This window comes from Camellia sinensis, chromosome 2 (assembly GCF_055761805.1).
Source record: "Camellia sinensis isolate YWXY chromosome 2, ASM5576180v1, whole genome shotgun sequence".
Classification (NCBI taxonomy): Eukaryota; Viridiplantae; Streptophyta; class Magnoliopsida; order Ericales; family Theaceae; genus Camellia; species Camellia sinensis.
The window spans coordinates 181,640,618-181,784,796 of NC_138962.1; the positions used below are offsets into that span (position 1 = coordinate 181,640,618).

A 144,179-nucleotide genomic window follows, 5' to 3' on the forward strand; every position below is an offset into this window, starting at 1 on the left:
ATTCAATATAATTTTTTTTTTTTTGTATTTTTTTTTTAATGAATATTTTTAAAAATTTAAACAATTTTTTTTACTTTTTTAGATACACCTCACTTATTTAAATAGTAAAATATTTACAAAAACATATTTTAAAAAATTAATAAATATACAAAAATATAAAAAAATGTACTAAATTTTCATTTTTTTTTATTTTATATTTTTGATATTTAGAAAAAATTCACAAATATTATACTTTTTAAGTATATTTGTGTTAGTTGTGTCTAAAAATTTTAAAAAAAATTACTTAAAATATTAAAAAAATTCAATAAAAACAAAAAAATACAAGAAATGAAAAAGTAAAATCTTCTGAAAACTGATACCAAACAGAGTGATTAATATTGTAAACAACATGATGTCAATGAAAATTTCTTATCATGAGAAAGTTTAATGAAAAATTTTAAAGCAACCAAACAAACCATGTGTTCGTCACATTAATTCAGCCTTTTAACAAATTAACAATACAAAAACCGAGTAGAGAGATAGGTAGATTAATCATCCGCAACAAAAATTTTACAGAAATTATTAAGAGCTAATACAACTTTTTTATCCATGGTCTAAAGATGACTTCATAATTACAACTACATTAAAATAAAAGAGAATTAAAAAAAAAAAAAAAAAGACAGATAATTATATGAATGTTTTTCCCTCTTTTCTATTAAGATTACTCTATAAACCTTATGCAGATTTATTGTTTTTTTCTTTCTTTACTTTCTACAAAGAATGACTAATGAGTATAAACATGGTGTGCTTAATTGATAAAGATGGTTTACGCCTTTCCTTTCCTCCTTTCATCCAATGCCTGTCCAAAAGTTTAAAAAAAAGAAAAAAGAAAAAAGAAAATGATATTGAACTAATCCCAACAAAAATAATGAAAAAGATAAATGAAAGCTAGAAAGTTTGATATATCTACTAAATCCGACTGAAAATAACAAAGGTACTATCTCAACAAAATGATATTGTATGTTCTAATTCACATTATCTTTGTCCCATAATAATAGAAAAGACATGAACTGATTGAGATATAAAATGTTGAATCAAGGGTTTGAGTCTCGACTATATTGACATTTATTGTAAACCTTTTATAGAGTGGACTACATTGAATCGACATAAATTGTTGAGCCCATTTCCTAACAATGTAAGATTTTAGGATAATTGGCGACTCAACATACTATCACCTCACCTTCCTTTGAACTAAATTATATTCCGATCTACGTTCATGATCCAAACACACAAGCAAATTTGTTGATGGCATCTTAAGTATCTTGATATACCAGAGACTGAGGGTCCATTAGGATAGATGCGGATTTCAAATCAAGGATTTAACTTTAATCATTCAAGGGCTATCACTTAAATTTAGATATGATAGTTTACTTATAAATTTCAAGATTGAGTTAAATAACTTAATCTTGATGGATTTGAAATCACCATAAAGGATTCTCCTTCTAGCTATGTTCTATTTGGTTCATTGGAATAAGATGAAATTGAATGGTTATTGGAATAGTCATTCCATTAATGGTGAATGATGATTCTATTTGCATATAGTTTTCATTATTTTTTTAGTCAACCAAACATGGGAATGGACATTTTGATGGAATGATCATTCCATTTCACTACATTCCACTGAACCAAACACTGCCTAAGGATCCTACTAAAATGTATGTATCTTCTATCTCAACTTATCTTCTTTCAGTGTTTTTTTTATCCATTTAACTTCAAATCCCTTTATTTGATATCTACAATTACCCAAATGGACCCTAATTGTTGATAACATTCGACATGGAACTTAACATTCAATCCTGGAGAAACAATGCCAAATTTTCAAGCACATTACGGGATGCTAAATTGCATATACTCATGACTATAGGGAACAAATGATTGTGAATAATAAACAAGAAAAGTGTGTTCACTTTGGGAAGTATAGAAGATATCTTAGGTATTATGCTGAAAAAAATACCTTGCTTTGGAACATTCTCATAGTCAAAACAAGAGTATCACGCATTCTGCAAAAGAAAGAATAATGCCACATCAGACATCATTGAACATAAGGAGAGGGCACAACATCTTGGTATTCCAATAATTTTTTTTTATTTTTTTATTTTTCCTCCACAGTTTAACCAAAAGACTGTTGCTTCTGAGATAGAAATAACAGTTACATAGCCAAATAGAAAGCTTCCAAGTTTATTAGGCATCCAAAACACATCATAGTGGCCATTAAAAATGGGGGAACAAAGGCAGTATCAAACATGCTGTACTAAGATTTTAAGAATGGAAAAGATTCCTTGATGTAACTCATCAAAACCTAGAAGGTATGGTAAAAGAATTTCCATTTAGAGGAGAAAATCATTCAGGAAGAAGCAGATAGAAATAAGGTTTTGTGCTGATTGTATGGTAAATTCACGAAAGCACGATCAAGGTTTTGCTTTGCTTTGACACTGAAAGGGTTAAAGGCTGGATTGCAGTCTTGGTCACAGAACAAACTTAGGAAGGAGAAAGTGAATGACCTCAAGCTATCAGGGAAGCAGGGAGTTTAATGGACTTCAAAGGAAGTTCATGGGAAGAAGATCATGAAGCATCAACATACAAAGCAAATAATGACAAGGAAAAAGCAAAAACAAAATACAGAGATCAACTTGTACTATGCATATTTGGGTGAGATCAATGAGTACCCAGATCATTTGTAGAATGACTTTCAGGGCTAGAAAGCCTGTTTTAGGTCCCTCAAAAGCTTCTCTCAGTCTTCTATGGCTTGATACTGCAGAATTGGAGCTGCGAAATCAAATTGATAACAAAATCCCTCTTATTTATTTTTCTCTTTCTTTTTTTTTCCCCTACTGACACAACTGAAAGACCTTACCAAAATATGCAACTGCACTCACATGATAAAGGGCTAATAAAGGGACAAGAAGAGTACAATGAAATAGAAATGTACATCTTTATTTATTCAGAGGTTTACATTCCTATTTGTTTAATTTACTTATACAGTCGACATAACGAGTTATTGGTAGTTTTCCTTTTCATTTATTTAAATCTTGGAGAGCATGGAAAGTTGCAACTCCACAATGACACAAAATATGAGAAAAAGATGAATTCTGAGACTAAAATAAATATAAAGACAGCTAAGTGCATGAAATTAGATCATTACCGAACATCATTATGTGTGCTTAACGGATGTGAAGAGCCATTTGAACATGTTAAAACAAATTGAGTTGAGAGCCCAACAGGAATTTTGATCTGCAAAATCAAATATGTGAGATAACATTACGAAATACTGTGTTTAATAATGTGACTTCATGTGGATTTTAAAAAAATATTTTTTTGAGAAAGTCAAAGTTTAATAAATTAAAAACTGCCAATAGGGAATACCCTTGAGAAATATTCATGTGGAAATATTTATCAAATCTTAGAGAAATTCTCACAATGTTGTCAAAAGATGGTATCTCACAGATAAATATGTATATAAGCTTTAGAAGGTGTGACTACTTTTTTGGTTGTTGGTGTCACAAGTCTTAAAACCTAGGAAGCACGGATACGGATACGGGATATGGATACGATACGATACGATACGGATACGGCGATACGACAAAATTTGAAAAATTAGGATACGGGTACGGCGGGGATACGTTCGTAAAAAATATTATTTTAACAATTTTTAGTAATGCAGTATGCATAAAAATAAAACCTAAAGCAAAAGATAACTTGATAAAGAAGAAAAATTCCTATAAAACTAAGAGTCTTCAAGGTCAATAGCTTCAACTTGTTCCCCTTCATCAGTGAATATCACAGACCTTAGCTAAAGCCAAAAAACCATTCTTAAATAAAAATTTCAGCAAATATACTTTTTTAAGTCATCAATGATAACCTAAGAAGCACGGATACGGATATGGTGATATGGGGATGTGGATATGGCGATATGTCAAAATTTGAAAAAGTATGATACAGGTACAGCGGGGATACATTCGTAAAAAAAAAGAAAATTATAATTTTAATAATGTAATATGTATGAAAATAAAACTTAAAGTAAATTAATAAATAAAAAGAGGGATTCCTATTAACCTAAAAGTGCTCAAACATTCATAAAACATCCAAAACTAAAAGCAAAAGCAAAAGCAAAAGCAAATGCAAATTAAACATCATCCTTACATGCCAACACCAAAAAAAGAATGAGAGCAGAGAGAAGAAACGTGAGAGAGTGAGAAAGCGAGAGAGAAGTGAGAGAGACAACAAGGATACATCAATTTGACAAATTCTATTACTTTAACTCTCACTATATTCCTCTTATCAAAGAACTAAACAAAATATTATAAGTAATATGTAACTTCAAGTATCCGATACTTCAAAATTAAGTATCCGATACTTCAAAATTAATAAAAAATTAATTAAGAAGTATCCGATACGTATCCGCGAGTATCCGAGGAGTATCGGTATCCGATAAGTATCCGATACGGATACGTCACCCTTTTTGAAGTATCCGTGCTTCATAGCTTAAAACTTTCTTTTAGCTATATAAAGTAGTTGGCCAGCTTTGTAAGGCTAATTTACGAAACTTAAGGACTCCAATACTCACAAATATACCGAAAGCTAATGTGGTGCTGCCACATCAGCAAAATCAGGCCCCACAACTTTTTTTTGGTAAAAAATAGCCTTCATCTCCATCTTAGTTAGAAACCAGAGAACTCTTACGGTCTATCTCCTCCAAACCGTCTGTATCTTTCCCTCCTCCCCTCTCTGAAAAAACGAAACTCTCCTTCTTGTCCCTCAATTTCTGTCTATGTAGTCTCTCTTGTCCCTCAGCCTTTTGAGAGCTCTATCTCGAGGAACCAATAACCACAACCAACTACAGCCTGGAAGAGGATGGAATATCGACGAGAAAAAAGGACAAATAAGCTATCTGATTTAACAGTTTCTAGGGTTTTAAAAACTTTTGATATGGAAAATTTATTTTGATTTAACAATTTAAGGATTTCAAAATATCTTCGGAGATTGGGATGTGACATTCTCCATATGTTTTGTTGCTGCTTGTGGTTTGTGTTGGTGTGGTTTGTAATGGTTAACTGGCTTTGATAGTTTTTTATCAATCCAAATTATAATTTTGTTCAAGTTTTTTTGAACATGTGGGCTAAGTATAGCATTTGTACAACCCTTTCAAACTGGTAGCAAGACTTGAGAATTTGCATCAACTTGGCTGATGACACATTATTGCCTTTTGAGAGGAACAAAGGAGACTACCGGTGAGGCTGTGTGGCCGGAGTTGTATCTCAACCAGGTCTTGGAGAGACGAAATGTGGTTTTATAAATTGGGGAGCCTGGTTTTGCTGAAGTGGCAGTGCCACATCAGCTTTTGGTTTATTTGTGAGTAAACTTGTAAGTTGCAAGTGTACGTAGACTTACTCAAAACTCATAAGTCAATCATTCCTAGGAGAACCAGGAGCATTTGGCCTAGTGGTTGTGTAAACACCCTTTGTGGTATGAGATCTTGGGTTCAACTCCTATAGAGAGGAGTTTAATACCATTTCTGGTGGTGTGGTTTATTTCTCCCCCATAATGGGGATTGTTTGTAGTTAGTAGTGGTTGTTGGGCTTAGGCTTGGTATATTAGTTGTGTCAGGCTTGTTGACTTTCTAGCTATTGTAAGCTAGTAGTTTGTTTGATAATGTAAATATTTCTCATATTTGTAATGAGAAAAGTTAGGAATTATGAAAAAAATTTCATGAAAATGATCATGAAAGATTTATGATCTTTGGATTACCTTGATTAATATGTGGTGCTTTATTCTAAGTGCAATCCAAAAGTCACAAAACTTTCATGATTATTTTCATGAAAGATTTTTCATGATACCTAGCATTGCTGATTTGTAATTACTCTCCTACCTATTGGCCAAAAAGAAAAAAATCATTCCTAGGAGAAATCTTTGAAACATAACCATATGCAACTTCAAGCATTAACTCCAATCCTCCTCCCTTCACTACAAAAGGGAAACAAAAAAAAAAAAAAAAAGACCCGAAAGGAAAGGAAAAGAAAGAAAGAAGAAAGAGTTAAAAAGGAAAGACAAAATGTAGTATAGATATACATGTACATAAATATAGAAAGAGTAGAATACTTGGTTAGGAATTTTTTATTTTAATTTTTTTCAAAATAGGAAAGATATAATTATTGTCATCAATTAACATAATCTTTACATAATAAATGCAAACCATGGATTTCTTAAATTTTGGAGAAAATAAAGCACGCGGTTTGAAATTGAATAGTCAATAATCAAAGGCTTCCCTAATAACTATGAATATAATTAAGGAAAGCAAACACAAATTGATGCTAAAAAATTTAAGTTCTTTGTTTTTCTTATTAGGAAGTTTTTGGTTAGAATCAAGCGGAAAGAGCAATAATTTATTTTTTTGAAGAAGACATCATCAATATTAGAAAACATATAAAAAGAAGGAATTAACTTAGGCAGGATACATAACTTAAAAAAACTACACTAGTTTTGGGAATCTTTCTAGAGAAAGGAACAATGAAGCTTAGTTGAAAGAAACTCCTAGTAGGCGTGCAGTTTCCACTCTAGGGTAATTAGGGTAGGTGTTGTGCCTTATGGCATAGCACACGTGTCATGAGGCCCGTCGGGGCGTGTCTCGAGCCTATTTTCATGATTCGAACCGTTCATGTTATAAGGTTTGTCGAATATATTATACATAAAAAAAAAAATCATATCAATTGGACATTTGTAACCCCATAATAAGATCACATTTGTTTTAAACAAAAATAAACAGTTGGTGTAAGTATGATAATTTTTTAAAAATAATTAGGGCTAATCATGGGGTTACGTATGTCCGATTAACTTGATTTTTTATTTTTTATTTTTTATGAATAATATACTCAACAAACCAGACAATATGAACGTCTCAAATAATTGGAAAAGGCTCGGGATACACCCCCACGGGGCCTCACAGCATGGGTGTTGTTCCACAAGGCACAACACCAACCCCAACCCCAACTTCCACTCTAGGACCACAATTCTACAATTCAAACTTCGAAGCAAGAATCTTGTTCAGAACCTCATTCCGGTCAAGATATGGTTGCAATTCCAATCAGGATGAGACCACTCAAACATATGAATCCCAAAGAAAGAAAGAAAGAAAGAAAAGCTAACAAGTGAAGAAAAATTTATAAATAACATCTATGCATATCTCATATTTTGACTTATCTCCTAGGAATTAAAGGATTGCAATTTTTTGATAAATCTTTCAATTTGGGTTTCTGAGGATTGAGGAGTAAAAAGACGTGTTGTTGATGATGAATTGTTACTCTTGTAATGAGAATTTACTATGCATATGTGCTTAATAGTTTAAGTGCTAGTATAATGTAGACATTTAATTACAACTAAGCAACAAAAATGTTTTATACAATATATATATATATAATACATAAATAGCCACAAGAAATCAATTGTTAGTCTTTTCAAAATTAATATGACACAGTTGTATATTACTACAAGCATTTAAGGATGACCTTATATCAAAACTAGAATGTCAAACAAGTTGACTAATATAAATTTTAAACAATCAGCACAACTCTTAATAGTTCCAGGCAGCCTACTGAATAAATCCTTAAATCTCAACAAGGCCTTCAGAATTTTCTTTTCAAGGTAACACATAAAAGTAAAAATACATACAGATAAGTCCTTTGAGAATTTCTCAGCAATTACAACAACTTGTGTTTTGTTGAGCTCAATTTGGTAGTTCGATCGTTTCAAAATGAGAGTTGATGGCTCCCAATTCTCAGAAGAATCCATCTGTTGAATATATCAAGGCAAAATGTCTCACAATTATTGAACACCAGAAAGTTGGTTAAAATAATCTCTTTTAGAACCTCACTTTTTAAATTTGAGTCAAACAACAAGATTTGCATAATCAAGAAAAGATTCCATCAATAGCATGTAAAAAAATAATAATTATCTTAGAAAAATGAGAAAAAAATAATTAAAGTTTTATAGATCACATTTGCATGGAATGAAGGACACATTGTTCAGGACAAAAACAAAAAACAAAAAAAATTAAAGGAAAAAAAAGGTGGTAAAAAAGGTGCGAGTGTGGGCATGGATCTCTGTATGTGTGTGCACAGGAGTAAGCCCCTCCAAACCATCACACTTTTCAGTCAGCCAAATTGCAGCAACCATTTAATCTCAACCAAATCAGGTGTGCAGAGAGGATTAAAATACTTCAAGAAAATATTTTTTCACCCCATTTAAGTTACGTCCCCTCAAAAGGGCCTAGTTAAACTTCTCCATCAAATTTCCCACCAAACTCTTTTTTCTTAGTCTACTTCTTTTGAAAAATACAAATAATAATAAAATGTCTCAACTAATAAAACATATTGACCAATATAATTATCCGAAGAAAACTGAAACACTAATTGAAACCAGATAATAAATGCAAGTTATCCTTCACTTTTTTATGCTTGGTCCATTTTTCATTAATAGTTGTCTTTCCTTGTTCGTTGCTCATAGGCTATGAAGCACGGACATATATGGATACGGATATGGGACACAGTGATTTAAAAAAAATAGGGACACGAACACGGCAGGAGACATAAATTTTTTTATTATTTATTTTTATATATATTTGCTATGTAGATTAATATTTTGTTACCAAACAATCAAAATTAATAAAAACTAACATTAATTCTATATATCTATATATAAATCAGTATATTGGCGTGTCCCTACCGTGTCCCCTGCAAAAAAATAATAAAATTAAAGGGACATGTGTCCCCGTGTCTGAACCTCTACGGTGTCTATTTTTAAGTGTTTGTGCTTCATAGCTCATAGGATTTATCATGTTGATTATTTTCTTTCCTGAGTCATCCATTAACATGTCAAATCTATGAGATCTAAATCTTCATCAATGGAGTATCTAGGCCAACGAATCAAATAGATGTTTTCATTACAAAAAAAAAATCCTTCCATTTAATTAAATCTTTCTCTACTTATTTTTATTATATATTTATCATTATTGACAGAAGCAACAAACTTTAGAAAATACCATTTAATTCCTGTTGAATTTCAGCCATGTATGAGTTGAGAATAACCATAGAAATAATATTTATACAAACAAAAAAACAAAGGATAACTAGATAGAGACAAAGAAAGTAATTAAAACAGGATTGTAACATGAAGAAGAATACTGACTGTGAGATATGTGAAATATGAGAGAGAGAGACAGAGACAGAGAGACAGAGTTCTTGTTTTTTAAACTTTCCATTTAAATTATAAATCCTAAATCCTTGGAACTCTAAACTAAAGAAATAAAACCATGTTCCAAATTATCTTTCAATTGTTATGACCAAGCACAAACTGTCCCATTAATAGTAATGAGATGGCTATGACATTGAACATGAAAAAAGAATATGAAAGAAGAAATCCATTCACTTCAAAGCCACGTATCCAAATGTAAAAGCTGAATTGAACCTACCAGCAGTAGAACGCTAAATGTGGCTTGACCTTTAGAGATATGTGTGTCAATCTCCAATTGCATATCTGGGTCTAAAAGATAAAAGAGTTTTAATGGAAACTTTATGAGAGAATAAAATCCAAATAGATAAAGGACAGGAACAAATGAAAAAAAAGAAGTGTACGTCATAATTATAATTATAATTACCAAGGAATATGTACCGAAAAAATTAAATAATTATCAACGAATAATGCAAAATGAAGGATCCATCTACAGCAACATCTCAGTTAAATTTTCTTTTGGCACAGAAACTTACAAGGCAACTGGCACAACTATAACTAAAAATGGTGTTCGAAGAAACATGTTTTCTGGTGCTGCTAAATGCATGACAGTATAGGTAACAAACAGTAGATGAAATATTAAGGGCTTCTTGAAAACACAAAATAAATTATACTAAGAAAAATTGTATTGTATTAACCACAAAATAATCACATGTTTATACAAGAGCATTGCTATTAACCCCTATCCTTTCTTCTTAGAACCCCACCTCCTCCATTTCTTTTTTAATTCCAATTTTATCCCAACCTAAAATTCCACTTTTACTCTCATCCTTAATCTTCTAACCCTAACCCTAATCCCATCCCCATCACCTCCAACAGTCACTACCACCGCTGGCCATCACCATCCCCCTTTCACCACCACCTCCGGTTAGTCCCTTTCCTTCTCTGATGCCGCCTCTCCACCCCTTCCCTTCAAACCCTAACCCCACAACCCACTATCACTTGCAGTATGTGAGAGAGAGAGAGAGAGAGAGAGAGAGATCGGACTTCAACGATGATGATAGACCAGGGCAGCGGAAGAGGAGGGGCTGGTGGTTTTGGTTCGGCTTTGGGTTTGATCTCCAAAGCAAAGGCCATCGCCAATCATGGGTTTTGTCGCTGTTTCTTCTCCCTCTTATTCTTCTTCTTCCAAACCCCTAGGTTTTCACCTCTCTCTTTCTCTCTCTCGCAATGGATGGGGAGGCCACAATAGTGGAGTGGGTTCGGCAATACAGTACTGAACGAATCTTGAATGTTCGGCAACACAATGTTGAATAAATCCTTTTGGTTCGGTAGTATAGTGTTGAACATAAAGGATTTGTTCGACTATTAGGGTTTTGGGGGAAGAAGAAGAAGAAGGGGAGGAGAGAAGGGCAGAGTTGCAGAAATGAAGTGGCAGTGGTGGCTGGCCGGAGTTCCTTTAGGATTTTGATTTTGTGGGTCTGATTTTGGCGGGGGTCGCTGGTTGGAGTTGCAAAAGTGAAGTGGGGGAAAGATGGCAACGTGCAGGGCTGGGACTTCGAGGGATGCCGACGCCAGTGCTAGGTTGGACGGCGTTGGTGGGGATGGGATTAGGGTTTGGGTTTGGGTTTGGGCTTCAATTTGGAGTTAGGGGTGTAGTTGGTATTAAGGTGGAGGTTTAAAGAGAAAATCGAGAGACTTTATTTTGCTAGGTGGGGGTTCAAAGAATTTTTTTTTTTTTTTTTTTTTTTTTTGGGGGGGGGGGGGGGGGGGGAAAGTAAAAAGGTGGGGGCAAATAGCAACCCTCTTATACAAAGAATTAAAGAGAAAAGTCTAAGTAACGTAATGACTAAAATACCCCTTTAGTAAATACTAAATAACTTATACATTTCACAGTTCACAGGATATTGCCAAAATAAAATGAACAAAAGAAATAAAAATGTTCAAACTTTCATCATGTAACAGCAAGACCTTAGTTCCAAAACCAAATAGAAATACAGTGCAAAGAATGACAAATGAAATTCAAAACTAGATGCATGTGATGCACAGGAATTCAGGATTTAGGATTTTCAAGGCTATTACATTTCATAAATCATCAATTCAAATCATGGACTTACCACATGTAATTTTGTTTTGATCATTGGCAAACCGTTTCACCAGTTCCCCCTGATAATAAAGAATATATTAGCACAAAGATTGAGGAAGCCAAAATTTTCATGCACTATGCATAAGAAAAATTGCACCTCTTATAAGAGCAATGCTTTCGAAAGAGAATCTCACACAAAAAAAGAAGAGAAAAAGTTGCATTGAAGAACATAACATTTGAAAAGTGCCATTTCCAGCAAACAATGAATGAATCCACAAGAAATTTATTAATACAGCTATGAATTTGGGGTCAATGGAGTGACTATATTTGGCACTGTTGAATTCTATAACATTTTTCAAACACAATGGTTTCAAAATACATAAACCTTAAAAGTTGGAGGTCCTATATTGGAGATTGGCAAAAACAGATGGATAATTAGATAACCACATATGAAGAGAGGCAGAGAGAGATTCTAATAAACTAGTAAAAACAGAAAATTGTCAGTATGGGAAAATCGTTTAGGACAATAAATACGCGGATACGGGTATTTTGACTCGATGATTAATTTGATGTGGTCCAGGTGCAAATCACATATTCTTGGGGGACCTCTACTGTTATGAAATGAGGTTATGTCTAATGTAAAACCTCTTCAAAAGACACGAAATGAGGTTAGCTCTAATGTTATGGAAAGAACACAGTAGCCAATATAAGTAATTGTTAGAACTCCTTTGTGATGTTGTTGTAATTCCTAACTTCTATTTATCAGAAATTATAATCGAATAACCCTCATTACAATGAACTAAGAACTGAAGGTAGTCATACTTATACATAGCATTCCACTACACGAACAATACTTTCAGAATACTCATGACTATTACAGCTAATGTACATTAACTGTTAAACAATGTCTTTTTTCAAACAAGGTGAAGCTTGGCAAAACCCATCCAAGAGTTCAAAACTATTTTGTGTTATCAATTAGATGTCCAGCCAACCCTGCTCTCCGGTGAATGCAAACCATCATATTACACGTTATCAGCAGTCCAACGGCATCATACCTTACAGCACAATTGAGCCTCATGATCTATTCCTCAAAAAGTGAACATATATCAACATTCCACAGTCATCTTATAAATTCCTTTTCCTTTTTTCTTTCCACTTCTAATGAAATGTTCCCCATACACCCTCTTGGTAACAATATGATTTCACATAACTCAACCTATAATTGGCCGGTTGCAGAAACTGTTAAGAAACATTTTTTAATCTATTTTTGGTACCATCTGGAAATTTTGAATTATACATCTTTTTGATTGTCTTCTTTACTTGGAATAGGGCCAGGGGTAGAGGAAAGGGGATGGGCACATGGCAAAAGTTCACCTGCTATGACATTGTCTTCAGTATAAACTTAAAGGATAAGCTTTACAGGTTCAAAGTTCAGAAAGAAGTCAAATAGAAGAAGGGCTGATTCCAGAACTACGAAGAAGATCATCCAACTAGAGGCCAACACCTTCGATCTCGAAAACCTTTGGTGAGGAGAAGGGTGCTGTGCTTATAGTGGAAAGGGGGCCAAAGGTCTCTTTGCTAGTGTTTGAGGTCTCTTGGCTCTGCAATAAATTGAGGGAGGCAACCTAATGCTTCTACACTGTATGAAGAGTAATGTTATACAAACAAAGCTTTCGTACAAAATTCTTATACAGGATGATGTGGATCTTCGAATGAGTTTGTTTGTTTGTTCAAACCAAAAACCCACCATTGTGGCTCATAATTTCAAAAGTATCAGTGCAACATAATTTAGGATAGATCTTCTGTAAAAAATTCTGTTCATGAAACATTTTCCTTGAGATTGTTGGAGTGTCGTCTCCTGCAAAATAAAGGGGGAGGTAATTGGAGGTTTTGGTCTGCATTCAACGTCAAAAGGAGAGGGTTTCGGGAGCTTCTATTTGCACACCGCATATCTTCTCAATTCACATCATTTCTTCATTTACTTATTTTTTTAGTTATGATCAAGGTTCTGAAAAGCGGTTGCGGTCGCCATAACGGTGGCGGTGACACGGTTGCGGTTGCGGTTGCGGTTGCGGTTGCGGGGTGTAAAGGTCGTAGTGTAACGGTTGCGGTAATCGGAACCGTGAATTTTTTTATTTTTCGCAAAATTTGAAAAAAAACTTACCGATACGCATATATTTTTTCCATGATCATATTTATTGGGTTAAAAATAAATATTAATCAATTTTTATAAATTTTAAGTATGATCTAATATATTTCATATTTTTAAATCACTATAAACTGAATTTTTTACATTTTATTTTAATAATTAATGACTTCATATTATACAAAAAATCAATCACTAACTATTATATATAAGATAAACAATGACAAAAGTAAGAGAATAAATAAGAGCCTAAATATATATATATACATATTTTAACCAAGCCAAATAGATAATGACCACACTTATTATTATTATTATTTTCAAACAATATATAGATAGACACACACAAACAAAATGGTTTAGTGATAGCAGCTGATTAGAATAGCATAGGTCTTATAGTTTCAACAAATCAATAACATGTTCTTCATCTTCCCTCTTCTCTCTCTATCTCATGCTCCTCCATTTTCTCTCTTTATCTTCCCTCTTCTCTCTATCCCTCTTCCCCCATTTTCAGCTTTTTTTTGTGTGTTTTTTTAGAAGAAACAGTTTGGAACCGTTACGTAACGGTGCCGTAAACGTTACGGCCGCTACAGGAGCCGCTACGGCCGACACACCTGTGAATCTCAATCACACTGCAAAAGCGGCCGTAACGGGTGGCGGTAACCGCCAAAACCGTTACGTAACGGCGTTACGTAACGGTTGCGACCGCTTTTTAAAACCTTAGTTATGATTGTATCCCTCAAGCAAAAATCCAAAATACCCTCATCTTCTATTCTCACGCACCCATCATCTTCTACCTGAAACCCTAAGCAGCCACCCCCTCCTTGGATCACTGAAAATTGCTATGAGAATATATTGTATATATGGCATGTTGTGTATATATGGCATGATTGTGTAAATAGAAATTAGTTAGTATTTCTTTTTTCAATCATAAATTTAGGGCTATATAAACAGATGAACTCTTTGTAAATTTACACAATTGAATATATAGATTCTTCAGTTAACTTACATGGTATCAGAGCCATGTTTGAAACCCTAGCTGCTTGATTCACCAACTCTTTCTCTAGTTTCTGAATCACGAATTAATTGGGCTTATTCTCTCTTAATTCGCGATTATTCTGGTGGAAGTTCTGGTTCTAGTTCATGAGTTGCGTCTAGCTCATCTCGTTGCATCCCTGGCTCTCTCCTACTTCGATTCACACGATCAAATGGTTGTCTGCCGTTGTTCCTCTCGATCGGCTTCGACTCTTGTCTCTCTGTGTATGTGGTTTGAAGTCGACTGATTGTGACATCTCGCTGTATATGGTTCGAAGTCATGACCTAGTTTGTGACCTCTCTCTGTATGTGATTCGAAGTCACGACCTGGTTCTACATTTGGTTGACCCAGTTCTCTTTTATTCTTGTTTGAACTAAATAAGTTCTTTATTATTATAGTTTGACACCTTAGATTGTGATTATTACACTTGAACCCTTGGTTTGGCTATTTTGTTTGATTGCACTTGAACTTTTCAGTTTTCTGGTTACCATAATGCCTCTAGCTTCTGATGAGTGTGCCTTTTACCATCAGAGGGGTCATTGAAAGTATCATTGTCCCAAGAAGGGATGTCTGTCTACTTCACCTGTGTCTGCCTCATCTTCTCAGCAATTTCCAATCAAGTTATGTGCTCCTCCTCTGTGTACCGTTCAACCTCCCGTCGGTTCTACTGCATCTGCTCCGGTTCCTGATCCTTACTTGGCTTTTTTGAACTGTTCAGATTAGTCAGCTTCAACATACACTGATTAGTCAGTTTCAGCATATATTGTCTACCTCCCAGCCATCCCCGTCTGCCTCCATTGTTTTCTCTCTTCATTCAGGTTTGCTTGGGTCTTCTTCAAGTATCTCTTTGTCTGTTTGGATTTTTGACTCTGGTGCGTCTCATCATATAACTCTTCATCTCTCCTTACTTCAAAATTGTACTCTTTTTCCCCTTCCTGTTACTGTCAATGATGTTAATGGGTCTAGTATGTCAGTCATATCTGTTGGGTCTGTCCTACCATTTGCTATATCTGTTGTCTCTATCCCATCTGTCTTATATGTTCCTCAGTTATCTGTCAGTTTACCATCTATCAGTCAGCTTGATGCCTCTGGTTTTGATGTTACCTTTTCTTGTTCTATCTGTTCTATGCAAGATCGGATGTCTAAACAGCAGATTGGGACCGGTCGTAGAGTTAGAGGCCTCTATGTTGTGGAGAGCTTGTATCTGGCTATGGTAACCTCTCAGACTGCATTTTCCTCTTTTCAGTTGGATTCTCTGTCTAGTTCTTTCTACTTGTGGCATTCTAGATTAGAGCATTTGTCTGTTGATCACTTACGGTCTCCTAGTGAACTTACTGAATGTCGGGGGATGTAAACTTGCCAAAATGACAGCCTTACCTTTTCATAAAAGTACTTCTATATCTGATACACCATTTTCTTTAGTTCATACGGATGTTTGGGGCTCTTCCCCTGTTCTCACCAAAAGGGGTTCTGCATACTATGTATATTTTATTGATGGCTGCACCCCTTACACTTGGGTTTATCTTATGACTCACAAGTCTGACTTTTACCTGATATACCTTACTTTCTAGTCTATGGTCACTACACAGTTTGGGTCTACTATTAAATTGTTGCGGTCTGACTTGGGTGGGGAATGCTTTAAAACTAAATTTTGTGAATACTTGGCCAAATTGGGTGCTATTCACCAAACTTCTTGTACTGATACACTTGCCCAAAATGGTCGAGCTAAGCGTAAACACCGTCATCTTCTTGAGACAAATAGGTCTCTCCTTCTCTTTACCTCCGTTCCGGCTCCGTTTTGGGGTGAGACAGTTCTTACTACTGCTTTTCTTCTCAACCGTATGCTTGCCCCCCTTCTTTCTAGTTGGTCTCCTTATAAGGCTCTATTTTCCCAACTTCCTAATTACTCCCTTCTTCGTGTGTTTGGGTCTGTTTGTTTTGTCCTTTTACCCCGTAAAGATAGGACCAAACTTAGTGTCCAGTCTATCCTATGCGTCTTTTTGGATTATAGTCTCACTCAGAAAGGTTATCGCTGTTATGACCCTGTTTCCCGTCGCCTTTATGTCTCCTGCCATCTCGCCGTTCTTGAATGTCTATCTTACTTTCCGCTTCCTCCTCTCACCGCCTCAGTTTCCAAAGAGGATTTGGTTCATATTAATCCATTTCCCTTTGAGATCCCGTCTGATGAGTTTATCTCCACTGTTTCTCCTGACCTTGTTCCATCTTCTCCTCTTGCTTCACCTCTGGTTGCTTCTCCTTCTGCTTCTTCTCCTCCTTCGTTGTTAGTTTATTCTCGCCGCAAGGCTCCTCCTCTACCGTTGTTAGTTTATGCTGCTGATCCTCCTGCTTCTGACGACTCTGATCCTATTGCACACCGATATCCTACTCGTGAGCATCGTCCTCCAAACAAGTTAGGTTGGTCTAATACATGTTTTTTTGCTTCCTATTGTACTTTTTTGTCTGTTATTCATTTTTTTTCAGAACCTCAATCTTACATGGAGGCCTGTCAAGATCCTAATTAGGTTCAAGCTATGGAGGATGAGTTGTTTGTCTTGCAGAAGACTAACACTTGGGAGTTGGTTCCTTTACCTGCTGGCAAGAATCTGGTTGGTTGCAAATGGGTCTATAAAGTCAAGACTCATTGTGATGGTTCTCTCGAGCGATACAAAGCTCGCTTAGTTACTAAGGGTTTCACGCAGGAATATGGTTTTGATTATGATGAGACATTTGCCCCTGTTGCCAAGATGACTATTGTCCGTGCTTTGATTTCTATTGTTGCTGTTCAAAATTGGCCTCTCTAGATGGACATTAAGAATGCGCTTTTCTTAACGGTCATCTCACTGAGGAGATCTACATGCGTCCTCCCCCTGGCCTTCTCCACTCCTTTGGGCAAGTTTGTCATCTTAGACATGCTCTGTATGGTTTGAAGCAATCTCCTCGTGTTTGGTATGATCGCTTTTAGATTGTTGTTACCAAGCTTAGGTTTCATCCTTCTGCTTCTGACTTTGCTTTGTTTCTGAGACATACCTCGGCTGGTTTTGTTACTCTCTTACTCTATGTAGATGATATGATCATCACTGCCTCTGACTCTTCTGCTATCTTTGAAGTCAAGCAACATCTCTTCCACACCTTCGAAATGAAGGATCTGGATCCATTGCGATATTTTCTTGGTATTGAGGTTGCCTCTTCTCCAAAGGGCTATTTTCTGTCTCAAGCCAAGTATGCTAATAAGGTTATTCACCGTGCCAGTCTTACTGATACTAAAGTTTCTGATACCCTTATTGAGCTTAATGTGAAGCTCAACTCTACTGATGGTGTCCCTCTGTATGATTCCACTTTCTATCACGAGCTTGTGGATTGTTTAGTTTATTTGACTGTCATTCGTCCTGATCTTGCTTATGCTGTTCATGTGGTTAGTCAGTACGTTTCTACTCCTCGCTCTACCCATTGGGCTGCTTTGGTTCGCATTCTTCGCTATCTCCGGGATACCATCTTTCAGCGCTTACTATTTTCCTCTACTTCCTCTTTAGACTTGGTGGCCTATGTTGATTCCAATTGGGCTAGTAATGTTAATGATCACAAGTCCACCTCTAGTTTTGTATGTTTCTTGGCGATTCCTTAATCTCTTAGAAAAGCAAGAAACAACCTGTTGTTGCTCGCTCTACTACCGAAGCTAAGTAACGTGCTATGGCTCATGTTATTGCTAAGCTTGTTTGGCTTCGTTGTCTTCTCTTTGATTTAGGTGTACCTCAGTCTTCTCCGATCTCTCTCTATTGTGACAACCGCTGTGCTATTCAGATTACCCACAATATTGTCTTCCACGAATGGACGAAACACATTGAGATTGATTGTCACTTTGTCCGACAACATCTGCAGTCTGGTTCTATCTCGTTTCCTTTCGTCTCCTCAGCTTTGCAACTTGCGGACTTCTTCACCAAGACTCACACTACCGCTCGATTTCAGTTTTTTTTTAGCAAACTCTCAATATTTTCTGCTAAAACACATTGAGTTTGAGCGGGGGTATAAGAATATATTATATATGTGGCATGTTGTGTATATATGGCATGATTGTGTAAATAGGAATTAGTTAGTATTTCCTTTTTCAGTCATAGATTTGGGACTATAAAAACTGATGAACTCTTTGTAAATTTACACAATTGAATATACAGATTCTTCAGAAAACTTACAATTACCTCCTCTGCCACCACTCCATCACTTATTCGACAACTCTCTCTCTCTCTCTTTACGCGGCCCAGTGTGGTGGTGTTGGTCAGGGAAGGGTGGCAAAGGAGGAAAGGGGGCTAGGGAGAGATGACGGTAAAGGGGAGAGTGTTGTGAAGGAATGAAAAGAGCTAGGAAGGGGCGACAAGGAGAGGGACTGGGGAGCAAGGTTGTTCAAGGATCTGTGAAACCCGACCCATCTAACAGACCCAGTCCGACCTGGCATTGAACGGTTGATTTCACTATGTTGAATGGTTGGCAGCAATTTTGATACAAATTGACCTGTCGAAACCCAACCAACCAAATTTAATATACAAATAAGAGTTCCACATGCCTTTAGCATATTAAATATGGAGATTACAGATAAGGTTCAACTATGCCTTCTGAAGAGAAGATAATAGATTAATAAAAAAAGGTTGGCCAAATATCATTAGCAAAAATGAGAAGGATCCACAATTTTATAGTAAAAAAAGTATCAACTATTCAGCCATTTCGAAGAGTCCTAATAAACACTCACATCTCTGTCTAATCTCTCTCTCACATTCTAATTTTCAAGCCATATGCAGCAGCCCCTTCCCTCTTCGATCCCTCTGCCCCTCTCCAATCTCCTTTTGCCCCTCACTGAAAGCCCTTTCGAAGTTCGAAATGACGCCATGGTGAGATTATGATGACTACACAGATGATCAGATCAGACGGCAATGATAAGATCAAACAACAACAACAAAGAAAGAATAGATGCAATGCCAATGATTAGAACAGCCCCATCATGATGACAATCAGATCAACCCCTTCACCTGCCCCCTCTCAAATTCCTAAAACATGATGTTGCATCGTGAAGAGGCTTTGTTTGTTCTTGAAGATGCCGAATGGTTTCGAGCTTGGCTATTTAAAGATTAGGGAAGACAATCAGTGGTCCGTTTCGACCTCTGACTGACTTTTTGCCAACCCATCTATGCCTAGTTTCGAACATGTTTTTAGCTGAAATTAGATGACACCCTGTTCAAGCCAGGGCATCGATTCAGGTGACGGGTATTTGTTGAACCCAACTTGATTCAACCTATGAACACCTCTATTGGGATGGGTGGTGGAGGAAAGGGGGCTAGGCTAGTGCGGGGAAGGGGGTTGGGGAGGGACTAGCGAACGAGGGGCCAAGGAAGGGGTGGCAGAGGAGGGGAGGGGCAACAGGAAAGGAAGGGGCTGGGGAGGAGGTCACAAAAGGGAGGGGCGCCGGCTGCCTTGGCAGTGAATGGTGGTGGAGGCTGATGGGTTAGGATTATTGTTAGGGTAAGACGGTTCAAGATGAAAGTAGTATGGAGATTAAGTGGTGTGAATTGAGTAAAATCAAAAAATCAAAAATTGTGTATGAAAAGAGACAAACTGTGTTGTGCAAATAGAAGCGCCCAACGATTTCCTTTATTTTATTCTTCCTAGCTAGCCATGCATCAGTGTTATCCCTCTCTATTTGTCACACTTTAACTTTCTCCGTTTCTTTCCTCTTCCTACGTTTTCTCTTGACTAAACATTGAAGATGAAAACAAACAAAATAGGCCAATTTTTTTTTACTATAGTCAGGAAAAGAGAGACAAAGAAAATAGCCCAAGATTTCACTATAACCATTTTTTTCTTTGAGATTTTCGTTTTTTATTTTTAATTATAAAAAATAAAAATAAAAACTCAACTATGATTTTTTTTTTCATAATATTTTTCTTAGGGATTTTTGTCGTTTCAATTTTCTTTGGGACTTCTGTTTTTATTGGTTAGTTTAAGTGCATTTGCTTTCTTTTTTTCGGAATTTCCTAAATACAATCAAATCCAAGTTGACAATATTGCGGAATAGAAAAGAAATCATAAACCTTTTACAATGTCAATTGATATTATTGTATTTGGGATGTTGGATGCACCATGCTTTTCTGAATTAGAGAGTTTTTATCTATTTTTTTTTAAAAAAATTTCCTATTTAAAAAAAAAATTAAGAAAAACCTTAGTATTTCCCTTGCTTCGATGAAGCCATTGCCCCACCTCATCACCGCGGTTTGCTTTTCGCATTCCGTATATAACACTGGTAACACTTGTTGCATCAACTAAACGCAAAACTACTAGTAAATTTTACTTCCCTTGTTAGGAATTTCAATAACCATCCACCACACAACATTAGAGAATATGGAAAATTAATTATGCACCAATACTTAGAGACTCAATATGAAACCGAAACTAATCAGTGTGTTTGGTTTGAGTTTTTTGAAAACTGAGTTTTTTGGTTTTCGTGTTTTTTTGTTTTTAGTGAATATTTCGTATTTTTTTGTTTTTAGTGAATATTTTTAAAATTTTAAACATTGTTTTTACTTTTTTAGATGCACCTTACTTAGATGTATCTAAAAAGTAAAAAATTTGTGAAAAAATATTTTAAAATTTTAATAAATACATAAAAATACAAAAAATGTACTGAATTCTTGTATTATTCTTGTATTTTTGGTATTTAGTAAATTTTTAAAAGATTTTTTTTACAATTTTTTTACTTTTTAGGTATATTTATGTTAGGTGTGTCTAAAAAGTTAAAAAATTGCTTAAAATATTAAAAAAAATCAATAAAAACAAAAAAACACGGAAAATAAGAAAGTAGAATTTTCTGAAAAATGTTTTTTGAAAAATGAAAACAAACAAGCTAAATGTAATTCTTCAGAATCTATACCATTTTTGTTCTGTGCAGGTCGCATGAGTTTTCCATGTCAATCAATGACATTAAACATGACTTTTAACCTCAGTTTCAGTTCAGAGAAAATATATGGTGGAAACAAGGAAAATTATACCACAAGACAACATCTTTAAAACAAAGGTCATAGAAAACCTGGTGGCCTTGGTCATCCATTGGTATACACTCAACAGCAATAAGTTTATCAACATCATCAGCAGTGACTACATATTCTGGATTTGTGGCTCCTGAACCCAAAAGGGAAAGAGAACGAAACAAATTTAAGCGAAAATATTATAAATGATTTTTTCCTTTTAGTCGTAGTCGTAGTGTAAATTAAAAAAAAATTAAAATAAAAAATAAAAAAAAGGTCATTCAATACTTACCCTCAATGTACTGCCTTGTGCCATCTTGAAGATGACGAACCCACTGACATGCAATAAAATATTTTTGATGAAAAAGTAGTTAACCTTAATTTATGGAGAATTGATTAAACACTGTCAATTTTTCATGTGAATGAAACAAAATAATTTACCTGGAATACGCAAAGAGAAGTTCCACGCACAGGATATCCACATCCTAGAAGTACACCTCCTGGTTTAGCTTCACCAATAATTTGAAAATCTTCTATGCCAGGGTCCCCTTTAAATTGCAACAAATTGTGTCAGACTTCATAGAACTCCATGCACATCTTTCACAAATTACAAGATCCAATACCTTCAGAAACAACAGAACCAACACCATCATGCCCGGTTGGAAAACGAAACGAAGAGTCATAGGTGCTTTCTTCAGGTGAATCAAATCTTCTATTCAAGCCACTTCTATCAGATAAACCACCAGGATTAGGGCTCCCAATCTCCCTGCAAATTTTATTTACAAGTTTAAGAATACATTGCAAGGAAATATAGATAGCCAAAATAGGGGAGAAGAGATTCTTGTTCCAGTAAAATAGTGTTCACAAGTATCATAAGACATTTTATGCTTAGTTTTATTGTTAATTCATATTACTAAATATGCTTGCCAGGTGAATATTCAACACACATATACCCTTGCCCAAGTATCGAGCATTCGACAAAGGTACTTCATACATTTAGAAAAGTCCATGTAACATATATAACCCTTATAGGGTTGCTTGCCAATTCAAATATGACTAGGTAATGTCACGGATGTACACACCTTATTCCATTAATGAGGCTTTCAAGCAATAACTGCTTTCCTTTAGAGCCTCTTTGATGGCATGTCTTGAGGGTTTTGCAGTTCCCTTGATTCATTACCGTGTGGGATGAGTACTGGATGAGGCAACTTGACTTTTACTAGTAAGGTGGCTTGTCCAAGTCAAACACTAACACTTGCCGAGCACTTTCAACTAAGAGTCAAACTCTTTGTGTCCTATTGTTTTTTAATAAATTGATTCAGACATGATTCAGACACTTAAGGGGACACACATTAAACAAATTCAAAGTTTGAACAAAATAAACTTCTAAAACATAACGATAAAATGAGAAAAAAGAATGTGACGCCGTGATGGAGGAAAGGGGAGATTCAACTCATGAGTTACATAATAGGTGTTTGGATTCTCAGGATTCGTACAACATTACCCAAGAAGTTCATACTAAGAATAATCATGATTTGACTATAGCAAAGTCATCACTGACCTAGAAGCACGGACACTTCAAAACAAGTGTCATAGCGGTGTCGGATATGGGGGCATAAACGTATGCCTTCATTTAATTAATTTGTTTTCAGGGAACACATCGGGAACATGCCAGGGACATGGTGGGAACACATTGGGGATAGGCCAACTAGTTCCCCCAACCCCCCCCCCCCCCCTAGTGCTTTTGATAGATGTTCGATGTTGAATGTTTAAAATTGTTTGTTTAGATTTAAATACTTAATAGATCATCTATAAAAAAAAAAAGAAGATATAAACAGTAAGAGCTAAATTCAAAGTGAGGGGTTTTTTTTTTTCAATTTTGATTGTTTGTGGATGTAATCTTAATCTATAGAGCAAATAAAAAATATATTTTACTATTGTGTCCCCCCCGTGTCCGTGTCCATAACTATGTCCCTGTCCCCATTTTTTTGAAATCACTGTGTCCCGTGTCAACGTCCATGTCCACATATGTGTCCATGTCCGTGCTTCTTAGTCACTGAGGGGAGGGTCACTCCTGCAACACAGGCACCAGCTACTCATTCTGACAATGGCACTGCTAGGCAACGAGGACTGAAGTTCTTGTTCTTGGCAATGAAAGATAATGAGGTTGCGTAAGTTCCCCTTCCCCATGCCAACCTTGACAAACTTGAAGCATTTGTTGTGCCCAAAAGGTATACCCAAGCCACTCCTAATGCAAAGGGAGAAGAAGAAAAGGAAGAAAAAGAAGTCCCCATTCCAGAGGCTCAAGCTGTCAAGATGCCTTATGACTTAGAGGCTGGTCATAGAGCAATGCCCCTCTTTTCTATTTCCATGTCATTAGCTTAGAGAATATAACTTACACTGCTGCCATCTTAAGAAGATTTGGAGTGCTAGGCATATGAAAAGCAATGTCATTTGTCCTTAGCACCAATGAATTTTTAAAGGTTGTGCCCACGAGGTACCATGCCACATCCAACTAAAGGTGTTGTTTGCCCTTCAGAAACATTGAAGACCTTAATGCACCAATGAGGCCAACAACTTCAAACATCCTTAGGGAGTTCACGAACCAGTTGGAGGGAGAAACTATTGTCTATGTAACCCAGAGAGACTTTACTTATTTTCTTGGTAGTCGTCTGTGATGTACAGTGGAACTTCTACATGGTGGATTAGGTGAGGAATCCTCTAAAATTGATGATGGCTCAAGTCAACATCCAAGTTGCACGGGGAACATTGCAGAATTTCAGGCTAATGTTTCATGCAAGCACAAAGAGGCTGTGCAAGATTGGGAACAACTTAGCGTAGGATATAAGGCCCCCAAGCTCTAATTTAGACATTTCTGGGATCCTAGCTCAATGACTTATGTGAGTGATATTGCACTTCTTTTGTCCATACTTTGTTTTGTAAAAGCATGTGCTACATGTAAATTTTTCTGAGACTTTAAAGAAATATGCTCCCCTTTTCTTTGCGTTAACAATATTGAGTGAATGGCATGGTAACTTTATGTAGTTAACTTGCTTGCCATTTTAAAAGGTGACTTTCGGATGAGAAACACATTAATTATGCAAAAGTGGATATGTTGTGCAAGTACAGTTGTACTTTTGACTGACACAAAAATCATGCAGATATCTATGTATTAAGTAATGCATAAGTAGATAAATAGAATAGAGTTTAATTAAGCAAGTATTGTTCCGTTCAAATGGTACGTAAATCGTGCAAATATTTGCATTAAGTAACACATAAAATACAAGATAGGCAAATAAACATGCAAATATTGTTGCAAGAAAAATCAGTAGCCCTTAGGCAAATGTATTTCATTGGCAAGTTTGTACATGAATAATTTTGGAGAATAATAAACCATAATAACAAAGATATTATTCTAACACTCCCTCTTAAGTTGATGCAAAAATATTTCTCATGCCCAACTTGTTAAGAATATCATGGAACGGTTTACTTGCAACTCCCTTGGTGAGAATATCTGTGAGCTATTCTCCAGACTTCACAAAAGAAGTACATATAGTATCACTACTGAGTTTCTCCTTGATGAAGCGACGATCAACCTCAACATATTTTGTCCAGTCATGTTGAACTGGATTGTGAGCTATGTTGATAACATCCTTATTGTCACGGTATAGCCACACGGAGTCTCCCCAAATCACTCAACAATAACTTGATCCACAATAGTTCACACACACATTGTATCATGGCTCTAAACTCCCCCAACAAATGTACAATACCAAGATGTGGACCTTCTATCAGTGACTAATCCTACCCAATCAGCATCTGTATAAACTTCCACACTATGATGATCATGTTTAGAGAAATAAAGATCATTTCTAGGCGAAGATTTTAAGAATCTAAGAATTTGTATAACTGCAACCAAGTGTACCTCATGAAGAGCATGCATAAACTAACTAACCACACTAACCGCAACAACAATGTCAGGACGTGAATGGGATAGGTAAATGACCATACCCACTAGTCTCTGATAACTCCCCCGGTCAATAGGAACTCCTCCACCATCATCACCAAGTTTCAGGTTTGGCTCTAACGGTATGTCACGTGCTTTACTTCCAAGCATCCCAGTTTCCTTTAACAGATCAAGCACATATTTCCTTTAACAGATGAAGATTCCATCATTGGACCGGGCAACCTCAATACCTAGGAAATACTTCAAGTTCCCCAAGTCTTTGATTTCAAACTCACTTGTCAAATATTCCTTCAATTGAGGAATTTCTTCAACATCATCTCTTGTAAGTAGTATGTCATCTACATATACAATGACAGTTGTAATCTTACCATGTGAGGAATGTTTAACAAACATAGTGTGTCAGCTTGACTTTGTTTGAATCCATATCTAAACATTGCCCGAGTAAATATCTCAAACCAAGTCCTTGGGCACTGTTTGAGATTATATAATGATTTCCGAAGCCTACACACCTTACCCTTTGTTTGAAGGTCTTCAAAGCCATGAGGAATGTCCATATACACCTGTTCTTCTAAATCACCAGGTAGGAAAGCATTCTTCACACCAAACTGATAAAGTGGCCAGCCTAGATTAGTTGCAAGAGAGAGCAATACCCTGACTGTATTCATTTTAGCAACTAATGCAAATGTCTCTTGATAGTCTACTTCATAAGAGTAAAGCCTTTTGCCACAAGCCGAGCCTTATAGCGCTCAATTGAACCATTTGCCTTATGCTTCACAGTATACACCCACTTGCATCCCACAGTTCATTTGCCCTTTAACTCAGTCAATTCCCAAATGACATTCTTATGAAGTGCTTTCATCTCTTCAATCGTGGCATGTTTCCACTCAGGGGTGTTAAGAGCATCTTGAAAATGATCAGGTATACTAAAGAAGAAATTTTTGACACACAGACTCTATATGAGGGAGACAAATGAGAATTAGATACAAAATGAAAGATAGGATGTTGAGTACAAGACCTCACACCTTTTCGGTGGGCAATAAGAATGTCAAGATCTGTGTATTCAGGGTTACTGGAGTTACCTAGAGTCTCATCAGTTGAAGGAAACGGCAATGGAAGATCAGGAGAAGTGGTCTCTTGAATCTAAGTAACCTTCTGTCTTTCTTTGTTCCTGACATAAAATTTTCCTTGCTTCTTGAGTGTATCAGCTTCTATATTCCCAATAGTTGGTTCACACCGTGGTTCATATGCTACCTCCCCAACAACTGGAACAACTAGTAAGGATTCAGAAATAGGAATCTTTCACACTAAGGCACCCCCTGAAGGGATGTCAGGGAAACTGGAGAGAACAAGAAGTAAGATTGAGACTTAAAGAATGTGGTATCCATAGACACAAACCACTTACGAAAATAAAGATGATAACACTTATACCATTTATGAGTAGGCGAGTACCCAAAAAAGACACTTAATAGAACGAGGATCCATTTTACCATGAGAAGGAGAATGACTGTGAACAAAATAGACAAACCCTAAAACCTTAAGGGGAATAGAAGACACGAATTAAGAACCTAAGAATACTTGAAGAGGGGTTTGCTTTTGCAACACTTGAGTAGGAAGGCGATTGATAAGATAGGAAGCGGTGATCAAGGCATATGCATAGAAAAAGTCATGCAGCGAGCTATATCAAGAAAATGACGATTCTTGCATTCCGAAACCCCATTTTGTCGAGGGGTGTTGGTGCAAGATGTGTGATGAATAATGCCATGAGTGTTGAAATATTGCTCTAACCCTGAATCAATATATACACCCCCATTATCAGAATGCAAAATTTTGCAACAACCCCAAATTGAGTGCGAATCATCTGATGAAAGGTTTGAGATACAAAGAAAATCTCATTATTTTCTTTTAGTAAATATACCTAAGTAGTGCGAGAAAAATCATCAATAAAGGTGACAAACCATCTATAGCCTTTTAATGAAACAACACGAGAACGACTCCAAAAATCAAGTTGAATCAATGATATAAAGGAACAAAACTTTTATTAATACTTGGAGCAAAAGAAACTCAATGTTTACCAAGTTAACACGACTCACAATTAAACTTAGAAACTTTATTGTTCATAAAAGAAGAAAACGAATGCTTAAGTAATAAAAAAGATGGATGTCCCAAACACCGGTGCCAAAGCCAAATGTCGTTCTTGGTGGTTAGAGACTGGATGGTATGATGAGCCAAGTGATTTGCCTGATCCAAGATGTCGAGAACACTGCTCTACCACTACCAATCATCTTCCTCGTGATAAGGTCCTAAAAAAGAGAATGATCAGGAAAAAAATTACACTACAACTCAAATCCTGAGTAAGATGACTCAATGATAGAAGATTAATAGAGAAACTGAGAACATGCAAAACTAATGACAAAGGTAAAGAAGATGTGGCATGGATTAAACCTTTCCCAGAAACAGAAGAAATGGTACCATCAGCAATCCTAAAATTTTTCCTAACTTGAAGAGGGCTTATATTTTGAGAAAACATCAAAAGATCCAGTCATATGATCTGAGACACCATCCGAGGCACCAGAATCAATAATCCAAGGCAAAATTTTATGAGATAAAAAAACACTAGCAGAAGAGGCTAAAATACTTGAATGGGCAAACAAAGAGGAAGATGTACCGGTAGGAATAGTGGAAGTTCGGCAGTCTAACAAGTGATATAGAACATCCCCAAACTCAGAAAACGACATACTAGACGCATCATCAGTAGACTGAATAGCTGGAGCAAAGTCATGTGTATCAACTGCACTAAAATGAGAGGCACATGGGTCAAACCAACATCCTCGAGATTGTCTAGATCGACCTGCTCGACCACTAGAGCGGTCACCACGACCCCCAAATAGAGTACCATGAAGCTTCTTACATGTCTCATGAGTGTGTCTAGGCCAGCGACAGTAGTCACAAAACAAATTATCCTTCTCAGAATGATTGCCTGAACCACAACACAGACAATCCCCATCTCTAAGAGGAGTAGAAATTAATGCAGAGCACTTTATGAAGGTAGGAGGAAGCATAGCTGAACGGCGACTCTCCTTGTTCTATACATAAGCAAACGCTTGCTGAAGGGAATCCATGCCAAGAACATGATTCTTAACAAGATCAAACTCCACATTAATGCCTTCTAGAAATTTGAAAGACTCTTTCCCGTTCAATAAATTTGCGGTACCCCACTAAATCTGTTAGACAAACTAGTTAGTAGTCCTGAAGGTGATCCAGACGTTTCCAAACATTACTAAGGAAAGTGAAATACTGAAGGATGGTCATCTCGCCCTGTATAAAGGGCTCAATCGAGCAACACAACTCAAAAGTCTATGAAAAGTTCCCCTTCCGGGAGTATGCAGCGGCCACAGCATCCCAAACATCCTGGGCCGTCATAGATAAGTAACCCGCACCAATATCAGGAACCATGGAATGGATGAGCCATCCTAAAATCAAAGAATTGGTAATCTCCCATTGTTCATAACCCGGATTAGTGATATCTGGTACTTGGACTCTCCCGTCAACATAACCCATCTTTCCCTTACTCTTTTGAAAAAGTGTCGGACTCTGCGACTACGCAAGGTAATTTTGACCATTAAATAGAGAGGTGGTGATTTTGAGGCTAGGATTCTGGTTCTCGGATGTAGTAGTCATAATGGGACTCTCCCTTTTAGGTGGGTGAGAAGTAGTGATAGACTCACTAGACAAGCCAGCCATTTATACTCTACTATCACAACCACAAAACTGCACTAATCACAATTCTGGGAAGGTGGAATGGACTTAACTGGAACAAGCAAAATCAAACACATACCACTATGGAGCATACCAATCAGATTAATGGGACCATATAATGATCCAAAAAATAAATTAAGTTAAAGGAAAAAGGAACCTCCAATCAAAACAGGGGCTGAACTATTCTCAGAAAAATAGAGGAAAAGTTATAGGTGTAGAACAGGTTTCTAGATGGACCAATCAATACATATGATGAACCAAGCCTCTAAGGGCCATCAACAACAGCTCAAAGGGGGCAAAGGGACTGCCGACTGGGCTAAAACAAACAGAGAAGCTGTCAGCTAGTCCTGGGTGACCTCCAGCTGGTGTCGGCCTGGCTTGGGTAGCCTCCGGCTGGGCTTGGATGGCCTATTGCTGCTGTCGGCTAGTGATGGGTGATGATGGGTGGTGGTTGGGTGATAGCTGGTGGTTGTTGGAAGGTATGTGGGTGATGGGTTTAGGGTTTTGGCTCTGATACCATGTTTGTTTTAGGAAAAATCAAACTTCGGGAATAATGAGACCATCACTCCCTTGTATATTAATAATATGAAATGTATAATAGAAGCCTCAAGGCACAAATAAGGAAACTACAACTAATGACAACAAACCAGAATAATAAACCATAATAACAAAGATATTATTCTAACAATTTTTGCAACCCTCGTGAATCATCTTTACCTTCCCCTAAAATTGCCCTCAATCAAAGATCATGTCATTCTGCCTCACTAGTGAAGCCATTAGTCTTAGTTGCACAACGCAAAACCATCATAGTCAATTTTTCCTTCATGTCACCTCCAATAGATTTTAGTTCTACCGTCTCAATATATTTTTATTTCTAATTATGTTACTATATTATGCATCTCGGTCTCAGCATTTATATTCCAGCCAAGCTCATTGCCAGAAAGAATTGAAATAACAAGCATATGTAGTATAATTAAGTCCATATGCAGCTAAAATTAATTCTCACACATTTCAAGAAGCAAAGCATAAGAATGAGAAAGAAGATCAAACTGTAAGAACAGAAGTGAAATTGCTGATGCCAACCTATCGGTATTGGGTGCAACCTTCAGAGGATTGTCATTATTTGATGGTTGTTGCATCTCATGATTACCCATAAAACTTTTCATTTCTGTATGATCATTGTCAAGCCAATCTCTTGGCATTTTATCAATTGATTCCAATTGTTGTTCACCTATGGAGTGATTAGAGACGGAAGACTGCCAACCCTGCTTCATGAAGGAAAATAATTATTAAAAAAAAGAATGACATAATTAAGTTCAAAAATATGAAAAGCTACCCAAAAAGATGCCAACTGTACCGAGTATCTATTAGGAAATTGGCTATTCACGAGGCTAGGGTCAGGACCATCTTTATCAAGCCATCCATCCCCAGCATGATTTCCCACCATAGGCATTAACTCCGCAATTCTAGCCTGTGATTAAAGTAATTTCATGCCAAAATTAGGTATGCTAAATTCTTTGAAAGGGAAAACTCATTAGTCATTACACCAAATAAGCATCTTGAGACCATATATAAGCCACAACAAGAAGCTAAATTAAGTCCCTACAAATAGGACAACTTGAAGCAGCCAAACAAAAAAAAAAAATGCATCTCCATGTTAATTGAGAAAACAGCAACTAGCTCACCAAGGCTGCATTGTCTCTAAGAAATTATTTACATTTTTAATCTATATAATGTACAGATTTTGACTTTTTTTAAATTGGAAGGTGCTGCTTTTTAGGCAGTCCACTTATTTTTATATGTCGAGGAACAAGAAGGAAGCAAAACACGATATTCAAAGTTTCCCCAAGTCCTTTACTCCAACGCAGCCTCCAAATGCTTTGAAGGGAATCTAAAATAAGTACGACTGGCAGTCACTGAACTCAAGCTTCAGAGTAGCAGAGACTTGTGATAAAATTGGCAGAATACAAGCAATCCTAAGATCTGACAAATTGAATGCCAAACAGAAAAGTAGAATGCAAGAATGGAAAATGGAAGGGAAGAAACAATTGGAGCAAATAGTGATAGATAGACACTATTGGTTCATAAGAAAAATTAATACATCCAAGTTTATCACACATGATTATCTAGCTAATTGGAAATAGAAGACCTTTGTCATCATGGTCATTCTACTGATGAAAATTCTATTTAATGAAAATATGTTTTATTAGAGCTGGCAAACTTACCCCGAAACCGTGAACCGGTCCAATTTCACCCATTTAAACCCGCCCAAATTTATAAGCAAGTTATAAATGGGCTACACGAACCCATTTAAAATTCGGTTGAAATGAGTTGGGACTTGGGTACCTGTTCGGTTTAAATAAAAAAACAAGCAACAAAGCAAGGAACCCATCACCACTACAACCTCCTCCACCACCACCATCTATTGGAAAAAAGAGTTCTATTAAGTAAATGGATTTGTCAAATTGATTTGTCCAACCCACACAAATATGCTGTCTTTGTCTAAGCCTAAAACAAGCTGGCTAGAATATTACAAAATTGTGTATAGAAAGAGGAGTCATTTCTTTTTATGTTCGGATTGAAGTGTGTGATAGATGTTTCTCAATTCAACCCAACCCGCTTAAACCCATTTATTAAATGGGCGGATTTCGTTTTGGTTGGGTTTTTTAATGCAGAACTCGTTTTGACCTGCCCAAACCCATCTGTGTTCCACCTTTAGCTTTTATAGACAGATCAGACTAGTAAACGCATAGATATTAACACATGCAGAGTGAATACAAACAATTTAAGAATGTTTTCGAAAAAACGAAAAAACTCATCAACAATAACCAATGATAAATCTTCAACCAGATACGGCACAGTTGTTAAGGAAATCTTAACAGAATATTATTACTTGTATAAATGAAACCATCATTGTTAGAATAGTTTTTTTTGTTCTATTGTTCTTATGTTAATATTTACGTAAGTCGAGGGTATGATGGTCATATTGCAATGTTAGGGTTTGTATATATATTTTGTTGATGTAGAGTTGAGAATAGATTGATTACAAAAAATATGTAAAATTTCTCTCTTCTCTTATCTCTTCTTCTTCTTCCTAATTCCTGACCCTAAATTTCTTCACTTTACATTCTAACTTGGTATCAGAGCAATCTATTCTTCATTAGAAAGTATTCTACAGACTCTGGAGATCAATTGGAGGTAACCGAGACGTGCTAATGTCATCAGCTATACGATAACGTCAGCATGGCGTAAGCACTATACAGACGGGTCCTTCACTCCTATATTCAAAATTTCACCATCAGATATATGATGATTTTTGTGAAATTTTTTGATCATCCAAGATGTGAGTTTTCTATTTTTGAATATTTTTCGTGTTTTTTGTTGCCACTTTTCAAATCTGTATTTGGGACTTGTTTTAGCTGGATTTCCTTGTTGAAATCATACCTATAGGAGCCAAAAATCACTCTTCTAATGATATTTGCCATTATTTTGTTGATTTACTATTGTTGAGTTGATGTTTGGTTCGTTTTTTGGCCTCTCTCTGGTTCAGAAGTATTCAGCAGCCATAGTTTTCTGTTTCTACCTATTGAAACTTATTGTATAGGGGCCGAAAATCATCTAGCAAGGGTTGTTTGCTCTTAAAGTGTTGATTTGCGTTGGTGGGTTATTGTTTTGGTTGAATTTGGGTCTAAATCTATTTGGTAGACATATGTTCTCCCCACTCATGTCTCTTTTGTCATGGATTCTTGTTGATTGAGCTAGTTCTACTGTCTATATTGAGTGTTGTAGGTGCTGATTGTTGTGAGTAATTCCTATTTGCAAGGATTTTGCTACCTTCATGCTCTTGTGTTGAGTATTTTGTGTGATTGATTGTCATGGCTGAGATTGAGACTAAGGCTATGGCTGTAGGTAAGGATGACATGCCTAAATTACTACTAAGAAATTGAATGGTGCCAATTATTTTTGGCTTGGGCTCATGCTGTCAAGATTTTCTTACGTGGCTAGAAGAAGTCCAGCTTCATTAGCGAACTCCCTCCCGTCACTGATGACAAATCTTATGATGATTGGTGTAGTGAGGATTCATGTGTTATGGATTGGATTTGGCATAGTTTGGAACCAAATGTTGCTACTATCGTGGAATTTTGTGATACCTCTAAGGAAATTTGGAACTCCCTTGCTAAATCTTTTTTCAAATAAGAGTAATGCCTCTCGGGTCTATGAGCTATATGAGCAGATCTTTACTATGCACCAATTTGGCCTGTCCTTTCCCAATCATTATAGTAGTATCAAGACCTTGTGGGATTAGTTATTACAGCATCGACTCTTCACTACTGATGTGAACAAACAAAAACAACATTGGCAGGAGTTTATGACAGCTTATTTACTCTCTGGCTTAGATACTGAATTATGGAGGTTCAAGGATCAGATTTTTGCCAGTGAAACTTTACCTTCTGCTGCTAATGCCTATTCTCGACTGTTACGTTCTTCCTTGGAACGGGCACAACCCACCTTTGAGTCCTCTACATTGTCATCATCTTCTGCTTTAGTCTCTAGTAGTGGTGATCATGGGTCTACTCGCGGGGGTTTTTATGGCCCGTCTAGTCCACGAGGTTCTCGTGGAGGAGGTTCCCGTGGTGATGGCTCACGTGGTGGTTTTCCGGGTGAAGGTAGTGGTGGACCTGGTTCTCGCACACGTGGTGATCGCAAGTGTACTCATTGTGGTTCCTAAGGTTATATTGAGCCTTGGTGTTGGTAGAAGTATGGTAAACCTGACCATGTACATCAAGTTATGGATGCTTCACCCTCACAGTCCTCTTTGTTTTCCACTAGTTCTGTTGCTTCTCTGGTTGATTCTCATGAGACACTCAATACTCAGATTGGTGAGCTTACCACTCTTATCCAATCTCTCCAGCCTAGTCTACCTTCATCCTCTACCGCTACTATGGCTAGTTCGGGTGATATTGCATGTGTGGCTAAGTCCATTCAACCTTGCCTCCTAGACTCTGGTGCTAGTTCCTATATCTTTGGTAATTCCTCTCTTTTTGATACTTTTAGACTTGTTGATCATACTATTATACTTGCTGATGGATCTTCTCAACCTATCAGTGATCGAGGTTCTCTTCACCCACTCCATCTCTTTCCTCACCTTCGGATCTTTATGTTCCTTAGTTTCCATTTAATTTACTTTCTGTTAGCCAATTAACTCAATCTCTCCACTGTTCAATAAACTTTTCTCTAACTTCATGTGTTTTGCAGGACCTCCAGACCAAGAGAATGATTGGTTGGGGACATAAGAAGGATCGCTTATACTTTTTGGACACGAAGACCTCTCCTAACCCTCTATCTGCTGTGCTGAGTGCTACTATATCTCCTCTTCAGTGACATTTTCACTTGGGTAGTTGTTCTTGGTTTGAGTCATGTTTCTCAGATTGAATGTGAAGCCTGTCAATTTAGGAAGTATCACCGTAGTTCTTTTCCTAGTCATAGTGTTAGCCGTGTGTCTAAATCATTTGCTCTTGTCCATATAGATATATGGGGTCCTTCTAGAACTTCCACTATTAATGATTCTTTTTTTTATGTTGTTATCTTTGTGGATACTCTCAGATGACTTGGTTGTTTCTAATGAAAGAAATATCTGATTTGCCTTATATCATCTCTAAGTTTTATAATGAAATCTTTACTCAATTCGGGAAACGTTTTAAAATATTTCAGTCTGATAATGCCTTAGATTATGTACAGTCTATTGTGACTACCTTTTGTGATGCTCGTTGTATTATTCATCAAACTAGTTATTGTCATACATCTCCTCAAAATGGTATTGCAGAGCAGAAACACCTTCATTTGTTAGATGTTACTCGCACATTGATGTTTAACATGCACTTTCCCAAACAGTTTTGGGACGATGTTGTTCTTACCGCTTGTTTGCTTCTTAACCGCATGCCTTCTAGTGTTGTACACACGTCTCCCTATTCTCTGTTATATCCCACATTGTCTCTGTTTCCCTTGTCGCCTCGTGTTTTTGGTTGTGTGGCCTTTGTCCATGTTCTTTACTCCGATTTCGATAAGTTATCTCCTCGTGCTCGCAAATGTTCTTGACCCCGGTTTGGATAAGTTATCTCCTAGTGCTCGCAAATGTGTGCTCTTAGGCTATTCTCGTACTCAAAAAGGGTGCCGATGTTATCATCCTAAGTCACATCGATACTTTGTTAGTGTTGATGTTACCTTTTTTGAGTCCACTCCTTTTTTTTCTTCCTCTGGGCAACAGTTATCTACTGATCTTCTCTCTTGTCATGATGGGGAGCCAGTCTCTCTCACTCCTACTCTTCGTTCTTGTGTTCCTTCCTCCTCCACTTCTATATCATCTTCCTCTCATCTCGCCTCTACCCCTCCTTTGCAGGTTTATCAGCGATATCAAGCTCGTCGCATTGTGTCTTATGGCCCAACCAGTTGATCTCCTTCATCTGAGGTTCCTGTATCCCCTTTTCCATCTGCCAATATGCCCTCTGATGACCTTCCTATTGCAATCCGCAAAGGTAAATGTACTTGCACTCAACATCCTATTGATAATTTCATTTCATATGATCGCCTCTCTCCTGGTCTTCACTCTTTTGCTTGTAGCTAGTCTAATATTTCTATTCCCCGCTCTTATCAGCAAGTTATGTCCATCTCTAATTAGAAGCATGCAATGGATGAGGAAATGCATGCCCTTTGTAAGAATCAGACGTGGGAACTTACCCTTCTGCCATCTAGCAAATCTATTGTGGGTTGTCGTTGGATTTACACTGTCAGGCATATTCCTGATGGGACTGTTGAGCGGCTTAAGGTGTGCCTGGTAACCAAAGGCTACACACAAACATATGGCGTTGATTACCTAGAGACTTTCGCTCTTGTGGCTCGTCTTAACTCTGTTTGAATTCTTCTCTCCGTTGCAGTTAATCAATTTTAGCCTTTATATCAACTTGATATCAAGAATGTCTTTCTTCATGGTGATCTCCAAAAGGAGGTTTATATGGATTAGCCACCTGGCAATGTTGTTCCCGGTCAAGAGCATCTTGTTTGTCGATTGCGAAAGGCCTTGTATGGTCTCAAGCAGTCCCCTCGGGCCTGGTTTGATCGCTTTAGTGCCATTGTCCTTGCCTATGGGTTTCACCGTTCCACCTTTGATCACTCTATTTTTGTTCACCACTTGTCTACTGAGAGTGTTGTTCTTATTGTCTATCTAGATAACATAATCATTTCTGGGAGTGACTCCATTGGTAGTACTGATTTGAAGCAGTATTTGGACCAACAATTTCATAGCAAAGACTTGGGCCATCTTCGGTATTTTCTTAGGATTGAAGTTGCTCGCTCTTCTCAGGGCTTGTTTATCTCGCGACAGAAGTATGTTCTTAATCTTCTCACTGAGACTGGCCTCTTAGGCACTCGCCCTAGTGATACTCCCATGGATTCTAGTGTCAAGCTTGATGGTGAAACCGGGGACCTATTTCCCGATATTGGTCGTTATCATCGGTTGGTTGGGAAGTTAATCTATCTCACTATCACTCGTCCAGATATTACGTATGTTGTAGGTGTGGTCAGTCAGTTTATGCATGCTCCCTGCCAACCCCATTTTGCGGCTGTGTCATATCTTGCAATAATTGAAGAGTGCTCCAAGTCGGTGTTTGCTCTATCGCCCATCTTCCTCGTTGTCTGTCACTAGCTTTAATGATGCTAATTGGGCTGGTAATAGGATTGACCGACGTTCCACCTCAGGTTATTGTACCTTTGTTGGTAGTAATCTTGTTACTTGTAGCAAGAAACAAACTGTTGTTGCTCATTCTAGTGTCGAGGGTGAATACCATGCCATGGTTATACTGCTTCTAAGATGCTCTGCGTTAAGTCTCTTCTTCGGGATTTTGGATTTTCTGTTCTCACTCCTATAAGCATGTCATGTGACAATCAGACTACTATCTTCATTGTCAATGATCCAGTGTTTCATGAACGGATCAAACATATCGAAGTTGATTGTGACTCCTTATGTTCGATCTGAAGATCAATTGAGTGATATTCTCACCAAACCTTTGTTTGATCAATTGGCCTTCGTTTCATCGTTTATCCGTCAAGCTGGGCATGTTTGATCTCTATGCTCCAACTTGAGGGGGAGTGTTAGAATATTTATTTTTGTTGTATTGTCCTTATGTTAATATTTACGTAAGTTGAAGGTATGATGGTCATATTGCAATGTTAGGGTTTGTATATATATTTTTCTAATGTAGAGTTGAGAATAGATTCATTACAAAAGATACACAAAATTTATCTCCCTTCTTTTATCTCTTCTTCTTCTTCTTCTTCTTCTTCTTCTTCTTCCTAATTCCTAACCCTAAATTTCTTCACTTTACATTCTAATGATCATCTTTATGTCAAAACAATTCACTCATGAATTCTGATATAGCAGAATATAATATAAGATTTTCATAGTTGATGCAAATATTTAGACAAGAGTTTGGTAAGTAGAATTAACTTCTTAAATCTATCCACAAAAGACAAGGCAAAACAGAAAACTGTAAAGTGCTTAATCACTGGTCAATTATATTTAGGGGCAATATTCAACACTTTCAAAAGTAGATAGTTTATGCGGAGCCTGTGAGAATATATTGTATATATGGCATGTTGTGTATATATGGCATGATTGTGTAAATAGGAATTAGTTAGTATTTCCTTTTTCAGTCATAGATTTAGGGCTATATAAACTGATGAACTCTTTGTAAATTTACACAATTGAATATACAGATTCTTCAGAAAACTTATATAGTATCAAAGCCACGTTTGAAACCCTAGCTACTTGATTCACCAACTCTTTCTCTGGTTTCTGAATCACGAATTAATTGAGCTTATTCTCTCTTGATTCGCGATTATTCTGGTGGAAGTTCTGGTTCTAGTTCGTGAGTTGCGTCTAGCTCGTCTCGTTGCATCCCTGGTTCTCTCCTGCTTCGATTCACACGATCAAAGAGATGTCTGCCCTTGTGCCTCTCGATCGGCTTTGACTACGACCCTTTGCTCTGTGTCGGATGCTCCAGAGTCAACTTCGACTCTTGTCTCTCTTTGTATGTGGTTCGAAGTAAACCCATTGTGACATCTCGCTGTATATGGTTCAAAGTCGTGACCTAGTTTGTGACCTTTCTCTGTATGTGATTTGAAGTCGCGACCTGGTTCTACATTTGGTTGACCCAGTTCTCTTTTATTCTTGTTTAGACTAAATAAGTTCCTTATTATTATAGTTTGACCCCTCAAATTGTGATTATTACACTTGAACCACTGGTTTGGCTATTTTGTTTGATTGCACTTGAACCTCTCAATTTTATGGTTACTATAATGCCTCAAGCTTCTGATGAGTGTGCCTTTTGCCATCAGAGGGGTCATTGGAAGTATCATTGTCCCAAGAAGGGATGTCTGTCTACTTCACCTGTGTCTACCTCGTCTTCTCAGCAGTTTCCGATCAAGTTCTGCCCTCCTACTCTGACTACCATTCGACCTCCTGTCGGTTCTACTACATCTGCTCTGATTCCTGATCCTGACTTGGCTTCCTTGACTGCTCAAATTAGTCAGCTTCAACATACACTGATTAGTCAGTTTCAGCATATATTGTCTACCTCCCAACCATCCCCGTTTGCCTCCATTGTATTCTCTCTTCATTCAGGTTTGCTTGAGTCTTCTTTAAGTATCTCTTCGTCTGTTTGGATTTTTGACTCTGGTGCCTCTCATCATATAACTCCTCATCTCTTCTTACTTCAAAATTGTACTCCTCTTCCCATTCCTATTACTGTAAATGATGTTAATAGGTCTGGTATGTCTATTATATCTGTTGGGTCTGTCCTACCGTCTGCTATGTCTGTTGTCTCTATTCCATCTACCTTATATGTTCCTCAGTTATCTGTTAGTTAACTATCTATCAGTCAGCTTGATGCCTCTGGTTTTGATGTTATCTTTTCTTGTTCTATCTATTCTATGCAGAATCGGATCTCTAAGCAGCAGATTGGGACCAGTCGTAGAGTTAGAGACCTCTATGTGGTGGAGAGCTTGCATCTGCCTATAGTAACCTCTCAGACTGCCTTTTTCTCTTTTCAGTCGGATTCTCTGTCTAGTCCTTTCTACTTGTGACATTCTAGATTAGGGCATTTGTCTACTGATCGCTTACGGTCTTCAGCTCAGTCTAGTATATTAGGTAAAGTTTCTCCCAGTGAACTTACTGAATATCGGGGGTGTAAACTTGCCAAAATGACAGCCTTACCTTTTCATAAAAGTACTTCTATATCTGATATACCATTTTCTTTAGTCCATACTGATGTTTGAGGCCCTTCTCCTGTTCTCACCAAAGGGGGTCCCGCATACTATGCGTCTTTTATTGATGACTACACCCGTTACACTTGGGTTTATCTTATGACTCATAAGTCTGACTTCTACCCGATATACCGTATTTTCCAGTCTATGGTCACTATACAATTTGGGTTTACTATTAAATTGTTGCGGTCTGACTTGGGTGGGAAATACTTTAAAACTGAATTCTGTGAATACTTGGCCAAATTGAGTACTATTCACCAAACTTCTTGTACTGATACACCTACCCAAAATGGTCAAGCTGAGCATAAACACCATCATCTTCTTGAGACAACTAGATCTCTCCTCTCTGCCTCCGTTCCGGCTCCGTTTTGGGGTGAGGCAGTTCTTACTGCCGCTTTTCTTCTCAACCGTATGCCTACCCCCCTTCTTTCTGGTCAATCTCCTTATGAGGCTCCGTTTTCCCAACTTCTTAATTACTCCCTCCTTCGTGTGTTTGGGTCTGCTTGTTTTGTCCTTTTACCCCATAAAGATAGGACCAAACTTAGTATCCGATCTGTCCTATGTGTCTTTTTGGGTTATAGTCTCACTCGGAAAGGTTATCGTTGTTGTAACCCTATTTCCAGTCGCCTTTATGTCTCCGGCCATGTTGCCTTTCTTGAACGTCTACCTTACTTTCAGCTTTCTCCTCTCACCGCCCCAGTTTCCAAAGAGGATTTGGTTCATATTGATCCATTTTCTTCTGAGATCCCGTCTTATGAATACATCTCCACTGTTCCTCCTGAGCTTCTTCTATCTTCTCCTCTTGCTTCACCTCTAGTTGCTTCTCTTTCTTCGGCTTCTTCTTTTCCTCTGTTGTTAGTTTATTCTCGTCGCAAGGCTCCTCCCCTCCGCCAGTTGTCTCCACCCCTGCTGCTGATTCTCCTACTTCTGACGACTCTGATCCTGCTGCACACCGATATCCTACTCGTAAGCGTCGTCCTCCAAACAGGTTGAGTGGGTCTAATACATGTTTTTCTGCTTCCTATCGTACTTTTTTGTCTGTTATTCATTCTTTTTTAGAACCTCAATCATACACAGAGGCCTGTCAGGATCTTAATTGGGTTCAAGCTATGGAGAATGAGTTATTTGCCTTGCAGAAGACTAACATTTGGGAGTTGATTCCTTTGCCTGTTGGCAAGAATCTGGTTGGTTGCAAATGGGTCTATAACGTCAAGGCTCATTCTGATGGTTCTCTCGAGCGATACAAAGCTCGCTTGGTTGCTAAGGGTTTTTCGTAGGAGTATGGTTTTGATTATAAGGAGACATTTTCCCCTGTCGCCAAGATGACTACTGTCTTACCTTGATTTCTATTGCTGCTATTCGAAATTGGCCTCTCTAGATGGACGTTAAGAAGGCGCTTTTCGTAACGATCATCTCACTGAAGAGGTCTACATGCGTCCTCCCCCTGGCCTTCTCCACTCCTCTGGGCAAGTTTGCCATCTTCGGCGTGCTCTGTATGGTTTGAAGCAATCTCCTCGTGCTTGGTATGATCGCTTTCAGACTGCTGTTACCGGGCTTGGGTTTCATCCTTCTGCTTCCAACTCTGATTTGTTTTTGAGACATACCTCAGCTGGTTTTGTTACTCTCTTACTCTATGTGGATGATATGGTCATCACTGGCTCTGACTCTTCTGCTATCTCTCATGTCAAACGTCTCTTCCGCACCTTCGAAATAAATGATCTGGGTCCATTACGGTATTTTCTTGGTATTGAAGTTGCCTCTTCTCCAAAGGGCTATTTTCTGTCTCAAGCCAAGTATGCTAATGAGGTTATTCACCATGCCGGTCTTACTGATACTAAGGTTTCTGATACCCCTATTGAGCTTAATGTGAAGCTCAACTCTACTGATGGTGTCCCTCTGTATGATCCCACTTTCTCTCACGAGCTTGTAGGTTGTTTAGTTTATGTTAGAATTTACCATCACCTACCACCAATTTACCATCACCTACCACCACCTACTCCTCACCTACTCCTCACCTACTACACTCACCCTCTCCTATATAATGAGCCACTCACCATTTGTAATATATATCAATCAATATATCAATCATAATATATACACAATTTATGCTCTCTCTCTATCAGTTTATTTTTTTACATGGTATCAGAGCAGGTGTAGAACCTAATATTTTTCACTTCCCCGGCGGGCGGCAACCTCGCCTTAGCTGCCAGCCAGACCTCAACCTATTCAGCTTATTTTTCTACACATACCTTCCTATCACTGCCTAAATCCTTCTCTTCCTCGCCGGCCGGATTCCGGCTAAAAATGGATGTTCGCCGGCGAAATGACAAGCCATCACCCAAATCAGCCGGCGAACCTCTGAACCTCTGTCGCCTCCTGCAGCAATCCTTCTGTTGTCGCGTCGCCTTCGATTTCAGATCTGTGTTGCCTTCATCCTCCACCATCAGATGGCGTAGATCCGCGTTTTTAACTAAGGGAAAGCCTTCACCTTTAAATACATGACCCAGATGGCCACCACAAGCTGCACATGTAATTTCAATCCTCATTGCGGTTTATGGCTCCAGGAAGACTTTCAACCGGAGTTGAATTTAGTTGTTGCCTTGTAGAGAGGAGTTCCACATCCAGCACAGGTATAGACTCCCTCAGCAAAGAGCTTGCCCTCCCCTCTTCGTCTGATTTCTGCACAGACCCAAAAGCAGCCCACTTTTGCACCAATCCATACCTTTTTTTTTTTTCTTCTAAAGCCCCTGAGTTTGTCCCCTTGGTCTTGGACTCTCTCTCTCTCTCTCCTATCATACACAGATCCATACATTATTTTTATTATCACTTCCTCTCACTCTCTCATAAAATAATAACCCCACTTTACCTTTATTTATTTTATTTTATCTTCACTTTTTCTTTATCTGCAGCTGCTCCACAGGGCACATGCTTATATTATTATTATTATTATTATTATTATTATTATTCTTACACACAAAAAAAAACAAAAAAAAACAAAAAAAAAAAAAAAACAAAATCAATTCCAACCCATTACAGGTTTTCACCAACCATGGGCCACGCAACCCACGTGAATCAATACAATAAAATAAAATCAAATCAAATAAAAACAAGGCTTAGCAGGCTGAACTTTCTCAGGAGCATGATTACATTTGTTATTATTATTATTATTATTACTTTTGTTCTCCTAGCTTGTAATTTTCTTATTATTGTGGAAAAACAAGATGATTTGTTATTTTTGTCATTTTATTCATATCAGGGGATCAACCCCGATCCCACTTTTTACATAAAAAAAAAAAAAAAAAAAAAAAACAACAGCAACACAAATCGAAACAGTGGGATTTTTCTTCTCTACTCTGCCGCCGGTCTCTTCTTCTTGCCTCCGTCTTGGGCGGTCCTTGACGGTGTTGCCTCCATGCTTCCTAGACCACCAAGCAAGTTGCCTCCTCCCTGCTCCTCCACTACAGCATATGGCGGACCTCCAAATCGGAACATCACGGTGGCCTTCCGCTTCAGCTCCTTATTTTCTGCCCTTAGCACGCTTATCTCTGCTCGCGCATCCTTATACATGCGTTGGAGCAGAGCCAGCTGAGAGTTTAATTGCTGCACCTCATTTGTCCTACTCTGCAGCCGGTTCGACAAGTTTGTGACCGCCGTCATGCTTTCCACACATGCCTTCAAAGTATACTGATTGGCCTCCACATCCGACTGCACTGCCATTCTTTGCTCCACAGACCGCATCGGAAAGTTCAGCGGAGTAAACTCCGGGGCACTCGGTTGAGGTTCCAGTGCCACCGCTCCAGTTCTCTCTCTTGTTGACTCGTTGAGGTCGGGAAAGAGAGTGAGCAGACTCCGGGAAGATGAAGCCATTTTCTGGGCTACACAGTGTTCCACAGTTTCTCTCTCCGAAGAGGCAGAGTTTTTCAGAGAAGGGTTGGTTTCAGAGGTTTCAGAATGGTATGCCTCAGCCTCAGCCTTCGTCTTGGTTAAATAGCCGAGGCAGCCACGGGTATCGCGCGCCACTTGCCGCCAGACGACAAACGGGCACGCCAACCAAGGCACTCACGTGCCTCGCCATCATGTCCGGCACACCTTTTGATGAATTGGGCACGCCTTTTGATGGCACGCCTTTTGACAAATTTGGGCACACCTTTTGAGGGTGCGACTTTTCAGGGGTCCAAAAAGACTCTGTAAACTGTCCCGACATAGATTCCGGTTAGTTTCTACATGGGTCCGACAAGACTCTGTAAACTGTCCCGACATTGATTCCGGTTAGCTCTTTTATGGGTCCGACAAGACTCTGTAAACTGTCCCGACATTGATTCCGGTTAGTTTTTACAAGGGTCCAGCAAGACTCCGTAAACTGTCACAACATTGTCTGCTACAACGGTCCGACATGACCCCATAAACTGTTTTCTACAACGGTCCGACATGACCCCATAAACTGTCTTCTACATCGGTCTGACACCGCCATCCAGTGTCCTCTACACCGTTATGACATCACCATACAGTGTCCTCTACAACATTATGACACCCCCATACAGTGTCCTCTACAACGTTATGACACCACCATACAGTGTCTTCTACAACGTTATGACACCCCCATACAGTGTCCTCTACAACGTTATGACACCACCATCCAGTGTCTTCACCAATGGTCTGACACGACCATACAGTGTCACCTATCCTTTTTTATTTTTATGTATTTTCTTGTTTTGTTCCTCTCTTCAAACTCAAGTTGGTTAGTTTCTATCCTCCTTGAGTTTGCGGGGGGCTGTTAGAATTTACCATCACCTACCACCAATTTACCATCACCTACCACCACCTACTCCTCACCTACTCCTCACCTACTACACTCACCCTCTCCTATATAATGAGCCACTCACCATTTGTAATATATATCAATCAATATATCAATCATAATATATACACAATTTATGCTCTCTCTCTATCAGTTTATTTTTTTACAGTTTATTTGACTGTCACTCGCCCTGATCTTGCTTATATTGTTCATGTGGTTAGTCAGTACGTTTCTGTTCCTCGCTCTACCCATTGGGCTGCTTTGGTTCGCATTCTTCGCTATCTCCGGGGTACCATCTTTCAGGGCAGGGCATACTATTGTCCTCTACTTCCTCTTTAGACTTGGTGGCCTATAATGATTCCGATTGGGGTGGTGATGTTAATGATCGCAAGTCCACCTCTGGTTTTTGTATGTTTCTTGGCGATTCCTTGATCTCTTGAAAAAGCAAGAAACAACCTATTGTTGCTCGCTCTACTGCCGAAGCTGAGTACCGTACTATGGCTCATATTACTGCTAAGCTTGTTTAGCTTCGTTGTCTTCTCTCTGATTTGGGTGTACCTCAGTCTTCTCCGACCTCTCTCTATTGTGACAACCGCAGTGTTATTCAGATTGCCCACAATACTGTCTTCCATGAATGGCCAAAACACATTGAGATTGATTGTCACTTTGTTCGACAGCATCTGCAGTCTGGCTCTATCTCGCTTCCTTTCGTCTCCTCGACTTTGCAACTTGCGGACTTCTTCACCAAGACTCACATTACCGCTCGGTTTCGGTTTCGGTTTCGGTTTCTTCTTAGCAAACTCTCAATATTTTCTGTTAAAACACCTTCAATTTGAGCAGGGGTGTGAGAATATACTGTATATATGGCATGTTGTGTATATATGGCATGATTATGTAAATAAGAATTAGTTAGTATTTCCTTTTTCAGTCATAGATTTTGGACTATATAAACTGATGAACTCTTTGTAAATTTACACAATGAAATATACAGATTCTTCGGAAAACTTATAGAGCCAAAGGGATTAAAGTGGAGCCGAAAAAAAGAAACGTAAATAGTTTATGTGCACTCTATTTTGCCCAAATGGAACCAAAAAAAACAAAACTAAATATTTTCACAATATACTGAAATGCACATGATAATCTCCTAACCATGAGCCAATATGAAATCAACATGGAGATGACTTAACAAGAAAAATTATACAGATTAGAAATTTCTCAACACATGATGCATTACTACAATAAAAACCTTCAAGCTACAACTTCAGAACTAGGGAACAGGTGAAATAAAATAACAAATACATGTCAAAGAGGAGACTCTCACTTTTTACTAACTATAAGTAAAATTCGTAATTAATAATGGCGCATGCAATCACAAGACAACAATCTTACATGTGAAGTTCTGATCTTCAACTGCAGCTGATCGTGTAAATGCTGCAATAAATTCAATAAAAGGTAAGCCTCATTTAGAAGAAATTTATTCGGTAAAATGGAAAAGTATTCCTAATGAAGCAGTGTTTGACTTATTTACAGGCCTAATTAACCATGCGAAGTATATTGGTAAGTTCATCAAGCATGGCTCAATTATTTTTAGAAGCTCTAAATGGGACTAAAGTTGACCAATATATTTCTAGTACAATCTAAATAAGCATAGAGTAGATTCGAACTTACGAAGCCAGAAATGTCTTGAAAAATCACAAGCTCCGAATTGGGCAAGTATAACCTCAATTGACCTTTAAGTTGAGTGGAGCTCAAATAGCTGAGTTTCCCTTTCAAGCCTACTCCATACACCACCATCAACATCTATAATAGGCTAAACAACATAATCATACCACCATCACCACTAACTCCACCACCAAAGGAGTTATCTCCGTTGTTGTTGTCACCACCGCCTGATGTAAGTGGGGGGACCACTCTCCTACAGGCAGGGAGCCCACAAATTTTTTGGGGTAGAAACAAAAGAGGTTGTTTTAGGGCTAGTTTTAATTGATTTAGAATATAGGGATTTTAAGGTTTGAAAAGGTGTAACAAAGTGCTAGCATTGTGGGTTGCAACCAAGAAAGAATAGAATGAGTATTGGGGTTCCAAGGGCTCTGATGTGAACTTTCCAAATAGACTTTAGAGATTGCATACCCCATCTCAAACTTGAATTCCAAAATAGGAAACTAGACTTTTCAGAAATTTGATTTGATTTCCAAAACCCATCTAATCTTGAACCCAAATAACTCCCATAATTAAAGACGAACTACGTAAATCAACCTCAACTTTTATTAAACACCCTTCAACCCAAAGTTCACCCAAATAACACCCATAATTAAAGACCAACTAAGTAGATCGACCTCCACTTTTGTTAAACACCCTTAAACCCAAAGTTCAAAGACTACCCATCTCTCTCAGATGATAATTTACTACTGCTATAATTTTGGTAATGATCTGTCCACCCGACCTTCACAATGACCAAAAGAACTTTTACTTCAGGTTTAGTCCAACCATTACCTTATGTATATTTCTTCCAGAAGAGATTTATTTATTTGTTCATCATTTTTTTAAAGATGATTCCATGCCATCAGTCTTTTTTTGTTTGATGTAAGTACACAACATGCGCACAGCAGTAAATGCATTGAGATGTTTTTCTCTTTTTCTTTTAGGTCCCATCTAAGTAATTAATTTCTCTCTTCCACACAAAAATTTAACGGTTAGCTTTCTTCCAATACAATACAAACAGAAAATTTCTTCTGGCAGATTCATAAAAATTTTAAATAAAGTACAATTCATCGACTATTTTAGTTATATTTTGGACAACTCAATTTCTTGCGTACTACTTCACGATGTTTTGGCTAGATATCACAAAAATTTATGATATCATCTTCAATCTTTCAATCCATTATGAACATGTTTCTAACATCGAAGTTTCAAAGTTACATAGCTAAATTTTATTTCATAAATTGAAATAATAAATAAATAAAAAGTTGAGCTTTTTCCATACCATAAGTGTTTTTCCTTAATGAATTTCTAAAACAGCTTTCCAAATATGGTTCATTAATCACTACTGCTATACTTGAAAGGGTAAAATAAAAAAGATTAAAAAATAAATAAATAAAGGAAAAATTAATGAAAGCACAAAAAAGAGAGAGATTCGGAACTGTATATGGTATTGATCCATACTCATCAAATTTCTATCTTCTTAATTTTTTATTTTTTTTTTTTCATTTGGAACAGATGTAGTTAGGAGTCAGCTGCAATCCAAGACCCTTTTTTTTCATAAAAATGGAATTTTTTTTATTTTTTTTTCGTTCTTTACTTGTATTTTCCTCTAGAGAGGGATTTGGTTTGAATCCAACTTATAAGTTCATCTAGTTTCCCTCTTTGATAAACAATTTTTTTTTTTTCTAATTATGCCAGTCAAATGCGATGCATAACCAGCAAAGTAATATGATATTCTAGCAACCAATATGAATATATGCATCCAGAAAAACTCTATAGATTGGTACATAACAAATATGTCATTGTCATGTGCAAATGCATAAGTAACTCGATATTAATCATGTATATGCATATATTTATCACCAAAAAAAAATAATGTATATGCATATATTTTCGCGTATATGTGTGATTTATATGTCATACAAGTGATAGAAGAACTAAAACAAAACAAAAAATTAGAACCAAAGCATATAATAAATATGTGGAAACCATCAGATCAATTGACATTCTCAACGTTGAGCACAGGTCAGTGTAGCATATTTCTTTAGGGTAGCAATGCAGCAAATCCAAAAGCATGCTTCATATTATGGGATTGTGTGATCCACAAGCCACAGTGTTGGTCTGTAAAATATTTCCCACATACTTATGGAGTTCATACCTTCACACTGCTGGAAAGAGAAGAAGCATTTATAACATGAGGCCAAATGGCATAGTCAGCCAATAACCCTGACATCGATGACGTGAAGATACATCTTTCTTCCTCTGTAGCCTGAGTCAAAAGAAAAACAGTCAAAGATACAATATTTGGAAAGCATCTTAAAAGCTTAAAAAGCTCAGAGTTTAATCAGAGTACTTCAAGATGTTATAAACAAAAAAGCAAAGAACTAAAAAGAAATAAATAAATAAGTACAATTATTCATTTTTTTAAAGCAGAAAATAGGCCAATAAACACAATACCTGTTGGAATATGGGAATCCCATATATTCTGTGATTACAGGATTTTAGGCATATTTTCTTATATTTGATTTTATTGTTATTCTACCTTCCTAAATTGTAACCTCCACAATTCAATACACATATACAAGGCTAATCATACATTGTGATTAAGCCATTCAATTATATTCTTCTTCGTGGTATCAGAGCCAAACCCTAGCCACCCACCACCTTTCTCTTCTGTTTCTGGCAGCCCTAAACCACCTACCCAGCCAACTAAATCACCTACCCAACCACCCGACTGCCCTTCTTCTTCCCTCTACCCAGCCAAAAGCCCTTCTTCTTTCTCAACCCCGACAGCCCTTCCTCTTCCTTCCCATCCCCTCAGCAGTCCCTCTTCTTCATTTTCGCAGCTTCCTTAGGTGCCGACTAGACCATCACTACCTTGGGTCTAGTGCGGCTTCCCCTCCAAGGTGTTTTTCTTCTCTCTTTACCCTTCTAGGGTTCATGTGTTCATGTGGTAAGTACTTTCTAAATTGTTTTTCTGTTGTGTTGGGCTACTGGTGTGTTAGGTAGCATTTATAGTATGCCTTTTTTCTTTTTTTTCCCTCGGCCTTTGCTTGTGAATTTGTTGGTTGTTTGCTTCGCTATGACTATTTTCATGATTGACTCCACCGTTTCTAGTGGGACTGATGCACCTCTTATTCTTGGTAAACTGATTGGGTTTGATTTTTCCCTCTCTCAACAAGCTCCAGCTCATCGTATTACGAGTCTCCTGTTGAATGGAAAGAATATTGCTGCATGAAGTCATTCCCTCAAATTGTATTTACGGGGCAAAGGCAAGTCTCATTGGCTCCTTATGATTGAAACCCAACCTCCTGATGATGATCTTAAGCGTAGGCAGTGGGATATTGATAAGTGTATTATCTTGGGCTGGATGTTTAACTCTATGGAAGATTGGATTTATCACATGTTCATGTATTGTGACACAGTTCCTCGTCTATGGAAGGCTCTTACTCAGATGTATGTTCATGCTCACAATGATGCTCACAGTTCCTCCTATTGTCGTTCCTAGTGTGGTCCAAACTAAACCCATTCTGGTTGGTTTAGATTTTTCCCCCTCTCATCAAACTCCTATTTATTTTATTACAAGTATGGTGTTGAATGGAAAAAATTTTGCTTCTTGGAGTCATTTTAAACTCTATTTAGGGGGAAAAGAGAAGGCTCATTCGCTTTCGTCTACCACTATTCAACCAAATTATACAGATCTTACGCATAGTTAGTGGGATATTGACAATTGCATTATCTTGGGTTGGATATTCAACTCCATGGAGGACCAAATTTATCACATGTTTCTGTATGCTCATAATGATGTTTGTATCTTTGAGCTCTACCAGGATATAGCTCGCGCTTCTTAGTCTGCTTTGTGTCTCTGTGGCAAAATTTTTTAGGTATCTTCAGGCCTGTTGGCAGGAATTAGCTCAATATGAGCCTTTGACTAATATTCCGATAGAAGCCGCTTCTCTTGTGACCAAGCGACTTTCTCACCAGCATACTTTGAATTTGAATCTCTTCGAATTCAGATTTTAAAAACATCCCCTATGCCATCTCTCTATTGGGCATTTGCTACATTGACAGTGATGAGCTACGTTACACGAAATCAGGTGCGGGCAAGGTTCTGAAAAGCGGTAGCGGTCGCCGTAACGGTGGCGGTGACGCGGTTGCGGTTGCGGGGTGTAAAGGCCGTAGTGTAACGGTTACGGTAACCGGAACCGTGACTTTTTTTATTTTTCGCACAATTTGAAAAAAACTTACCGATACGCATATTTTTTTTCCATGATCATATTTATTGGGTTAAAAATAAATATTGATCAATTTTTATAAATTTTTAAGTATGATGCAATATATTTCATATTTTTAAATCACTATAAACTGAGTTTTTTACATTTTATTTTAATAATTAATGACTTTATATTATACAAAAAATCAATCACTAACTATTATACATAAGATAAACAATGACAAAAGTAAGAGAATAAATAAGAGGCTAAATATATATATATATATACATATTTTAACCAAGCCAAATAGATAATGACCACACTTATTATTATTATTATTATTTTCAAATAATATATAGATAGACACACACAAACAAAATGGTTTAGTGATAGCAGCTGAATAGAATAGCATAGGTCTTACAGTTTCAACAAATTAATAACATGTTCTTTATCTTCCCTCTTCTCTCTCTATCTCTTGCTCCTCCATTTTCTCTCTTTATCTTCTCTCTATCCCTCTTCTCCCATTTTTAGCTTTTTTTTTTTGTGTGTTTTTTCGGAAGAAACAGTTTGGAACCGTTACGTAACGGTGCGTAACAGGCCGTTACGGCTGTTACAGCACCGTTACGACCGCTACGGCAGCCGCTACGGCCGACACACCTGTGAATCTCAATCACACTGCAAAAGCGGCCGTAACGGGTGGCGGTAACCGCCAACACCGTTACGTAACGGCGTTACGTAATGGTTGCGGCCGCTTTTTAAAACCTGGGGTGCGGGTATCGGGTGCCAGTGCGTATTTGGGGGTCGAACACTTCAAAACTAAAAATTAAGGATACGTGAATATGGATCCAAATGTGGATATAGGTACGGAGATTTGTTAAATAGTTATTTTTAAAATATATTTATTATATAAAGATGAGATAAATAGTTATTTTTTAAATATATTTATTATTTTTTATCTTATGTATTATTTTTATTGATAATATTTTTAATAATTTATCTATATAATTTATTTTTTATTTTTAATTGACATATATATGTTATAAATAAAAAATTATAATAAATAAGGAATAATAAATTATGTTAAAATAAATAAATAAATAAAAATTAGATATTTTATTTTATATATTTTTTTATTTTATATGATTTAATTAGATTTCTTTTAAACAATTAGATGATTTATTTTATCTATTATATGTTAAAAAGGTAAGAAATAATAAATTCTGTTAAAAAATAAAAAAGAAATAACAAATAAAAATTATATTAGCCATAAAATAAATTATATTATATATGATAAAATAAATAATTTTTATTTTAGGCATAAAAATTATATTATTTATAATAAATTATATCATATAAAACAAATTATATAAACACACACACACAGAGATCAGAATAGAGAACAGAGATAGACGAAGAAAGAGAGAAGCACAGAGATGAAGAGGAGATCGAGAGTGAGAGAAAAGAGAGACGAAGACGATCGAGATCAACAATGAGAGAAGAGTGTGACGAAGACAATCGAAGCGCTGAGAGACAAAGAAGATCGAGATCAACAGTGAGAGAAAAGAGTAACGAAGATGATCGAAACCCTAATCTCAGCCCTAATCGCAGCCTCACGGGTATGCCATTGTATCCACTTTCTCTATGCCGTATCCTGGCCGGATTCCGCACCCATACCCGTGTCGTGTCATGTCGTATTGACACAGGTACTTCACCAAATCTAGCGAGTCCATGTAACGTAGGTGATGAGCGATGTGGGCAATTGGTTCAACTTATCTCTCCTCCAGTCCCTCTAGTATTATCTGATCAGATGGCACTTGCAGCGAGTTGTGGTTCTCATGGCTTTACTAGTTCGGTTACTTGCCATCATTGTGGTGCACCTACACATGTCAAGGTCCGCTGCTTCAAACTTCATCCTGAGTTAAGGCAACAATCCTCTCGCACCCATGGCACTGGCGCTCCTCGCACTGCTACCCTCATAGAGACCACCCCTACTACTGGGTCTCCTAGTATTCCTCATTTACAATAGCTACAAACCCAGATTGGTCAACTCCAAGAATAGCTTGGATCTTTCACCACTCGTTCTAAGGGCCTATCATCATCCTCTGCTGCCACTCTTGTTACAAGTACTGCTACTGCTTTCCATGTTCGGTCAGATAAACCCTCATGGATTTTGAATTCCGGGGCTAATAATCATATAACGGATGAGTTTTCCTTCCCTTCACCTCCCATCCCTACTACTGGCGCCCAATATGTTTGTCTTGCTAATGGTTCTTCATCATTTGTACGTTATAAGGGTGTTGTTTTTTTATCTCCAGATATTTCTCTATCTTTTGTTTTGCAAGTTCCTAATTTTGCCTATAACCTTTTATCTGTTAGTCGCCTTGCCAAAACTTTTAATTGTGCTATCATATTCTTACCCACCTCCTATCTTTTATAGGACCTGAGTTCAAAGAGGATTTTTGGCAAGGGCTATGAGCGTAATGGGCTTTACTACTTTGGGGACCGACCTTTTTCATCTACTTTAAATAGTTTCCAAGCATCTGTTTTGTCTACTTCAGTATCTTATGTTTTTTCAGTTCTAACTTTAGAATTATGGCACGCCCGTATGGGTCATGTCAATTTTCAATATTTATGTTTACTCTTTTCATTATTAAATTAAACTTGTAAGGATTCTAAGTTTCATTGTGTGGTTTGTGAGTTGTCTGAACATACTCGTACCAGTTATATACCTCACATGACTCATGCCCCTAGTGCTTTTGATCTCATTCATTCTGATATTTGGGGTCCTTCTCCTATCCATGCTTTCTCTGACCATATATATTATGTAACTTTTATTGATGACCACACTAAATGCACTTGGGTTTATCTTCTTCGGCATAAGTCTAATGTATTTCCTATATTGCTCATTTTTACAAATGGTTAAAACTCAGTTTCGTACAATTGTTCGCAATATCCGCTTTGATAATAGTGGGGAATACATTTGAAATACTTTTCGTTCCCATCTTAATTAGACCGGTATTCTTCACCAACTTAAGTGTCCTTGTACCCCTAAGCAAAATGGTGTCGCTGAACAAAAAAAACCCCATATTATGTTTTATCAACATGTTTGTTATGAAGCGTCTCCTTCGGGATATGAGTGTTCCCAAGTCATATTGGCATATGATTGTCCTTACTGTTGTCTACCTTATTAATTGAACCCCGAGTCGTGTTTTGCAAGGTCTTACTCTGTTTCATGTTCTTATGCCTACCACCACTATGTTTCCTCTCATACCACGAGTCTTTGGGTGTACTTGTTTTCGCCAAGATCGAAGTCTCAATCGGACTAAGTTAGATGACAAGTCCATTCAGTGTGTCTTCTTAGGGTATTCATCAATGTCCAAAGGTTATAGGTGTTTTGACCCCGTGTCTGATCACTTTCATCACACTTTAGATGTTACCTTTTGTGAGGATCTCCCATTTTTTGGTACTAACTCCTCTTTGCAGGCTTCCCTCCAATTGATTCCAGTGCCCGACCTATTCCTATTTTGGATGAGGCTGCGGATGAGGTTTTTACCCCTTCTCATCCTCCTCCTTTGCCATCCTCTTCCCCCCCCCCCCTTCCCTCCCCCTCCCATTTTTTGGTACTAACTCCTCTTTGCAGGCTTCCCTCCAATTGATTCCAGTGCCCGACCTATTCCTATTTTGGATGAGGCTGCGGATGAGGTTTTTACCCCTTCTCATCCTCCTCCTTTGCCATCCTCTTCCCCCCCCCCCCTTCCCTCCCCCTCCCCCTCCCCATCCCCATCCCCCTCCCCCTCCCCATCCCCAAACTGCAGGTCTACTCTTGTTGCCCTCACTCTTAGATGCCTTTTGCCTCCCCTCCAATCCGAGGGTCAAGTAAGTCTTCTTCTTTAGATTCTACCACTCCACCTCCTCGCCATAACCCACCTTAAAATCGGCATCCTCATGACTGTTAGGGTTATTTTAGTAATACTAATCATCCTATTTTCTAATATCTTTCTTATGACAAAGTTTCAGATTCCTATCGCTCTTTCTTTAGAAAGCTGTCAAATTCTATTCATCGTTCTATGTCAAAGGCCCTTTAGAATCCCATATAAGTAGTGGCTATGCAGGCTAAGATGGCAACTTTAGACTAAAATCACATCTAGAATCTTATCTCTTTACCATCTAGGGAGAGCAATATTGGCTGCACATGGGTATTCACAATTAAGTATCTAGCAAATAGCTCTGTTGACCACAACAAAGCGCAGCTGGTTGCACAAGGATTCACACAAGTTCCTGACAAGGATTTTGGAGCCACTTTTGCGCCTGTTGCCAAACTTACTTCTGTCCATCTACTTATCTCTCTTGCAGCTTCTCATTCTTGGCCTCTTCATCAACTTGATGTCAAGAATGCAGTTCTTCATAGGGACCTTCTTGAGACAATTTACATAGCTCCTTCACTTGATTTTTGGGTTGAAGGGGAGTATTCGGGGAAAGTTTGTCGTTTACACAAGTCTTTATATGGTCTGAAACAATCTTTTAGAGCATGGTTGGTCGCTTTAGCTCAGTCATCCCATCCATGGAGTTTGTTCAGTGTCATTCAGATCATACTTCATCATCTACAATTCTCCAGGTCAGTATATAGTTATGCTAGTTTATGTGGATGATATCATACTCACAGGAGATAATTTCATTAGGATCGATCAAGTAAAGAAGAAGTTAGGCAGAGTATTTGATATCAAGGATTTGGGGTCTCTCAAATACTTTCTAGGGATTGAGGTTGATCGCTCTTGTCAAGGGATTTCCTTGTCTCAGAGGAAGTACACTGTTAATTTGCTTTAGAATCCTGGTATGTTAGGTTGCAAACCTGCCTCTACTCCTATAGATCCTAATATCAACCTTACATTAGAGTCTAGCGAGTTATTAGGAGAGCGTCTTGTTGGTCGTCTCATTTATTTGATCAACACTAGACCTGACTTGACATTTGCGATTATTGGTGTGAGTCAATTTATGCATGCACCTCGTACAAAGCATTTTGACGTTGTTCACCATATTTTGCAGTATCTAAAGGCTTCTCCTGGTTTGGGACTATTCTTCACAACTGGTTCTCAATCCGAGTTCTCCTGTTTCACTGATGTTGACTATGCAAGATCTAAAACTGATCAACATTCCACTTTTAGTTTCTGTACTTTCTATGATGATCATCTTATATCGTTTTAAAGTAAGAAACAAGCGGTTGTTTCTAAATCCTCTGCAGAAGTTGAGTATCGAGTTATGGCATAGGGTACATGTGAGATTCTATGGCTTTGATCTATTCTTGTAGAGTCGGGATTTGAAAAGGTTGCAGCTTCCTCCATCCTTCGTGACAACAAATCAACAATTATGCTATCCTCTGATTTAGTGCTTCAGGAGCATACTAAACACATCGAGGTTGATATACATTTTATTAGAGAAAATGTTCGAACTGGTATTGTGAGTCCATCATTTGTCTCTTCTTCTGAGTAGTTAGCTGACATGTTCACAAAGTCTATGGGTCCAACATTACTCCAGTCTTCTGTTGCCAAACTGCATTTGTTAAATGTCTTCACACCAACTTACGGAGGAGTGTTGGAATTAGAAATTCAAAATATTGAATTTATATTGGTTTGTATAAAATCCGTGATTGTACAAATCACGGAATTAGTGCCTTGATTATTTTATTTCCTAATTTGTAATATTGATTCAATATATATACATACATGGTCTTGCCTCATTCAAGGGTAAGCCATTCCATTCTTTCATTCTATTAAGGGAAGACCTAAAATGACATAGTATACACTAGTAAAAAATCATATGAATTTATTTAATTTAAACTAAGCTTATAACCCTTGATAGAGAAGAATGGCAAAATAGGATTCATGTGGCTGACCCCACTTGATTGTGATACAAAACTTAGTGTGGTTTTGTAATCACCTACTATTGCATTGTGAGGTAGCTAAGCATCATCAGACAGCATATCATTCTCCATATTTGGAGTTCCTCAGGTTATCCCCCACTATCTAATTTAGTTGCTTGATTGGTGACCCAAAAGCTATCCTAGCAGCAAGTCCAGACAAAGCTTGGATGGTGGTGCCCTCGTGCCTTATATAGAGTATTTAGAAACAAAGAAATAGGCAGAATTCTAAAGATGCAGAAATCAAAGTTAGAAGATTTTAAACAGTGTCATGCTGAAAATTCATTTTGGCTTGAAAGGAAAACTTTGTACTCTGAAACATTAATATTGCTTTGATAAGTAATTGCAATAATTAATGCATACTCAGAACCTAATCAGCTCCAATATACAATATCAGAATCCTATAGTATGTAAAAGTACAATACGTAGACACTAGAAAGTTGTACAACTATGCACAATGTAGACTATGAGGAAAATAAATCTACCAAAGATGACATTCAACTCTCCACACCATCTTCTAAATCTGATTTATGTTTCCAAACACACCAAATGATTGAGAAAGAAGAGTTTCTACATTTAGTGCTATTGTGGGCTAATTTTTTGTAATTAAGTCAGACCATGAGGACAAGGCTCATTGGGAGGCTCACCCCAACCTATAATATTACAATTCAAACAAGAGAATTATTTAAGTGGTAAAAAAAAGGCAAATGCAGGGGACTGGAAATTATAATTTACCTTCAACTCATAAGCCAATTTTAGATTTTCTTCCAGATGGCCTTTTCTGCTAGCCAGTTCGTTTGAATCAGAAGCTATGGCTTCATTTCGCTTGTCATCTATAGCCTATTACTCAAGTTAATGTTATTTGAGATTCAATAACATGCAAAGAAAGCTTAAAATCCATCAAATAGACTCCTTGAAACCAGCAATAGAAAAGCTAAATTAATTTCATGAAATAGACAAACCAGTCGTAATTCAGCTAATTTCCTTTCCAGATCATATTTCTCATTCAACAGTTGCAGTTCCTGATAAAATAGAGATGATAGCATAGTTTTGCAAGTGAGATAAAAGCACATGACTATTGTTAATCAGAAGGCATGACAGTAAATGCCTAATAGGAAATGATATACCTTGACACAGGCAACAGCAATTTGTTTACGAAGAAAAAGTATTTCCTCCTGTTGTGCTGTGGCCCGTGAGTAAAGTTCCTATTCACAAAATTGAAATAGAAAATAAGTAACCACACCAGCATCTATTATAAGTTTTGAGTTATTCTCCGACATGGTGATGTAAAATACTAGTACCATAGCCTCTGGGTCATGAAAATTGTTGAGTGTACTGTTGCCCCTCAAATTTCTTGAAACAGAATTTGTTTCAGAATTATGCCTACCAAATAAAAAGATGTTGCATTAAGATCAATAACCTGTCCTATAATTTATCACTTATCCTCAAAGAATTCAGATGCAAGGCTTTGTGAGTTGAGAAATTTTAATGGCTCACATCTTAGAAAATTGAAATTAAAAACACAAATTTATACATAACACATTCTTACCAATGATCAAGGGATTACCTGCTTGAAAAATCAGACCCATGTGTCTGAACCCCATCATTGTGATGCCCATTCATAGAGCTGTTATTGGAAGTCATTGCATTGATAGTTTCTCTTGAAAACAAAGTTAATTGCATTACAACTATATAGCTCCATTATCACAGGGTGAATCGAACATTTCACCTTCTATTACCATAATCAATATTGTTCCACATGACCATGATTCCTAGCCCCAGATACTGCTTGCAAGCGGTAATAACTGCCTACTTCAAGTAAGTAACCAAGACATAAATTAAAAGACAAATAGATGAGAAAAATACCATGACCAAGTCGAAGATGGATTACTGAAATTCAGGTGAAATGTCAAGTCTTTTACTGAGGCAGATTCTAAAAGGAAAAATGAGGGTGGTGGGCCAAGAAAAGGGAAGCATCCACCTCCAAGAAAGCGAATAATAAATCAAGAGAATATAAATGAGTCAACTCATTTAACAAAAATGCTGCTATTGTTGCTTCTTTTTTCTTTTTTAACATTTGAAACACTGTTCCAGCCATCCCCCTTCTCTAGTTCATTTTATTTAGAGATCAACCTCTATCCATGACATAAATTTAGATCCCTAGAGTGGTCTTATTATGTTGGTGTGTCATGATGACCCCTAACCCACATGGAGGGGGCACTTTGCATGAGTCTCGGGATTGGGGGATTTACCCAGATACCCAATTATCAAAAAATAAATTAATAAGCAACCAATTCACTGGCCACAGGTCAACCTGTTCATATTGACCTCATGCTAAGGATGAACTCAATATGAGACTTATGAGCAATGTAACAAAAAACATGTCCTGTGAACATTTAATTAAACATGAACAAAAAATTTCACTGGACAAATGCAATGAAAAGGAGTAAAGCATAATTGTTAAATCAGGATACAAATCGTGTATCATATTGCATCGTGTAGCATAAGTTTTTTTAACATCTTAAAATCATTATATGCACTTTAACATACACTACACAGAAGCAAAAAGTCCCAAGAAGCAGAGAAACAAATCTCATCATAGCTTTATAAAGAGTGACCAAACCACACACAACATCAGAGAAAGAGTCGCGCAATGATCAAAATTTCATCAACTTTACAGACCACACATATTTACTTCTTTTGCATATAATAAATGCCACAATAAGTTTTTGACTATGAATAGAAATCTATGCAAGTGATTACATTCTAATCTTGAAAGACAATTCAAGAAATCAACCCAGGATAGATATACTAAATCAAACAGACCTTCAAAACAGCTCAAAAAACAAATAAACATATAATTAAAAACAGAAGAGAGAAAAATGAAGCAAACCCACTTAAGGTTCAAGAAAGTGACACCCAAGTAACTAACTAAACTTTGTGTCTGGCCAAAAACAAAAATGGAAATACAAATGAATTCAACAGAATTAAAACCCAATTCGGGAAATTGGGTTATGGATTAATAAAAAAATATATATATAAAAAATAAGTGACCAAAACAAGAAATCACTCAACAGAAATGGAATTAAGAAAGAAAACCCAACAAATTCAAACAGAGATATACATGATGTGTAAGAGTGTAGAGGTGTATGATACCCAATTGAGGAAAACAAGAATGCCAGATCCGTCAATTGAAGGAGGATGAAGCTAGAGAGAGAAAATGAAAGGTGTAGAGAGAGAGAAAGAAAGAAGGAAAGGCCGGCGGAGGAGAGGACCTCATACACACAAGTCAAAATGCGGGGTCGTTGTTGTTTTTGTTCATATAGTAACACCATAAAAAGGGTCGGATCGAAACTAGACAGAGAGAGAGAGAGAGAGAGAGTTGTGTGTGAAAGCAAAGACAGTTGTTTTCAGAGATTGTTTTGGTTAAAAAGGAAAGGTAAAAGAAAGAGTTGTGAGGTGGGATTCTCGTAATCTAGGAAGTCCTCAGGCACTTTCCTTGTTTAGTCATTTGTTTGGATTTGGATGAAGTATTAATTAGCTTCTTTTTTTTTTCTTTTTTTATCCTAGTTAATTTTTTAATATTTTTTTAAAAAATTATTTTTAAATATACTTGATATAAATATAATTAAAAAAGATAATATTTATGAAATTTTTTAAAAAAAATTCATGAAATATTAAAAATATATTAAAAAAATGAAAATTCATTATATTTTCATATTCTTATATATTTATTGATTTTATAAAATAATTTTTTACGAATATTTTACTTTTTAAATATATCTAGGTTAGGTTCATCTAAAAATTAAAAAAAAAATTACTTAAAATATTTTAAAAATCAATAAAAATATAAAAAACAAAAAAAAAACTTAATTTTTAAAAAATTAAATTCAAAAAATTCGAACCACATAAAGTGAATAGCAATATGGAATAATGCCATGGATTTGAGAAAAAAAACGTTTGGAAATGATCATCATGTGCACTCCAAAAATGGAATATATGCACCCTAGTTACCATCTTTATATTTTTTATAATGACCTATTATATTATTCGTTATGACTTATTATGATAGTGATTATGATATTATTTTAATTATGATCTAAAAGTTATTTATTATAATTTTTGTAATGATTAGTTATAACTTCCTTTTTTTTATAGTTATGACTCTTGTAATATTAATTCATGTCATTTCTAATAATAAAATTCACAAATGGTATAATTTGCATATAGTAGAACATTACCCAATATAGTATGCATCTTATATAAAAGTATAATTTTTACTATAAAGATGTAAGAAAAAAAATTATAGAGAAACTTGCTTTTTAGATCTACTTTCTAAATTTAGTAATGTGTAAGAAAGATAATTAGTTAATGATTAAAGAATATATAAGAGGAAAAGTTACCTTAAATATTCTAATTGATTACCACATATTAATTTTGAAAAGTATGTCTAATTTTTGGATTAGAATAGCAATTTTGATTATTCGTAAGAGACGCACATAATAATTTTACCATTCAAAACTTTCATCACAAAAATCGTAATTTTTTTTTTTACCATGTGCAAGTTGCACATTATAACATTTCCCAAAATATTTTAATGTCACTACTTACAAAAATTATCACATTAATTAGGAAGACAGTGTGACTATATGCTCATTCAATGAGATACTATCATTTCTTCATCCTTTTAATTTATTAGAAATACTGCCAACTCAAAATTCTTTAAAGACAAAATAATTACTCCACTACTCTGGAATATAAGGGTCATCAAAGCAAATCTAAATTAAGCTCCACCCCGTTGGGTAAAAACAAGAAAAAATTATTAAGTGAAATGTTCCTTTAGTCTTTGTAGTTTTAACTTGTATAATTTAAATCTTACACTTTCAATTTGGTTCCAATATAATTCCTCCGTTATTTACAGTTAGAATTTGTAACGAAAAAAGACCACGTACAAAATTAGGACTCACCTTGGTCCCTCTAATTTTAGACATGATTTTTTTCGTTTAAAATGTTAACAGCACATGATGAATAAGCCACATCGTAACAAAATTAAAAGTGTAGGATTTAAAGTATTCGCATTAAAATTACAATGATCAAAGTAAAATTTTATTCAAACTAGAGGAAACAGTAGTATAATTTATTCAAAATTTTACAAGTAAAAATAATAATTAGATGATTAAAAAATAAGAGGTTACACACTTAGTGTGTTTTGCATTTTCTCATTACCAAAATTATTACTTAAGTTTGTGTAACAAAGTTGTTCCATACTAAATAATTTTCCCAACCGGCTGGATCTTGGACCAACTTTGAAGTAGAGTTATTTAGGGATTTGTGGAAATAAAGACGTATTTACAAGTCAAGTCAAGGTTCAAACTCTATGTCCTAGGCTCTGTCCAAGCCTTGTTCGAGTTAAGTCCACCTATCCAAAACAGGGGCTCATGTTCGGTAAAAGCCCATCAAATTGTGAGTCTTCAGGTCAAATAATGACCCTTAATACTCATAACTTTGTTGGATATGTCTCAAGATTATTACACCTCTGGACACTCGCATGATTCAATAATTATGAATATTTTAAGACTATGGGACAAATACATCAACAAAAAAAAAAAAAAAAAAAAAAAAAGAGACTAAGGGACAAACATATTTGGAGATTGAGGTCTCGTTTGGGAACATATTTTTTTAGTAACTTTTTGATTTTTTGACTAAAATATGATATAAAAAAATTAATATGTTTGAAATGACTTTTTAACTTTTTACGAAAAGATATACAAAAAGTAGAGAGAAAATAGAATTTTTGACTTTTTTGTATGAATTATTGACTTTTTGATTTATTTAATAATTTTTTGACTAAAAAAATCACTTACCAAACGAGGCCCGAGAATACTTGGTCATCAAATTGGTCATCAAAGAGAAGCTAAAGATAAGAAAAAATAATTAATAAATAAATTTAAATAATGGGTAAGAACGCTTGAAAGGCCTTGATAGATCTAGTATCAGTAATATTAAAGCCTCAATATGGTCTAACCATGCACATAAATCACATGGTAACCTCCTCTCTGTTCATCTTGACATATGAAACTGTGTCTTCTTGAGGTTTGACTTAAACAACCCATTTGATTTGAGTAATTTGATGAGATTTTTTTTTCTTTCGTAAGTAGTTCACTATATCTTATTTGGTCAATTAGTCTATGGGCCCGTTTGTTTTGGGAGATAGAATGGAGTGGATTGATAATGAGGGATTAATAGTGAGGGGATTGTTAGTGAGGGGATTGATAGTGAGGGGATTAATAGTGAAGGGATTGATAGTGAGGGGATTAATAATGAGGAATTGTTAAATTATTTTTATATAAAATAATAAAACAAATAAAAAAATATAAAAAATTAAACATTATATTAAAAAAAAAATTCCCAATATATAAAAAATAAAAAAATTTCTAATCCCCTCACTATTTTCTAATACCATCTCTACCTCCTCCTTACCAATCCCCCTTCCAAGGGTATTAGCAATACCAAGGGACTAATAGTCCCAACCCTTTCTCTGCAAACAAACAGGGGCTTTGGTAATACCTTGGTATTACTAGTCCTAATACCCTCTCTATAGCCCAAAACAAACGGGGCCTATATGTTCGACATCAATAAACTAAGGGTTGTTTTGGAAAGTAAGTTAAAGGTTAACTTTTTATTTTTTATTTTTTTTTGACTTTTTTTTAAAATGTATAAAAAAATAAAAAGGTGATATGACTTTAAAATGTTAAAAGCCAAAAAGCTGGCTTTTAATCTCTTCCCAAAAGAGTTCTAAAAGTCCTTGATCAATCAACCTTCATTGTTAGTCAATCAATATGATCGAATTTGTTAATATAATGTATAGAGAGAGAGAAAAAGAGAAAGAGAAAGAGATAAATCTATATTATATTGAATTAATGTTGAATAATATTGTATATATAACTATTACATGAGGTGTTTATATATAGGATTTATATGGAGTGTTAATCAAGAAACATAAGAATAAAGAAACTTATAGAAATATGAAAACCTAACAAATATGGAAAATAATATATTCTTAATAAATGAGAGTTTGTTTTGTACGACGAACGAAAGAGCTTGCTAGGGGCGGTCGAGAAGAGTCCGTTGCTAAGACAAATGATAAGGGCCTGTTAAGGGTGATTGAGAAGCGTGTTCACCGTGAGAGGGGCCTTGGGAGGTGATGTTGAACGGCATGTTCATTGTGAGAGCAGGGGCGAAGCTAGAAAATTTATTCAAGGGGGGCCAAAGTAAGTGTTGAAAAAAGTCCCCATGCACAAAGTTTTCAACATGACAGAATTTGGAAAGATCGAATATACACAACCTTATTCTCATGTGGAGAAACTGTTTCTGTGATTTGAATTCATAACGCCGATGTAGCCTTAGAGACAAGCTAAGTGTAAAAAAAATGATAAAATAAATTCTTACATAAGAAATTTAAAAATAATAATAAATTAATATGTATTAGTCATTTTCTAATAGTTATTTAATTATTTCATACAATTTTTGAGTTATCTAGTTAATATCTTAAAGTAGACTATAATTTATTACACCCCATCATTTGATAAATAAATTCTCCATTTCTAACTATTTTGTAATTTCCCTTTTGAAATATAAAAGTAGTAGAATTTAAAACAATAATAAAAAATAATTAGAGGGATCATCTTCATTTGCATTGTAAAATTAATCTTGAATATAGAAAGCCTTTCCATATAAAATATAAGAATAATTTTAGAATTAATAGGCAATAGTGTAATTTTGAAGAATTTAGGAGGGGGTCCATGGCCACCTTTGGAATTGATATAGCTCCGTCATTGTGTAAAAGGACCTTGGGAGGCGAAAATTTTGATCTGGATTCAAATCTAGATTAAATGAGTGGAAGACTAAGATTTGACGACTACGGTGGATGCGGTGGTTGATCGGTTGCTGGAGGTTGGGAGTAACACATGTATGTGTTGAAACTCCAGCAGACAGTGGAGACATGTTGCCAATCACTCGCCCGCCGGTGAACTAAGAAGACAGGCCGAATTATATACCAAGTTAAGATAATTGTATAGAGAGAAAGAGAAAGAGAGAAATATGTATTATATAAAATTAATGTTGAATAATATTGTATATGCACTACAAAAAAATGTAGCTTATGGTGGCGCTAGTATCAAGGTGTTTTTAAAAATGTTGTGATATATCTCAATCGGCAAACGCACTTTCCAAAGCGTGATATCACCTAAATTAATAAAATGCCTTTTGATAGTCCCAATGATCTAAATCTATTTAACTTAATAAAGACTTAACCCCATATCTATTCAAACCTTTCCAATTACCAAATATAATAGATCAAAAATAACACAACTCAAATGGCTCTCTTTCTCTCTCTCTCTAAAATGGTTCTCTCTCACTAGCCCTAAGGAGTTGTGGATGCAACTAGCAATGAAGATTTCCTAGAGTTTATAGATCTACAGAGAGATAATGCTTTTACTCTCAACGGTTTCTTGTTCAATCTAGATCTCGATTTCAATTGGTGCACTAGGTCTTAGGATTTGATATTTTCGTTTGAGATTTTTCGATTTCCCTTAATCTTTACAGAACTAGGTCTTCATTTTTTATGGATTCAAGTATCCAATCACTCTTGATTTGGAGTTGCTGAGTTCACTTGAGATATAGAGCTTTCATGGTAGGAATCTTGATTTCATATATGGTCAAATTTATTATTGAAAATTATTATATTTACATTCAATTAGGGTTTTGATTTTTATTCTAGGGCTTGTTCTTTATAGAGTCTGATCTAGACTTGCTGTGAGTTCACTCAAGATTCAAAGATTTTTTCATTACTACACGGTAACGATCTGGATCTGTGTTCCATTTACATAACTCCTGCTTAGGTTTCGATTTTCATGGGCAATCTAGGTCCTCATCTCTTCCATAAACGATGGCTCGAGCTTGGTTTGGATGATTTGGATCTGATCTAGGGTTATGTTTCTCTCATGTATGGTTGTTTTATATTTTTTTAGTTTTCTCAGGTATTCGGCTTCAATAGTTTTGATCTAGAGCTGTATTTGATTTAAATAGATTTTCTTGTTTGTTCCACAAATAGGTAGCTAAGAAATTTTCTGTGTTTCTCTTACTTTTTCTCTATTTCTTCTCTTTATTCGATGATCTCATTACATGTGTGTTTATATAGTTTTATATGTTTATCTAAGACATCTTTGAAGAATATTAAGCATCACTGATTTTGTTGGTTTTCTTAAACAAGGATTAGTGCTTAGATTGATGACTAGTTTTTGGTCATATAGTACAAAAAACCTTCTAATTTGGGTATTTGTTCTTGAATTCTTTGTGTTTTCTCAATAAATTTACTCCTTTGTAGCTAGGGGGAAGATGATTAAGACAATAAGTTTCAGGAAGAGAAACAATTTAAGAACTTGAGCTATTAGAGGGAAAAGGGCACCTAGGACAGAAGGGTTGGATTGTTAAATTTTGTGAAATTGACACGGCAGAGCAGGAAAGTTTAATAGGACCAATATGTTATTTCTGTTTGTTTCATCTTTGTATTCTGGTTTCAATTCATGCAGAATGAATGACCCAACAAGGGATTGGATAAGCCTAATTTTAAGGTTTCCTTACAATGGTTAATGAAATAGTGTTACATTATGAAAAAGAAATGTTAAATTGATGATGCCCTTGGTTTCAAGCGCAAAGCCAACTGGATGGTTCAACCTTGGAATAGTTAACTGGTCTTAGTTATAGATTTCAGAGTATCTATTTTTCGAAAAACATGTTACATTGTAAGGATATCCAGTGGTATTGGTTATATAAGTCCTTTCTACTAGGCTTACCTCATTCTAGTTGCAACTTAAATTATGTTCCAGTTATTGAAGGGATTTAATCTAAAAATACACATGTGGGTGAAAGCACTAAAGCTTGGTTAAATTTGTTTGCTTTTGTGTGTTATTATTATCTAACCCTTCCTCTACTGTCTTATTATTTGTTGTGTGTGTAATTGAAGTATCTTTCTTCGCATCATACTTGTATTTTTTTAATGATATTTTTAATTAAAATCAAGTTCAACCATTTGATATATTCTCTTGATCTTTTTAATTGAAGTATCTTACGTTGGATTTGTTTCTTTTTGTGGCTTCTGGATTTCTTTTACTTTGCAACAGTTATATGGGAAAATTTAGTATGAGGCTGTGTATTTTGAACAATTTGACAACGTAATTGTTAAATCTACTAGTTGAATGAAGCATCGCACAAAATATGATCACAAAATTAGTCTTATTTGTTGCAATTTACATTATTTTTCTTGGAAATGTGTTCAATACAATAGTGCTTGCAATTACTTTACTATTTTTCTGACCGACCTATTTTCTTCTTCTCATCTTCTTGGCTTGCCAAAATATTGATTTTTCATTACTTACCATGGACACACTTTTAATTTATTTCCTTTATTTTTTAGCTTCATAAATTTTAATTGCATTTGTAGTTTTTATAATAGTTTTCATCATGATACTTTGATAGTGAGAGGGTAATTTATGTGAATAAATTGGGCAGCTAAGTCTATCTATCTTAAACATCGGGCCGAGCTACGGGTCGAGGTGAAAGCTTAGATAGCCCGGTCTTGGGTCATCTGGACACCACGTCGGACAGAGACGTCACCAGAGGTCTGACCTGGTTATCTAAAGCTAGGCCCTGTAGCAGGCCGAGGTGTTAGCAAAGAAGAAGACCGAGCTAAGTATAGCTCGACAAGGCACTATCCTGCAACAAGGGCTACCATAGTGTTATCTTGAGCAACATTGTGGCGTGTTAGCTCGGTTGACCGTACCGCCGGCCTAAGTAAAAGAGTTGAAACTATCTCGCTTGGTTAGCAGTGAGTAAGGCGTTATTAGGATAAGTATTGTCCTAGGAATGCGATTCCTAAGAAAACTGCTAATCTCATTCCTAAAAGAACTCTGCTAAGGAGAGTTAGAATCCTACTAGAATTTTGCCAAGCGGAATCTATAAAAGCTCATGGCAGGACCTATGCAAAAGTATCACAATTCTTATTCTCTAATACACAAAGCTTTTGTGTCTATTGTCTATTTTGCTAATTTAGGCATCGGAGAGGTTTTCGACACACCCTGCTAGCTAGCTCATGTTTGTGTTTTCAAAAAGTAAAGCGACTATGTTTGGAGGAGTGCAAACTTAATCAACAGGATTATACGAGAAGATTATTCTGTGCTCATACAATTGGCGCCGTCTGTAGGAAAGATCACAAAGAACGAACCTTTTAATTGAGTTTTTCTTCAATTGATTTCAATGGCGCACAATGAAGACTTGCCTCAGTCTGTTGTCGATAGACAAACTCCAGAAGAAGACAAGAGGCGCGAGAATCTGCCTTTTGTTCCACTCATGGCAGATTTGGACCTCCAGCGACGGAACCCACTTAAGGGCGGGAAAGAAAGATGAGGCTTAAGATCTTATCGCTCTTACAGCCCAGATGGATAGAGGCGGATGATGGATACCTAGGTTCTGGAGGATCGAGTAAGAAAGCAAGATGAATTGATAAGGAGAATGATAGCAGACATAGAGGCCAAGAAACGTCAGATGAAAGGCAAAAACGTAACATGAGTGAAAATTCGCAAAGGTAGCACACGTTCTCGCCACTCAAGAGATCGCGACAAGCGAGACACGCCTTCGCATTCTGAAAGCAGAAGCCTCAGAACAGGCAACACTCAATTAAGAACTTCCAAGACTCGTTACTTCAGGTCTGAGAAAATGAGGACTAAAAGGTCTTACTTTGAGAGAAGCAGCTATTGACCCTCACATACTCACCAAACCTCTCGGCACATCGAGATGCCCAAATCGATGGATCTGCGAACTGTTTTAAAAGAAATGGCGCGAAAGAGGAAAGACGCCCAGGCCCATGACCTGTAGAGGATCTCAGCTCTACAACAGCTGGCACCTAAAACACATTGGAGCATCGTGGTTGGAATGCCAGTACCGCGCCTTACCTACGAATCAGCAGATAAGGCATTGGCAAGGTTGCGAAGCTCGCCGTTCGTTCCGGTAATAGAGAACGCATTACTGCCCTTGGGCTTCAACCAGCCTAAGTTCACAATCTATAGGGGGAAGTCGAACCCCTACATACACTTTCACCACTTTTGCCAAGTTATGGCCATACATCAGCGGAACGAAGCTCTAATATGCATCTTGTTTCCGTTAAGCTTGGGCGACCTCGGCTTAACTTGGTTTGAAAAGTTTCCAGAAGGTAGCATCGCTTCATGGGCATAACTTACGGAGACGTTTGTCACCAGGTTTAAGACGAACACCAAGACGCCAGTCGAGGTAGATCAATTGCTTAACATTGACATAAGTGAGAAAGAAATGCTAAAATCTTACAAGAACAGGTATTGGTAGACCTTCAATTGGATAGACGACTGTCCTACCAACCTAGCTATTACACAATACAAGCGGGGTCTGCCAGTGGGTCATGAGTTGAGGGATTCAATGACATTGACGCCACCCTTTATTAAGGAAGCCTTAATGGAGAGAGTGCACCAACACATTCGAGTAGAAGACGATGGAGTCCGACACAATAACGATGGCGGACAAAAAGCCTTTGGTGAGAGTGAACACAGTCGACAAGTAAGACTGACTGCGCAAAAATCTTTGCCTAACTGGGAGCAAAGTGGGTTAGCAGGTTTGACCACCTCTTTCTAAACAAATCTTTGCCCAACAGGGGGTAAAGGGGGTTGGCAAGGTTGACCAATTCTTTATAAACAAAACTTTTGCACTCTTTGACCGGGATGACAGTTATCATGGCCAAACCAAGTTGACAGGTTTGACCAATAAAATTTTTGCACTCTTTGACCAGGATGACAGTTACCTCGGCCAAAGCAAGTTGGTAGGTTTGACCAATAAAACTTTTGCACTCTTTGATCGGGATGACAGTTATCTCGGCTAAAGCAAATTGGCAAGTTTGACTAACAAATTTTTTGCATTCTTTGACCGGGATGACAGTTATTTTGGCCAAAGCAGGTTGACAGGTTTGACCAACAAAACTTTTACACTATTTAACCGGGATGACAGTTATCTCGGCCAAGTAAGTTGGCAGGTTTGACCGACAAAACTTTTGCACTATTTGACCGGATGACAGTTACCTCGGCCACAGCAGGTTGGCAGATTTTACCAATAAAATTGTTGCACTCTTTGCCCGGGGTGACAGTTACCTTGGCCAAAGCAGGTTGGAAAGTTTGACCAACAAAATGTTTTGCACTCTTTAGCCGAGATGATAGTTACTTCGGCCAAAGCAAGTTGATAGGTTTGACCAACACCTTTTTTTGTACTCTTTGACTGGGATGGCAGTTATCTCGGCCAAACTAGGTTAATAGGTTTATCTAACAAATTTTTGCACTCTTTGCCCGGGATGACAATTACCTCGGCTAAAGCAGGTTGACAAGGTTTGACCAACAAATTTTGCACTCTTTGCCTGGGATGACAGTTACCTTGGCCAAAGCAAGTTGGCAGGTTTGACCAACAAAATTTTTGCACTCTTTGCCGGGATGATAGTTACCTCAGCCAAAACATGTTGGCAAGTTTGACCAATAAAATTTTTTCCACTCTTTAGCCAGGATGACAGTTACCTCGGCCAAAGAAGGTTGGCAAGTTTGACTAACAAAATTTTTGCACTATTTGGCCAGAATGACAATTACTTCGGCCAAAGCAGGTTGGCAGTAAGAATGACAACGGGACGGGGCGAGGCCGGGGATTACACTACCCGTCCCTAATCCCCAAGGTTGAAATTTTTCCCATCTCCGGCCTCGATCCCCAACAGGAAACCTATCCCCGTCTCCGTCCCCTAATGGGGATCGAGTTTCCCTAACCCCGAAAACTCTCCGGCCAAAAAAAAAAAAATAGCAACAACAACAACAAAATCATCAACACAAATCATCATCAAGATCATCAACAACATCAGCAGATCTCAGATCAACAAAATATCAACAGCAACAAATCTCAAATTCGTGGTAATAGATGACGGAGGAGGTGGAGTGGCAACAATAAATCTCAGATCCGCGGCGATGGACGACGGAGGAGGTAGAGCAGCAACAACAAATCTCAAATCCGTGGTGATGGATGACGGAGGAGGTGGAAGGGCAACAACAAATCTCAAATTCACGGCGATAGATGACGGAGGAGGTGGAGCGACAACAATAGATCTCAAATCCGCGGCAATGGACGATAAAGGAGGTGGAGCAGTGATGCGACGTGGACAGAGGTGGAAAAGAGGTGTGAGAGTGACGAGGTGGACCGAGGTGCAGAGTCGATGGAGATAAAGCAACAATGCGAGCTGGACGGCGACTCCGGCATCGCAGACAGCGGCGGTGGCATTGAGGAGAAAACATCGCGGGCGGCGGCGGTGACACTAAGGAAAAGAGGTGCGAGAGTGAGAGTGAGAAAGTAGAAGGAAGAGAGACAGAGACAGAGACAGAAAGATGAGGGGTTAAGTGTAATATAGCCTCGAGGGTACATATATATGAATGGAGGATTGAGGGGTATAATAGTAATTTTACTTCAGGGAGAAACGGGGACGGAGAAGGGGTCGGGACCGGGGCGGGCCAAGGCTGGAAAACGTATTACCATCTTCGGCCCGAAAATCATCAAGGATTCAATTTCGAATACCATCCTCTGCTCGTCGAGGGGGTCGGGAGAGCGGGTCACTATCGGGCCGGTTTCAAATTGCCATCCCTAGTTAGAAGGTTTGACCAACACCTTTTTTGTACTTTTTGACTGGGATGACAGTTATCTCGGCCAAACCAGGTTGGTAGGTTTGACCAACAAATTTTTGTACTCTTTGCCCGGGATGACAGTTATCTTGACCAAAGCAGGTTGACAGGTTTGACCAATAAATTTTTACACTCTTTGCCCGTGATAACAGTTACCTTGGCCAAAGTAAGTTGGCAAGTTTGACAAACAAAATTTTTACACTCTTTGCCCAAGATGACAGTTACCTCGGCCAAAGCAAGTTAGCAGGTTTGACCAACAAATTCTTTTGCACTCTTTAGCCGGGATGATAGTTACCTTGGCCAATGTAGGTTGGCAGGTTTGACCAACAAAATTTTTTGCACTCTTTGACCGGAATGACAGTTACCTCAGCCAAAGCAGGTTGGCAAGTTTGACCAACACCTTTTTTGTACTCTTTGATTGGGATGACAGTTATCTCAGCCAAAGTAGGTTAGCAAGTTTGACCAACAAATTTTTGCACTCTTCACCCAGGATGACAGTTACCTCGGCCAAAGCAGGTTGGTAGGTTGACCAATAAATTTTTTGCACTCTTTGCCCAGGATGACAGTTACCTCAGCAAAAGCAGGTCACCAGGTGTAACTCAACTTTTCGCACTTATTTTAGAAGACGACAAGTCCTACAGTTTGGACTCTACTTGTGGTTCTAAATCTGATCTCACAAGTGCAATGTGAAATAGATAAATGCCAAAGAGTCCAAATCCAGCAAATTTTTTGGAAAATCGATTTTGAATCAAATGCCAAAAAAATAGACTGCTTTGCCAGATTTCGGAGTCGCCACCTAAATATTTTTAGAAAATTTGGAAAATCCAAGACTCATGCCAAAGGCCATTAGTCCTTCATCACCAAAGTGTCTCAGCTCGGGAACTTAGGTACGAGAGGAGAAGGTCATGAATTGAGCACCACACTCGCCAGATCAAAGATTAGCCTCTAGTAATCATGATGTAATTTTTTTATTTACATTATATGCTCTTGTTCCGATTTATTAGCTATATTACTACGTGATAGGCGCATATACAAGTATAGACTAGCTTGCAAAAATTGAAACATTTGGTTCATGTTTGTTTGCAAAATTATTTCGAATATGTATCACTTGAAAAAGTGATCGTATATGAACATTACTCAAATTATTCCAATTCAATCAGCTAGCCTTCACCCACAAGCATTCAAATAGTTTATCATCTAAGCACTTAGCCTCATGGAAGTATGCTTGGCATGGCAACAACCGCATTCATGCAATATGCTCAAGTAATAAAATTACTCACCCAGTACTCCAAGCCAAAACAAAGCAAAATAATTAGAAAAACATGCATGTTCCTAATTAAATGCAATATGACTAATGCAACGCATACATTATATATTTTTAAAGGCTCAACTATGCGCATGGTGTATGATTCCATTCAAGACATGCGAGAAAGCACATAGTCAAGTAATGAATTTGAACATTGATATTGGGTTAGCATGATGAGCCGAGCCTTTAGTACATGCAAGACAATGGATGCAAAGCATAAGAATGCTAATTTGAAAAATGATGTCCTATTCTAACCATCGTAAGCAAATGAGTAAAAGGGAGAAAGACGTAGGGTTGGAAGACATACAACTTATTACATAATTTGCCCTCGTGCAAGAAGGTGTGAATCAAAGTCTGAAAGTCCGAATTAAACTACTTATTACAAAACCGAATGAATAAATTAAGGGCAAATTACACTAACAGTCCCTATAGTTTGGGACTCGTGTCACTTTAGTCCCTGACTTTTCAATTGTAACACATTTGACCCTACATTTTGAATCTTGTTCCAAATAAGGACAATTGAAGATATTATTACTTAATTTCAAGGGCAAAATCATCAATTTAATAAAATATAAGCTAATTTGACAAAAATAAATGTCAAAAAAATATTTTTAAAATTTTTAAAATTATTTTTACACACCAAAGATCAAATTATGTAAAATTGATAAATCTTTTAAACATTTATTTATATATTTATTTTATTAAATTAATTTTTATTATGTGTTTGGATAATGATCATGTAATAGATGGTTGTTAAGATTTTATTGTGTAATCGATATATTTAATATATAAAATATTTTTAGTTTTGGATTTTTTTAATTTAATGGATTAATTTAATAATTATATCAAAATTATCGCCACATTTGACTTTTGGAAAAATAGAAACTAATTTAATGAAATTAAAAATAACCACCCATTACATGATTATCATCCAAACACATCATAAAAATTAATTTGGTAAAATAAATAAATGTCTAAAAGATTTACCAATTTTTCATAATTTTATCTTTAATGGGTAGAAATAATTTTTAAAAATTCAAAATTATTTTTTTGACATTTATTTTTATCAAATTAGTTTATATTTTATCAAATTGACGATTTTGCCCTTAAAATTAAGCAATGGTATCTTCAATTTTCCTTATTTGGAACAAGATTCAAAATTCAATGTCAAATGTATCACAATTGAAAAGTCAGGGACTAAAGTGACACAAGTCCCAAACTATATGGACCGTTAGTGTAATTTGCCCATAAATTAAAGAAGTAACTAGCTAACTATGCTATTACAATAAGGATAACCATGACAAGCAATCTAACTATCTAAGTCAATTAACTATAATAATTTCAAATAAATAATAATAAATTAATTAATTACAACATTACTAATTAACAGTACTAATTGTAAAAATAAAAATAAATGGATTAATTAATTACAACAATAATAATGATGCAAGCAAAGGATGCGCAAGGGTTACATGTACATGTACAATGTCCAAGAACGGCCCTGTCTGCCCCGACTTGCTCTGTTTCACCTTCAGCCATTTCTCTCTATTTTCTGCAAAAATACACTACTAACCAAACATTGATGACCAGCCAGCCCTCAATGAAGCCCGGCTGGGCCTAAAGAAGGCCGGTCGTGCCTCAATTTCATGTAAAATTCTATTTTGTGCTCTGAAGTGAAAATAGTGCAGACAGAGTGTTTTGGACTCTGTTTGTCCCTCTTACACTTCTCTCTCATGGAAATGCCTCGAGAGAAGGTTACAATTGTTTTCAAAACTATCAATGAGCAAATTGATTGCTTGATGATTTCGATACACAATTTGGACAAAAATCAAAAAATGAAAGGAACTACAACCACCCTCCTCCTATCATGGAGTGAACTCAAAGAGGGAGGTAGAGACGCTTCAAGATCCATCAAAACATCATGAATTGATGTAAGACAACTCTTGACACAATGGATTCGACATAACGTCCGGCTGAATCCCAAGCAATATAACTCATTTTCTTTATGTGAGTTGGTTCATTTTAAGCCAAATTCATTAGTATTTGCTATCCTTTAATCCATTAAGTCCAAGATGATTATTACGTCCATTAAAGATTACGTCCACTAAGTGAGAAATATGTCAAACGGGAGGTGATTCTCAACATAAAAAAGAGATTGCACCGTAGGCAATGAACCTCCGTAGAGATTAAGCCATTAAGCGTAAATCGCTATTTCACGTTTTGAATAACCGTCAACCGATTGAAACAACTCTCAAATGAAAGAGATAAATGACAAGTTGATTATTAAAATGAGGTCCTTAAACATGGAAATGAATTGAAGAAAAGCCAAGAACAATGGACAACAAGCTATGGAGGCAAACTTATGAGACAACAACTAAGATAATCAAAGCACGAACTATTTAAATAACTTAGAACAGCCCTCAAAAGATAAAAAAATAGTGGCTAAAAATACATTAAAAAAATGCCTAAAAAGCTAATCAAAAAAGAGAGAAAACAAGACTAGTACGCAAGAATAAGAAGGGGTGGCTAACCCCTTCACTTTTGAAACTTCAAAGCATAATTTTCAGCCCTTTTTTAACTCTAAAAATCAGTGTAGAGAATAACGAAAAAGAGTGTAAAAGTAAGGGTTTGAGCTATAGGTAAAGGTGTATAAAAAGTGTAAACTCTCTCTATTCTTTTGGTAGCTCTCCAAACATAAACTTAAACACTTATAATAGAATCAAAGCAACATGAAACTATAAGAACTATATAGAAAATGAAAGAAATGAAAGCAAGAGGAAAGTAAGCTTATACCTCTCAAAGAAGTTAGCTTTTGCTTGTGATTCAAACTAAGTCTCGACACACCCTCAAGCTTGAACTATGGTGTTCAAGGCTCAACCAAGGTTCCTATGCTATAGTGTGAAGGTGCATATGATGTATGGATATAGGTTCAAGGTGGTAAGTTAGCTCAAAGTGTTGCTTGCATAAGAAGAAAAAGAGAGAGCTCTCATGGTAATATAGAGGCTTTCTTGAAATTCTTCAACCCTCAAAACGGAGATATATAGTCATTTTTATAGAATTTGAGCCAAAAATATCATAAATATCTTCAAAAATGGACAGCTAGTGGCCTCCTGCCCAGAACAGTATTTCTCATTACCAAGGTCCAACCGGCCTTCAATAGCCACGACCGGCCCTCACTGACACACGGTCGGGCCTCAATGCACTCCCCTATTTTTCTGTTTCAGCCTTAGCATAGGGTGGCACAATGTGTAAAAATGGATTTCTTGGGTATAATCAATGGGAATATGGAAGGTTTGGTATCATTTCGGAGCGTTAAATATGGCCCATTTATTGAGACCTCGAACTACAGACAACACCACTTTCATCATTGAGTGTACCGAACAAAGAGCTCGAGCCTTGCGGGCAGTCGAAAATGGGTTGTCCACAGCAGTTTTGACCAACAACATTTTTGCACTATTTGGCCGGGACGACAGTTGCCTCGGCCAAAACAGGTTGGCAAGTTTGACCAATAAAATTTTTTGCATTCTTCAATTGAGATAATGATCTAGGCTTAAGAAGGTTAACAAGATTGATGAACATTTTTTACACTCTTCAGTCGAGATAAGGATTTAGGCTTAAGAAGGTTGGCAGGTTTGACCAACATTTTTCGTACTCTTCAGCCGAGATAAGGATCCAAGCTTAAGAAAGTTGGCAGGTTTGACCAACATTTTTTGCACGCTTTAGCCAAGAGAAGGATCTAGGCTTAAGAAGGTTGGCAGGTTTGACCAATACAAACTTTTTGCACTCTTTAGCCAAGACAAGGATCTAGGCTTAAGAAGGTTGGTAGGTTTTGACAAATATTTTTTACACTCTTCGTCCGAGATAAGGATCTAGGATTAAGAAGGTTGGTAGGTTTAACCAACATTTTTTGCACTCGTTAGCCGAGAGAATGATCTAGACTTAAGAAGGTTGGCAGGTTTGACCAACACAAACTTTTTGCACTCTTTAGCTAAGACAAGGATCTAAGCTTAAGAAGGTTGGTAGGTTTTGACCAATATTTTTTGCACTTTTCAGCTGAGATAAGGATCTAGACTTAAGAAGGTTGGCGGGTTTGACCAACATTTTCCGCACTCTTCAGCCGAGATAAGGATCTAGGCTTAAGAAGGTTGGCATGTTTGACCAACACTAACTTTTTGCACTCTTTAGCCAAGATAAGGATCTAGGCTTGAGAAGGTTGGCAGGTTTTGACCAACATTTTTTACACTCTTCAACTGAGATAAGGATCTTGGCTTAAGAAGGTTGGTAGGTTTGACTAACATTTTTTGCATTCTTCAGTCGAGATAAGGATCTAGGCTTAAGAAGGTTGGTAGGTTTAACCAATATTTTTTTGCACTCTTTAGCCGAGATAAGGATCTAGGCTTAAGAAGGTTAGCAGGTTTGACCAACACTTTTCATTCTTTAGCCAAGATAATGATATAGACTAGAAGGTTAGCAGGTTTTGACCAACATTTTGCCCTATTTTACCGAGATCAGTATCTCGGCCAATATAGGTTGGCCGGACTGACCAACACACTTTTTGGATTCATTCGCCGAGATATGTATCTCGACCAATGAAGGTTGGCAGGTGAAGGTATGACCAAGGTGGTTAGTTCGGCTAGGCATACAGACAATATGTTACACAATATTGCAAAACAAACACATTAACCGTACAAAAAGATCGAAATTTTTCATTAAAAAGAATATACATACAAATGATAAGGCTTGTAGCCCAGTTACATAGCAGAAAGATAAAAGTGAAAAAGGAATAGTCGTAGCACGGTTAACCGAGTAGATCTTCCAGCTTGGCATTAGCCGTATCACCGACTGCACCGTTCGACAGGACAGTTCCAACGCCATCCTCCAGAGTTAGGTCAGTGATGCCTTCTTCAACCACCAGGCTTGGTTCAGTCAGGTTAGGCCCTCCGACTGCACATGAAGGTCAACTAAAGCATTGTTGGGGGTCGAGCTGTCCTCCTCCACAACTAAAAATTTCTGTTGAACGGCATTTGTGTAGTCTGTCATATAGCTCGGTATGTAGTGGAAAGGGGGATTAGGGAACACAGCAGAATCTTGTGCTTAACCGAGCTCAACTGCCACCGCCTTCCAGCCGCATTTGAAAAAGATGTCCTTAGCCGCCTCGCACTATTGGATATAGGTGTCTTCACCTTCTTTAAAACCCTAGTCCTCAGCGTCCCCCATTTTTTTTTTTTACAGCCTTCTGTATCTCGACGTTCTTTTCTTCTCAATCTTGGCGAGTTCCCACAAGTAACGGTTCTTTTTTCACGGCCAAGGCTTTCTAAATTAGCACAAATAGGTTTGTAGCTCAGTTTCAGTACGATTTTGGATCAAAGCCAAAGTTCTCGTTCGATTTTAGTTCCAATCAAGGGGGAGTTCATCCTAAGGTATGGAGTGAGGGAAGCTAATTCAGTTTTAGGCTCATTGTAGCACATAACAGTATTAAAAATACTATTGCAGTATCACTATGATGGGTTTATAATGCTAAAAACACCAAGAACACGTAAAACATCATATGAAGTGTTTGAAGGAACATAAAACTTACGAGTTTTTAGTGGAGAATGTGATGCTAATCAGCAAATGGCATTCCAGTAACAGTGTTAGATGAACAGTACCGGTGACTGTTCAAGGCTGAGGGGATGTATATGTGATGGAGCCAAAGCGGCGGGTCTTTTCAAAATTTTGGGTAGTGTGAAACGGCTGGCATAGTACAAGGAGGCAATCGACGCATGCCACATGTCCTAGTAAGGACATGATGTCAGATACGTGAGACAACAGGCTATGCAACAGGCATAATTTCAAAAAGCCGAGCAAGTTTTAGCTCGATTGGCATGATTATTTCGGCTCGGTTGGTTTGAGATCGGTTGAACTTGGGTAGCTCGGCATGATTAAGAAGTGACTTTTAATCCACTTCCCAAAATAGTCCGGAGAAAAGTAAGTCATCACGTCAATTGTCAATGGGGAAGTCTTTATTAGGACATCTGTTTATTTTTATTTTTTTTATTGGAGTTTCATCAAATTATCGATCAATTGGACAGACGATCAGGCAGATGTTTGGTCAGTCAATCGGTCAGTATAAATTTTTATCTTGAGATAGTCATCTGAAGAAATATTTGGAGAGATATTTGGTAGTGAAAATCTAACGACAATGAACATTAGTTTAATAAAAAACACATCCATCCTTAGTTTAATAAAAGTTGGAGAAATTTTAGATTTAAAGATTTATTGATGAACAGTAAAAGCAGCAAAAAAAAATAACTATTTTATTAAATTTAAATTTAATAATTTATTTGATTACTGTTGGCGATCCTTTTAGAAATGATTGCAGCCAAAAAGTAATAAAAGATCCAACGGTGGTGGCAGGTTCTTATGTTTTAAAGAAATGCATCAACGGCTTTGATTTACGGATTCAAAGAAACAACAAAGCACGATGCCTTCCTACTTTTGATTTTGGAGTTTTTAAAAGAAAATAGGAAGATTCACCTAATATTAAATGTTAAAATTGTTATTTAAATAGTCTCAAGAGTCTTAGATGTGTAATAATAAATTTAATATTTTGTTAAATATTATAGCAAGTAGTGGGTATTACAGTAAAAACAAAGAGTACATGTCACATCAGCACTCTTTTAATTTTTTATTTTTTTGGTATATCAAAAAATGACTCAATTTTTTTATTGGGTGTTATATTAGAAAAAAAATAGATGTTATTGTGCGAAAAAATACAATATAGGCTTTTTAGAAATCTTCTTTGTAATAGAATATGTCACATACTACATTAAAATTTTGTTGAGTGTATTAATTGGTATATAAATATAGCACATTTAATTCTATAACATATATTTTATTTGTCTATTAATTTATATTACTTTATATGTAATTTTATATATTTATATATATTTTAAATGTTGATACATAAATTCGTAGAAATAATATATTTGAAATATTTTATATATTATATTATATTTATTATAAAATAAAAATAAATAACAAATCAAAAGCAAAGGAACAATTTAGTGTCGGCATTACATCATTCATCCACCGTACCATCCAACTCCAGTTCTTTTATTTATCAACAATGATAGGGACCACTAATTTTAGAGTTTTAAAAAGACCATTAATGACATAACACTCAATAAAAAAAGAAAAAAAATACAACACCAAGGCCAAAACATCAAATCATTTCTGGTGGGACCCACTGCCACATCATTAATGATAGTACTAATTAGTTCTCGAGTAATGATTCATCCCCCTTTTCCCCCACCCCCTTTGACCCCCTCTCTCTCTCATTGGTTACCTTTTCTTTTTCTTTTTCTTTTTTTTCCTACTCCACCAATCACCCCCTATCACGTGGCAAAGGGGGGTGAGGGGGTGACCCCCAAAAAGGGGTCCCAAGCATTATTCTTAGTTCTCTCACTCATTTTCCTTTATTTATTTAATTCATTTGTTTTATGCAGGCATTGAATTATTGATGCTTATAAAAGGCAGCAGCATTCGGCAGAGGAGGTCGGGCAGAGAGCCTTCTAGTTCATGTTTGTTCTGTGAATTTGTATAATTAATTTTGAGTAGCTAGGTGTTGTTTGGTAACACTTATGTTTTCAGTTTTCTGTTTATATTTACAAAAATTTTAAAAACTCAAATAAAAACTTGTTTGGTAAAATTTTTGATTTATAAATCAGTGATTTCAGTTTATAAATTTGGCCAAAAAATGAAAACACAAAAAATGTGTTTCCGTTTTGAGTTTTGAGTTTTTTTTTTTTTACCACCCAATACTAACCACCACCCACCACCATTTTCCACCATCGTCTTCCGTCACCACCACCCACCACCATTACCTGACACCACCACTCACCACCCACCTATCACTACCACCCACCACCCGCCACCACCACCTACCGGCCACCACCCACCTGCCACCCACTCACCACCACCACCCAACCTTCGCCACCACCACCCGCCACCACAATCCACCGCTCGCTACCACCACCCGCCACCACAATCCACCGCTCGCTACCACCACTCACCACCCACCTGCCACCACCATCCCCCACCAGCCACCCACCACCTACCACCCATCACCACCACCACCACCACCACCCACCACCCACTCGCTACCACCTACCACCCATCACCGTCACCGTCACCCATCCACCCACCACCACCACCACCCGCCACCCACCACCCGTCACCACTACCACCACCTCTACTACCCACTCGCTACCATCCACCACCTTCACCCACCCACCCACCCACCATCACCACCCACCACCCATCACCACCTGCCATCCGCCATCCATTTGCCACCACCACAGACCACCCGCCACCACCATTACCACCCACCACCCGCCACCGTCACCCACTCACCCATTACCACCACCCACCCACCACCACCTACCACCACCACCTACCCACAACCCACCGTCATCACTTTCCACCACCGTCTTCCGCCGCCACTTGCCACCACTTGCCATTTCTTACTCTTTTTTATATTTTTAATTTTTTTAAAACATTTTTTCAATTACCAAACGCGTTTGTAGTTTATGTTTTTCTAAAAATAAACAAAAAATAAACAAAAACCAGTTTATAAAATTTTTGTAAATATAAACTGAAAACGTAAACGTTACCAAACACACCCTAAATATTTTATTAAGGTGAAAACTGAAATCACAACAAGTGTTTGTTTTTATTTGTTCTCTACACAAAATTGGTAAAACATAATTCACTTTGCTTGTTTTTACTTTTTAAAAAATATTTTTTAGAAAATTTTACTTTCTTACTTTTCATATTTTTTTTTTACTGAATTTTTTTAATATTTTAAGTAATTTTTTTACTTTTTAGACACACCTAACATAAATACACCTAAAAAGTGAAAAAATTGTAAATTTTTTTTAAAATTCACTAAATACCAAAAATACAAAAAAATATAAGAATTCAGTACTTTTTTGTATTTTTATGTATTTATTAATTTTTAAAAATATTTTTTCACAAATTTTTTACTTTTTAGATACATTTAAGTAAGGTGCATCTAAAAAAGTAAAAAAAAAATGTTTAAAATTTTAAAAATATTCACTAAAAAAAAAATACGAATGTCAAAAAAGTCAGTTTCAAAAAATTTAATCCAGAGAACTCAAACCAAACACACTGATTGTATCTTGCAGTCTGTTGTGATTTATAAATTAATAAAATTGGAAAAATTGATTTAGTGCTAAATTCTCATTCTACCTCGACCGAATCAAGTCGTTTATACTCTATGTGTGTATATATATATATATATCAATAATGCTTGAGACCATTAAAAGTGGTGCTCTAAAAACACCACTAGTGATGTGGCAGTAGACGGGACCCACTGCTTGTGTCTTGTTTTTTTAATTTTTTATTTAAAGTGCTTGCCAATTCATTAGTGGTGCTTTAGAGCACCACTTTTAGTGGGATGTATCATTACCGATATATATATATATATATATTTCTTAGAAAAATAATATAAAAGTTTACTTTTTTAACATAGTTTCTAAATTTACACATAATTAATTATTAATTAATAATTAAAATTTAATTATTAATTAATTATTTTTTTACACATAATTAAATTTAAAACATAAGCTTAACTTTTAAATATGGAAAATGATTGATAGCTCGAAAAAAAGTGACCCGATTTTAGCTCAAATCGCAAAACGACGTCGTTTTGCGATTCTTTTTTTTTCTTTTTCTTTTTCGTCCTTTTCTTTCTCTTCCTTTTCTTTCTTTCTTTTCTTCTTCTTCTTCTTCGTTGAACACAGGAGAAGAACAGAGGGGAAGAGGAGGAGAGAGGGAGAAAGAGAGAGGAGAGGAGAGAAGGGCCCCTCCTGTGCCTCCGCCGCCGCCAATCGTCGCAGCATCTCCGATCGTTACAGCAGCTTCGATCGTCGCAGCCCCGCCTCCTCCAGCCCGATTTTGATGGCCCCCTCCCCTCCAGTTCTCATCCTTCCTCCTCCTTCTTCTTCTTCTTCTTCTCCGAATTCGAGCCAAATTTGAGCCTCCGAATTCGAGCTATGAATCGGAGTCGTTTAAATATATGAATAATAAAATTCTATTTCTCATAATTGTATGTGTAAAGATATCCATTATCTATTATTACCTATAATAAAGCGGGAATGGGTTGCCAGCGGAGTGTTTGTTCACTTGTTAGTGTAGTGAGAGTGAGAGTGAGAGTGTGAGTGTTCAGTTTTAATATGTGTTTTTTTTTTTTTTTGGTTTTGAGAAACAACTTTTAAGTTGGTTTGGGAAGTGGGTTGATTTTTTAGTTATTTTAGTCTGGGGTTAAAAAGTCTCGTTTGAGATTGATTTTTTGATTGTTTTAACTTTTGTGAGAGAAAAAATGAAATGATTATGAGTTAGATATGATGTTTGGATGATTCTACTTACACCACTTTTTTACCTTCTTACACCCTTCATCTCATTATGTCACTAAAAAAAAATATAACTCTCATTACACCCCCATTATATTACCAATAGTAACTGTGTGTGTCGATTTCCGACCACACTGCCAAACTCAGTATTCAGCTGGAGAGCATTGGCAGAATAAATGACACCTGATTGACCTGCAACAGAAAGAAGAGATTCCGGCGGTGGTTCATCCACTTAGGGGCACTCCGACGATCAAGTCAGTAAAGTATCTCTCAAAGATAATCAATAGTGCTTAACTCACTGTTCAGAATATAAATTGCGTACCTTTGACCCATGGGGATGCCTCTCTTTTATAGCCAACTCAATCCTAGTCCCAATAAAAGCCTAGCTTCAATGGACTTTAGCTCAGTGCCTATCTTGGACTCTCCAATAGATAAAGATAAACTCCCTAAGAGTGTTATCCTTATCCATGCTGAAGTCCTTCCTCATTCTAGGACTCTTGTGCCTTATCCGCTTATCTCGGATTCCGATATCTTCGGAGGTAACCTCGGTCTAGCCGAGATAACCTCGGCATCACGACCAGGACACGTGGCACCTCGGCTGACACGTCGGCGTCACCTTGGCCACGTGTTGGTACTCAGAAAATATATCCCCACAACTGCCCCCTAGGTTCTATTACCTCGGCACTCTGAGGTGATGGAACCTATATCAAAACTTCCTTCCAGTACGTCGGCTTAAAATTTCTTTAGCCAAGATCATCATATAGGCCGACATGTCTTTTTAAAGAACAAGAATTCCAAGAGCACCTTCACGCGTATGAGCTGTCATGCATAATAACTCAATCGTTTTAGCCACGCGTCTTCCCCTTATTGGATCGTACTTGATACGCACCTGTAATTTGTCTCGCGCCTGCGTGCGCCGTCTGACGCATTCGTCGTTTTAGGCGCATTAATTGCCTTTTTGCCGCCGTTTCGAGTTTTGACAAAACTTCTTTCTGCTTTCGTCTTTTCACTTTACATCGTCTTTGTTCAAACTCTCTCTCTCTCTCTCTCTCTCTCATACTTTCTCTAATCCTCCATTATTCCAAGCTCTCAAGCTCTGCTACCACCGCCGTTTCACCTCCTCCGGCGAGGCACTTGCTAATCTTTTCCGCTGCCGCCGTTCGTCTGACTTCGGCAATCTCAACACCGGCTTCCTCTCTTCAGTGAGTTAATGTTTCTTCCCGATTTAATTTCTTGTTTCAGTTTTTTGTTTTGCTTTTCTGAACTCTACTGCTCTGCTTCATTGTTTGAGGCCTTGAACCCCAAACGAATGGACTGTTCCAATATCTATCCATTTGGGGATACCAGTACTGCCCATGCCCCCGCTCCTTGTCAGTTTGAACTCCCATCGACAAACAGTCAAAAGGAGTCGCCGATGTAAATGCTGCAGGGTTTGAGTTTTTCTTTCTTCCTTTGTTCCGTTGCCCCCAGCTGGGCTTCTCCTTGCTTGCTTTGACACCGTTCACCTCGGCTCAGTGGAGCCCGATGTACGATGGATTCTGGTGTGAACTCGGCCACGAAGTCGGCTAATACTTGGCCTTTGATTGCTATTTTGGGTTTGAACTCCAGGTCATACTAGCCCAAGGCCACTGCCCATCTGGCTATTCTTCCTGTCAGGTCTCCCTGCTGCAACAAGGACTTCAATGGATGTTCAGTGAGCACCACAATTTTATGGGCTTGAAAGTAATGGTTCAACTTCTTTGAAACCATTACTAAAGCTAGCGCCAACTTCTCTAGGGGTAAATACCTAGTTTCTACATCAGTCGAGGTTTTACTTACATAGTAAACAGCCATTTGTTCCCCTTTTTCTTCTCGGATTACCACTGCACTTACCGCAAGTTCTGAAACTGCCAAGTACAGGATTAGCTCCTCTCCAGGTTCTGGATTTGAAAGAACTGGAGCTGTGGCCAAATACTTCTTCAAGTTGGCCAAGGCGGCTTCGTACTCCTCGGTCTATAAGAAGTCTGTGGCTTTCTTCACTAAGTTGAAGAAAGGTTTGCACTTTTCTGAGCTTCTGCTTATGAACCTATTCAGGGCTACGACCTTCCAGTCAGCATTTGTACCTGCTTTGCCGACGTCGGGCTCTTCAACTCCAGGATGGCCTTGATCTGATCTGGGCTGGCCTCAATGCCCCTTTTGGTCACCAGGTATCCCAAGAACTTACCAGATCCAACTCCAAATGCACACTTCGATGCATTGAGTCGGAGCCGATATGTTTTAAGGATTTCAAATACTGCTTTTAGGTCGGCCAGATGACCTTCAAGTTCCTTGGTCTTCACGACCATGTCGTCGATGTAAACTTTCACCGTTCGGCCAATCAAGTGTCTGAATATCTTGGTTACCAATCTTTCGTAAGTTGCTCCCGCTTTTTTCAACCCAAATGGCATCACTTTGTAGCAATACAGCCCTTTTGGAGTGATAAATGCAGTCTTCTCTTCATCTGGGGGGTACATGGCTATCTGGTGGTACCCCCTGTGGGCATCTAGGAAGCTCATCCTTCCATGCCCTGAAGTGGCATCCACCAGTTGGTCAATCTTAGGTAGAGGAAAGCCGTCTTTGGGATAGGCCTTGTTTAGGCTGGTAAAGTCCACGCAGACCCTCTATTTACCATTCTTTTTCTTCACCACTACTGTGTTCGATAGCCATATCAAGTAGTTTATCTCTCGAATGGCCCTGGCCTCCAGAAGTCTGTCTACTTCTTCCTCCACTGCTTCGACGTGCATCAATGTTGGTTTTCTTGCTCGTTGGATTACAGGTTTGGCCGACCTGTCAACTTTCAGTTTATGGCAAGTGACCTCGGGGTCAATGCCAGACATTTCATAAGGCCTCCAGGCAAACACTTCAATATTTGCTCTCAGGAAAGCCTCCAACTCTTTTTCCTCTTCTTTGGCTAAGCCCGAGCCGAGAAGGAAGAAACGTTCTTCATCTTCCTCCTGGACGAGGATTTTCTTCAGTGCTTCTTCACTTTTCTCGGCTAGCTCCTTGCCGACGTCCTCTAGGACTTCTACGTCTTCGTCTTCGTCTTTGATCTCTACCCGCTCTGGTTCTCGTATGCTGTAGGTAGATTTCATTACTGCCATAGAGTAATTCTTTGCCTGTAGCTGATCTCCTCTGACTTCTTTTATTCCATGCTCTGTTGGGAACCGCAGTAGTTGATGCAATGTTGAGGGAACAGCCCTCATTGCGTGCAGCCATGGTCTTCCCAGGATTGCATTATATGGGGAAAGTGTGTCGATTACAGTGAACTCTGTCTTTATCTTCCTGGTGCCTGCTTTCACCTCCAAGCTCGTTATTCCCAGTGGCCACGTCGGCATTCCATTGAACTCGACCATTGGGCCATTGGGTTGCTCCATATTTTCTAGGTGGAGTCCAAGCTCCTTATAGCACCTGACGTCCATGATGTCACAAGAGCTGCCTTGATCAATTAAGATGCGCTTCACTTGGCACTCCCCAACCTGGAGAGATACTACCAAGGTATCATTATGCGGGTGATGCACCATCTCAAGGTCAGCTTCAGTAAAGGACACTACTGGTCCCTGGCACTCCTCTGTCCGATGCCTCTTCTCCCTGACCTGGTACACATGCTGCAAGTGCTTTACCTTCTGAGTCTCCCCCCTAATTTCATTTTCGTTGGCCTTCGAGTGGATTACATTAATTACCCGAGGTCCTCCTACCTGAGGTTGCTGTGCTGGGGGAGGTGGAACTGTTAGTGCCTGAGGCAATCTTGCTTATTCTTCCCTTGTCCTGGCCTCATCTATAAGGTCCCTCAGATGGCCTTGCCTTACTAGGTTTTCCAGGTGTGTCTTCAGGGCTCTGCAACCCTAAGTCATATGCCCATCTTTGTTATGGTAAGCACAATGCTTTCCAAGGCTTCTTCCCATAAATTCTCGTGGCACCCTAGCTGGTGCTCTGAAATAGGGCTGGGATCAGATTTTGTCTAGGACTTTGTGAATTGGGATTCGGAACACAGTTGTGACTGTCTGTGTAGCCCTCAGTCCTATATCTTTGTTGGATCCGTTGTTACCTCGGCCTCACTTCGGCGAGCCGTTACATTTCTCTTGCTTTGTCTCCTTAGTCCCTGACGTGTTTTCCTCGGCTTTGGCATATTTCTCGATTATGGCCATGAGCTCTTCCATGCTTTTTGGCAATGTCTTTGTCAAAGACTTTCGTAGTGGACAGTCGTCTTTTAGGCCGTTCTTGAAAGACATGACTGCCACCTCTTGGTTGCACTCGGGTATTCCGTTGAACACTTCATAGTACGTTTTTGCATAGGCCCTAAGGCCTTCATCCTTACTGATTCTCAGAGTCATCAATGTGTCCACCCTTAATGGCTGTAGTTTGTTTGTCACGAACCTGGCCACAAACATCTCGGCCAGGCCTTCCCAGGTCTTCACACTTCCCTTTGGCAGTTTGTGAAACCAATCTGATGCAATCTCTTCGAAGGATAAAGGGAATACCTTACAGAGCAACGGCTCGTTCCGACTATACAATGCCATTGAGTTCAGGTATAATCCAACGTGAAAGTTGGGGTCTGACTTACCATCGTATATTTGGTACCTCGGCATATTGAATCTCTTTGGAGCCTCAAATTTGTCTAACTCCACAGAGAATGGTGTTCTCGGCTTATCAAGGAAGGTTACCTCGGCATCGGCATTTTGTTGTTTCCTGTTGAGGTAATCTCTTAAGTCTTCTTTGGTCCGCCCAGAAGCTCGGCTATCTCCTGATTTCAATCTTTTTGGTGCACTACTTTCATCTTCGTTGTGAGCCCTTTTCAACCTTTCTCCATTAGTCGTGTCGAAGCACAGTGCCTGCCTTTGAACATGCCGATGTTCTTTAGGGTCTGCCTTCTTGCTGTGATGTGTCCTTCGAGACTCTTCCTTCCTCGACTCTCCTCGCCCGACCTCCCTTGAAGGCCGGTGAAAGTGTCTTTCACTCCTGGTGTGCTGTAGGGAGTGTTTTCTGCCTTCCCTTCTGGGCATTGGCCGCTGAAATCGGCGTGTCGTGCAGCGGGAATGGTGGCTGCATGTCGTTGTTTTGCATCATAAAATTGACGACTGATTGCAGGTCTGCCAATTTATTCGTGAAGACGTCCCCGAAAGCCCCCGGGAGGAACGAGTCCCCCCGTTCTGTTCGTTTTGGGTCACTACAGTTCGGACTCACAAATTGTCACGGTTCTAAATCTGAACCAAAGAGTCCAAATCCGGTAAATCGTTTTGAGAAAACAGATTTTTAGAAAAGAAGTGCCAAACATGGACTGCTTTGCCAGATACAAAGTCGCCACCTAAATATTTTATTTTTGAAAAATTTAGGAAACCCTGACTCGTTGTCTAAGGCCACGTGTCCGTCATCACCAAAGTTACCTCGGCTCGGGAACTTGGGTACGATTGGGGAAGGTCACTTCGTGAGCACCCCCGCTCGCCCGATCAAAGATCGGCCTCTACTAACCATAATATCTATTTTTGAAAACATTATGCGTTCTTGTTCCGGTTATTAGCCTAGATTTACTATGTGATGCGCACAACATACAAGTATAGACTGGATCGCCTGAATTGGAACAAAAACATTTTATGTTTGTTTGTTTGAAAATGGTTTGATGGTGCTATCCGCAAGTAGGCTAAGACGTGGATTTGCCACCCTCGGGTGGGCTTAGAAAATATGATTTTGCCACTATCTAGTGGGCTTAAAACTCACAGTTGATGAATTGTTCCAATTCAAATAACCCAACCTTCACCCACAGGCATTTAAGCAATTATATCACATAAGCATATAGCCTCATGGTAAGCATGCTATTCATGGCAGTCACTCACACGCATGCAAGGATGCTAAAGCATAAAACTTACCGAGTACTCCAAGCCAAAACAGAAACTAATTAGAAATCCATGCATGATCCTAATTATACAGAAATGCCTAATGCAACACATGCAAAAGTGCAACTATAGCAGGCTCGGCTATTCTAAACATGGCATATGAAATGCTACAGCTAGCATGTATTCAACTTGGAATTGAAAATACAATGCAGTTAGTATGATGTGCCGAGCCCGGTGCATGCAATACAGATGAATGAATGCAAACATGCTATCATACTGTATGCTAATTGAAATATGCCCTAATCTAACCATCATAAGCGGGTAAATAAAAGGGAGAAAGACGTGGGGTTGGAAGACATACATCACACACACGCACACTTATTACAGTTGTGCCCTCGCGCAGAGGGTCCGAATAAAATAATATACAGTCCCAAATAAATAGTACAGTCCAAATAAATAATACAGTCCAAATATGTACAAAAATCCTAATTAATTACCAAATTAACTAAGAAAACAACAAACTGGCATGCAAGCCAGGGGACTGCCTTGACTCTGCTTCGAATGATGAATGATGCATATCCGGGTCGCCTTTGCACGGAAATCCACTGTGATGCCCCAATTAGCCTCTGTTTTGCAATAATTTTTGGAAAGCGCGCCAAGCCCCGGAAGACTGCTGATTCTTGATTTGTTGCAACAGAGAGAAGGAAATCGGCATGGCAATGTATTTTCACAAATGTATGCATGCTTCGATCCTCGTGCCACCAATCACGCATCTCGATGCATGATGGCCGAGGAGTCGAATTGCACAACTCAATATGAAATGAATGCACATATAAACACAACAAAACCTAAACTCCATCACGGATAATCCGGAGTGTCAGTGACTGGGAATTGAGACACGTTCCGTCACTCGAAGTACGAAACGTCCCTCGTTTCCCGTGCTCGGGCTAACTCCTATCCCAAGCACGATGCAATATGCATGAAATGCATGAATGCAACTAATATACAACCTAGCATGCGCAATGCTATGGAATGGCATACACGATGCACGAGGTAACATGGCATACACAATGCGCTAACATGCAACCTAGCATACGCAATACTATGAAATGAAATGGCATACACAATGCACGAGGGACTTACACCAACATGAGTGGACCTCAGCCACACTCACATAAGAGGCCACATGATGAAAAATGAGACACTCGAAATGCGTGCACACATGCACGCAAACCGAGAACCGAACCTAAGGTACCAAATGCCACTCTAACAAGGCATGGCAAGGCATGGAATATGACATACTAGCATGCAAATTTTAGTGGCAAAATATGATGCAAAACAGCCCGGAAACATGGCAATATGGTACCCGATGCGTGAAATGAGACCCGAAGCTCGAAACTACGCGCATGGAATGACTTATAGCTATACAAAGCATGCATTATTTGAATATGAAGCATAAAGACAGAATTAAGGCAGTCCCAAAACATGCATATTTCCAGTTTTAAGAAAGGCCAAAAAGTGAACACAAATAGGGCTAAGTTAACATGCAAAAATGGCTCCAAAAGAGAGATAAAGAAGCAAGTAGCAGCTTCTGGTCCCAAACAATGAAGAGCCCTTCAAAAAATTTGAAGAGGGGCTCAAAACAAGGTATTTTACAGTTTATGGCCGAGCCCAAAACAGTGCACAAGTAAGCTTAAAATACTATGCAAGAAATAGGCCTAAAAGAAGTTTTAAACACAAAGTGTAAAAAGGAAGCCTCAAACAGCAAAAGACCCTTGATCAAACATGAAGAGAGGGTCAAAATATGACTATTTTCAGTTCAGATCGGAGCCCAAAAATACAAGCACAAGGGGCTAACAAAACATGCAAAAATAAGGCCAAAAGAGGGATAAAGAGGCAAGTGACAAAAGAAAGCCTCAAACAGTGAAGATCCCTTCAACAATGTTGAATAAGGGCTCAAAATAAGCCACTTTGAAGTTTATAACCAAGCTCGAAACAATTTAAAAATGAGCCTAAAATACTATGCAAGAAAGAGGCATACAAGAGGGGTAAAGAAGCAAGTGTAAAAAGGAAGCCTCAAACAGGGAGAGGCCCTTAAAAAAACATGAAAAGGAGGTCAAAATAATACTATTTTCAGTTAGGGTCGGAGCCCAAATATGCAAGAAAGAGGAGCTAATATATTGAGCAAAAATAGGGCCAAAGAGAGGGATAGAAGACTTACCCTTGAAGACCAATGCTTCAACAACTCTTGGCTTGAGAAAAGGTGCTCCTTGCCTCTGGAAAACCAGCTCCAAGTGCTGGAAAGGATGGTGGGGAGGTGGTGCTATGTGGTGGTGTAGAAAGGGGCCAAAAAAAACAAAAGGGTTTTGATGCTTGGAATATAAAGAGAGAGAAATTAAATGTAGGAGGCTTAAACAAAAATTTTTTCTAACCCAAAATGCAGCTGGAGCTGCTGGTTTTATAGAGAGAGGAATGGAGGAAAAGGGGGGAAAATAAATTCAAATTTCCCCCCAAAAATAGGCCTAAAAGAGAGATAAAGAGGCAAGTGGTAGCTGCTGGCCTCAAACCGAAGAGAGCCCCTCAACAAAATTGAAGAGTGGCTCAAAATAAGACACTTTACAGTTTATATCAAGCCACGAAACAGCTCACAAATAAGCCTAAAATACCATGCAAAAATAGGCCTAAAAGAGAGTTAAAGAGGCAAGTGATAGTAGGAGACCTCAAACAGTAAAAGGTCCTTAATCAAACATGAAAAATAGCTCAAAATATGACTATTTACAGTTTAGGTTGGAGCCCAAAAATGCTTGCAAGCAAGGCTTAGATATAGAGTAAGATAGGAACAAAAAAAGAGGAAAAGAAGTTTACCCTTGAAGACCAATGGACTAGCAGCTCTTGGTCTGAGAAATGGTGCTCCTAAGCTCTGAAAAATAGCTCCAAGTCGTTGGAATGGATGGTGGTGGGGTGTATACCAAAAATCGGAGCAAACGGAGGTGGTTAAGCGGTCTCGAACCGAGGCACATGGTCGACGGTTCCGAAAACCGGGAACCGGGCTCCGAAACGGGAAAAACGGCCTACGACCACGAAACGTAGCCTACGGCCACTAAGAGATGATCTACGAGACCTCTCCCTCCCTTCGGGAAGGGAAGACGGAGAAAACGGGACCTGGTTCGCAAACTGAGGCAAAGCACAAAAGAGTCCGGAAGTCCGGAGGCAAGGCTCACGGCCGAGACTCCGCGACCTCTGAACGAGCACAATATGCAACATCACCGAGCGCTCAATCGGTGACGTCTGAGTCTTAAGGTCGGTCAAAAATGGGGTGTCTACAATTCGCCATCTCTTTTACCTCTTCGTCCCTCCGCAGGCATCTATCCTTCCATACCTGGAGGTCATCCTCGTTGTAGTACCCGCTTCGATCTGGTTTCTTTGGTGCGTCGCCGTCCTGGCCTACGCCTTTCTTGCTGTGATTTTGGTTCTGAGTCTCCTCGTTGCGACCATCTTCCTCCATATTAGAATCAATGGACTTACCGTTCCCAGTAGGGGTTTCGTCCCCAACCTTATTCTTTTGTCCATCGCTAGCCATCTATTCTTCTTTCTTTCCCACAGACGGCGCCAAATTGTGTGTGTCGATTTCTGACCACACTGCCAAACTCAATATTCAGCTGGAGAGTACTGGCGGAATAAATCGCACCTGACTGACCTGCAACAGAAAGAAGAGATTCCGGCGGTGGTTCGTCCACCCGGGGGCACTCCGACGATCAAGTCAGTAAAGTATCTCTCAAAGATAATTAATAGTGCTTAACTCACTATTCAGAATATAAAATTGCGTACCTTTGACCCATGGGGGTGCCTCTCTTTTATAGCCAACTCAATCCTAGTCCCAATAGAAGCCTAGCTTCAATGGACTTTAGCTCAGTGCCTATCTTGGACTCTCCAATAGATAAAGATAAACTCCCTAAGAGTGTTATCCTTATCTATGCTGAAGTCCTTCCTCATTCTAGGACTCTTGTGCCTTATCCGCTTATCTTGGATTCCGATATCTTCGGAGGTAACCTCGGCCTAGCCAAAACCTCAGCATCACGACCAGGACACGTGGCACCTCGGCTGACACGTCGACATCACCTTGGCCACGTGTTAGTACTCATAAAATATATCCCCACAGTAACCCTAAATTAACCCTTTCACCTCTTTACACCACTTACCTTTTGGAGGGAAAAGAGAGAATCAGTAGCAAGGAAGATGACAGGTCCAACGTAGAGAAGGCGAGTGTTTCGGACGGCGGGAGGGATTTAAACGGCGTTGTGGTCTGTGTTATCGACATGGACGATTAAACTCATTCTTCTCATTCGCTCAAGGTAAGTGAAAAACTTCTCTCTCTATATTGACAGACATATATATGTATCTATATATGTATCTCTATCATCTATATTATAATTTTTTTTGAATAAACAAAGAATAACACATTCCCAACACAGTTTTGGTGGTTTTGATCTTCTAATTTAATTGGGTTTGTAATTTTTGGTGCTAATTTAATTGGGTTAGCAAACTTGCTGATTATTAGAGGATTGAGCCAATACATCAGTTGTACAAATGTGCACATCATAAACTTGGTTTCCAATCAAGTTTGGCCTTATTTTCATGTATACATATAAAAATATTTATTTATTTGTTGATGTGTCCTTGCCATGTTGCCTCTCGATTTTTTTACAATTGTTGTGTCAGCGTGACTGTATTGTTTCATATTCATATCTTGTATCCATATCCGTGCTCCCTAGATGGTTAGTGAAACATATATATGCACTATTTGATAAACATCATGGCTCACAGTATTCACAAATTTTGTAAAAAGTTTCAATTTATAAATTACAATAATGTGATGGTATTGAAGTATTAGAGATGTTTATAATAGTCTATATCAGAACAATAGATGCCAAGAAAAATGGTCTTCAAAGAAGAATACAAGGGAAAAGTGCAAAAGCAATTTCATTGAGACAACTCTACTAGAAAAATTCCATGCACTGTTGACATATCCTTCAACAGAGTCTCACAGAGCCACCTCCAAAATGCGTAAAACACAAAATGCAGACAAAACCATATGAGAAAGCAATGGAGATACTAATAATAACAAGGCTTAAAATGAGGGTGCAATAACCACCAAGATTGCTATTCTCGAAGAGTCAAATTAATTGAATTATTATTTCATTTAACTTCAATTGTGACTTAACTTTCACTAGAATTAGTGGCTTGATGTGTCCAGCAATGTTATCTCAGACAGTCCACAAGAATTAAATATAAAACATGCCATATTATTCTATGGAATTTAGATATGGAATCTTCAACCCTCTCAATAATATTAGTTCATAGCTAATGGCTAACACAGATGGATTTAGGGCATATTAATTGGACCCATACTGTAATTCCCTAAACATACAGTGTTTGAAGAGTCTTCAGAACTTTGATTTTAGGAGATAAGATTCCAGAAAATCCCATTGATGTCAATGATCTGTGAAAAAATAAGACACTTGATTAGATACCAGATATAAATTCGAAGATTGGAGGCTAAAGAGCGAAGCCAATGCCTAGGACCAGTGTTTAGATAAGACAACTAAAGAGCAAAAAAATAAGACACTTGATTAGATACCATGTTCCGCATCATAATGTAATCAAATTCCTTCATGGAGAGAGAGAGAGAGAGAGAGAGAGAGAGAGCAAGGAAGCAAATTATCATGTTATGGTACAAGAAATTACAATATCTTATTAACGATGATGCCTAGAGGCCAACAGCTATGAGCCCCATCTATGTTTCTCTTTCTTTGAAAAGTGGAGATACCATTAAAATAAAGTAACAATGCATAAACATCATGAATTAAAATGTTAGATGAACATCATACCTTGTGCATCAGGTGATACAAAAGAATGCAAGCATGCCAATATAAGAGCAGCAAAAGCTAACTCCATCCTGAAAGACATAATTTTGTCCAAGTTGATACTTTATTCCCAATTCTCAATACAACAAAATGTGTAGCTTTCTTTAAATGCACAAGGGAGCACCATCTCTACAAAACATTCCATTATCACATTAAAAATGAATCATGTATAATAAAAATGTTGTATTAAACTAAGTTCAAGATTACCATTTTTGTTTAATACTTCTCTTAATTTATGTTCAAAATTATAATCAGAATCTCTCATAGATGTCTCCTTGTTTCATAGATTTGGGTTACCCCAAACGTTTTAGTAAGTAACTTATATAAGATAATGAGCTGAGTTTTGGAAGTGGGAATGTTCTAGTGACAAGCTAAGCTAATGCCTAGTACCAGTGTTTCCTCTTCAGGACGATCTCACACTCAAGCTAGCCCAATTGACAACCCTACAGTATATACGATGCACCAATCTCAACCACATTGCACCCCCCTATAGCACCACCCCAAACCATACACGAATAGTGGAATCCTTGAACATCTATCCACCTATTACCACAGGCTAACCATCATGACTCCCACAAATCAATAATTAGTTCACCAACTCATCAATACTACCATCAAACTCACTAGTACCACTACCATTATTAATCCATTCTAAATCACATTAATCCACATTCCAACCATATTCTCATCCCCCACTAACACAACCACCAAGGTTGCCATACCCTGTTATTTTTTACTTTTTTCCTAGTTTACTTTCTAATTTCTTTTCCCAAACTTCTTCATATTCTTGAAACACATTCTCTCTCAACTCTCCACCTTCCTTCTTTATTTCCTCTCCTAAATATCTCCACTTTCTCTACAATATCTTTCTGAAGTCAAACCTCTTTAAACCTTTCAAAAACTTCTATGTTCAATCACTCTTCTTTAGTGTCCAAAGTCATGGTTATTCCTACGCTATTTCTACCCCAAATCATTAACAACTTTTCTTGCTAACCTAACCACCATATTCTATGACCCTCTTAACCAATCACAACCAGAGCCACAACTACATCAAATCATTGCCTCCATTTCAACTTTCTCCATTTTCTAGCCACTACTCGCCCTCTCATTGTCTCATTGTTTTCCACAATTTAATCCTCAAACCCACAAATCTAGAACAAAATCAAAGAAAAACCCAAAGTGATGTAGGTCAACAAAATTTATAAAATTTAGCACTAGCTTGGGTTATTGTTTGGGGTTCTTCTTCACATAACATAACAAAAGAGAATTAGAGATGACTGGTAGTAATAGTCAGCAAGGTTAATTAGACTTACTGATCCTATAATCACAAATGATTTATGGCCTCCTCTGGCACTAATTTTCATCTTCATTTTTTCAACAACCATAGTATTTTAGCAAAAAACATGTCTAACAGTAAGAACAGACAAAATATGGCCTTTTCCTTGTAAAGAAGTGCAGTTTCATGTTTTTACTATCAATCCATTTTGAAAGTAGGTCAATGTCATCAAACTGGAATATCACTTGGCTCCTTCAAAATCACCAGAATATTCACCAACACCTATTTGTGAACGTCAATTTTCTTATGAGCTGTAACATCCAAAGGCAAGGTATCCTAAGAAGATTAGATTGTGAGCTCTAAGATACAATACAATGTTAACATTTAAAAATTAAAAATAAACAAGACAAACGAGAAACTTGAAATAGAACAATGTAGGCGTATTAAAATTATCAAATGCATACTTGCATTATTATTTAAATTTTTTCCCTTTTCTATACATTTGCACATTAAATTTTTTTTCTTTAAATTGAATGTTATCTATGAAATTATAGTTTCTTTGCTGATATTGTTTACATCAGTCATTTAATATATTCGAGTTTTTGCTGATATTGGGTTTAATGTTTTTTTTTACACAGAAATGGTTAGTGGTGTCTCACGTAAGGGATCAATGGCATCCAACAGAAGACGTGCTAGGAAAACAGAACCTAAACCAGTGGAAGTGAATGTCCCTGTGGAGGAGGATGACCATGTGGATGCGAATAATGATTATGTTGACGACGATATTGGTGTGGAGGATGACGATGTCGATAATGATATTGTTGTAGAGGCTGACCTCATGGAGGACGATGTTGGTGTGGATGGTGACAACACAGAACCAGTTCTGGGTGCTCCAGAGGATCCTTCATTGCTAATTAGCTTTCGTAACCATGTTGCTGCCGCTGTTTGGAAGAAAAAGGTATTTTGAGAATTTCTCAACAATAAACTAATCATATGTACTATATGCTTCAAATTATTTATATGTTTTATGTAAAATGCAGGAACGAGGACCTCTTAAATGTTTGAATCATTTTCGAAAGCTTGTCGAGTGGCCATGGATGTCACCAACAGTCCAAAATGTTAGGTGGAGACATTTGGTTGAGCAGTCTGGTCTTAGTGTCCTTATTGATCACACATATCGGCATGACAATAGAGTGGCAATATCTGCCTTCGTTGAAAGGTGGCATCCAGAGACAAATACATTTCACATGCCAGATGGTGAGATGACTGTCACATTAGATAATGTGCGGACCATACTTGGCATTCCAGTCACTGGCATGGCTTTGTCATGTCCTAAGTTAACAAGATACGAGGCTGCTGAACTGGTGAATACTACTTTGGGAGTGCCAGTGAATGATGCATTTGCAGAATTAGTTCAATCTCGTGGGCAATCCGTGAAGCTAGAGTGGTTGCGAATTAGATTTCATGAAGTTAACGATACAGATGATGCAAATTTCATAGAATACGCAGCGAGAGCTTACTTGCTATATTGATTAGGTTGTACCCTCTTCGCTGACAAGAGTGGGACTCGAGTACCTGTTGCTTACCTACACATGTTTACTGGCATTGATGCTGTTAGCTCATAGGCATGGGGTGCTGCTGCTTTGGCATTCCTGTATAGACAATTAGGACTTGCCAGTAGGGCTGGTGTTAAGCAGATTACTGGTTACTTGAAGCTATTGGAAGTATGGATTTATGAGCATTTTCATTTAGGAAGGCCTTATTCAAATTTGTCCTATTCTGATGAACAACCTCGTGTATGTCGTCAGAGTTTGCGGAGAGATAGAGGTTTTACAGAAGACCACTTGCAGACATTACGAGAGCAGCTTGACATGTTACGTGCTAATGAGGTTAGACATTTTATAATAGTGTGATATTGTAAAAAAAAAAAAAAGAAAAAAAAAAGAAAGATTTCTTAACTAACATTATGCATTCCTTATTTGTAGATCGAGTGGGATCCATACCGTTTATGTAGGACACACCATCCACTTCATGAGGTTGCATATTATACTAGATGTTTGAAATGCTTTGATATTGTTGAACCCTATCACCCCAATAGGGTTTTGCGACAGTTTGGTAGGATCCTAACCATCCCACCAGAACCATTATCTCCTGTTCGAGCTATACGGGGCAGTAAACCAGGACAATACAGAATCATGTATCAATACCATGACACGATATGGGCGCAGTGGGAGAATCATGTGTTGTCCATTAATGCTCGTAGTGTGCCTGTACAGCAGCGGCCATCTGAATGTGTAGAGGATACTGTGATTGGTGTGCTTGTGTTTCGCATCGGGTTGATCAAAATCCTACACATCACTCTCAGTTTGATCCACGTGTTCAACGTCCCGATAATGATGTTACTATGGATCCTGAGTGGGTAAGCAAATTGTGAATTAAATTTTTTCACTTTTAAGTGGTTCACCATAAATCAAACACTAAGTATGATTTTTATCAAATTTTTTGCAGTGTAATGATGCTGTTTTCAATGTTGCTGCTGCAGTCCATAGGCTCGGTCGTGATGAGTCTGTCTTGCACCCTGACATGCTGTATGAAACCATTGGTCCCATGCTGCAAGTTCTTGATGGATAGAGTTTGAGATCTACTTCGACACGTACAGAGTATCAAGTCTATTATCGTAAACGTCGTAGGATAGACCGTACATGAGGATTGAGTTCTACTTTTTGTTTGATGACATAATTTTGCATAAGAAAAATGCCTCATACGCCCACTGGGGGTCGACCCCCAGTGAGGTGGCACTCCATAATTGGTCAAAAAAAAACTGTTTTTTTTTTTTTTTTTTTTGGGTTTCAACCAGTGGGGGCGCGACACCTCACTGGGGGTGCGACCCCCACTGGGGGTATGCAGCAGTGTTGTTTGCATAATGTCTAGCCTGTATACATTTTGGGATATAGTTTTGTGTTAATCGTATATAACATTTGGGATGTAGTTTTTTTTTTTATGGCATAGTTTTTGTGAAAGCCTAGCCCGTAGAGAATTTGGGATCTAGTTTTTTTTTTTATGACATAGTTTTTGTGAATGCCTAGGCTGTACAGAATTTGGGATATACTTTTCCCTAATGACATAGTTTTTGTGGATGCCTTGGATCTTTTGTAAACTGGATGCTTGGTTGGACAAGTAATGAATTGTCATACTTTTGTAAGAATTTTAAACAGTTTCACATCTATTTTGTATACAATATTTATGTCAATGGAAACTTATTTTGGCGAACATATGAATTTGTTATTGTTTGTAATGCATTGTAATGGTATTACAGTGTTTTGGAGGGATATGGTACCATTTGTTGGAAGTAACATTGTTTTTTTAAGTGTTATGGGCTAGTTCAGCGTCATACTGCTAAACAATTTGAATAATTTCGGTGTTTAGTTACCGAAAATAATAGATCCCTCCAGCATTTAGTTGCTATATATTTCCAGAGCCACTTTATCTTAAACAATGTTTTTGTTCGGTAATACAATGCTAAACAATTTGAACTACTCTAATTCCATGTTACTAGATAAAATTTTGTTTCCCAGCATTATGTTACTGTTCAATTGGATAATTTTTGTTTGCTGCCCAACAAAGCCAGTAGAGTCCACATTGAAGTGCCTATTCGGCCACACAATACGAAACAATTTACAAAAATTCGGTAATATAACGCCAGAATAAATAGTTTTGTCTAGCCTTTTGTGGCTATACATTATAGAGCCACATCCTCCCAAATGATGTGGTAATAATTTGTACTGGGCTGTTCGGTAATAAAATGCTAGTGAATTTTAATTTGTACTGGGCTGTTCGGTAATAAAATGCTAGTGAATTTTAATTAATCCAGTGTTCTGTTATCAGAGAAAATAGTTTTTCCCAACATTATGTTGCCATACAATTGGAAAATTTCAATTTACTCCATAACAAAGTCAGTGGAGCCCACTGTAAAGTGTTTGTTCAGTCGCACAATAGTAGACAAACTACATTTGTTCGGTGTTATGTTGCTGGAAAAAATATATTTGTCTAGCATTCTGTTGATATACATTTACAGAGCCACTTTGTTGTAAAAAATAATTTGGGGCTGTTCGGTAATAGAATGCTAGACTTATATTTTTTTTTTGGCACTGTGATACTGGACGATGTTATTTTGTTCAATTTCGAAACACCAAACAAAAGTCGCACACCAACCCAGAAAATCGAAACAAAAACCTACCAAACTAAAAAAAAAACTCACAATTTCACTTTTTTGATGTTTTTTACCACCGTTTTTTCATCCATTGCTTTTTTTGATGATCAAAACACTATGATTATCAGTTTTTCAAAAGAGATGTGTAAGAGAAAAGAAAAGTTGAGAAAGGAAAAAGAGAAGTAGGAATTGAAAGGTCAGGGGGTAAGGAGATAATCAAATACATTTAATTTTAGTGTTTTGTCCCTTTAAGTAATTTCACATATGGATAAAATTGGAAAAAAAAAACAATCTTATATGGAGGGTGTAAGGAGGTAAAATAGTGGTGTAAGTGGAATCACCCAATATTATTAGAGGAAATTATATATATATATATAAAAACTCCAAGAATTAACCCTTGTTACAAAACAAATTTTTAATTTTTAATTTTAAAAATCTTCTTATTTTAATTTGTTTTCAATCAAGTAATAAATTGAGGAAAAAATAACACCCTAGTTATTAAACTCAATGTAGGTATATATAATAAAATGATTAAAATATTATTTTTTTATTGAGTTTAATAACCAAAATATTTTTTTCATCAATCTATTTAACAAAAATAGATAAATAATTTAAATTGACAAAATAAAAAAATCAGTCCATCCAAACAAGGCGTTAGACACAAACCCCCGTGTGGTGAGGGCTGGCACACTGTAGCTGAGTTGCCATCCCTTGGGTTCTCTCTCTCTCTTTCTCTCCCCCTTACTTGAATAATTCAAAGATGACAACTTCATCATCCATTGAATCCTCTACTTTCTCAGGCGGAACTCAGGTTTTGTTAGTCTTTGAACTCTCATCACTTTGTTTCATCTATTCCTTGATTTTTAACTATCTCTCAGATACTGAAAGGGTCACAATCAATGCTTGTATCGCATGTAAATTTTATGTGAGTGTGTATTTCTTTCTGGGTCTGCTTAATTTCATCTGGGTTAGTGTCCAATGCACACTTGTAAAGTTCTAAAATTTGCACATAAACTGTATGTTAAAATGCCTGAGAGATCTAACTATTTTACCCACGTGGTTTTTGATTGTTGAAATAGCTCTGTTACATGGACTTAGGTATGTGTGTTGGATTATGTATTTGTATGTGTACTGCTTGAAGTGTTTGTTTCTTTTAATATTTCCCATATTTTTAGGTAGAATTTCTCATCACGTGTTCAAACTGGATGATTTACTTGGGGTAAATTGCTCTCTGGTAATTTACTTGGTTTTTCTTAATCTTTCCCATAGTCTAATTAGAATTTATTACTAAGTATTTTGTTGGTACGCAATGCCACTCTGTGGACTGCTCTAAAAATAGACCCGTGGGGCACAATGTCGAATGCCATAGAAGACATAAGTGAAGCCCTTCTATCAGCAATTGGTTTTAGGAAAGATGGTGGAACTCTGTCCGATGTATTTAAAGTGGATGTTGTACCGAGGGTGAGTTACCAGTTTCAATTCAGCCCCTCAATTACATTTTGTCTCCATTTATGCCCTCAACTATGAAAAGTGCTTCAATGTCAGTCCTCCATCTATATCTGTTAGTTTCTTTTTTAATCGATGAACAGTAGAGATGTCACATTGATCACATTGGGTGGGGCCATTTTCCCAAAGCAGAGCTTGAAACAAGTGTCAGAACTTTAGGCAGGGGTGTTGTCGATAGAGCTAAAGCAGTCATTCATTAATCCACCATTGACATACTAAGGAAACCTGTTGAGCCAACTATAGAACAAATACAGACATAAACATAAATGTACCTTATGGGCTGAGCGAAAACCTACATTTGAAAAAGGTATTTAAGAGAATAATTTCCCAACTATTTATTTTTTATCATTTTAGTCGTTTGTTCCTCAAATTTCATAAAAAACCATAGTTTGATGCATTTGTTATAGATTTAGGGTTCAAAAATGATAAATGTGGTGTTTGATGAAATTCTAGGGGCAAACAATTGAAATGATAAAAAATGGATAGTTGGGAAGAGCATGAGTATAGCGATCCCGGGTTTACCCTTGTTGTACAGTGATCCGGACATGTGTCTGTGGATGTTGGTAGTTGATTATTATCTTGTTTACATCCTTTTTACTTCGTATTTGAGTTATAGGATGTGTTGGGCAGGTTTGTTACAGGTTGGTTGAGTTTAGAAACCAAAACTAGTTGCCCAGATTTTGGCCTGTCCGCTCGAGCGGAGGTTTTGGCGCTCGAGTGGGAATTGCACCCATCCAGTATTTCCTGTGCAGTGTTGGACGCTCGAGCGTGGGGTTGGCCGCTCGAGCGAGGTTGTGTGAGTGCCGCTCGATCGAGGAGTTGGAAGCTCGAGCGAAGACCTGGTTCTGTAAAAGTTCTGGGAGTGTGTATCCGCCGCTCGAGCGGGATTGTTAACGCTCGAGCGGGAGTCTGTGAGTGACGCTCGAGCGGGGTGTTTGACGCTCGAGCGGGGCGACTGGGTTTAAGTTCTGTGTTTTGACTTTTCAAATCACTTTTTCACTTTCTCTTCTCTCTCCTACTTTTCCAAAAACACCATTGTTGAGCCTCTCACTCTAGAACTCTACCTTCTCTCTAGGTTTTGATCTAGTAGGAGTGATTTGCTCATCTTTGGCCTTTACAAAAAAGTTTTTGATCGTCGAGGGCTACATTTTAATCTGAAAATTTCGAGATTTGGAGCACGTTGGGTTTTGTCATCTTCTCCTTTGGGGCTTCGAATTTGAGGTAGGGATATCCTACTCCTCTCTATGGATTTTGTCTTTAAATTTTAGTATTTTGAGACGTTGGGGTTGGTTTGGTAATTTTGTGAAAGTTTGGGGCTTTTGTGTTATTTTACAAAAGTTGGGATTTTATTTATAATAAACCTAGATGCATGTTTGGTATAGAGAAATGGAATAAATGTTGAGTCATTGATGAAAAAGGGACCTAAGGGTTGTAATGTTAATTATGAAAAATGACCTAATTGCATTGGTTGATTAATTGGGATAATTAATTGCGAGAAATGAGGAAATGAAATGGAATTGTCGAGATTGGGAATGTATGGGGTTAAAGGGTGTAGTTGAATTGTTTATCACACATCGAAATGAAATGTTGATTGAATATCCATTTGTGCATTTATTTTCTGTTTAGAAATAATTGCTTTGGGCTATCGGTGGAGGATAGTCGTGATTGTTGTAGACAATGCATGATGATTAGGTAAACGAAAACTAATCAATGGAATGTGTCATGGAATGTGACGGTTGATAGAATACATTAACTATATGTATTGAGTGATTGTATATAGAACCAATGTGTTTGTATACGTTATGTGTAGAGGAGGAGATGGGGGATGTACTCCGCGGTTTAGGGGAAGATGGGGGATGTACCTCTAAACCGGATAGTATTGGGAGAAGATAGGGGATGAACTCCGTAGATACAGCTCATATGCTTGTCTAGAGAAGTGAAGATAGAGCTCATATGCTTATCTTTGTGAAGTGTGGATATAGCTTATATGCTTATCTGTGAATGTGGATATTGTTGTTGTACATATCTGTTGAGAATGTGGGTATAGCTTATATGCTTATCTGTGAATGTGGGATATAGTTTTTATACATATCTGTTGAGATGATGATAGAGCTAATATGCTTATCTGTTGAAAAAGGGAAAATGAAAAGTAACTTGGACTCATAAGTCGTATGACATAAAATGTGATTTATGTGGATGTATCAGTGTTGGCCATCTATCAATTGCTAATCTTTTAGTCATTGTTCATGGTTGGTTTAGTGTATTTCTACTGGGCTGTGGCTCACCCTATATGGGAATATCATTTTCAGGTACAGGTAGCATGCCACCTCCAAGGACATAGCTTGGGAGGCTAGAGGCGGACATACTTTTGTTGTTTTACATTTTGATGTATTACATGTAAATTCAAGCCAAGGGCTTAATGTGTAAATGAGTTAGTACTCTTTTGTTGTAACCAAGTGTTAACTTGGAAAGCTGTAAGCCCATAGGGCATTTGCTTTTGTTGTTAACATGTAATACTTTTGTAATGGAACTCTGATAAATGGAAGAATGTGGAACTTTTACATATCAATGCATATCTTTATTGATGGGTTTAATGTTGTTATTTTGAGGGCGTTACAACTTGGTATCAAAGCGTACCGGGTTCGAATACTTTGGGTACGTGGGAAGTGATTAGTATCACAATGGGTTTGGCTCGCTTGATAGAGACTTAGAAGTAGTGTCATATGCTTTGTGCTTATTTGATAACATGCTTATGTGGCTATGTGGGTATGGAATGTAGTTTCTAGGATGTTGATTGGATCCTTGGATTTCTGGGAGTCCTGTTGGAAAAGCACTTGATCAATGCTATTTCTAACCGGAACTCTAGTAACGCCTCGGGACTATCATTATCCGGAGATGAAATTCGTAAGTGCTTATGTGTTTATGTGCTTACGTGGAGTGAATTATAGTTGTCCATGCATTAGGACGTGAGTGTTTAGTTTCGGCACATTTGTGAATGTGCTAACGTTCTGTATTACCTTTATTAGGATGTCAGGATGAGGAAGGGGTGCTAGGCGTGGTAGACCTTCGAGGCAGGAAATACCGTTACCGGAGGAGGTTCCGACAGTGCAGGAGGGAGTTGGTCAGGCCAATGTGGCCGAGCCAGCGGGTCAGCAGGCCATGGGTGCCTTGGCCAGAGAGATAGCAGGAGCCTTGGGTATTCTTAGAGCTGGGAATCAGGCAGCTGAGGCAGGGCCTTCCTTCTTGAAGAGGGAGTTTTTCCGGTCTAATCCGGATGAGTTTATCGGGGATCCGAAGGAGCCACTGAAGGCTGATGAGTGGCTAGAGCAAATGAGTAAGACGTTTGAGATGCTTGGCATCGAGGACGGAGCACTGAAAGTGACCTTGGCATCCTTCCAACTGAAGGGAGATGCGGGTCAATGGTGGAAGTACGAGAAGGCTCGTGTTGGTGGTACTTGGGAGGCGTTTGTGAATGCTTTTCAGGAGAGGTTTTTGTCTGCAACAGCTAGGGAGAAGCTGAGGGACCAGTTTAGCCGGCTTAAACAGCAGGGCTTGTCAGTGGCCGAGTTTGAGGCTACTTTTACCAGTCTGTCCAGGTTTGCACCTGAACTGGTGGCGTTTGAGGAACGCCGTTGCTATGAGTTTGAGTGGAAGTTGAGGTAGGGCCTCAAGTTGAGAGTTGGTGGGTCTTACATCCGAGAGTATAGACACCTGGTAGATGCTGCTGCTCATATGGAAATTATGATGCAGGAAGAGGAGGAAGAACAGAGGGGCTCCAAGAGGAGCCAGGATGGTCAGGGTGATGGCAGGAGACAGAGGGGTTATAACCCTCAGCAGCCTCAGGGCGCAGTTTCTAGATCGACCTTTCCGGTGCCGAGTGCAGTCTCGGGGAGGGGCAATCAGGGGGAGTTTGCTTGTTACAAGTGTGGCCAGTTGGGTCACAAGGTTTCAGTTTGCCCGCAGAAGGGTGGGGGTCAGAGAGCTGCTTCTTCTTCAGCTAGACCGCAGAGTCAGAGTTTGGGTAGGGGGCAGCCCTTGTCTTGTTATCAGTGTGGACAGCCTGGGCACTTGAAGAGGTTTTGCCCACAGTTGAGTGCCACTTCAGGAGCGTCTGGTTCTAGACAGACGTAGGGATTTCAGCTAGCTCAGTCTGTGCAGGCCTCGAGGGCCAATCCGGGAGCTTCGTCGTCCCAGTCTGTGCAGCAGTCTTTTGCTCCTAGAGGTGAGCAGGTAGACCAAGGGCCTACGGGGCGCGTATATGCTGTTACCGCGCAGGATTTAGTACCAGCTCCATCGGTAGTGAGAGGTACTTTTCTGTTTTGCAACTCGGTTGCTAATGTGTTGATAGACACGGGTGCATCTCATTCTTTTGTATCTGCTGCATTTGCATCTGTTTTGGAATTGGAGTTAGCACAGTTAGCATCTCCTATTTGTGTAGTGTCACCTCTTGGTGGTGAGTTGATCCTGAAACAGGGTGTTAGAGGTTGTGATATAGAGGTCGCCGACTATAGGTTTCCTTTTCCGTTTGTTATCATGCCCATGAAGGGCTTTGATGTTATTTTGGGTATGGATTGGCTATCGTCATACCGGGCTGTTATCGATTGCTATCGCCAGAGGGTCACATTATGTACCTTGAGCGGGGAGTGGTTCCATTTCTTGGGAGACCGAGTTGGTTGTGTTTTACCACCGGGGTATGATTCGCGAGGGCGAAGTGAGCTTAGTGGTCTACTTGCTAGCTTTGAGAGTGGTGAGTGTGATGAGACCCAGATTATATTGCCGAGGGTGGTTTGTGAGTATTCGGATGTCTTTCCCGAAGATCTCGTTAGTTTGCCACCTTACCGAGAGATAGAGTTCTCTATTGATTTGGTGCCCGGCACGGCGCCGATTTCTATGGCACCTTACCGTTTTGCCCCAACAGAGTTGGTTGAGTTGAAAGTTCAGCTCCAAGAATTGCTAGATAAGGGTTTTGTTCGCCCTAGTATTTCACCGTGGGGAGCACCGGCCCTCTTTGCTAAAAAGAAAGATGGTGCCTTGAGATTGTGTATAGACTACCGGAAGTTGAATCGGGCTACGGTCAAGAATAAGTACCCTATGCCCCGTATAGATGATTTGTTTGACCAGTTGAAGGGTTCTCGTTGTTTCTCTAAGATAGACTTGAGATCGGGTTACCACCAGTTGAGGGTCAGGGAGGAGGATGTTCCTAAGACGGCATTCCGTACGCGGTATGGCCATTATGAATTTCTGGTGATGCCATTTGGGCTTACCAATGCACCGGCAGTCTTTATGGACTTGATGAACCGGATCTTCCGGGAATTCTTGGATCGATTTGTAGTCGTTTTCATGGACGACATTCTTATCTATTCGCCTACTGAAGAGGAGCATGAGGAACACTTGAGAGTGGTGCTTGAATTGCTTAGAGCCTATAGGCTGTATGCCAAGTTTGGGAAGTGTGAGTTCTGGCTGAGGGAAGTCAAATTCTTAGGCCACGTGGTATCTGGGGAAGGAGTGTCTGTTGATACATCCAAGGTTGAGGCAGTGCAAGATTGGGCACAGCCTAAGAGTGTGTTTGAGATCCGCAGTTTTCTGGGATTAGCTGGGTATTACCGTCGGTTTGTGAAAGATTTCTCCAGGTTAGCGTCACCGTTGACTAGGCTAACTCGGAAGGGAGTCAATTTTGTGTGGAGTGAGACTTGTGAAAAGTCGTTCCAAGAGCTGAAGGTTAGATTGACCACCGCTCCGGTGTTGATTATTCCGGAGAGAGGGTTGGGTTATGCGGTTTATTGTGATGCCTCACGAGAGGGTTTGGGTTGTGTGTTGATGCAAGAGGGAAGCGTGGTAGCTTATGGCTCACGTCAGTTGAAAATACACGAGAAGAATTACCCTACGCACGACCTAGAGTTAGCGGCTGTGATCTTTGCCTTGAAAATCTGGAGGCACTACCTTTATGGTGAGAAGTTCGAAGTGTTCTCGGACCACAAGAGTTTGAAGTATCTGTTTACACAGAGAGACTTGAATTTGAGGCAGAGGAGGTGGATGGAGTTCATCGAGGATTATGATTTTGAGTTGCATTATCATCCGGGAAAGGCCAATGTTGTGGCCGATGCCCTTAGTAGGAAATCCATTAGTGATGTAGCTAGTATAGCCATCCGGGAATGGGAGATGTTGGGAACACTTGGGGAGTTTGATTTACTTCTGAGTGAATCCGTTGAGGCTGCGGCCTTGTTTTCTGTTGTTGCGCAGCCTACACTTGTGACTAGAGTGTTAGAGGCACAGAGAGGTGACCTTGAGGTAGAATCCCTCCGAGAGAAGATCTCCAGTGGGACAGTTGAGAAGGGTTTGACGGTGTATCCCGACCTGAGTGTGAGATACCGAGACCGTTTGTTTGTGCCGGAGTCTTGCCGTGAGGAAGTACTCCGAGAGTTTCATCATTCGCGCCTTGCGGTGCATCCGGGAGGTACTAAGATGTATCGGGATTTGGGTCGCCAGTTTTGGTGGCGGGGTATGAAGAGAGATGTGGCTGTTTTCGTATCGAAGTGCCTTACTTGTCAGCAAGTGAAGGCCGAGCATCAGAGGCCAGCGGGTTTGTTGCAACCCTTGCCTATTGCCGAGTGGAAGTGGGAGCATGTCACTATGGATTTCGTTGTAGGTCTTCCGAGGACTCAGCGGGGTAGTGATGCTATTTGGGTGGTTGTAGACCGGTTGACTAAGTCGGCGCACTTCATTCCTATGCGCGTGAGAGATTCGGTAGATCATCTTGCCGACTTGTATATTCGGGACATAGTGAGATTGCACAGGGTCCCGGTGACGATCGTCTCAGATAGAGATCCTCGTTTTACTGCTAGGTTGTGGCAGAGTTTGCAGAGTGCCTTGGGCACTAAGTTGACTTTTAGTACGGCTTACCATCCGTAGACTGACGGGTAGTCCGAGCGTACTATTCAGATCCTTGAGGATATGCTTCGGGGTTGTGTCCTGGACTTCAGTGGGACGTGGGAGAGGCACTTACCCTTGGTGGAATTTGCCTACAACAACAGTTTTCAGTCTAGCATCGGTATGGCACCGTTTGAGGCCTTGTATGGCCGACCGTGTAGGTCTCCAGTGTGTTGGGCTGAGGTGGGTGATGCACCTTTGTTGGGTCCGGAGTTGGTTAGGGAGACGACGGAGAAAGTTGAACTTATCCGTAGGAGGCTTGTTACAGCCCAGAGTCGTCAGAAATCGTATGCTGACCGTAGGAGGAGGCCTTTGGCGTTTGAGGTAGGTGATCATGTCTTTCTGAAGATATCACCTAGGCGAGGCCTGATGAGGTTTGGGAAGAGTGGGAAGTTATCCCCTCGGTTTATTGGTCCTTTTGAGATCCTTGAGAGGATTGGCGAGGTTGCTTATCGGTTAGCCTTACCGCCGCAGTTGTCCAGAGTGCATGACGTGTTTCATGTGAGTATGCTTCGGAAGTATGAGCCAGATCCATCACATGTGTTGGATTGGACCGATTTAGAGGTAGATGAGGATGCCTCGTATGAGGAGAGACCGGTTCGGGTCTTGGATAGGCGGGATCAGATCCTGCGTAGCAAGACCATTCCTTTGGTGAAAGTCTTGTGGAAACATCACGAAGTGGAAGAAGCCACTTGGGAACGTGAGTTGGAAGTCCGTGAGAAATATCCGGACTTGTTTGTTGATATGTAATCTTGTATTTAAATTTTGAACTATTGTTGAACTTAAGAGCTTTTATATATGTCTTAAGTTGTGAAACATTGAAAATGTTTTGGTTTATTGGAAGTATGTTTTGGAACTTGCCTCATATGGAAGTTGAATGTAACATTATATATGTTGAATATATCGTTGAAATTGGAAAGGAAATGCGTAATGTTGATGCATGTTGAAAGTACATATGTTGTTTACATATTGTGAAATGCCTCTTGTTAAAGGGATGGGATGACCGGTAATGGGTCGAATTGTTGAATGTTAAAATGTAACATTGTTTAAAATGGAGAAAACTTGTTTTTGAAAACTTGTGCTTAATTTCGGGGACGAAATTCTTTAAGGGGGGGAGGTTATAGCGATCCCGGGTTTACCCTTGTTGTACAGTGATCCGGACATGTGTCCGTGGATGTTGGTAGTTGATTATTATCTTGTTTACATCCTTTTTACTTCGTATTTGAGTTATAGGATGTGTTGGGCTGGTTTGTTACAGGTTGGTTGAGTTTAGAAACCAAAACTAGTTGCCCAGATTTTGGCCTGTCCACTTGAGCGTAGGGATGGCAATTTGAAACCAGCCCGACGGGGATCCCCGATCCCGACCCCGATTTAAGCGGTTTTTCCCCGAAAAATACCCCCGACGGGGAGGTGACGGTATTTGAAAATTAATCCCCGATCTGTCACGGGCCGGGGACGGTGATCAGTGTTTGATCCCCGGCCCGGCCCGATCCCCGGCCCCGGCCCCGACCCCGACCCCATCCCCGAATTTCCCCGAAGTGAAATTACTTTTATACCCCTTATATTTATATATTTATATATATTATAATAATAATAATAATAATAATAATAATAATAATAATAATAAACCAACTCTCTTCTCCCTCCCTCACTCTCAGATTCTCAACTCAACTCTCTGAGAGAGTTTCTCTCGTTCATCTCTCTCTCCCTCACTCTCATCTCAACTCTCTCCCACTCTGTCAACTCTCTCGCTGTCAACTCTCTCTCTCGCGGTCACCGACGGCGACGTCAACACCACCGTTGGCCCCGACTCCCCCTCTCTCTCACCGACGGCGACATCACCACCACCACCGCACAACGTCTGTCTCTCTGCCACCACCACCGAACCCACAGCCACCGCCAGCCACTCTCGATCTCGATCTGTGTCACCACCATCGAACCCACCGACGGCGTCGCTCAGATCTGTGTGTGTGAGATCTGTCTCTGTGTGTGTGTGTGAGATCTGTCTGTGTGTGTGTGCGAGATCTGTCGCCGATCAATTTTTTTTTTTTTAGATCAATTTTTTTCTGTGTGAGTGATGATCTGATCTGTGTCTGTGTTGGATCAAATTTTTTTTTTTTAAAGTTTAAATCTGTATTTGTTGTTGATGATGATAAAACAGAGTATTTTTTTTTTTGGCATCTGAATCTGGTGATAAATCTGTATCTGGCATCTGAAATTTTTTATCTGGCATCTGGTGATAAAACATGATGATAAATCTGTATCTGGCATCTGAATTTTTTTTTTTTTTTTTTGTAGCCGGGGAATGCTCGGGGTCGGGGAAACCCGATCCCCGTTGGGGGCGGGGGTGGGGGCAGTGATAGGATCCCCGTCGGGGATCGGGGATCGGGGACGGGGAGTGTGATCCCCGGCCCCGCCCCGCCCCGTTGCCATTCCTACTTGAGCGGGGGTTTTGGCACTCAAGCGGGAATTGCACCCATCTAGTATTTCCTGTGCAGTGTTGAACGCTCGAGCGTGGGGTTGGCCGCTCGAGCGGGGTTGTGTGAGTGCCGCTCGAGCGGGGAGTTGGAAGCTCGAGCGAAGACCTGGTTCTGTAAAAGTTCTGGGAGTGTGTATCCGCCGCTCGAGCGGGATTGTTGACGCTCGAGCGGGAGTCTGTGAGTGACGCTCGAGCGGGGCGACTGGGTTTAAGTTCCGTGTTTTGACTTTTCAAATCACTTTTTCACTTTCTCTTCTCTCTCCTACTTTTCCAAAAACACCATTGTTGAGCCTCTCACTCTAGAACTCTACCTTCTCTCTAGGTTTTGATCTAGTAGGAGTGATTTGCTCATCTTTGGCCTTTACAAAAAAGTTGTTGATCGTCGAGGGCTACATTTTAATCTGAAAATTTCGGGATTTGGAGCACGTTGGGTTTTGTCATCTTCTCCTTTGGGGCTCCGAATTTGAGGTAGGGATATCCTACTCCTCTCTATGGATTTTGTCTTTAAATTTTAGTATTTTGAGACGTTGGGGTTGGTTTGGTAATTTTGTGAAAGTTTGGGGCTTTTGTGTTATTTTACAAAAGTTGGGGTTTTATTTATAATAAACCTAGATGCATGTTTGGTATAGAGAAATGGAATAAATGTTGAGTCATTGATGAAAAAGGGACCTAAGGGTTGTAATGTTAATTATGGAAAATGACCTAATTGCATTGGTTGATTAATTGGGATAATTAATTGCGAGAAATGAGGAAATGAAATTGAATTGTCGAGATTGGGAATGTATGGGGTTAAAGGGTGTAGTTGAATTGTTTATCACACACCGAAATGAAATGTTGATTGAATATCCATTTGTGCATTTATTTTCTGTTTAGAAATAATTGCTTTGGGCTATCAGTGGAGGATAGTCGTGATTGTTGTAGACAATGCATGATGATTAGGTAAACGAAAACTAATCAATGGAATGTGTCATGGAATGTGACGGTTGATAGAATACATTAACTATATGTATTGAATGATTGTATATAAAACCAATGTGTTTGTATACGTTATGTGTAGAGGAGGAGATGGGGGATGTACTCCGCGGTTTAGGGGAAGATGGGGGATGTACCTCTAAACCGGATAGTATTGGGAGAAGATAAGGGATGAACTCCGTAGATACAGCTCATATGCTTGTCTAGAGAAGTGAAGATAGAGCTCATATGCTTATCTTTGTGAAGTGTGGATATAGCTTATATGCTTATCTGTGAATGTGGATATTGTTGTTGTACATATCTGTTAAGAATGTGGGTATAGCTTATATGCTTATCTGTGAATGTGGGATATAATTTTTATACATATCTGTTGAGATGATGATAGAGCTAATATGCTTATCTGTTGAAAAAGGGAAAATGAAAAGTAACTTGGACTCATAAGTCGTATGACATAAAATGTGATTTATGTGGATGTATCAGTGTTGGCCATCTATCAATTGCTAATCTTTTAGTCATTGTTCATGGTTGGTTTAGTGTATTTCTACTGGGCTGTGGCTCACCCTATATGGGAATATCATTTTCAGGTACAGGTAGCATGCCACCTCCAAGGACATAGCTTGGGAGGTTAGAGGCGGACATACTTTTGTTGTTTTACTTTTTGATATATTACATGTAAATTCAAGCCAAGGGCTTAATGTGTAAATGAGTTAGTACTCTTTTATTGTAACCAAGTGTTAACTTGGAAAGCTGTAAGCCTATAGGGCATTTGCTTTTGTTGTTAACATGTAATACTTTTGTAATGGAACTCTGATAAATGGAAGAATGTGAAACTTTTACATATCAATGCATATCTTTATTGATGGGTTTAATGTTGTTATTTTGAGGGCGTTACAATGAGGGAGGACACCACCGACCAACACTATGATACAAACCAGGGATCTGCGTGACCAACACTATGGCCAAATTACCTCTTGAATGGGCAACTTTTATAGTTCTGCTTCTTGCTCAAAAATTCAAAAGACTTGTCAGAAATTGCACGCTGAGTTTGTTTGACCAAGAAAGGCACAAGACTCTTTGGGTTCTTTTGATAAACCAAAGCAAATACTGAATCCTTGAGTCTAAAAACCTCATCGACTCTGTCTATGCACATGGGCATGTGGGACGCATGTCCAGTTCTTATTGGAAAGGAGTCAACTGAATATTCCTTTTGTCTCCAGCTTGACATAGTTTGACACACGGTTATACCTGATTGGCCCCAAATCTATAGTTTTCTTTTTGTATATTATATGGATAATCCAATTTGTAAGGTCTTGAGCGCCAGGTGCCAACAAGTGAGCAAATTGTGGGAGAAAATGGAAAGATGTATTGCATAACATAACAAAAAGCACTAGAGAAGTGCACAACTAGAAGAAGGTAAATGTTTTGGCTTCTTGCTCACTCACACACATGAGGAGCAATCCATTCTTTCCACACCCATACAATATCCGGTTTTAGCAGCTAGGTAGAGGTAGCTGATAGTTGCAATCAAGCATTTTAACCAGCAAGAGAAAGGACCAATGAGGATGAAAGAGCAGTACGAAAGGAGATGTAAATTCAATTCAGGCAAACTTTGGCTTGCCAAGTTTTAGACTAGGTGATTGACTATCGAAGTCTTCATTAGCAAGTGGGAGTATAGTTTTTTTTTTTTTTTTCTTGGGAAGATCTCTCCCTTTTTCCAATGTTTGTTCAATCAATTATATCATCTCTTAAATAGTTTATATATGTATATATATTATAACTTCTTGCTCCACAGCTTGTAATTTTGTGGTCCATCTTTTCCTTAGAAGGGAATTTTATGTTTCGATGCAGTAACTTTTTCTATATCTACTTGTTCATCTAAAACAAACTCATTGTTGTCTAGGTAGGATGATTGATGTTGAATGGCATTTTTAACTTCAAAATATTTTTACCCACCCCCCTCAAAAAAAAAAACTTCAAATTTTTGAATTTGTTAAAGTTTGGCTCCATATTAGTTTCTTGCTTACTACTTTGTTTTGTTGGTTGAATATAGAACTCATTTTCATACATCCATAACCGTGATGTGTTGTGTGCCTTATTTGAGTATCAAATGTTTTGATGTTTTCGCATAAGGTAGCAAATATCTAAGTGAATATGGATGATGAGAAACTTTTAATGGGTGATATCTGCCAGAATTCTGGATTCTTTCAACTTGAACCAGGTCCAAACAAGAAGGCCATTAGTTTGCCTTTGCGAGATGAGGATTACACTGAGTACAAAAAAGAAGTGCAGGCTTATCTTGATAAGGTAAAGTTAAAGTTTTGTTAACTACTACGTTTTCCTGATTCATCTCCCTTTCTTCTTTGGTACTCTAATTTGTAATGAACTAGGTTATATTATGTAGTTGTGGTTCAACTTGGATTGTTTTGGGTTTGATATCACATAATGGACAGCCGAGGGTGAGTGGGTTGGGTGTGGAGACCTCTGGGAAGTTTGATTGGCTCTTAGGTGGTGTGAAACCAGTGAAGGTGGATATGGTGAGAGCTATTAGTTAAGTTGGTCTTTTGAGGAGAGAGAGAGAGTGGTTGCGAAGGAAAACTGAAGCCTTTAGGCTTGTTGGAGGAGAAGGATTTATTTGTGCATGCATGCAGATGAAAATTGAGGAGATCTACTATTTATAGGAGGGTCCGGTCTTTGAGGATAGCTAACCTAAGCATGCTAGGGTCATGTGCCCGAGTATCAACAAAGGGACAAGTTGCTTCCTCTTCATGGCCCCACATTCGTGGAGGTAATAGTCACTACTGATAGTGGTGGTGATATCCTCAGTCAGAGGCCTCAAGGGTCACAGAGGTAGTTTATCTACGTGTCTTTGTCTTAGAAAATATTTTTTAGTGGAAATTTCTCTCTTTCTAAAACCAGTCGAGGTTCAATTCCCACTAGAGAGTGCCTTGACAGACCCTCAACTCTAGCCACCAAGTCACATATCCTTGAAGGTCTCGTGCGAGGGATATAAAGTCGCTTGTTTGCCCTATAACCATGGCACTGACCTTGAGGGCTCCTTTGGTCTTGCTCCTAACATGTGTTGGCTTGAGAGCTTCAAGGTGCCTTTTGGAGATAATCTTGAAAATAAGGAACTGAGGTATAGGAGGGATACGCTTGGGTGGAGGGTTGCTGAATTAAGTTGAGCGTGCTGAGTGTGTCATCATGAGCGGGAGAGGATATGTGTTCAAGCAAAGATTCAATGAGGAAATGCAGTGCGTGTGTTTGGGTGAGTGAACTAGGAGGCCCCTCTGAGTAACATTGGAAGTAGGGGACTGAGGAATAGGAGGAACATGCTTGATTGGAGAGTTCCTCAACCTAGCTAATGGTACTAATGTCATCACTGGTGGGAGAGGCAACACAATGGATTGAAGATTCGCATAGATGAGTGGACTAGACTTGATGCTAAGGCATCACCTATGTTAGACTTAGCTGGCATGGCTCAGCCTCGGAGGGAAGCACCAAAAGTGGAGATGGCTTATTGGCATATGTGTCACCCCACGAGGGTAACACGTGGTTCATGGGGAAATGACATGGTGATCATATGGTGTAGACTTGACTTGCCATGTTGGAGATTTGGACTAATGTACCCATAGAGGCTTAGTGTCCTATTAGATCTACAACTAAAACTGTAGATGTTGTATGCAAAAAGTGAAAGGAACCTAGCTACAGCCTACCACCCATTGCATCAATCTTAAGAATGTAGCTAACTTGGGACATGCAGTAATGACAATTAGCATTGTTTGGATAGTCAACTGTTTTTAGTTTTTGTTTTCTTTGGGATATCAGGCCTGGTGGCTTTCTAGCAGCTTACCACTACATAAATGTTGTCTACAGAAATGTTGTGAAACCAAGTCATGTATGATTTGCTCCATGCGGGGGACTTGTTTCACTTGATCATGATGAACAATTAAGAGAATCAAACTTAGCCACAAGGCAAGTTGCAAATTTTTTATCATGAACCAAAAGAGTAAATTTATTAATTTGGCCTTTTGGTGGCCATATGAAAGTGAAATGATTTTACTTGGGCTCTTTTTGGGCTTTGAATGGACAAGTTGATTAGTATGCATACTATAATATCTTCACCTAAAGTCATAAAAAAATATTAGAATTGAGAACACAGTAAAAATATTTAATTTTTAATTATTTACTTTTCACAAAATATTTGTTTGCGATTCCTCTTTTAGCCAGAACCTCGTGCACTGGGTCGCCCCTTTTTCAAATACTTCTGGAACAATGGTGTTATCCTAACAACTGATGGTATTCTAATGAACTCGTTTTTAGACAAACTCAATGCAACTAGTCACATTTTTAGTCTTTTGACGTTAGGCACTCATCCTAACTAGAAAGATATTTTTTAATGTTGCTTCAAGTTGTCTAAATGTATTTTTCCTATCACAAAGAGTGTGGCCTAGATCTTGGCAGGGACCAACTTGAATTTGTGTCCATTAGGATAGAAGGCTTAAACTATTTATCCAAAAATAAAAAAATAAAAGGATAGGAGGCTTAAACAAGAAATACTAGACATTGAATTTTTAGTGGTTTGATCACTAGACTTCATAGTTAGCATTTTGATCGTAATATGGATTGACTATAAGCTTGGTGGTGCATGTCCTTGCACAGGTGAAGAAGATTGTGAGACCAGGTTGTTCACAAGAAGTGTTGAATGTGGCTGTGAGTTCCATGTCCTCACTCGCCAGGATCCTCTCAGCGTTGTCTTCTGAACCAAAACCCCGTGCCTCACTTTGAACAAGTCTGCCATTTATATACCTGCTGTGATGAGGGAAAACATGCCTGCATCATGTATGAAGCCTATCTTCTTAGCATCTTTACTTTATTTTCTTCTTCTTTTGTATTGTGTGCTTGGGGATTTGATTTGGGGCAGGGTAGATATTTATTACTACTATATATTTACAACGGAACTATGAATATGTCTATTTGTAAGGCTGACTGCTGGTAATATGAAATTGTAATATATGTGAAGCCTTAATGGTTGGAGTAGTGATAGTGTAAAGGGAAAATTATCATTCAGGGGGTGTTTTGAAAAAATATTACATATTGATGATAAGATTTATGATTTTAATTTTTAATATTTATAATCTTTACCACTTATTTGTAAATATTTTTTTTGACTACCATGTCAGTGTAATTCCCCAAGTTTAAATCAATTCAACTCCTATTCTTTTAATATTATCAATTTTACACCTAGACAATTCAATTTTGAGTCAATTTTACTCCCGTCATCATCTATTGCTGCCTATAATTAAATAGAAGTTGTTAATGTGGCACCGAAGCTTCATTTGAAATTTTATTTTACCCCCAAACTATCCTTCAAAATATCAATTAAATCCTTGAATATATATAAAAAAAAAGAATGAAAATTAAATATCTAATAATAATTTTTCCGTTCAATATTGTTTTTTAAATCTCGAAGAAAGATATTTATCTCAGATTATGTGTGGTTTAAATTTTTACCCACACGATTTGTCAACGTATTACCAGTGGAGCAGTTTTGTTCAAATTAATCTGAGAGATAAGCTATCTACAATTGCTAGGAAAGAGAGAGAGAGAGTAGGCTCAAAATTTTGGGCTCTAGGGCAAAAATTTTAAATGAGGAATATTTTTTAAATAATTTTTTTATAAATCTTATATTTAAAATTTATTTTTCTCGTTTTTTAGATGAAAATTATTATTAGATATTTAAATTAATTTTTTTTATAAATATATTTAAGGGTCTAATTGATATTTTGATAATAGCTTGGGGGATAAAATAAAATTTCAATTGAAGTTTCAGTATCACGTCATCAACTTTCGTTTGATTATAGTTGGCAATTAACGACGGAGATAAATTGATTCAAAATTAAATAGTTTGTGTAAAACTATTATTATTAAAAGAATAGGGATTAAATTGATTTTTAAATGATAATTTGGGGGTGCAAAGTGAAATTTTCTCTATAATTAATGACTTTTGAAATGTGAGATAAATGCATTTATTTGCTGTTTTTTGAACACTATTGCTGTATGCTAAAGCTAGGTGAAGTCACTATTTGAAATGTGAGTGAATGAATTTCCCTTCTTCAAATGATAGTAAGTTGTCTATGATTACCAAAAGTAAGATCTGCATTCTTTGGATTAATTTGTTTCCTCATAAAACAATCATAGGCTAAAATTGATCTAATTGTTAGGAAGGTTGATTCTGAAAGGTAGTTTAGATTTATGAATATAGCTAGTTGATTTTGGTTCAAATTTTACTATTTCTAGCTTACATAGAAAGTTGATGATATACTCAACTTTAGTTCCAAAAGTTCATTTGAATCTTCCTTTCTTGGTGTCAAGTTTATTATGGAACTTTGCCTTGGAAAGAATTCTCCCGTTTTTTTGTCTTTTTTTTTTTGTTTGTTTTATAATTCGGTATTCGGTTAATTAAACTAACTAATCGATTAATACCAATTAAAGTTGAGACTAAGTTTCGTATATATAGACTGACCCCAAAAAATTGTTTGCACCTAAAAAGTTTCAAACTTGTGATTTTGGAGGGAGTACAATGTTATTTTCTCAGATTTTGTCACCATCATCAAACTTTTACCTTCTTGTTATTGCTATATCTTGTAATTTCTCTCTGATTTCATCATTGTGATTTTTTTATTCTATCTTATGGTAGAAATTAAATCATTTTAAAAGTAGCATATACACTACTGAGTAAGTCTATCAAAATATGAGATTTTGATACTTTATTAAAATGTGACATTAACACGATTGAAATATCACAATCTATTATAGATGTTCTTCTGAAAATTACTTGCTAGCCCTTGCCAAACCCAAATGCCAAAACTTTCTCATTATAGGTGGCTTGGTATGGTAGATGGAATTCTCTCTTCCATTGTTACTCCAATATGCAACAAACTAGCAAATTAACCCATCACATATTAATGTAAATAAAGCATAACTTTTAAATCATATTAAAAACATAAGTTATTATTATTTAACATGTAATGCATATACTGTTGGACAATCTTCACTGTATTTAAAAAGATTTAATTCTGTTGTGTACAAAACAACAACAAGAATAAAAGAAATAGAGAAAAGGAGAGAATATGTTTGATTACAAAAATCAAACTCGAAATAAAAATAAATAAATAAAAACAAAACAGATTTTATTTTGTTACAAAAACAAAATTAAAATCTGAATAAATAAACAAATAAAAACAACACTGAAAGTAATTAAATAACTTACTTGATTTAATTTCTTCGAATTATTTTTCTGATCAAGTCCAGTGTTTAACACTGTCTCCTTAAGACAGATTCGTCCTCTCCACGGTGCTTTCAGAATTCGGACGTCTATCTCCCAGGATGAAATGATCTTCCACAAACAATAGCAGCACTACTAATTGTTTGCCTTACGAACACACTTAGTGTTTACACTCTTTCTTTTGAAAATAAAATGCAGCAAGATGAAGAATAGAAAACAGAAGTGAAATACGAAATTTCTGAATGCAAACATCAAATGAGGGTGGTCCTATTTATAGATGTGAAGGTGGCTCTTCATTTTGAATTAAACAGGTATGTAGCTCTTGGTTTTGAATTGAACAGGTATCATACCTGTTGGGTTTTGAATTCAAACAGATTTGAATCAATTCAAACAGATAGTAAAACGGGAAGGGCCCTGTTTGGGTGTGCATTAATTCCAAAACAGTTTATTTCTGTTTGAAACCGGGAAGGGCCCTGTTTGGATGAATAAATTAATCCAAACCAATTTAATTTGAATTCTGGATTTTATTTTAATAAAAAATAAAATTAAATTCAAATGTTTTTGGCCCAAAAAGATTAGAAGCCCAACCCAACCACACACCACGCACCCGCGCCCAAGCCCAGGCCCAGCCCAGCCCGCCCGGACGGCGGCGGCGGCGCGCGCGCGCGTGTGGTGATTTTTGGGTCCAATGGGTCTAGCCCATTTTGCCCATAACCTCTCCCTCTAAAACACTTGGGTACCCCTTGGGGCACACCCCAAGTATCACACCCTAAGCCTCAAAACCTCCCACCAAATCAATGTGGGACAAGCCAATTTACAACCTTAAGAAATTTCCACCAAAACTCCATTTCCATGGAGCACATTTTGGCTTCAATTTCCCATTCACTCGGTAATGGTTTTAAGCAACCAAATATACCACGTGAATCACAACGCGGCATAGAACGCGTTACCACTTTGACCCGAGTAAATCGACACTCGGGGCCCACCTAAAAATAGACCGAACTTGAGGAAAAAATAACCATTTCCAACAATCCCCCACATGAATGGAATTTGATGACAACGGAAATGCAACAATATGCAGACTTATCGAAAGAGTATAAGTCGAAAATATCTTACATCAGGATAGGTAGTTTTCGGCCTTGAACCTTCCCTAGTGATAACCTATCGGACTTACTGGCTAACCAATGGACGCGATGCCTTGAATTGTTCAGCCGTTTGTGTAAGCCAAGACAATAGATTTCACACAAAATATCTTCTAACACATCGTGGTTCTCACTGTTGTGTTCATTTTGGCCTTGAACGCACCTGGTTTTCATAAGTGTTTCTAGAGAATTTAGCCTTTGCATTCTCATAGAACCGGCTCCAGTTCAACACTCATATAGGTGATTCTTATTGTGAGTATCTCTTTATACTCGTCTTGATTTTATGCCTTTAATCAAGATATAAGTAATCATTAAAAGCAAAGCTTATCCTTATACCCCTGCAGACAACATATGTTGCAGATATCACTCTCACCATAGGAATGGGTAGGAATTTTAATCCCTTGGTGATTTCTGGCGAGCCATACATAACTTAGTTGTCCCTTTGAACTTAGTTCTTGGGATCTCCAGTCATATAAGTAGGGTTACCATTATGACGACTCTTATGTAATAGGCTTTAATCCCATCCCCTTTGATGAACTATACACTAGCTCTTTTGTCAAACCTTTTGTTAACGGATCCGCAATATTCTCTTTAGATTTTATATAATCTATTGAGATTATTCCGTTCGACAACAATTGCCTTACGGTATTATGTTGACGACGTATATGTCGTGACTTACCGTTATATATGTGATTCTGTGCCCTGCCTATTGCAGATTGACTATCACAATGAATGCAAATAGCTGGCACAGGTTTTGGCCACATTTGGAATGTCTTCTAAGAAGTGACGAAGCCATTCTGCTTCTTCACCTGCTTTGTCTAAAGCAATGAACTCGGATTCCATTGTGGATCGTGCGATGCACGTTTGTTTCGTGGACTTCCAAGAAACAGCAGCGCCTCCTAGAGTAAAGACATATCCACTAGTGGATTTTGAATCTTTAGTATCCGATATCCAATTGGCATCACAATAACCTTCGAGTACTGCTGGATATCGAGTAAAGTTCAAACCACGATCACGAGTAAATCTTAGATATCTAAGAACTCGAATGATCGCTTTCCAATGGTCTTCTCCAGGGTTACTAGTGTACCTACTCAATTTACTGATAGCATAAGCTATATCAGGACGAGTACAATTCATTAGGTACATTAGGCTTCCAATGATTTGGGAGTATTTTAACTGAGACACTGCATCACCTTTATTTTTTGATAAATAAAGACTGATGTCTACAGGTGTTCTAGCTAAATTCAAATCATCCTTGATAAATTTATCAAGAATTTTCTCAATATAATGAGTTTGAGATAATGCATATCCGTCAGATGTTTTAGTAATTTTCATTCCTAATATAACATCTGCGACCCCCATATCTTTCATATCAAATCTTTTGTTAAGCATCTGCTTAGTTGATTTGATCATGTTTTGACTGCTTCCAATGATAAGCATGTCATCCACATAAAGACAAACTATGACATATCCTTGGTCAGTGTTTTTAACATAGACGCATTTGTCACATTCGTTTATCTTAAACCCATTAGTAAGCATTGCATGATCAAATTTTTCATGCCATTGCTTAGGTGCTTGTTTTAATCCATAAAGGGATTTTACAAGTCGACAAACTTTCTTTTCTTGTCCTGATACAACAAACCCTTCGGGTTGTTCCATATAGATCTCTTCATTTAGATCACCGTTTAAAAAAGCTGTCTTAACATCCATTTGATGTATTTCTAAATTAAACAACGCTGCTATAGCAATAAGCATGCGAATGGATGTTATTCTTGTCACAGGGGAATATGTGTCAAAATAGTCCAGACCTTCCTTTTGTCTGTAACCTTTAACAACAAGTCTTGCTTTATACTTGTCAATTGAACCATCTGCTTTCATTTTTCTCTTGAATATCCATTTATATCCAAGAGGTTTAGAACCTGGTGGAAGATCCACCAATTCCCAAGTATGATTTTGCATAATGGATTCAATTTCATTATTAACAGCCTCTTTCCACAAAGGTGCTTCAGGACCTGTCATTGCTGCCTTAAAGCTTTGAGGTTCATTTTCTAACAAGTATGTCAGAAAATCTGGACCAAAGGATTTTGATGTTCTCGCTCTTTTACTTCGTCTTGGTTCATCATTAGTTAAATCCTGTTGGTCGAGACTATTACTAGTCTCTTGTGTTTGATTGTCATTAGTCTCTTGACTTTGTGTACAATCATAAGTTCTTTTCTGTGAACTTAATTCCTGTCCTTTCTTGTAAGGAAAGACATGTTCAAAAAACACAGCATTCCTTGACTCTATAATAGTGTTCACATTTATATCAGGTATATCTGATTTATAAGTCAGAAACCGATATGCACTACTATTCTGAGCATAACCAATAAACACACAATCTACTGTTTTTGGTCCTATCTTAGTCTTTTTAGGAACAGGTACTTCAACTTTTGCCAAACACCCCCACACTTTTAAGTATTTGTAGGAAGGTGGTCGACCTTTCCATAATTCATAAGGAATGCTTTTGGTTTTCTTGTGGGGTATTCTATTAAGAACATAATTAGCAGACAATATTGCTTCCCCCCACAAGTTCTGTGGTAAGCCTGAACTTAGTAACATGGCATTCATCATTTTTTTTAGAGTTCTATTCTTCCTTTCAGCAATTCCATTTTGCTGTGGAGAATAAGGGGCTGTAGTTTGGTGAATAATGCCATGTTGTGCACAAAATTCATTTAATGGTGCATCATATTCACCACCCCTATCACTTCTAACCATTTTAATGGTTTTACCAAGTTGATTTTCAACTTCTGTTTTGTAGAGTTTAAACATTTCTAAGGCTTCATCTTTACTTCTAAGTAAATAAACATAACAATATCTTGTGCAATCATCGATAAATGTTATGAAATACTTTTTGCCACCTCTAGTTTGAATAAACTTTAAATCACATACATCAGTGTGAATTAATTCTAGAGGTTCGGTTTTTCTTTCAACCGATTTAAATGGAGCCTTAGTTAGTTTCGCTTCTACACAAATTTCACATTTATGATTAGGATTAATTTTAAACTTTGGTATATAATCTAAACCAATTAATCTACGCAAAGCATCAAAATTCACATGTCCTAATCTACCATGCCATAAATTTGACTCAAGAATATAAACAAAAGATGTGTTATTCTTATTCATAGCAACTTTCGGTACAACTGTCATTACATTTAACTTAAAGAGACCATCACTCATGTATCCCTTACCAACATACATACCACTCTTTGTTAATACAAACTTATCAGACTCAAATACAAGCCTAAAACCATTTTTACTTAACAAAGACCCAGAAACTAAATTCTTCCGGATGTCAGGTACATGCAGTACGTTGTTGAGGGTCAGTTCTTTCCCTGATGTCATCTTCAAGATCACTTTCCCTTGTCCAGCCACAGCAGAAGTAGAAGAATTTCCCATGAAAAGTTGTTCACCATTTGCTGCCTCATTGTAGGTAGTGAACATCTTCTTGTCCGCACATATGTGACGAGTTGCTCCAGTGTCAACCCACCACTCTTTGGGATTTCCAACCAAGTTAGCCTCAGACACCACAGCAGAAAGGTTGATGTCATTCACTCCGTCAGAGATGTAATCCAATTCTGTTACATTGGCCTGATTGGTGGTCTTCTTACTTGTACTTCCATGATTCTTTTTAGGGCGGCGGCAGTCAGAAGCTCGATGTCCAGTTTTGCCACAGTTATAGCATTTTCCTTTGAACTTCTTGCTACTATCGCCTTGTTTAGGACCATCTCCAGTAAACTTTCTCTTTTTGTTATGTGGTTTATGAATTTGTTCAACCACATTTGCCTTGGACTCAATGGGATTTTTCCCATTCCTCTTTTCAGCCTTTCGGTTATCTTCTTCAATTCTTAACCTTACAATCAATTCATCCATAGTCATCTCTTTGCGTTTATGTTTTAAATAATTTTTGAAATCTTTCCAAGTCGGTGGTAACTTTTCCACTAAAGCTGCGACTTGGAATGACTCGCTAAGAGACATACCTTCTGAATGAATATCATGCAAAATTATTTGAAAACTTTGAACTTGAGATATTACCGTTTGGGAGTCTACCATAACAAAGTCCAGAAATTTACCGACGACAAATTTCTTCGTGCCGGCATCTTCTGTCTTGTATTTCTTCTCCAAAGAATCCCACAATTCTTTTGCTGTTTTCAGAGGACTGTATACATTATACAGCATATTGTCAAGGCCATTTAGGATGTAGTTTCTGCATAAGAAATCTGAATGTTTCCATGCATCTACAGCGGCAACAACTTGCCGATCACTTTCACCCTCTTTAAGTGCTGGAGCCTCTTCATGGAGAAACCGGGCCAAATTAAGAGTTGTAAGATAGAACAGCATCTTCTGCTGCCATCTCTTAAACTCGGTACCATTAAATTTTTCCGGTTTTTCTCCATGATTGATTGGTACATGAACATGGTTCTGGATAGGGACCGATGTAGGTGTAACAATAGGAGTATCACTGCCAGATGCAGTTTCAGTTGCAGTAGCCATAATCTCTGATTACAAAAATCAGAAAATATTAAAACACAAATTAATTTTCTAGTTACTAAAACCAGAAAATAATTATAACAACAAAATAATTTTATTTTCCTTGTTACTAAAACTTGAAAAATAAAATATCACAAGAATTTTCTGTAATACCAAATAATATTCTGAATTGTTAATGACACCAGTATCGTACTACTAGTAGTTGTCAAAGAAAAGAGACAGTATATTACTACTATCTGTCAAATAGCATAAATCACTATTTGTTTTTCCAACCAGAATATTAATTTGAAAACACAGAAAATTAAATACAATGAAGATACCCAAAAAAAAGTCTGTCTTAAGATTGTTGGACAATCTTCACTGTATTTTAAAAAGATTTAATTCTGTTGTGTACAAAACAACAACAAGAATAAAAGAAATAGAGAAAAGGAGAGAATATGTTTGATTACAAAAATCAAACTCGAAATAAAAATAAATAAATAAAAACAAAACAGATTTTATTTTGTTACAAAAACAAAATTAAAATCTGAATAAATAAACAAATAAAAACAACACTGAAAGTAATTAAATAACTTACTTGATTTAATTTCTTCGAATTATTTTTCTGATCAAGTCCAGTGTTTAACACTGTCTCCTTAAGACAGATTCGTCCTCTCCACGGTGCTTTCAGAATTCGGACGTCTATCTCCCAGGATGAAATGATCTTCCACAAACAATAGCAGCACTACTAATTGTTTGCCTTACGAACACACTTAGTGTTTACACTCTTTCTTTTGAAAATAAAATGCAGCAAGATGAAGAATAGAAAACAGAAGTGAAATACGAAATTTCTGAATGCAAACATCAAATGAGGGTGGTCCTATTTATAGATGTGAAGGTGGCTCTTCATTTTGAATTAAACAGGTATGTAGCTCTTGGTTTTGAATTGAACAGGTATCATACCTGTTGGGTTTTGAATTCAAACAGATTTGAATCAATTCAAACAGATAGTAAAACGGGAAGGCCCTGTTTGGGTGTGCATTAATTCCAAAACAGTTTATTTCTGTTTGAAACCGGGAAGGGCCCTGTTTGGATGAATAAATTAATCCAAACCAATTTAATTTGAATTCTGGATTTTATTTTAATAAAAAATAAAATTAAATTCAAATGTTTTTGGCCCAAAAAGATTAGAAGCCCAACCCAACCACACACCACGCACCCGCGCCCAAGCCCAGGCCCAGCCCAGCCCGCCCGGACGGACGGCGGCGGCGGCGCGCGCGCGCGTGTGGTGATTTTTGGGTCCAATGGGTCTAGCCCATTTTGCCCATAACCTCTCCCTCTAAAACACTTGGGTACCCCTTGGGGCACACCCCAAGTATCACACCCTAAGCCTCAAAACCTCCCACCAAATCAATGTGGGACAAGCCAATTTACAACCTTAAGAAATTTCCACCAAAACTCCATTTCCATGGAGCACATTTTGGCTTCAATTTCCCATTCACTCGGTAATGGTTTTAAGCAACCAAATATACCACGTGAATCACAACGCAGCATAGAACGCGTTACCACTTTGACCCGAGTAAATCGACACTCGGGGCCCACCTAAAAATAGACCGAACTTGAGGAAAAAATAACCATTTCCAACATATACATGCAAACTATAAGCAGTTTAATATCAAGAACTGATACAACTTGTTCTTTAAAAGATACATCTGCATACTACAAGCAAGTTCTACATAAAAAATAAAACAGTTTATTTTCTTAAATCTAAGGAAATCGGAATAGTTTGTTTTGATGTCATTCCTTTGTCAATTTATTACTTCTTCGACAATGAAACGAGTTTATTTTCTTAAATCTAAGGAAATCGGAATAGTTTGTTTTGAGGTCATTCCTTTGTCAATTTATTACTTCTTCAACAATGAAACGACGATATTGATGAACTTGGATTTCTCTGAGCATAGATGATCAGCAACATGGTTTGCGAATTTTTTGAAAACATCGTCAACTATGAATTCTCCAAAATGACTAACCACCAAAGGTTCAGTAACCGCTCTTATTAAATTTGCAACATTTTTACCACTCCTATCCTTGTCAAACACAAAATGTTCATCATCATTGTTGTCATTAGCGTCCCAATTGCACTCGAAAACTTCCAGCCTTTCAAGATTGAACGACCCCTCCTTTTCAATTATTGCTTTTACTTCATCCTTGTGTGGATAATAAAAAGGAAAATTGAATGAATCAATAGCTTCCTTCTGAACGAGTCCCTACGACCAATGAAATAGCTGCAGTTACTTTCAAATAGTTCTACAGAAAGGCAATGAGCATCGTAAATTTTAATTGGGATATACGAAGAGAAATGGATTAAACCTCAGGCACCAAGTCGAGCAGTGACTTTGTGAGCAATTCCCAGAGGATGCAACAATCTTTGTCAGTGGGATCTGCAATCCTCCTACCGAGAAACGTTAAAATCATAGGCCCGCCAACTACAATTTCCTCAGAGCGCAAACTTAGAAATGTTGAGAAGTCCATTTGAAATTGCTTTAAATATGCTTCAAAAACTGTCGGTGGACTCGTCCTTGCCATGTATATATTTCCCTTGTTCTCCAGTCTTTCAGGAACCTATCATTAATATAAAAAATAAAAATAAAAAATTACTTAACATGTCGTGTTGATTAACTAATTTTGTTGTGATGTCAACACCTCTCGCGCAATAAATAAAAATTAAAAAGTAAGATATGGTAACAATTTTATGAATGTTTTGTTTGTTTAAATTTGGAGTTCAATAGTTAATTTAGTTTGATCATAAGCTAAGTTGATAAATGTTATTTCACTTTAGTACCCTTAATTTGATTTATACTTGATTTTTGTGTGCATATGTTTGATACCAGAAAAACAACACAAACCTGAGAGAGCCAGTGAACACTATAAGACGAATGAACAAAGTGCAAGCTCTTTCTTGGGAAAATCCTACAATAAAAAGAACCAGGCACCCCTGATACGAAGCAAGTCCCGTGTAACTTTTCTTCTTTCTCTGTTTTGATCTTCTTATAGAATGTTGGGAGCGAATTGAAAATGTTGTTGAAGTCATTTTGGGGAAGATCATTTAAACATATTTCAATCTCTGGTGCTTTGCAATTGTTTTGTTGCATCAAATTATGAATGATGTTAATTATTTGAGAGATGACTAAGAATGTGTTTGGTCCTGAAGAGCAACCCAAATCTGCTATTTTTAGGTGTTTTGGGAAGGCATCATTGTTGTACACTTTCTTGAGGGTGTCTTCTAGAACTGGCCTCGCCATCAATATTGCTGTTTTCTGAATAAACATATGATTAAATTGTTTAGATGCCATAATAAATAAAAAGAATGAGTAAATAAAAATGATGTATTATTCTTTTTAAGTAATGTTGATTTTGGTGTACAAGGAAGACACTGCAGGAAATTCAGCTTTTAGCGGCGTTTAAAAAACGCCGCTATAAGTGTCAAAAATGCCGCTAAATCGTTTTGCGACGCTTAGCATTAAGCGTCGAGGACGCGGCCGTCGCTATAACTTCATGACGTTTTAAAAACGTCGTTATATTAGTATAGACGGCGTTTTTAAAAACGCCGCTAAATGTCTTACTTGACAACACCATGACACCATTATGATATTTAGCGACATTTTTTAAACGCCGTCATATCTTTTTAAAAAAATGAACCGTTAATATTTTGGGTTTTAGTGGCGTTTTTTAAAAAAACGCCGTGATATCTCTTTTTTTTTTTTTTTTGAAATTGTGCTAATTTATGTGATTAAACTAAAAAAATACATATAATAAAAATGAATAACACTAACATGAAATAATAACTTACATTTAAATAGCAAATGCATCATTAATTCACTTTCCCATTCACCAATCACCATTACCCACAAAATAACATATCCACAAATGATATTTTAATATTACCCCCAAAATAACATATCCAAAAATTGTATTTACAATTCTCAACCAAAAAATTAATTACTACTTTGTATACAAAGCCACAAAATAATATTACTCTCATCTCTCTCACCACTCCCCCCCCCCCTATTTAACACAAAAAATAAGAAGAATGTGAACCAAAACACCCAACTCCCCAATCAGATCAAAGGAAAAAAAGAAAAAAGAAGAGAAATAAGAATCCAAAGGAAAACCCCCATCCATCCTTCATTGTCATTCTGAAACCCCATTAACAATTTGTAGCTAATCTTGATGTCTTGCGTAGTCTTCCTTAAAACCCCATTAACAATTGTAGCTAATCTTGATGTCTCAAAGATCACCTGCACCCAATAAACACCAGATTAATCTAATAAATTTTCTTCAAGTTGAAACCCCTTTTTCAATTCCTCAGTTATGCAAACACAGAAACGAGCATAGAACACCACATAAATTGACAAAATTTTACTAGATTTGTTTGATTGTCTATTTTAAAAACTATGTCTTTCCATATACATGCTACAGATATGATCAATGAAATATTCCATATCTTCAAAACTAGAAAGGTGCCATCATCATTATTTCACATAAATTTATGAGCACACATCAGCATCATGAAAAGTTCAAAAAACTATTGCATTCAGCAGCACTGTCACGTATGTTTGACTGCTCAAGCAGGTGCTGGTAACCAACTCATGTTGTTCAATGCTAAAACAATTTAACGGGAAAGAAACTAACTTTCATTTAGTGTTGTTGTTTCACTGAATGTTCAGAATCGTATGTAATAAAAACAAAAGCATACCGCAGGGAGACAATCACCTGTTGTTTGAACTTTCCATTGTGAAGTTGTTGGCCACTAAATTACTGCATATTACACCCCAGCAAATCTCAATGTCAGTTCCAGTTTCAAGGGTACAAGTCAATGTAGAAACTGTCAGTTTCAGTTTTAGTTTCAAAGGTACTAGGATTGTTGCCTTGCCTATTACATGATTTTCTTGCACACATAGCAGGGTTGTCTAAAAAATATGTTGCTGTTGATAAAAATCAAATGGCAAAAATGATTAATCTCTGATGTATCATTGTAGTTCAATAGTTGATTATGCTTTTGAATCTATATATAATCATGAAACTTGAGAAACTATATTAGAAAACAAACATCTCTTGATAATTGTTATAGACCAAAGAAGGAATGAACTTCAAAACTTACAAAAGAAGTTCGTTGATAACACCCATTTACATGTGTTTAAATTAAGCTATGAATGGTTATATAAGAAATACTTACATATTCAGGAGAGATGTACTCATTTGGGCAGGAAGGGTACCGGCTAATTTATTATTCCCAAGAAACCTGAGCATAAAGAAATTAATTCAAGGAATAAAGAGTACATGCTGGGAGTTTTTTTTGAAACAACAGGGCAGAAGATGTTTATTAAATACTACAATTAAGCTTTTCATATCAGGGCAAGAGACTGATAGCCAGATTTATGCAACATATAAAATTCATTCAGTGAACTTGCAAACTTCACTCCTTTTTTGGCACAACTTCCCTATCAGTGGACATGTTTTAAATTCTTACATTACCAGTTTCTAAGTCTAAGAAGAGGGGTTATTATCCATTAAATTGACTCAAGTCTCCTTCCTATTAAACTCAATCTTCCTATGGTTTACCCTCCTATAAATTGGACATCAATGGTAGAGAACCCTTCAACATTAGATGATATTTGAGGGGGTTACTTAAGTTCCCACTCGGGAGAAATCTATAATAGGTTTCGTCTATTAACTTCTCGTGACTTTAGTAATTTCTATATCCCTGATGATTACCCACGTCAGAACCAGAATTTCTAATATCATCATCAAGCAAAAAGTCCAAAAAAAAATGAAGTCCTTGATTTCGCTAAATCCTTGGATTCCATTACTATCAGAACAATGTACTCTCTTGCTGGCATGCTAGTAACTGAAGTAGAACTCAGTGATTTGATTTGAGAACAATATCCAGAGAACAAATCTCAGATAAATTTCAGAGAACAAAACTTTGGCAAAAAAAAGAAAAAAAGAAAAAAGGACAGACTTGATAACCTTCTCAGATAAATCTCCCCCTTCTTTCTATATCTGGGTCTGTCTTTCTTTCTTCTCCCCTGGGATCTAAAGAGAGTGAGAGAGGAAACAGATTCAGATGTTGTAATGGGTCCAATGTTGTAATGGGTCCAATGTTGATCATGTCTCTCTTCATTATCAGGTCCTGAAGATAATGAGCAGTGGCTCTATTGTCTTATTCTCAGAAGAAGTTTATGGCTTCACAGAACCCTATGTTTGTTCTTGATGGTCTCTGCTGTGAACAAGAGCATTTTGAGGAAGACTGGGAAGAGGGGAGTGACAACTGTGATGAGAATATGAAAGGACATTTGGGTTTGTTGGACATTTGGTTTCACTGCTATGACATAGAAGGTAAAAAAATGGTAATAGTTGATTGGTCCATCCCAACTATCTCCCAAACTCAAGGTATGGCATATTCATGGAACAAAACCATTTGGAATTAATAAGCAACTTCTCTATACACTTAGGACCATATGCGGTAAAAACTGCACATCCCAAAATAGCAGATTCTATGTACGGCACTGTGTTGGGTAGAATGCACAAACCATGTGCTGGCACGACACAAAAATCAGCAAGGCCACCCATGCTATACATATATACAGGTTTGCCTGCGGAAATGACATATTTTAGTCATTCCAACAGAGAAGTAGACAAAGGAATCAATAAACTTAAACAGTAATCAAAGTTGAAACAGAAGTAAGAAAAGAACCAAAGGAAATCAGTGTCAAATGCAGGGGACAGGGAAAAAAAAGGAGAAAAAAAAAAGGAAAATTGATTTCTTTTGTAATTTCTTCCCTATTCTAAGACAAAGACTGAATTAAAATTTCACAAATCCATTTGCATTTTCTTTTCTTCTGTGTCTTTGTGGACCAAGCAAAGGGCGTACACTTCATCGTTACTAATAGCTGTAAAAAGGGTCCCCTTCACACTTGCTGTCAAAGAAAATATGTTAATTCAATAGACACCGTCAATGTTAAATGTACATAACTATTTGGTATCATTTTCATTTTTCATGTTTTCAGAAACAAAAGCAATGAAAAGTTCAAAGTCATCCATCACTTCCAAAATTTTTCTAAAATTTGAAAACAACTATTTGGTGCTTTCCTAAAACTGGGTTGCTTTCAGAACTTTTTTTCTGGAAACACTTTACCTAACAAGTTTTCTGTGTTTTTTGAAAAATGAAAACAAAGAATAGAAAACAAAAATGACACCAACAGTTTGGAGTACTTACACTGAAACTCAGAACGCTGTCTGCGCTGTATTAGATCAGCAGCATTAGCCTCTTCAACAAATGAGCCTGAGCTTGCTATTATTTCCTAGGGAGAGACAACAACTGGCAGAAACTTATCATCACATCACTCCAGTTCATGGAATTGTTAATTTATCCAGATATCGATCAATGCAAAGTTCGAAAGTAATTTGGCTGGTAGCTTCGGAAGAATGCAGTACTCATTCTGTTTGTAGATTAAACTTTTGTTATGCTGATGCTTTAGTTTTATGACAAAAAACTTGATTCTGCAAAAGTGAATCTACTCACTGATTCTGAGGGATAATCAGTTGGTGCATACCCAGCTCTGAAATAGATGACTGCAATTGCTTGACCACCACTGCAGGAGCAAAGGCTTTCAACTGGTTAAAGTAATAACTTACAAATAAAAACATCACATTGTAATCCAACAAATTTAGAACCCAAAACAAAAAAAAAAAAAAAAAAATGAAATATTTTAAGCCACAAAGCTACGTACACGAGAAGGGTTCCATCAGGTAGAAGCTCCGCTTGCTCATCAATTTCTGCCAATGTTTTCCGAATAGTTGTAACAGCATGTGTGTTACAAAGTTAAGGTAAAAATCCTAGTTTTCTGATTGTGAGCAATCAGTTTGTATGTATGCTTATCATAGAAACCCAATTTGAGAATTTACTAGAAAAAACACATAATAATATTCCATGAGATAAAGCCACCCAACAACGAAAAAGACGTAAAGATACCAAATTCCATTAACTAGTAATCCATAAATTAAACCTGATTCATTTTTCTCACCTATCTCTGACAGTAATCCATAACACGATAAGAACATATGATGGTAACACTTGAGTGAATGACAAACTTAATATGGTAACAGATTCAGGACAAGAAACACCATGTGGTGTTGACTACTAAATAAATTCTAAAATCTAATAAACATGATAATTAAAATAACGTACCTTTAACCATTTGACAGAGAAATTCCGCCCATAATGAGCACTTCCATGTGCATACTTCCAGATGTCATTTTTGCACAACCCTAGCAAATCATTGACAGATTCATACTCAATATCTCTCATAAAGAAAAAGGTAATACTTTGCCTTATGCAATAGAATTCCTTTAAAACCTAGCAAGCTGTGTACTGTATAGAACCTGTTTACAGAGAACCACAATAGTCCAGACTGCAATTTGCACAACTACAGGATACTAAACCCAAATCCTACCTGGAAATGTCGAGTCCGGTTGACTGAAAAGATCAAGATAACGTTTTCCACAGAGTCAAAGCCTCATTCAGTTTAGCCTCATTGCTCCGTTGAGTTGCCCATACTCCTTGTTCTACCGATAATTCCAAATTTTCACGATTGCAACTTTTGACAATAAAATACCTATAGTTCATGTATGAAATGGAAGTAGATTAGAAAGAAATTCTTAGAGAAAGCAATATAAAAGAACAGGAGATGATATGTATAGGAGATATATTATAAGTAATGCAGCCTGAAAATTCCATACGTAGGACAGACAGATAGACAAGGCTAGATTGTTTACAGTCAAAATACTTCTAAAATTTCAAATAAATACCCACCAGGAACAATGGCTTTTAACTTCTTACCCTGACATTAATATCTGAATCAACACAACCCTCATGTATCGTGGCCTCAGATTGATTATAGGACACCAATGCAGGTACGTTAATGGCAGATTGCAGATTAGCATTAAGATAATGACAATTCAGGACACAAAAATTTCGAATTTGAATCAACTTAAACTTAGCTACAACGCTGAGAAAGATATCAAGTCTGCTTGAAACTTTCTTAGACAGGAAACTAACAAAAATTGCAGAAACGTCAGTGGATGCAAATGAGTATTGTTTCCCAACCTAATTTATTCATCAGAATGTAGTCCCAAAACTAATAAATCATCTACCAAATGAGAAGCCAATATATTGTTGTCTTTTTGGTCCTTTAAATTCTTGCTAAACACGCTTTAAAAGCTATTTTTTCAGCTTTATTGAGTAAATTTGTCGCTTCTTTTTGAATGCACTGAAAAACTCAATGCACTCGTATCTAGGTGAAGGGTAATTTAACTATATAAGCAAGGCTTGGAATATGGAAATATCTAGCTAAGCCCAATAAATATTCATCGTGTGAGTAAGCCTAGCCTCTACTTGGGGGCAAATTTGGATTTCAATACCACTAAAAAATATGAGGTATTTAGGGCCTTGATCAAAAAAATTCATAAAACGTTTCAGCACTGGAAATGTGGTCTTCTTAATATGGCAGGCCAGTGTACTCTGGCTCAATATGTTCCTCAGTCTATTCCCATTTGCTTTTTCTCTTTTTTTAAGATTCCTAAGTATGTTTTAGACAAGTTATCTTCAATTATCCAGAAGGTTTTTTGCGGTTCGTATGGTAGTAAAGGTTTTTGTTGGCAGAATTGAAATAAGATTTGTTTACCTCTTCCTTGGAGAGGCCTAGGGTTGAGGAATCTTGGCTATCTTAATCAAGCTCTGTTAGCAAAACAAGCTCTGTTAGATTATCAATCACTGAAACAGAGCAATACTATCGCATTGCAGAATCAAAACTTGGCAACAACCAAATCAACAAAACAGAAGAGAGTTATAATATATATATATATATATATATACATACATATATGTATATATATAGAATCACTGAACCAACACAAACAAAACAGAATCACCGAATCAGATTTACGATAGTCATATAAAGAGAGAGAAGGGGTAGATCCGAACCTTTCTGCCTTCTCTCAATGCCTTGATCTCCGCATAACAGATAGACCTTCGCAATCGAGAGAGAGACCTTCGAAATCGAGAGAGAGCGCGCTTTGAAATCAAAATCGAAATCGCCGAGATGTCATTCTGAGATGAATCACCGAGATTCGATCGATCGATCCGTTGAGAGAGAGCTTGAGAGAGAGCGATCCGTTGAGATATCGATCGATTGATATTCTGAGATGAATCACTGCTATTGGAAGTATTTGAGAGAGAGAGAGAGAGAGAGAGAGAGAGAGAGAGCCGTCCACAGATCAGGAGAGGGTTGAGTGAGTGAGAGCTTAGGAAGAGGGTGTAGAAGAGTGAGTCAGCGGCCGGCCCATTTAGGGAGATAGGGTTTAGAGATTTGAAGGCGCTTTTGAACGCCTCCTATCATTAAAACGGTGCCGTTTTCATTTAACAAAAGGCGACGTTTGCAAAACGCCGTTAAATATTATAAAACAGTGACGTTCAGAAAAACGCCATTAAATAAATGCCGTTAAAGCCTACATTTCCTGTAGTGAGAGTTGATAAACACTACAACAAATTAATGTTTTAGACACAAAAAATAAGAGTTGAAATATCTTAATTTCCAAAAATGTCATTATTGTATTTTTAGCGACAAAATTAGTCATTTAATAATGAATTACTACTTTTTTGGGACCAAAAATTTTGTTCAAAAAGTAAATCTTTTGGCACAAAATTATTTTATCTCTAAAACTATATTTATTAGCGACATTTTCATTTTGTTGCTAAGGTCATTTTTTCCAACAAAATTTTCACTTGTAGAGATGAAAGAGTTTGGTCCGTAAAACACTTATATGATGTAGTGAAAGGTGATGCAAGGGTTTGCATCATAATTTTAAATAGTACTATCTGGACATATATCGGTATTGATTGCGGTGTCATATTATGAAGAGTATCAAACGATATGCATCTAAAATCAACTGTCGCGGTCAGGAGTTTTTTAAAATTAACAGTCGCAAAAAAGTGCTTCATAGCAATTGAACTCGCCATATCAGGTGTGAAACCTGATACGTTTTGGGAATTGACCGATACACATGTGATTTTCATTTCAACCAATATACCGGAATGTACTGGAATGTATCGGTGTTAGAATGAAAAAACCAGATATGTATTGACCAATACGGTACATGTTGATTGATATTTAAAAGGGATACTTACCAATTAGTCCTACTAACTAGACTTATTTATCTACAGGTTTTGATTGATAAATTTATTACTGTAAATTTATTTATAAAAACAAAAGAGATTAATAAATTTATCATTTGATAAATTTATCCTATTTATAAAACAGAGAGAGAGAGAGAGAGAGAGACCTGAAGGGTTGAGTTATTGGCATAGCTAGTTTCTCCATTGCCTGCATTCATGTGAAGAACATTTTGGACCACCATGTTTCCTTTGTTTGCCGCCCTTGCCCTTCTGGTCTATATATAGATGACCTGGGGGCAAATACGACTTTTTCAACTGGAGATGAAATAATTTGCTTCTGTCTTTTCATTAGCTTATAGTCTCACATTTTTTTCTTTCTTTTTTATGCTGCATTAGTTTTTTGGATTTTTTAAGGAAAATACGTAAAAAAAAAAATATGAATATTTTAGGGAGATTGACCAATAAGTATTATATTTTGGACTTATAATTCATATAGTCTCATATGTTTTTTTTGTGATCCATTTAATTTTTTTTTGGATTTGTAATGACTCATTTACCGGCACATTGGAATGTCATATTTGAAAAAAAATACAATGAAAGAGTTTTTTAGTATCACATCACACCTGCCATATTAGAGTGTCACATTTGAAAAAAGTACATTAAAGAGTTTTTAATTTTTTTTAGAATGTCACATCATACTTGCCACGTTGTCATATTAGGAAAAAGTACACTAAAGAGTTTTTATTTTTTTTGAAGTATCACATTATACCCGCTATGTTATCACGTTTGAGAAAAATATTTTTATTTTTTTTAAAATCACATCATACTCGTCACGTTGTCACATTAGGAAAAAGTACACTAAACAGTTTTTTTTTAAGTGTCACATTATACTCGTCACGTTGCCACATTGAGGAAAAATACATTAGAGAGTTTATTTTTCTTGAAGCGTCACATCATACCCATCACGTTGTCATATTAGGAAAAAGTACACTAATTTTTTTAAGTGTCACATCATACTTGCCACGTTGCCACATTAGGAAAAATACACTAAAGAGTTTTTATTTTTTTTGAAGTGTCACATCATACCCGCCACGTTATCACATTAGAGAAAAGTAAACTAAAGAGTTTTTATTTATTTTTTTTGAGTAAAAATTTTGGAGTATCACGTCATACCCGCTGCGTTGTCACATTTAGAAAAAAAATACATTAAGAAGTTTTTAATTTTTTCGGAGCGTCACATTAATACTTGCCACATTAGAGTATTATATTAATAAAATGGTATAGTTGTCTACTAAAACACTATTAAAATCAAAAATAGGACCACACAAAAAGAAACTCTCCACTAATAGGACTTAACAGATCAATAGAAAAAAGTTAAGACTAATTAAAATACTTGTCTGTGAGATGAAATTTATTGGTAAATATTGTTTTACATGGAAATGCAAAGGCAAACCATTTTCATTTTTTCTTCCCCTTTTCTGTTCCAACCCAAGACTCGATAAGTTGCTTGTGAATCACATCTGTTGAACTTTTTATTTTATTTTATTTTATATATCTATTAATTTTTTCTTTATCATTTTCTAAGCACAAATAGGTTGTTTATTTGATTGATTTTATTTATTTATTTCTTCTTTTCGTTTTGCTACACAAATCTTAGATCAAAAAAAGCCTTTAGATATATAATTACTGTATTTTATGAAAAATTATTTATTGTTCCAAAGACAATAACACATGATGCAACAATTTAATTTTTATTAATTAAAATTGTGAGACTCATCATGGAAGATCACTGCTAACAACTATTAGTGCAGGGGTTTGGCCCCCTCCAGTTGAGGATGTTATTGGACTCGTTGTGTATAACTCGTCAAGTATTATATATATATATATAAATTACATTGATTCGATATCGATAACTATGTGATCAAATAAGTTTTGTATAAAAAAAATAGACGGTAAAAAAATAAACAATTAATAGAAATCTGATCCGATAAAATAAATATCGATATTTGATCAACATGATTTTTTACAGGCGTATAGTACTCGACAAATTTTACATATTGAACGGTTCACATTATCAAAATAAAACCGGTGATGGAGCCCTACGGATCTAACACCACCTTTTAATCTGGTCAAGGATTGAAAGAAAAGCCAATCCTAGGAGACTCTTGCCTGACTTCGCCCTCTTTTAGTGACGATTGTTGCCATACATGATTGTACCTGCTAGACTCTTTTTCCACTCCGCTCTCCTCTGTTCCCTCCGATTATTTTGTTTTGCAAATTACATTTTCAATATTGAATTAAACATTTTCCTGTAGGGGGATTGGAGAGAAAAAAAGCATAGGGAGAAAATGTGTGTTATACTTGAATAGAATTAGTTTTTAATTAATTGAACCAACTTAGTTGGCCACTTTTGCACATTCTTATGTTTGAATTTAGAAATCAATCGTCACAAATTATATTGACTTATTTATTTTTGAGAAGATTACGACGGTAGTCTTTGTGTAACGTTCCAAAATAAATAATAATATCCCATCTCGTAATATTTCTTACAAATAATCAATAAACTCATATTTTATATTCCATTTATAATCTTGATCATACAAAAGATGACACAAGCGGTATATATTTATAAATTCTAGATCTTAAATTTATAATATATGACATGGATACATGAATTTAAAATAAAAGTAAAATCAAATAATCATATGTCCTAATGGTTACATCTTTCCAAATCGGCACTTGGGTATATCAAAATGAGTTTAACTCAATACAACTAAGCCCAAGACTTATACAAAATAATTACATCAAACAAATAAAAGAAGCCCTTGGCTCCAAGCCTTCCCAATCTATGTCCTTAATAGAGACATATCATCAGCACCAGAGACGGATCTATTTGTAGACAGTGAGGGGCCATTGCCCCCTTGTTCAAAGGAATAATGCTATTAGGATGATATGCTATGATACCAAAAACCTTCTTGTTATTAGAAATGCCCCTGTTGCTCTACCTTAGCAATATTGAACACTTAATGGGCCTTAATAAAAACAAGCTCATCTGTACGAAAGAATTTGTACACCAAAAAAATAGAATTATTATCTTTTTTTTATAGATTTATTTAATAAAAGCATAATTTAACAGTAATAATACATAATTATATATATATTTTTTTATCACAATTTATTTATCACCACATGAAGCATACTCATAATGTTAATATCATATTAATGAAATTCACGTGAGACCTAGTAAAACTTTTGAAATTTGAAAAGAAAAAAAAAATTACCTTCACTTTAATCGATAATTGGGAGTTAGCATATATAAAGAATTAACTAAGTTATGATTTCTTTGTTATTTATTTATTAAAGTTGAGTAGGTATGACTTCTTTTTTGATCATCTGAAGACTAAATAGATAATAAATTTTATGTGTTATTTAAGGGAGTCATTATTTCTACTCTACTCTACTTTACTCCAAATGCACTCCATTCTTTGTCCTTATTAGACATAGTAATTATTCTCACTCCTCTTTATTCCAGATACACTCCCTTCTATGTATAATAAAAATAAAGAAGGGAGTGTATTGGGAATAAAGTTGAGTGAGAATAACGATTCCCTTATTTTAATATCAAATCTTAATTATTTTTTATTTTTGAATTGAAATATGACAGTAGATAACAATTGATATATAAATGGTTTTTTTTTTCATATCTCGGCCCCTCCGTAATTGAAATTCTGATTTCGTCTCTGATCAGCACCTAAATATTGTTTTCCACATATGGCGAGCCAAAATCCAGTAAAGATACTTTAACGTAACATATGAATTTTAACAAAGTCATGATGAATACACATGCATGCCATTTGTTAAACATTCCTCAATTTTCATCTCAAAATTATGTAATGTCAGATTATATATCAAGTCATGAAAATAATCCTTTTATAACAGAAACAGGGTAGTGGATATAAAACACTGAGAATCTCTAGGTATGTGTTTGCTAGTAGGCTATACAAGTACTACCAAAACTATTTTACTTGTACTAATTGGAAGGATCGGCACCTAACCGCGCGGGTTTTTGGATTTTCACCAAGGACACACAAGCTAACATAATAACCACAACCTCACTCCCTAACTAAATTCGCCAAGGTATTTGCATCTTTTTCTCAAAACAGAACATTTATAATGTTTAAGTATGCAACAATGCTTGATGTAAGATGTATGAATAAGTGATTCCAATTCACCTAATCCTCATACAATTTCTATAACAATCAAAACTATCCTTCATTCAATTTCTATAATAGTCAAAACTATCCTCTATAGATAGTCCAAAACAGATATTTCTATACAATAGATAATTTCCAATAAAAGATATAATCTCACAGGGGTTCCTCTTAAAATTAGTGACTTTTGTTTGAAAGTTTTATCGACAGTTTAAAAAAATTATTTAAAAAAGTCACTAATTTTTAACTTTTAACAGCAGTTTGAAAACTTTATCAAAGAAAAAGTCACTAAGGCCTCGTTTGGCAAGTGCCCTTTTAGCCAAAAAGTCAAAAAGTTACTAAAAAAACTAAAAAAACTAACAACTCATGTAAAAAAGTCAAAGATTCCTTTTTCTCACTACTTTTTACACATCTTTTCGTAAAAAGCAATGTTGTGAAACCCGGATCGGACCGACCAGTCGAACCGGGAACCGGGCCTTCTTCCGGTCCGGTCAATCCCCTAGAACCGAACTAGGAGCAAAACCGGCCTGGAAATGAAAAATCGCTGGACCCGGCGGTCAAACCGGGATAACCGGTGACCCAGACCGGGTTTTGGCAGGTTAGACCGGTGATTTTTTTTTTTTTTTCTTTCTTTCTTTTCTTTCTCTTATATATATATATATATATATATATGTTATAAATATATTTTAAAATTTTGACTAAAAAATCTTATTTTAAGAGTCTCCTCTCATAAGGAAGAGTCTCATTGAAAGTTGGAGAAGATTATGAAAGTCTATTCCTATTTATAGGAAAAGATTTTTCAAAAAGAACTTACAAAATTCTATGTGGGATTCATTCAAATTATTTGAAACATATTAATTGTAGGGAGAGTTGAAAATTTCATTTCCCTCCAAAATTAAACCTAACATTCAATCAATTTGTTTGGAGGTAATGTTTAAAACAAGTGACTTTTTTTTTTATCAATTATGACTTTATTAAATATTATTAATAAATATTATACAACAATTTTTATTTTTATTTGAGTATTTATACATATTTTTATTTATTTATAATTTTTAATTATATTTTTTAATTATATAATATTAATTATGACGTCACGGTTCGACCGCTTTGACCAGACGGTTGAACCGGTGACCCGTACACCAGGTCCCTTTTTTGGTTAGCTCACCGGTCCGGTTTTCAAAACATTGGTAAAAAGTCAAAAAGTTATCCAAAACATACTAGTTTTTTTTACATCACATTTTAACTAAAAAGTCAAAATATTACTAAAAAAACATGTACCCAAATGAGGCCTAATTATAAGTTTTAGTAACAAATTATAAAAATCACCACAAAAAAAGTCACTAATAATTAATTTTTAATAACATAGATAAAAAATTATTTTTAACGATAAATTTTTAAAATTTGTTTTTAATAAAATTTAATAAAAATTATTAAAACCTATGATAATGCCTCCGTTTGGCAAGAAAAAGCCCAGGCTTTTTTGGCTAAAATAGCCACAAAAAACAAAATAGGCTATTTTAGCCACAAAAAACAAAACATCAAATCCAACCCATAATCATTACAATCCTCTCTCACAAAAAAAGTCAAAAAAGCCAAAAAGCCAAAAAGCCCTTCCCAAACCAAGCTAAAATAGCCCAGACTAAAATAGCCAAAAAACCAAAAAGCCAAAAAGCCAACCCACATCCCAAACGGAGGCAATGTACCCTAACTAAAATTTGATTGTGCCGACTCTAAAGTAATGATGCAATCTCATCTTTAGATTTGTTCCCTATGTGTCTCTTCTCTCTTTTTCATTGTACTATTTTCTAGCAACTGTTCCTAAGAAGAGACACATCACTGACATTTGTCCGTATCTCCATCACATTTTGCATGCGTTGAACAATGTGGCATGTACACGTGATTCGTGACGAAGTCGTCGAGGTCAACTGAAAAATAACACATCATTAATTAGCCTCCGTTTGGGAAGTGGGTTGGCTTTTTGGCTTTTTGGCTTTTTTGGCTATTTTAGCCTGGGCTAAAAAGCTTGGTTTGGGAAGGGCTTTTTGGCTTTTTAGCTTTTTTGGCTTTTTTTGTGAGAGAAGAATGTAATGATTATGGATTGGATGTGATGTTTTGTTTGTTATGGCTAAAATAGCCTATTTTGTTTTTTGTGGCTAAAATAGCCAAAAAAGCCTGAAAACCATCTTGCCAAACAGAGGCTTAGTAAGCCCTCGTTTGGCAGTTAATTTTAGGAGTTAAAATATTAAAATAGTCATAAAAAAGAATAAAAATAAAATAAAATAAATAAAATATTATATTTAAATTATAATTATTTTATTTTTTTTATAAAAATTAAAATATCTAATCTTTTAACCCAAACTATAATAAAAAAATTAAAAAATTAATCTACCTCGCAAATTAAGCCTAACTATTCATCTTGTCAGCCTAGAATCATTGAAGTCGAAAGTTGTTTTTAGGCGCTATTGAGGTACATTATATAAGTGTATTTATATATATATATTTTATTATTTTTTTATTTATTTTTAATCTAATCATTTCTCTATTTTTTTTATATATTCTTTTATAAAAAATTAAAAAATATATTTATTTAAATAATTTCAACCAACCTTCAAAACAAAGAAGAGAGTATCTCCATACACTCCTGTTTAGTTTAAGAGTTTTTTAAAATAGTTTTTGAATTTTTAATTCATATTTTTTTTATTTTTAATAATTTTTTGATATTTTAATTAATTTTTTGATCTTTTAGATTTTCTAAATGAAATTGCACTTAAAAAGTATAAAATTTGTCAAAAAGTCTTTCAGAAATTCACTAATTACAAAGATACAATATCTATATACATATATATATATATATATATTCAAGAAAAAATTGATAATAAATTTAATCTGAGAATTGCTTGAGCCGTTAAGTCCCATGAGTATTTTTTTTGAGTGAGATGTACACTTTTTGTAGAATATTATGGTGAGAAGTACATTTTATTCTTTTCGAGGACATTTTGTTTAATTACTGTCCTTTAACTTACCTATCCCAATCGTTTTTATTTGTTCAATTTTTTTGAATTTATCTAGTCAAATTTATATCTATCTATCAAAAGTTAAAAAAATATATCCATTTAAAAAATCTATCTGTTGAAATTATCTGTTCAAAAAATCTATTTGTTGAAAATCTATCAGTTCAAATTCTATTTGTTGAAATTCAGTAAGCCTATTTCCTCTATTTGTTTAATTTTACTAAGCCTATTTTATTTGTTCAATTTTTATTTGTCCAAATTGATTTCACACACAGGTTTGCAAAAAGAAAGAGAGAGGCTAGGCCGTTCAAATTTGTACAAATTGATTTCACATATTTGGAGAGAGAGAAAGAGAGAGATACCAAGCATATGAAGAACTCACACAAGCATAAGAAGAACTCACACACAAATTTGCAGAGAGAGACCAAGCATATGAATAACTGTACTATAATCACAATATACATAATATTTTCTCTTTCTAAGCATCGATTTCCATGGCTCTGTCCTCTCTCCGTTTCTGTCGAGTCCTATCTATCTTCTCTTTCCTTATCAAGCACCGTAGACCAATCTCTACAGTCTCTTCCATTTGCACCTCACCTTTACGCTCATCTCTTACCATCGCCTCTCAAAACCCTAGTTTTAATCTCCTTCAACCATTCCAACATCATTTTCCATTACAGTCTAGGTACTTCAGGTTGTCATCGATTCAGCTCTCATCAACACGAACATTGTATCGAAACAACAACAACGATGAAATAGGGTCGGACCCGATTTTGTTCAAAGAACCTCATACTTTCTCGGGCAGAAATGATCGAAACATACTTCTAGTCCAAGGAGATCCCTGCCGAGGCCTCTAAGCGAGTCAACCAAATTAAGATCGATCACGAGATGGTTGATCGGAGGTGTGGTTCAACGAAACCCTAATCCTCATTCTTCACCATCGTTTT

General features: G+C 37.3%; 3 protein-coding genes and 2 long non-coding RNA genes across 41 annotated transcripts; 1 reads left to right on the forward strand and 4 right to left on the reverse strand.

The window, feature by feature from the left end:
* Positions 1-527: 527 nt before the first annotated feature.
* LOC114323204 (uncharacterized) lies at positions 528-59,702 on the reverse strand. 31 transcript variants are annotated; one of them, XR_014362140.1, is made up of 22 exons: positions 59,354-59,669; positions 57,937-58,009; positions 57,765-57,824; positions 57,499-57,580; positions 57,325-57,402; positions 57,160-57,219; positions 56,933-57,037; positions 48,228-48,338; positions 45,758-45,799; positions 30,611-30,724; positions 30,337-30,518; positions 22,154-22,296; positions 21,972-22,078; positions 21,823-21,865; positions 21,593-21,684; positions 11,376-11,424; positions 9,500-9,570; positions 7,702-7,821; positions 3,182-3,270; positions 2,706-2,791; positions 1,994-2,039; positions 528-838 (listed from the first exon to the last, which is right to left on the reverse strand). XR_014362140.1 is itself a non-coding variant. In XM_028270748.2 (22 exons), the coding sequence occupies exons 2-21, from the start codon at positions 57,962-57,964 to the stop codon at positions 2,031-2,033; spliced, it is 1,695 nt and encodes a 564-aa protein (XP_028126549.2). In that variant the 5' UTR covers positions 57,965-58,006; positions 59,354-59,683; the 3' UTR covers positions 528-838; positions 1,994-2,030. The 31 variants fall into 31 exon arrangements, 26 of the variants coding, with proteins under 26 accessions (XP_028126549.2, XP_082772431.1, XP_028126548.2 ...); XR_014362139.1 differs by having other exon boundaries at positions 57,927-58,009; positions 59,354-59,665; XM_028270748.2 differs by having other exon boundaries at positions 2,706-2,805; positions 57,927-58,006; positions 59,354-59,683.
* A 40,883-nt stretch (positions 59,703-100,585) lies between these two features.
* Positions 100,586-116,677, forward strand: LOC114321135 (pyrophosphate--fructose 6-phosphate 1-phosphotransferase subunit alpha-like). 5 transcript variants are annotated; one of them, XR_014362160.1, is made up of 3 exons: positions 100,586-100,770; positions 113,969-114,142; positions 116,498-116,677. XR_014362160.1 is itself a non-coding variant. In XM_082916327.1 (3 exons), the coding sequence occupies exons 1-3, from the start codon at positions 100,715-100,717 to the stop codon at positions 116,621-116,623; spliced, it is 291 nt and encodes a 96-aa protein (XP_082772453.1). In that variant the 5' UTR covers positions 100,592-100,714; the 3' UTR covers positions 116,624-116,677. The 5 variants fall into 5 exon arrangements, 1 of the variants encoding a protein (XP_082772453.1); XR_014362161.1 differs by having other exon boundaries at positions 113,973-114,142; XR_014362159.1 differs by having other exon boundaries at positions 100,586-100,765; positions 113,973-114,142.
* Positions 116,678-126,419: 9,742 nt separating this feature from the next.
* Positions 126,420-136,326, reverse strand: LOC145820483 (S-adenosyl-L-methionine:benzoic acid/salicylic acid carboxyl methyltransferase 3-like). Its single transcript, XM_082916321.1, has 4 exons — positions 136,175-136,326; positions 127,678-128,088; positions 127,142-127,393; positions 126,420-127,038 (listed from the first exon to the last, which is right to left on the reverse strand). The coding sequence occupies exons 1-4, from the start codon at positions 136,247-136,249 to the stop codon at positions 126,676-126,678; spliced, it is 1,101 nt and encodes a 366-aa protein (XP_082772447.1). The 5' UTR covers positions 136,250-136,326; the 3' UTR covers positions 126,420-126,675.
* LOC145820481 (uncharacterized) lies at positions 131,728-133,083 on the reverse strand. 3 transcript variants are annotated; one of them, XR_014362131.1, is made up of 4 exons: positions 133,023-133,083; positions 132,565-132,610; positions 132,051-132,426; positions 131,728-131,751 (listed from the first exon to the last, which is right to left on the reverse strand). It is a non-coding gene; the product is annotated as an uncharacterized LOC145820481 (long non-coding RNA). The 3 variants fall into 3 exon arrangements; XR_014362130.1 differs by lacking the exon at positions 131,728-131,751 and having other exon boundaries at positions 131,760-132,273; positions 132,357-132,426; XR_014362129.1 differs by lacking the exon at positions 131,728-131,751 and having other exon boundaries at positions 131,760-132,426.
* Positions 133,348-135,327, reverse strand: LOC145820486 (uncharacterized). The gene is made up of 3 exons (XR_014362174.1): positions 134,817-135,327; positions 134,518-134,570; positions 133,348-133,449 (listed from the first exon to the last, which is right to left on the reverse strand). It is a non-coding gene; the product is annotated as an uncharacterized LOC145820486 (long non-coding RNA).
* Positions 136,327-144,179: the final 7,853 nt, after the last annotated feature.

Coding starts and splice junctions, on each gene's coding strand:
- LOC114323204 (XM_028270744.2), bottom strand. CDS start 57,880: ATGCAATTAACTTTGTTTTCAAGAGAAACTATCAATGCAATGACTTCC. Junction 22,079..22,153: donor TGGTTCTGTTGTTTCTGAAG/GTATTGGATCTT, acceptor TGCAATTTAAAG/GGGACCCTGGCATAGAAGAT. Junction 21,866..21,971: donor CTTCTCTTTGCGTATTCCAG/GTAAATTATTTT, acceptor ATTGCATGTCAG/TGGGTTCGTCATCTTCAAGA.
- LOC114321135 (XM_082916327.1), top strand. CDS start 100,715: ATGACAACTTCATCATCCATTGAATCCTCTACTTTCTCAGGCGGAACT. Junction 100,766..114,028: donor CTTTCTCAGGCGGAACTCAG/GTTTTGTTAGTC, acceptor GATATCTGCCAG/AATTCTGGATTCTTTCAACT. Junction 114,143..116,497: donor TGCAGGCTTATCTTGATAAG/GTAAAGTTAAAG, acceptor GTCCTTGCACAG/GTGAAGAAGATTGTGAGACC.
- LOC145820483 (XM_082916321.1), bottom strand. CDS start 136,249: ATGGTGGTCCAAAATGTTCTTCACATGAATGCAGGCAATGGAGAAACT. Junction 127,394..127,677: donor GTGTTCACTGGCTCTCTCAG/GTTTGTGTTGTT, acceptor TATTAATGATAG/GTTCCTGAAAGACTGGAGAA. Junction 127,039..127,141: donor TGCTCGACTTGGTGCCTGAG/GTTTAATCCATT, acceptor CATTGGTCGTAG/GGACTCGTTCAGAAGGAAGC.